The 144,179-nt window shown below is 35.4% G+C and overlaps 5 protein-coding genes across 11 annotated transcripts; 2 read left to right on the top strand and 3 right to left on the bottom strand.

The window, feature by feature from the left end:
- Positions 1-49,047: 49,047 nt before the first annotated feature.
- On the bottom strand, positions 49,048-56,634 carry LOC122516233 (POU domain protein CF1A). The gene is made up of 2 exons (XM_043633885.1): positions 53,850-56,634; positions 49,048-49,799 (listed from the first exon to the last, which is right to left on the bottom strand). The coding sequence occupies exon 1, from the start codon at positions 56,632-56,634 to the stop codon at positions 55,276-55,278; it is 1,359 nt and encodes a 452-aa protein (XP_043489820.1). The 3' UTR covers positions 49,048-49,799; positions 53,850-55,275.
- A 24,919-nt stretch (positions 56,635-81,553) lies between these two features.
- Positions 81,554-83,675, top strand: LOC122516150 (cytosolic non-specific dipeptidase). Of its 2 annotated transcripts, none has more exons than XM_043633729.1 (6): positions 81,554-81,641; positions 81,817-81,882; positions 81,980-82,430; positions 82,484-82,912; positions 82,990-83,463; positions 83,581-83,675. In XM_043633729.1, exons 2-6 carry the CDS (start codon positions 81,824-81,826, stop codon positions 83,623-83,625), a joined length of 1,458 nt encoding a protein of 485 aa, XP_043489664.1. In that variant the 5' UTR covers positions 81,554-81,641; positions 81,817-81,823; the 3' UTR covers positions 83,626-83,675. The 2 variants fall into 2 exon arrangements, with proteins under 2 accessions (XP_043489664.1, XP_043489663.1); XM_043633728.1 differs by having other exon boundaries at positions 81,568-81,740.
- A 22-nt stretch (positions 83,676-83,697) lies between these two features.
- Positions 83,698-85,703, bottom strand: LOC122516152 (alpha-L-fucosidase). The gene is made up of 6 exons (XM_043633730.1): positions 85,377-85,703; positions 85,057-85,305; positions 84,627-84,989; positions 84,325-84,543; positions 84,020-84,243; positions 83,698-83,956 (listed from the first exon to the last, which is right to left on the bottom strand). Exons 1-6 carry the CDS (start codon positions 85,663-85,665, stop codon positions 83,837-83,839), a joined length of 1,464 nt encoding a protein of 487 aa, XP_043489665.1. The 5' UTR covers positions 85,666-85,703; the 3' UTR covers positions 83,698-83,836.
- Positions 85,704-86,799: 1,096 nt separating this feature from the next.
- LOC122516153 (alanine--glyoxylate aminotransferase) lies at positions 86,800-90,558 on the top strand. Its single transcript, XM_043633731.1, has 6 exons — positions 86,800-87,158; positions 87,217-87,417; positions 88,307-88,464; positions 88,536-88,691; positions 88,776-89,120; positions 89,179-90,558. Exons 1-6 carry the CDS (start codon positions 87,009-87,011, stop codon positions 89,330-89,332), a joined length of 1,164 nt encoding a protein of 387 aa, XP_043489666.1. The 5' UTR covers positions 86,800-87,008; the 3' UTR covers positions 89,333-90,558.
- A 281-nt stretch (positions 90,559-90,839) lies between these two features.
- LOC122516149 (dorsal-ventral patterning protein Sog) lies at positions 90,840-143,355 on the bottom strand. 6 transcript variants are annotated; one of them, XM_043633726.1, is made up of 11 exons: positions 143,233-143,355; positions 142,563-142,895; positions 142,153-142,401; positions 140,852-141,335; positions 114,164-114,267; positions 107,560-107,689; positions 97,553-97,618; positions 95,337-97,139; positions 94,907-95,055; positions 94,031-94,357; positions 90,840-92,800 (listed from the first exon to the last, which is right to left on the bottom strand). In XM_043633726.1, exons 4-11 carry the CDS (start codon positions 140,979-140,981, stop codon positions 92,606-92,608), a joined length of 2,904 nt encoding a protein of 967 aa, XP_043489661.1. In that variant the 5' UTR covers positions 140,982-141,335; positions 142,153-142,401; positions 142,563-142,895; positions 143,233-143,355; the 3' UTR covers positions 90,840-92,605. The 6 variants fall into 6 exon arrangements, with proteins under 6 accessions (XP_043489661.1, XP_043489662.1, XP_043489657.1 ...); XM_043633727.1 differs by lacking the exon at positions 142,153-142,401 and having other exon boundaries at positions 142,583-142,895; XM_043633722.1 differs by lacking the exon at positions 142,153-142,401 and having other exon boundaries at positions 143,233-143,353.
- Positions 143,356-144,179: the final 824 nt, after the last annotated feature.

The raw sequence follows: 144,179 nt of genomic DNA, 5'->3' as shown, positions 1-144,179 counted from the left end.
CAAATCTACGAACATTTAAAATAATACAAAGTTTAGTACTGTTTATCGATAAAAGATATTTTATTTTGCGTCTAAAATATCATTATTATTCTCGATCTGATTCATTGTATTGCATTCGCATTATAGTTGGGTTCACGAGAGGTCTTGGAAGTGAACATGTTTACAACGAATATCAATTTCGATTGCTTAATACAAATTCAATGTGTTGATTACTACTATAGACAAAATCCTGAAAATACTTTTTAATATATTTTTTTAAAGAAATTACTCAAGCAACGGTAACGACAAAATTTTATAAACGACATGAAAAGAGAATGAGCATTGAGGTAGAGAGAGAGAGAGAGAGGAAGAGAGAATGCGATAGAACCCACAGTTGATCAACAGTTGAATGAGGTTATGGAAGGCTCTAGGGTTAGTTGTTGTACGTGTATGTGTGTATGAGATACATCGATTAATAGTTATTGTGAGATAAGTTCGTTTATGGAAGGATGAATGGGGATGAGAAAGGTGAGAAAAAAAATGCACAAAAAGAAAAAAGTCAGTCGTCAGTTGACCAATATAAAAATAAGAAAAGTCTAAAAATAAAGAGTAGAGAGTAAAAAGTGTTCGGAGTGTCCCGTTAAACGAAATATAATAATTCCTAAAGTAAAATAATTCGAATAAAAAATATTATAGAATCCATTCACGAAAATTTGATCAAATAAATTCCTATGGTTTCTAACATTCTAAAAAATAATAATTACGATAAAATGCCGATGATATTGATTAGCGATTTTTAGGTGAATTTTGCATCGAAAAGATCACAGCCTTTAAAGATATTTTTAAAAATTACATTTCACAGTTTTTAATAATTTCATTGCAACGACAACGCGATTAAGCACAACCATCGATGCATCATTCCAAAGATATCTTGATCGAATTGAAACTAAGGTTTTTGTATTATATTTTAGTTACCATAAGCCATTCGTATCATTTTAGAAATAGAAAAGATGGAAACTGAATGAACAACAATTTTATACATACTTTTCCGAATACACATCGTACACAGTTACACTATTAACATAAAGTTTTAGAATGAGGAAAATTTAGAAATAAATACATTTGTATATCTTAAGCGTAGTTAATTAAATAATTAGTATATCTTATCTTATGTATTTAACGAGTTTAACTTGAAAGCCTCATATATAACAAGTGAATAAAAAAAACCGAAAATAATGTGAGAAAAAGTTTGTCATTAAAAATTGTACATGTTAGTATAACCGTAAAAAACAGGGGGAATATCTGGTTTTTCATATGTAACAATTGGTTATCCTTCGTTTTTAATAAAAACATTAAATGTTTTTCAGTAATAGAATTAGTCTACTCATTAAAGTAAGAAAGATACAAAGTACATTTGTTAAAAATAATGACATATCTATTAATATATTTGAAATATTAAACAATTTTGACCTGATATTTTATTAGATGAAAATTTTTAACTCGAAGCTATTACTGACCAGGAACGTTAAAACAAATATATTTTAATTTAAACGATCCAAAATATTAGTGGAGTACATAAGAGTATTAGACATACCTCAAATTTGTTAATTCGATTGTTAATTAATCGAAGGAAATGTATTTCGTAGTCTAAAAGCACGGAATATAAGATCGACGTACCGTCCTCTTCGAAATCCAACAGTAAACTGAAGCATTGTCCTTTATGAAAGTCGGTTAAAATTCTTCTATCGATTATTGTTTATATGACTTTCCAAAGGCTACGCGTATACGTATAACGAAAATAATATTCGTAAAGTCATATAAACAACAATCAATAGAAGAATTTTAACTGACTTTCATAAAGGACAATGAGCCAGTCTAACGGTGAATTTCGAAGAGGACGGTACGTCGAACTTATACTCCGTGTTTTTAGACTCCAATATACATTTTCTTCGATTCAATAACAATCATTTAAGGTATGTCGAATAATATACTCTACTAATATTTAGGATTGTTTAAACTACAATACATTCTTTTAACGTTTTTTAAATTCAACAATAACAATCAAACTAAAGAAACAAATAGAGGTATTCCGGCTGTAGCACGTGCTTGAAAAAGTATATCGATTATGCATTAAACTTTACTCTTTAATATTACCAATAAATAAATATATTCGATTAAAGTTAAATGTATAACAAATTGTATATTTCGTTATTATTACTTCGCGATGTAATATTATTTAGATTCTACGTTTTAAATGTATGTCCACCATTAAGAATTACTCAACCTACGACTTATTTTTCATCGACTCACTTATCTTTCTCGTAAAAACAAGCTAACGATAATAAAACCTCTTTTATTGTTCTTCCTCCTCCTACAAGCTCTGATTAATATAATCAATCGTGAGAATGATCGAGGCACATGTAATATCTTTACGTAAATGCTAATCTGATAGAATCAATGATCATTCGATACGTCAATCGAAAAAACTCGAACGAGTTTTATTTGAAAAATATTCATCATGCAGATATGTTTTACATGTATACTCGGTATATGCGTGTGCGGTAAACGTTCGAAAACACATTCCATGAAAGAGGAATCGGTTTCGTGATCGTAATGGTTACGCCTCGAGGGAAACACGCTCTCCTTCGGAACTACCTTCACAGAATTTCGAGAGCCCTATCTTTGAAATTTTCTCTTCGATTTCCTCGTCATCCTTAACGAAATCTCTATTCAGCCAAATATAACGACGTTAATTCGAGAGGACGGCACTGCTTGTGAGACGTACGTACATCTCTGCGAGCTGGGTTGTCTTCGAAAGAGGATAGGAAGAGGTAGGGAGCCACGTGAAAGGGGGGTGGGGAGGGTGAGAGAACCAACGTGGCATCAGCAAACACAATACCTTTGCATTTACATGTGCATACAAACAACGCGTCGAGAATTATACTTACCAAGGGAAGGAAGTACAAGAGACTAGAGAGAAGGAGGAGTAGAAGGAGGTGGAGAAGGACGTCGTCGAAGAGGGCCATGGCGTTGGTTGCTGCGCCTTGACAAATGCGCCATAATATACGCGCGGCTTCGATCCTCTTCCTTCGTCGAAACTCTTGCGAAGCTTTGTTTCTCGCCGGAAATATTTGTCGCGGGATTGCGTTTCGATCCGGGAACGAGTTTTCTACGGATATACTGAGTTGTGATCTCACAAGGGACCGAACGTCCTCCTTCCTTCTTATCAGAACATCTTCGATTTACAAGCAACCTACGTTCAAAACTGAACATATTTGTTATCCATTTCTTTCCCCCATTCATAATGATCCGTAAAAGGAGAAAATCAAAAGGAAAGAAAAGTAACGCGTTTGAGCAACCCTCTTGTAAAACAAACTTGCACGTGTGTGTTCCGAGATCAATTACTCTATACCTATTGAATAATAATAATACAATGAGAAACCGTTGAATGTGCATACGTTTAGGTGTAGGTTCTCTCGTAGCACCGCGTCTCGCGCCTTTCTCTCTCTCCTCCTATCCTTCTCCTCCTTCTCTTTCTCCTCCTCCTCCTCCTCCTTCTTACCGCCATCGGAGAGTCGGACCACTCTCCAGGCCGCGTATAAAGTTGCCATCGTGCGTTCGTCCGTGCGCTTGTTCATTCATAGTGGTCCGGTGAATGGCGCGTCGAGAAACGTATAGTAAGCGTACACTATACGCGAGAGAGTACATCGTTTATCTCTCTTTCACTGTGGAAGCCTATCTAGAGAGCAAGATACTCATTCTTATTAGTTCTCTTGGTTTATCACTTACGAATGCGTCTCTACCGTTACAACTCGAAATTGTAATACCTTATTCCAGGTGAATCCAATAACTCCACTAACTTCAGTGAAAAACAAAGAAAAAAACAAATAGAAGTCCTCGTGGGATTTTCCTTGTCTTCGGTTTCTTTTTATTTTTTTTTTTTTTTTTTTTCTTTAGCGAACAAATTCCTTATACGTAAACGCACGTATCCACATGTAACTCCACCCGTTACGCAGTACCTTTTTTGTCCACCTTCGCGTCGTTCGAGAACTTCGCCCGAGAAAATAAGAAACAAGAAGCATTTAACCGAAAGAGCGCTGAATATCGTTCTCTTCGTTTCTCATTTTAATGTCTCATATGATGTCATCGTCAACAAGGCCGTGTCCCAAACGGACCTAAAACTGAATTTCTCAACCGGTCTACTTCATCGACCAACTATCCTACTATTTCTTATTTTTTTTTCGTTTTTCTTCTCGTCTACTGCAGTTATGGAAATTTTCTATCGACCCGAAGCAATTTATCTCAACAACCAATCTTTCTATCTTCCTCTTATATAACATGAATGAAGGAGCTGGATACCACCTTACGGAAATTTCTTGAAATTCTTATATTTAAAAATTTATATCGTAATCTCCAAAGAAAGATTGAAGAAAATGTAGGTCTTTATCTCGCGATCGGGCACGCGCCCAAAGAGGAGAAGCCTCGAGTGGGATCGCGAGTCCTTCTCTAAAAACACCGATTGCTTTTATTTTCTCTTTTTTTCAATTAGAATTGTACGAAAGTTGAATACTCCACGTCGCATCTTTTCCGAGGGAATAGAATCTCGAGCACATAAACGTTTTTTTACGTACTGCGTGTTATACATGTTGTATTCGAGAAAAATCAATTCAATATGTAAGGAAATGAACTTCGTATAACTTGTATGTTTTATTTTATGCTTATTGAAACAAAGAAGCTGTCTAGTCAAACCCATAAATCTTATATTACGTTGTCAATAATTTATTCGTTTTTTATATTTTTGTTTGTGTAATCTATCGCATGAAAACTCATAAATCCTACTTCAGCGGAGAAAACGCGAAATGCGACACACGGGATATAAAACACCTGCGTATAGTCCGAGCTTTACTTTTCTTTTCTAGTCTTTCAAAAATCGTCTCTAATGAACCGGTCGAGTAGGTTGAGATATCGCACTAATATAATCGTCTTAAGATCTAGATAGACGCTTTCGAATATCGTACTTCTTGATCATCGTAGCGATGGATTAACGCAATGGCAAACAAGCCGTCTGACCTTTTGAAAAGTCGTTTGACAAGTGCGCGTAATTATAGACTTTAAATGTTTTTTCTCAATAATCCGTAAAGCACACGCAAACAAAGAAACATGTACGAATTCGTCTAGTAAAACTTCACCGTGTCGGTAAGCAGATATGAAGGTAGAAAGAAGGAAGGGTCTCGTCGAGGCCCTTCTATCTCGGGTCCCTTCGACTTACCGGCAGAGTTTCGAAAGGGTGCTGCAGAGATATGCAATCTCGGTCTCGCATCCTATATTTTTTGTCACACCTGGAGGTTACCGATCTTTCGAGAGAAGATCTCCGCGTTTATTATTAGCAGATGTCGCTGAGATCTCGAAAGAGTATAGAGAGTTTATGTATTAATTACGTAAAGATAGAAAATAATGCAATTATCGGATGAAACTGGTCAGCGGGCGTTCATACAAGAGACGTACGCTAATACACGCGCCTAGTAGTGGGTCAAGGACTCGGAATGTTGGGCAGTAAAGGTCTCCCCTTTCGCAGACGCGTCAGAGGCGAAGGAGGAGTCGGCAAAAGAGTAGGAGTAGTAGGAGGATGAAGATGAGGAGGAGAAGGTGGAGGAGGCCCTCGGAGGATCTTCTATCTCTGATGCAACCGGGTCTGACCCAGTCTCGTTTCCATGCCACAGCGCACAACACGCTGGCGCGCTGACCTCGCCCTTGCCAAGTAGAGAAACATACCATAATAAAAGCCGCCGTAAGACAGTGGGAGCTCGCCTTCTCAGATTACCCTGATAACCTTAGCGTGGTACCGTGTTTGAGTGAGCGTCATTCATCAACCCTTGAGCAGTCGCTCGCTCGAATCTTCCTTCAGACGCGCGCGCGCACCATACACGCACGCATACAGACAGTAGGAAGGCTTTGCTCTCTTTCGGCTTCGTGACTACCTAAAGCCTTACTACGCACGCACGTACGACAGAGAGAAAGAACAGATAACGGCCAGGCCAAGATAATTCTTCGTTAGGCACGTTGCGAGAGTCCCATGAATGAACCCGCTCGCTCGCTCGGCCTGGTCGCCTTTACTTTCGCTCGTTCTTTGTGCCCTCGCCGAGAGGGTCGACAAAACGTGCGAGGATCGATAAGAACTAGACGACGAGTCGGTACGCGACGATTCTTCTCAGATATCCCAACTTATACTCGCCAGAAAATATCTACTTCTTTGCATTATAGAGTCAAATTCCTTACCTTGTGATTATTCAAATTTCGATTACTTTTCTTTATGAAAGAAAACGAAAACAAGCGGGGACGTAATCGCGTTCGACTCGTAACGCTGTGAAATTCATTCCGCATTTTATCAAGAAAGAGAGATAGAAAGGTAAAGACTTCCGGGCTGGCGCACTCTAACTTGCCTCGAACCTCTTTCAGAGGTCGAAAGAAAGAAAGAAAGAAAGAAAGAAAGCCAAGCCGCCTACCACCTTCCTCGGCCAATTACCTTCAATATTGTGACGCGGATTAGCGTCACGGCACTCTGGGATTTGCATCGTATTTGCATAATTTTGGTTGCATCTGGCACCACCACTAGTATTCTCCTCTTTGTTGTGGTCGTTCGGACGTCACCCTGGACCTCTTTCTCTCCGCTGCTTTTCGAAATAGACAAAAAGCTTGAAAATTTACAACGGTAAGGGATCTTCCGTCAGCGTCGCGTTGCTTCGAAAAAATTCGTGGAATCGAGCTGGAGGCTCGAGAAAGGGCTCCGAAAGAGGCTCCGCGAGAGGACTCGTGCGGCCCACGCGCATCTTTCTCTCTCTCTCTCTCTCTCTCTCTCTCTTTCTTTCTTCTTCTTACTTGGAGCTGGTGTGCTCTTCGGTTCGAACGCGCCGTCGCTGTCGACTCTCTCGTACAACTGGTTTTTTAAACACAGCCAACGACGATGCCTATACCCGTAGCTCTCTTCTCTTTCTCTCTCTCTTTCTCTCTCTCTCTCCTGCTCTGTTTCTTTCTCTTTCTCTCTCTATCTATCTACGTCTTCTCCTGTCCCAGCCGATAACTCCGTCCTTCTCCCTCCTTTCGAACCTTCTTCCTTTTTTTACTCCTCTTTATAATCGCCAGTCGCCAGTACTACTCCAGGAACCGGGACCGGGACCCGACTCTCTCTTGCCTCTAGCCGCGGGCATTCCACGACGCTATTTCGCAGCACTCCGAAACTCATCCTCGCTCTGTCTCTTCTCGAAACGAAAAGAGAAAAATCCATAAATGTACCTCTACGATCTACTTTGAGAAAATCCATGCAAAAGCACATCCCTTTCTTTCGTCTCATTAGCTAAATCCTTCGACTCGTTTCTCCTACAGAGATTATACATTATCATTTTATATTTATATATCAAGAAAATTTACACACACACACACACACACACACGCACACCCAGATATGCCCATTTGTAACACTTGAATCATTTATCCCGCTGTACACCAACGTGGTTCTTAGAATAGTAACGCAAACAACAAAAATATTCTGAATTGTCATTCTAATTCGATAAAAAACTATTTATGTAGCTACTTGATTTCTCTTCTGTGTTTCACAAGTAGGTATTTCATATTAGGAACATCCTAGGTTCGAAAAAAATGATTCGATAATTTTAAAGCTTTAATTTAATAAAGTTACTAATCAAATAACTTTAAAGTTGTACAAATCGTTTTTATAAATAATTATAAAAACTTAATTGTATCGCATTGAAACAATTCTTTTCTCGTGCGAACGGCATTGTAATTTTTAAAAATAGTTTAAACATTACCAGCAGCCCTTCCTTGTGGAAATACTATGAGGTCTCACATTTACGTCTTATGTTCGGTATCGTAACTCAACTCATTCGAGATCCTTGGTACTCGAGACTCCGAAATTTTGACGTGTGAGTAAGAGTGCACGCGAGAGAATGAGAGAGAGAAAATAGACGAATGCACGAGTGGAAGAGTCCGCGGAGAAGGCAAACAAATAAGGAATACTTGGAAGTTGAAACGAATCTCGAAGGTAATGGCGGCTGTTGGTCGGGCTTTTGTGCCTCTTGAGTATCCTCGCTGGCGACTTGGCTTCGAGTTCCGACCTCCTTCTTTTCAAGCTTTCTCTCTTCTTCCATCTCTCTATCCCTCGTTTCTTGTCTATCGTAGATCGTTCTTTAACGTTTCTACGTTCTACAAACATGTCTCTTTTTCTAAACCTCGAAGTAAGAGAGTCGTCCTCGAAACGATCCTCAAAATATTAAGTAACTGAGAAATTTCGTATCGTTCCTAAAGTTCGTATAATTGATCATGACGGCAGAAAAATTCTCGATTACTCGATATTAGTATGTAATATTTCTATATTATAATATCAAGTAACTAAGAAAAGTTTGAGTCGTTTTATTCGATGATACGCTAACCTAAAAATTGTACGAGCTTTCTTGGTTATTAAATATTACGTTTTCGTATTTGAAAAAGATAGACTCGATCGATTTTACATTCCCAAGAAGATCGAAATGGTCTTGAGACTAGACTCTGAGATATCCGTAGACTGTGTTTTGTAACTTCTCGTATAGAAACCAGTCTCTCTCTGTCTACGTATTCCACTCCTTTCGAATCGAAGAAACGAGCTGCGTAAGAGGCAGCCGAAGAATGTTTTCTTTGCGATCGCCAACGACGACGATCCGTTCGCGGATGCTGCGGTACGTGGATCGCGAGGAAGAATGTCGTAGGCCAACTACGATATTTTCTCTCTTCTTGATCGCCTTTCGTAATCCAAAGAAATTATTAGCACGAACTATCGAGCTAATCCACTATTCGACTTTTCCACAACAAATTTCTAAGTACTCTTTTTCCGTGGCTTCTTTGACCCGCGACTCTGTTCAGATTTTATCTTCGATTCTTGACGACGAGAGCGGCAAGGGATATAATGCTAACACTTTAATAAGCAGAAACAAGTGACATTCCTCGAATATGTTTTTTTTTCCGTAATGCTACTTAACCTGTTCAATCGTATATCTAATATCGGATTACGTGAACTAAACGCACTTCAATATCGCGCAATATTACTCTGTGGCCTCATAATCCCATACCAGTTTCTTCAAAGTTACGACCCGCTAATTAATATGATCTAATCGACTAGTCTTGACAGAGGCGATATGCTTTTCTCTCTTTTTTTAATCTAAGCTACGCGATTACTCGCCTATATTTAGCACAAATTCTGCAACAAAGAGAGAAGAAAGAGAGAAGGAAAAGGAAGTTAAAGGTTAAAGTTGGCGAGGATAAGACGAGTGAGGGTGAATTGCCGGGGTCTATTCGATTATTGTAATTTACTTGTCAAACACAAATAGAAGGAAAGTCTGGAGCAGGGTTATCTTCGCATACAGACTCATAAATGATAAGTCCTTTTCGTCTTTCTACCTCCTTGTGTTTGCAAGCAAGCAAACAAATCCTCGATGAATGCTGTTCGTTTGACGTCATCTGAAAAATTGGCTAGTTGATAAAGTTTGTTTAGCTTTTGAGAATAAAGGAACGAAATTAAACGTTGAGTAATATTTTGGAAAGAATAGACAGGCGTTACTTGCGGGAGCCGTTAAGGATAAGAAAAAACCGTTGGCGCAGGTCGTGCGATGGTCGTCGAAGAAAAAGAGTATAGGGTTGTTCTAGCATTCATTCGATCGAAGAATGATCGATATGCATATGGTTAAGTGTAAAAGAGAGAGAAAGAAACAAGGCACACTTTTTCGGTTGGAGCCTCGTTTGAATAACAGTGGAAGGAAATTTCCCTAAACGGTTTCAGGCAAACGGAGAAAGAGTAAGAGAGAGAAAGAAGGATACAGTACGGTAATAGCAGCGTTCAAAATTCGGCTCGAGTTGCCTCGTATAATAAAAGAAACATATTAACTCGGTCCGTAGCCATCGGCGGATGCTTTTCGTAAGATCCTTCTCGACAGTATGTCGCTGGCCCGCTAACCACGTGGTGATGGTAGTCTTCTTCGTCCTCTCTCAGCAAAGGTGAAACGACACAGGAAATGCACGGTGCGAACGATGTATTGCGTGTGGAGGCACCCTCCACAGGCTACTACCTGCTATACCTGTTATATCGATTTCGTGGCACTCTCCCAAGAGCAACGTGAAGATTTTCTAGTTCTCTGGGGTTATTCGATTGAGTAAAAAGGGAGGGAGAGATTTGAAAAGATGAAAATGTATATATATAGATATACGTATATATATATATATATATAGAGAGAGAGAGAGAGGGACGATCGAATAGCTCGCTTTGAGTACTCGAGTATCGAGCTATTGAAAAATACTTGGTAATCGTTGGAAGGAGACACCTTTCGAAGGAACAGGTCTAACACCGAGCCTGTCACCCGCACCTGGAGGAAGTGCCATTGACGCAACATCGTCCTCTTCATTTTCGTCTTTTTATTCCTCTATATACAACACAGTTTCTACCTACGTACAAGTATATGTATCCACACGTATCGTATACTTTGACTGTACTTTACACGAGTTAGTAATGTAAAGGAAAATTGGAAGAGCTTACCACTTTCGTGTCCGGTGATGTGTTTTTGCCGTTAGATGCCACACGGATTTCTTTATCCCAAGAAAAGATCTTTGGATGCAAATTTCGAAAGGTACAAACTTCTACGGAAGCTGCCACGAGCGAATATTTTCTCGTTCGAATAGACGAGGTATCTCTAACAGTAAATACACGCGCGCGCATATACATACGGACACACGCGCACAAACGGATACGCACTCACGCCCTTTCGTGAACAATTTATTAGATAGTCCCGGATAACTAGCAATGCTAATAACGCGGAGTACGGTTAAAGGAGGAGGAAGAAGAAGCGATAAGAGACCACAGTGCACGGTTGTCGGATGCACGAACGTCACACTGAACGTTTCCGGGATATCTCTTCGTATTCCTGGAGTTTAGAAGATCCTCCTACGCAAAACTCTTGGACTTTGAAAACGTAGAAAAATATCGAATCTCTCGATCCTGCCTTACAATGACGATTCTAATCGACCAAACATAATACTTCTTCTCTTATATACCTACACACGTCTAACAAGCATCTTCCGAATTCGGAAACATCTTTAGGAAACGAGTAACGAAAGCCACTTTGAATTAGCGAGCTAATTTTACGAGTTGAACGTACCTTGGTAAGGTTATTGTGTCAAGGCCAAGCAACATCAAAAGGGCTCCGTAATATCAAAGAGTAGGTCATTTATTTCCCATATTTTTCGAGGCTAGTAGCTTCAACACACTGACACCTGTCCACCATTGGTCCTTTTTGGGGGGTGGACGTGGTCAGATCATCGTCTGCGATTCCGTCGACGTATCCCATCCATTCCGCAGTGCTAACAGGTTCATGTGAATTAGCATAATCGTCATAAAGCATGCAGGCCTCAATGAATTATTTATCTGTCGGAAGAAGAAGCAGAGCCAATAAGAACGAGAAAGAGAAGGAGAGAGAGAGAAAGAGAAAGAAAGAGAAACTGAGTACAATAAACGAGAAGACGAGAATAAGAAAAAGAAAAGATTGTAAAGATCCTCCTTCGCTTTACTTTCTCTCTTGCTCTCTCTCTCTCTTCCTACGAAATAATTTGCATATTATGCCTAGTGACTTTAGACAATCGAGCTCTGCGACACCTCGTACTAATTTCTTATTCCATAAAGATGACCTTAACCCACTATAGATATAGAATCGAATATCATTTCTCTTTCTATTTGGAAACGATCGTAAAACAGAAGTCTGACATATTTAAACGAAAAAACGACTTTGATTTGAAATGGACCGATAACGTTCTCCACGAGACGAAAAATCCGTTAGATGCAACGGTTACTCGTGACTCGTGGGATACTCGATAATGACTGAAGGAAGATGCGATTGAACCCTCTTCGGGAGCATCGCAAAGGATGATCGCAAACATCGAGCGTGTCGGAGCATCGAGCACTTTTAGGCTCGTTCGATAGGCAAAACAGGCAAGATGGAGAAGGGAGGGTACGCGACCAAAGGATACACCGTGAGAATCTTTCGGAAAGTTCTTTGCTGGTGGCAAAGAACTAGAGGTTCGCGCGGCATTATTATAAATCTCGAATGATCAGTGAGCGAGAGGACTAAGAAGGAGGAAAGACAGCAGGGAGGAGGAAAGTAAGGGTGCTTTCGTAGGGGTAACTTTGCTGTTTGAATAGGAAGAGCCCAGGTAATATGCCTATTTGAATATACCTGGTACGAGCGTGTCTCTCTCGGGCCGGTCGTTGCATAATTTCAAATTCAAGGGTGAACTGGGCTGGGGTGGGGAGAGTGGGCTAGCGTGCAACCCTTCTCCTTCCTATCTGGAACAATAAATGCCCTTACTGTGTGTGCGAGAGAAGGGTTAACCCTCTGTAGCTCTCCGGTAGCTTCGGACGGATATATCCTTCCTCAGGTAAGTGCGATTTTGCATATATCTCCATATGTTATATAGGTATATATCTCTTCCTTTTTTGGCGCGCTTAAAGGACCAGGTATAGATCCGTATGGTGTCATCCCTATGGGAAAGTATATGCAAACCATTGTGACCCCGCGCGTCCAAGAGAACGGAGATAAAAGATCACACCCCTAAGAGATGGATGCTCCGTCTCTTTGCTCACGAGATCCAATCCTCTAGGTTAACCCCTTTTTCCTACATCCATCCCCACTCTTATCCTTTTCTTTCCTTCCTTCCTTCCTTCCTTCCTTCCTTCTTACTTTCTTTCCACTGACGTACGTGAGATGATCGTGCATACGTAAACAGCTTTCTTCTTCGTCTATCTTAAACGTTCTCATGTCGAACACACGCAAGAGCAATAAAGGATCGAGAGATCTCGCATTGTTAGGCAAAGAAGCGACTACTGCTATTGCTACTTTTAACCGTTTCTTTCGTATCTTTAACGACTCCAACGGAAAATTTAGATATTTTTCTTGAAAATATTTAACGGAATAAAAGATTCAACAAATTGTCACGAAATTACGAGTTTCTTATTTAAAAGGAAACTAAATTTCTATGAGGAAATAAATAAGAAGAGGAAAGGAATATAAATTATGTTTCGTAGCGTACCTGACAGGTTTAAACAGGGCGACGTCCTTGCACCTGATGAAATTAAAATAAACGTAGTCATCTCATTTTCATCCTCATTAATACACGAAGGAACAAGTGGGCTAACGGCTTCCAACCAGAAAAAGTAAATGAAAGAGAGAGAGAGATAGAGAGAGAGAGCGCGCGAAACAACCTTCGGCCCTTCCAGCCTTTAACAATGCGGGGAAAGAAATTCGCATAACATTAGAGACGATTCTTCTCTTCTCTTCCGTTTTCCTTACGGCGGGGCCATGTAACGAGCACCACCCGTTCGACGTACAAGCTGCTTTCGTTGAGAAAAAAAACGTTGCGTGCTCCAAATCTATCTCTCCCTCTCTCTATCTATCTATCTGTCTCTGTCTTCCTTGTTTTTTCTCAACGGTCACGGAGAGGGTCCTCTTTCGAGCTCGGCTGCAATCCCGTCGACCTCTGACGGTCGCGTGCCAACTAACCACCTATGAAACAGCCCGTGCCGAACACAGCTATGCTAATGTATGCCGCGTATGCACCGTTCGTGTGTGCATATGCACGTGCGGTGCATTCCTGTGCAAAAGACCGACAGACCCCCACCAGACACACTTTTTCCATCTTTCTGTAAACTCGAACGAGCGAGCGAGAGAAGACATTTCGGACGAACGCCCTTTCAGCTCGATGACCCACATAAAATCACCTTCTTTCTCTACTTCTCTCTCTCTCTTTCTCTCTTTCTTTGTCAAAAAAGAAAAAAAGGAAGCATCATTGATTGTGAAAGCGAGCTAGAACTAGCAATTTCTTTCTCTTCTTTTTTATTCGTGTAAAAATCACTAGCTCAGTAAAAGAATTCGATAGTGATCGCATTATTAATAACAACACCGGGACGATAATAACGTGTACGTACCGTCCTCGCACCAAAGCACTTTTTCTTTTTTCATATTTCTTCGTTTTTTCTTTTACCATTTTTTATTTATTAACCAGACGCAAGTATTCGTTAGAGTGCAATATTAAAGCGATGTTATAAACTGAACAGAGAGAAAGTGACACGGCTGCGAGGCAGGAAAATTTTCTATTAAAACGATATGGAAACGATAAAAGCGTAGTGATTAATGATGGCGCGTAAGGTAAAGGATTAATGGTGAGCACGACGATGACGTCGTCGATGTCATCCTTGATGTTGGTGTTTTTCTTCTTGACTACCAGATTTGTCAAAATATAATGCTAATGTGAATTAACAAGCGAATATAAGTATAGCACTCACGGGAGCAGACTCGAAGAAAAAGAGACAACAAATTCAAAGTCTTCTGGAGTCTCTCGAGCGAAGTCAAGTTAGATGAAGTTGGGGAAAGTAAGAAGATGGCTCAAACGTGATCCGTTATATCCGCCAAAACCAGTCGTCTCAACGCAAGTGAGTCGCGTGGGCGCACACCATTCTATATCTCTCTCTTTCTCTGCCTCCCTCCCTCCCTCCCACCTTTTTTCTCTCTCTCTCTCTCTCTCTTCTTCTGTTTCTCTCTCTGTTTTTCTATAACATGCGTGAGTGAGTGCGTATGCGAGAATCGTCTGTAGCCCGAGGCCCAAAACGTGTATCGCTTCTCTCTCCTCATCCTCTTTGGTCCCAGAAAAAGAGTGTGTGTGTATGAGAGAGAGAGAGAGAGAGAGGGATACACTCGCCAAGCGGAAAGCAGACAAGGCCTACCACGATGCCGATGCTGGCTCGAGGATACGCCTCGTCTTGCTTTTTCTCTCTCTCTCTTTTTTATCCTTGTTCATTCACTGAGAGCGTGTTTACGCTATTCGCGAATAATTCTTGGAGTTGGAACCGTGTCTTCGGTGATTCGAAACGAATTTCGACACGATAGTAGGAATCGATACTTTCGAGAACTCAGTTTGGAAATAAAATAAATAGAAAAAAAAAAAAAGAAACAATAAAAAAAAGAAAATAAAAGAGAATCAAGCACGTTTAATATATAAAAGAGAGGCATCTCTCTCTCGAAAAAAAAAAAAAGGTGAATCTACCAATCTACCTATCTATGTGTAGCTATGCATACACGCGTGACTCCATTTTATACGGGATATATCCATTTTATTCGTCGCAATTCTGCGTTCCAAAATTTTAATCGAAAGCCGCCGGTTCTCTTGCAATTTTAATATCATATACTACGAGCATGTATACGCGCGACTGCCTCCGATGGATTATTTAAGGACCCCTCGGTTATTGAAAACCGAATATGCGATTGTATCGGTTCAGCGAAATTTCATTCGCTCGAGTAGAAACGAACGAACAAACGAACGAACGGATGGATGGATAGATGGACGGATGGATGGACGTATGGACGGACGGACGGACGGACGGATGGATAGATGGATGGATGGATAGATGGATGGATGGATGGATGGTTGGAACCAAAGGCCAGAGTTTTCTATGTGATTTCTCGTTTAGAAACAACCTCGCTCTTTCTCTCTCTCTCTCTCTCTCTCTCTCTCTCTCTCTCTCTCTCATTCTCTCGTCCTTGCCTCGGGAGAGAGAGAGACAGAACCGGTCGAAGAATTCTCGCTCTTCGAAAGGCAAGCAAAGACTGTCGAAGCTTGTCGTCAACGTGGCCCGAAACTTTGTACCCGTCGTATTTGCGTCGTAAAGTCACGCTCTCGCATCTAATTCGAAGTCCATCGTGATATCCAGCATTCGCCATCATCATCATCATCATCCTCCTCATCCATATCCTTGTCGTCATTCTCTTCCACTTCGAGTATACCTACCTATGCATACTTAAACGTAGATACATTATATGACCAACGCGGAGTGTGTTGTTCCTAAGTGCACGACGACGTACTTATCCTCCGTGTCGAAGAAATTACAAAGGAACGAATCCATTCTCTCTCTCTCTCTCTTCCTCTCTCTCTCTCTCTCTTTCTCTAGCTACCAACTCAACTCGATATTCTCACACGTTGACAGAAAGACGCGCGGACGTCGTCGTTCTCGTACTCGACAGGGCGTGAAACGTTGTGCAGATAACGAGAGTGGAAAGGACATTCCGGTAGTCGGCTCTCGCAACTAACTTGGTATAGAAAAGAAAGAGAGAGAGAGAGGGAGCGAGAGAGCGAGAGAAAAAGAGAGGAAATAGGTTGGATAGAAAGAGAAAGAAACTGGGAGAGCTAGGGTTACCAGCCATGTCATGAAAAACACGCACAAGCGGATTTATGATTAAACTTTCTGTCTATTTTTTTTTTTTTTTGCATTTTTTTCTCCTATTCAATTCTTGGAAAAGTTGCCCGAATGACTGAGAATTTTTTTTTAAAATTATTTACGAAAATTACATATAAATTAAATGTATTATTATAAAAGGATTGGAACTGTATAATTGATGGTTTAATCATACTTTCCTTGAATGTTCTTTACAATTATCTATGCACAATAAAGTTTTTATATTTCTAATGATTATTTTATAGATAAAATATTCGTTGTTTAATATCGGATATAAAATTGTTTGAAAACTAAAAATTTCGACATTAACAATTTAAAAAATATTCTATAATAAAGTTAACTAATTTATTTTACTGTAAAATACTAAAAATTCTGAATAAAAATATTGGTCTTAATAATCTGAATATAACACTACAAAAAATTCTAATATTTTTTATTAGCGAATGAAATATAAAAAAAAAAGTAATAAAAAAAGGATCATAATCACACGTTATATATTTTTTCATTTAAAACACTAAATAATACTTCTTTGAAAGTTATTATAATGTTTTTGCTAAGGATATTAAATAAAATACTTTTTAATAATAGGTAAAAGAAAGAAATAAACTTAATTATATATAATCAAAGCATTGCATAAATTGACGACTCTTATAAAAGTTAAGTTTAGAAATTACAGATATTTTCCGCTTATATGTTTGTTCTTTTTTTAAATTAAGAGAATTATTAGAATATAATCTATTATAGTAATTATTAATTATAACGAGTTTTCTATAACTTTTTATTAATAAGCGATGAATAACATCAATAAGAATTATGAAAGAAATATAAAAAATATTATCTAAGAGTGATAATTTAATAAATATAAAATGTTAATCTGCAAATATTTCAAAAATCAAAAATCACTATAGAATGCAAATTAATTTATATAATCAGCTCTCAACGTTCGATAACTATAAACAAAAAGAATAGAGTTGTGAGTGATATCAACAGAATATTCGAGCACTTTCCTTTACAATTATCCATATTTTTCGCTTATATACAATCTAAACTTTATCATTTCTTCGCACTTAATGATTCAAAATAATATATACGCGAATAATATTTGGAAAAAATGAAGAAGAATTGAATTCTCGGAGCTTAAAAGTAAAACCATCTCTCCGTTTTCGAAGAAAGGAAGAAATTGAAAATAATTTGTATAAATAATTATAAGCGTGTGTGGGTATTTATTCTAGTTACCTTTTCCGTTAAACTATTTCTCGCTTTTATAATTAGGTATAGAGAAAAAAATACTGTAGTCGCGCGTCCAAGGAGCGTCATTTATCTCTCGCGGCCTGCTGCCATTACGTTTACTGTTTGCGAATGCACTTAGAGAATATTTCTCCACCCGTTCGAGTCCGTGATTCCGTGACGTTTGTGAAAAGAATTACATAAAGTTAGCACTTAACGAATTAAGCAAATTCTGACGTCGTAAGATCCCTAACGTATACCGCGGATGTGGATGAGTAAATATTACATCGATAAACATTCCTATTTCTTAAAGGATCCGCTATCTTCTTCTCTGTACCTCCACTGTTCCAGGCATCAAACTACTCGTAGATATATACTCGCTTCTTGACTGCTAACAATAAGAGAAAAATAATTTTCCTACCCTTAAGTAGGAATGTTCCAACGATCTCATCGGCTTTTCTATTATCATCTATAAATAATCTAGAACTGTGTTGTCAAACATACAACCTAAGTGTACAAAACCCTAGAATGTTGTCCGTGGCCACATGCTTGAAATTTATTTTATCAAAACCAGTAGCCTTAAATAATCGCATGTATATCACGTTTTAACTATTATATTTTATTCCCAACGAACTGATCATGATAATAACGAATGATTTCAAACGAAAAATCCTTACTTACGTGAATAATTTCGATTGTTTTCTTGTCATTTCCTAAAATCTTTTAAGCTCCTTGGATGGAAGGCAACCAAAAAGGAGAAACAAAATAACAAAAATAAGGATTACGTTTTTTCGAAATTAGGAAGTATCATTTACATGTTTGCGTGTGTTTACATGTATAGAAGCCTAGACTAAAATAGTCAGCCTAGTCGGGGACTGCTCAACGTTGACTCAATGTCTAAAAATAGATGACAAGAGTACCGCGAAAAGTCACTGTTTTAACAATAATTACCGTCACTCGCAATTATTGTTATACGCCTTTTCATATGTCCGCAGGAGCGTGCCTTACTAGTGTACACCTTCTGTTTCAATTTTATATACTATTGGTCTTTCAGTCCGAAAATCAAAGAAGTTTCTCTCGTGACTCTAATTTTTCCAACGTTCTCCTACGCAGAATTTTTTCGTTAGAAAAAATTAATTGTTGAGCGTGCTGTTTCAGTGGTTTCTACGAAAAGGGCCTTAAACCCTTAAAGTAAGGTTATTCTCTCTCTCTCTCTCTCTCTCTTTCTCTTTCTCTCTCGTTTTCACTCTTGCCAATTCAAATAAGTCAACTCACTTTTATTTTCGTCTCAGAGATATTCTTTATAGTCATGGACCTCGTGGCTCTCTTCCCCCCTTAAAAACGCACGGATACGCGCGAGATATGTTATAAGACGTAAGCAAGCAGTGTTTGTGTATTCGAGCGGTATAGAGGGGTCGAGAGAAACGAAGGGTTACAAGCGACTCTCCATGTTCGGGACCTTACTTATTGGATGCTTTACACGCCGCGGCTTGGCTTACTCCGCGAATCGAATTCTCTCCTTCTTCTATGACTCTAAGGAATAATTTGCGAAAAGAGAGAAAGAGAAAGAATCTCAACGATCTCCTATCAATTTCAATTGGCAAATTTGTCCTTTTCGTTTTAATCTAACTAGGAGAATAGGTTCTGTCAGGTAAAGGATCGAATACAAGTCCGTTTAATCACATGCAAGCAAAGTTTACTTTCCTAGACTCGGTTATTGTACTTTTGTGGTGAGAGGGAGAAAGAGAGAGCGAGAAAGGAAGAAAGAAAAGGGAAGAGTGAAAGAGAAAGAAAAGAAAACTGGGAGAACCCAACACCCGTAGACATTGAGTAGTTTGCATAAAAATAGCACGGATGATTGAATACTTTAGAAAATCTAACCGCTATAGATTAGCCTCTGCGAAGGAAACAATATGTCGTCGCGACGACCTTTCTCGAGGGATCACGAGAAGGGCCGATGTGGTTTCAAAAAAAATAATAGACTCCTAAATATAATTGCAAATTAAACGGTGTCGTCTATCCCAACAATTACTGATGTAGGATACGAAATTTGTTTAGATATTATTTATTAGGTCAATACTTTTAGATATTTCAAATAAATCAGTTTTTATAAAAAAAATAATTACGTTATCGATAACGATTAATTCACACAAATTGTCAGTATTTCAATTAAAATATATGTAAATATATAATAATTTTTAAGTACTTATAATAAAACGTTAGTATATAATAACACAAGATATCAGTAAACTGATGTAACCTAGAAGCAACTTTATGCACTGACAAAAATGCGTTCAATTAATGATTTATATTAAACACAATATTCATGTATACTAACCATTTATTTTACAAAATATTAATGATTAATTAATAAAAATGACAATATAAATACAAATATCAACTTCCGTTTAATTTATTATTCTTTTCTATAGGACGATATACCTCAACCTTTTTTGGTGTCGCTTACTTGAAGAGGTCTGAGAATGAAAGAGATAAGCGATGTCTTTCTAGACGTTCCTTCCCGCGGTGAGAGATTCAACTTGCCTTTCTGATGATTATCGCACATATAGGAAATTGAAAGGGTGTCTACGAAGGTGTCTAGGCGTGCCACTCCGCGAGCTCGCTTTTCTCTGCAGGGTAGCACTCGACTTATGGGTTCTTAAGGGCACTCGGACACCCACACGGACAACTAACATAAGAGAGAAAGAGAAAGAGAAGAAGAGATGGAGCTCGACGATAGCCCACCTCGGATAATAGCTTCTACAAGGCACCTTCTACGAGTCCGCAGGCAAAGGTTCCTTCCTACCTCCCTCTCACCCACTTTCTCTCTCTCTCTAAGGGTCCGCCGAGTTATCCTTTTTCGATCGCTATATCGATCCGGATATATGCTCTGCCCATCCCTTTCATCTTTTCTACTCCTTCCCTTTAGCTCGTAAAATTTCAAGATATATCACGTTTGTAATGTTGGACATAGCGAAATTTGTATCATACAAATCAAGTTTGGCCGCTTTACTTCAGACTCGATCCACGAGCTTATCTGACAATGCACCGTTATTAGCGCACTTTGTCGAGTCTCGTTCTTCGGGTTACAAACGCGACCCGAACGACGTTTGCACCATGCTCAACGATCCGAAACGCATATACCGATCGAGGCACCGTTCCTCTTTATTATTGTCCTGTTAATACTATTGGTACGGTGTGCATAAAATACCTATCTAAATATAACACCGAACAGACATCGTTATGTACCAGTTATCTGTACAGACTTTAAATCGCGATACCGATCGAGCTTTAAAGCGCAGGAGCTGTAAATTTGGTGCTTACAAGTTTAAGGCGTGCCGTAGCTGATCGTACTTGTCGCGCACGATTTTCCAAACTTTTTCCTAAGGCACGTTTGGATAATCGTTATTGGCGAAGGAAAAGAACGAAAAGTAGAGAAGAAACCTCTCGATTTCCTTCTTCTTCGAAAGTTCACGCGAGTCTAGTCGGCAACTCGAAGAAAAGCAACCTCGTTTCCTGCTCACTCTTTCTCTCTCTTCCTTTCTCTATCTTTTCCAAGAACCAACCAATTCGAATTCGACGACTAGTAGATATAAGTGTCACGAGTAAGAAGTTATCGTCGTCTTCTTCTCCGTTTTCTCCCTTTTCCGTTTGAACTTGCCAGCAGCTGCTCCGCTGTTCCTCGCTAGAAAGAAGAAGAGGATATTGTGGAATAAAAAAGTGTCCGGTTTGGCAACACCGTGGTCCATTCACCGTTAACCCTCGAGATAGATTTGCGAGCTAGAGAGTTCGAAGATGGTAGGAGGTGGGATGGGGGAGGAGGTGGAAGAAGAAGACAAACTTGTTTATTCCCTAAAACCGATGTCCCTGAGCGAACACGAACGCTGTACGATGATACCTCTACGTTTCTTCTTCTACATCTACTTTTACCTCTCTCTCTCTCTCTCTCTCTCTCACTCTCTCTCTTTCTTACTCATCCTCTTTCTCTCAATGCGGTCAGTCGTATCGACTACGTTTGGTTACCAAACGCGACATAAATTAATCCCGTCAAATGTCCTCATTGGTTAGCCAGGCCACAGTCCCGACGACGAGTCCCCTTGGTCTTCTCAGAGACCGCTAAGCAAGGTTAATCTTAAATTATAGATATGAGGCTTGCGTAAGCCTGCTCGTTTGCTTTGACCGTGCTGCTTGTTTGGTTGCTTGCTTGTCTGCTTGTTTACTCAAACGTTCTGTGTACCCAAATCCGTGCATTTGAATCCAGTAATACGCATCGATTCCATAGCTTCTCTTTCGAGTCGACTTTTGTCGGTCAAATCTAATACGATTAGGGCTGCAACGGCTTATATACAATCAGTATTCTTCAATCAATGGTCAATTGCATTAACTGTACCCTGAGTTATTATTTCGTTCTAGGATCAACTCTTCCCTGAAGTTGTAAGCAAGAAGATCCATGAAATTTTGCTTTCGAATCGTCGTTTGTGCAAGATTGACTAACAGATTGTCTGTCCTAAAGAGGAAAGCAGCAGATAGTTCTATGGTAATATATGTGTTAGCGTTACTTTATGAAATCCGTTAATTAGTGAAATTAGTAGCTAAACCCTGAAATAACTATACTGACCCGTTTAAATATGAAAGAAAACAGAATGACATACTTCAACTAGATAATCTATGAATTCATAAGAGACTAGTAGTTAAGATATAAAATTGAAATTTGATCCTTAGATTAGATCCGATAGAACAGTACGGCTATCAGAACATTGGTTTACAAAGTACAGAAAGAGATAAGAACGGATATCTACGAGTATTGTTGTAAAAAGAAAAGCAAACCTTAAAAACGGATCGAATTTCAATCTTATATTTTAACTAGTCGCCTCTCATGAATTCATATTTTATTTGGTTATTTCATGAGAAAATAAGTTTAAATGTATAATAAAATTCTTCTTATATGCTTTTCCCCAAAAACGATTTTTCCGATAAAATTTAAGGTTTTTACGATTTAACAAAATTATATAATTTAAAACGCTAATGTATTTGCAGATAGAACAAAATTGTAAAGGAAAATTTTACATTTTTTAACAAGCCTTATCATGAAGTAAGTAAGTATTCAAGAATTCATATTACTTTATAATAAAGCTTGCGAAACAATGCACAATTTTCTTCTACAAACTTCGTCTATCCATAAAAAAAAATACGAATCATAATCTAGCCCAGTTACTGAATAAATCCTCTATATTCTCGAAATATACTCGTTTTTATTTCCCTGACCTTGACTTTAAAGAATGCACAACATGCTTTTTGATATTTCAAGTGGAACTTATAAATATAAACAGGTGCATACATACATTTGAAATGCATATAGATGTATATCAGAATCAAGGGAACAGTACCGTTCGAATGATCATCAATCTTTCGATCTAAAACAAAACAACAACAAAATATATATATATATATATAAATCGCATAATTTCATCCTCTCACCGTACTTTGATCTCGGTGAGGACGCATTCGCGATTTGCATAATGTATCTTCGGCTTCTTGCCAATATATTAAAGGAGAATTATCGGAACTGACATCAATGACCGCTAGGTAGAGTTTCTCATTCTTGAAATAATACGCAAGAAAGAGAATTTACAGAAAATAAGAGTTCAATTTTTCTCTTGTGCTCTCTTTCTTTCTCTTTCTTTCTCTTTTCAAAAAACATAAAATCGAGTTATGAAGGTCATATCACAATGTGACAGATATACCAAAGTATGCTGCACACAAGCACTGCAGTTTATACCATAGGACTGAAATTATATAACATTATAATATTATATGCAAATACTTATAGTTAAGATTATAAAAAAAAAACAGGTTACCAAACGAATTCTAAAAAATGTAAAAATTAATGGTAAGGAAGAATCAATGATAAACACGAGAAGCAGGAGACATTGTGAATACATTATAAGAATTCTAAATTATAAATCTGTATATTACTATAAAAATAAGAATATCAATAAATAATCTCTCTTTCTCTTCAGTTTCTTCGGATTATCTTGACGAAAAAAAAAGCCTAAGATACTATTTCGATTCGTAGAATCCGCAGAAAAGAAGCAAAATATCGAGTTGCTTCGGTTCCGCCACTTTCGAATTCCCCTTTCTGCCTATGCTCTCTCTTTTTCCCGCTTAAAGCTTTTTCCTTCTCATCCTAGTGATCCCAGTTGCCAGTGACGGTAGTGGTGGTGGGTTCCGACCTATTCCGAAGAATCTCCCCGAGGTTCCGCAGCTACGACTACGGGGTGTCTCGCGATTTATGCAAAATGGTACCGTAGCTCCCAAGGGAGTTCTCCCTCTCCCTCTCCCCCCTCTTCCTTCTCTCTCTCTCTCCCTCTCTTTCACTTGATTCCTCTATCTCCAACACGTGCGCAATGTGGTATACCGGTGGTCCTCGACACGCACCACTTTCAAACGACTCCACCACCTTCTTTCAACCGCTTTACCGTACAGAGAAAGCTCTGAGGAACTAAAGGAACTACACACCACCCTTTCCGACCTCCTTCCAATGTATTGCCTTGAATTTTCGAACAGTTGACTGTGTCGATTCTTTTCTTAAAACTTCCTTGGGAAAAGATCAATACTATTCTATCAACATTAAAATAAATCAACCTAACGTATAAATACCAATATTGCACGCATGAAACTTTGTTTAATCGTAAATCAGCCATTGAATTATTTTCAATTTTAATGCCGTATTATTTAATTGATACTTAATATATCTATTTAATACTATTTCTTAAAATTAGTAAATGATTCCAAAACCTTTGTAGTCGTTCAAAAATAAATGATATGGCAATGTAAGAATATAAATTTGTCAATCTTATGTTTTTCTTGTTTCATCGAGTAAATTGATTTGGAAAAATAAACGGATTCGTATCTTACTAAAAACACAAACGATCTAAATTCGCAAAATTAATAACATAACGTTCGTTTGTTTAGCATTTTTCAATCATTCCGATAAATCGAATTCGAGTAAAGATATTTGCAAAGACGTCTTTCACATACTCAAGAGAAAGAAACTTTTGTTCTTGTCGAAGGGCGTCGGAATAAATAGGCACTTACAAAGGCGGATGATCGAGGGACCGTGGATCATTTAATTTAATTACCTCATGAGGGTTAATAGAAGAGATAAAGGTGGCTAGCACGAGTGCTACTGGATATTATTATACACCATGGCCGAGGCGCCTTTCTATAGCCAAGGGGACCCCTCCCCCCACCACCAAAAAATATAAATCGTCCCTTTCTCTCTCTCTCTCTCTCTCTCTCTCTCTCTCTCTCTTATTCTACCTCTTTATAGCAATGGGGACTTTTCAACTACCTCTCCCTTTAAAACTTTTTCCACGACGATAAAAACTTGCGTGCATTAGCTAATTTCGCGTAGGAAACCTAAGATCATTAAATCTCGGCGTATAATTCGTACGATTAATGCACGTGTCTGAAATTAACTACGATTACGAACGAATAAATGAATGATTTCCTTCAACGAAGGAGGTACTTTGAACAATAGAGATCATAGAGAGACGAAATATTCTCTCTCTCTCTCTCTCTCTCTCCCTCTATTCTTTTTAGGTAAGAGAGAAAGGAAGAGAGAGAAAAGGAAAAAGGGGAATAAAGCGTGTCACCCACCTCAGGTTTCGAGAACGATTTAATTTCATAAACCGCAACTGTTGCCTCTATTTGCTCGGCAAGGGAGCGCCGCTAACAGTTATGATTCGATGTTGTGTCTCTTCCCCTTTCCTCTTTCTCTGTTATAAAATCAAGTTCCACAACCACCTTCTACTTTATTCCTCATTTTAAAGAAACAATGTCGCTACGAGTGAGTGACACACTTTTTGAAATTCATCGCTTCGCGAAAGACAATCAAACAAGCAGGCAGGTCAAGATGGATTATTCGAATAGGCATCCATATCGAGAATACTGCGATAAAACATAAATAGAGAAAGAGAGAGAGAAAGAAAGGAAGAGAGAGAGAGAGAGAGAGAAAAAGAAAAAGAGAAAGAGAAAAGATGGCTCGAGTCGCGGATGTCTCCAGCATTGTATGCAGATGAAGAAGGCAGGGCGACAATGACTCGGGCCTCGTCTGGAACGGGACGCTCGGAGGAGGGACGAGTGGAGGGCCTTCTCGTACCAAAAGAAAGCCATCCGGGACACACCATCCGGCACACGAAGGGGTCCCTCCTTTGGCTCGTGCTCGACACCACTATTTCCTCTGTCTCCTCCTTCTCCTCCTCCTCTTCCTTCTTCTCCTCATCATCCTCTTTCTCCTCTTTCCATCAGCAGACACGCTTATGTACTACGCATCCATACATTAACATGTCATCATCGCGTAGAGAACGAGCTGATCGAGCACGAATCGTTCTCTCTCTCTCTCTCTCTCTCTTTTATTTGCGTCGTCATCGACTGTCTCACTTCTTCCATTTCTTCCCTCGTCTTCTTCATCTTTTTTTCCTACAAACGACAAGGACAACCAACGATGGCTTTCCTCGATCTTCTCGTGGGCGTTTTCGTTTGTTCTCTCGAAAGAGATCGAACAAGTTGAAGAGAAAAAAGGGAGAGAGAGAGAGAGAGGGAGGAAGAGAGAACGACGAGTCTTTTACTTTATTCTCGTTAGGGCGTGGACGAGATCGAAAGTAGACGAAGAAGAAGAAGAAGAGAATAAAGGAGTCTCGAGACGAGACGAAATTAAAGAAATAAGTAGGACTCGCGCGGTAAATGAAAGTTTGAGAAAATGACTAGAAGAGGAGAATTGCGGGGTGGTGGAAGAGACAGAAGGGCCATTCGTGCTGGTCGATATGACTCCAGGGGTTGTTTGGCGGATACACGTACGCGTACACAGGTATATACCTACGTAGACACCGGCGCCGACTCGGCACCAACGTTGCGACGAGTGAACGAGCAAGGGAGAGAAAGAGAAAGAGAAAGAAAGATAGATAGATAGATAGAGAAAGAGAGGAAGGGAGAGAGAGAGAGAGAGAAATAAAGAGAACACGAATCGAGCACCAACGGCGTTGGTGTGTTGTGTAGAAAGAGGAGCGAGGAGGATTGGTAAACCGGTCACGTAGTGCTCGGCGATGAATGGACCCGCCGAGTCGAGCCCGGAGCCGGGAATTGGCTACTGGGCATACCACGACCACCTACCCCACTGCGTCAGCTTTAACCACCCTACGGCCGCGTAAAATTACGAAGAGGTGCTCAAACTCGAACGTACGCATAAAGTTACTGACTCAAGGTCCTCCCCTCCTCTTCCATACCTAACATTCTAATTGTAAGACTTATATTGAGCTGTGAGTTCTTAAAGTTTTTATAGAAGACTGAAATTTTAAGTAATTTATATATAAATAAATAACATATTAGTATATTTTTATTGAGAATTTTTAATATTTCGTATGAAAATAAAAAGACACCTACTATTGTTTTTTTTTACCTTAAGGATGTAAGTTTTTGTAAACGTATTTTATATCTTGAAATACTAATTAAATACAGTATTTTATATTTAAATAAATAAAACAATAGTATATATTTTTATTTGTAAATATATTAAGTATCTTATCATATCTAAGTACACATAATACCATATAGTTTTTATTTATTAAAAATGTTTATATATATTTTATATGCAAATAAAAAGAAAATACATTTAAATAAAAATAAATTTAATATCGTACTGTCGTTTTACTGAAAATATGTTAAATATTTTGTATCTAAATAAAAACCATTCGTATTTTTCATACTGAAAATTTCCACATTATTTATTACTCAGCTTAATATATTTAAATTCAGGTACATTATCATTTGAGCTAATCGTTTTTAAAAATAAGTCTCGTTGTTTGATTACAGTGGTTCTCAAAATTCTCATAATTTATAATGTACTTGATCGGAAGCCAAGAGATTACCGGCCGTGATATTCGTAATCAGGATTCCATTTGCGAAATTCTCATGGGTAAACCACTTTCTCGATCTACTGGACACGAAGAGATCGAAACCTATACACTCCTGTCAGCGTATACCCCTTACGCAATCTAAAGTGAGTCTCTGATCTACCATAAAGTCATTTCATAACATATCCCCGAGGGTTAAATACTCCGTACCCTATAATCCCAAACTAAGCGCGAGTCCTTTTAAATCCTTTTTGTATTTGCTAAAAGATTTTATACAAAAAAATGTAACCTTTTTATTTTATAGCAGAGCGAAGTCAAAGAAATGAATGTAAGTTCGAAGGAGACTACTGTAATGTGCACGATAGGAGAAAAGAAAGTGGTGACACTTGCAACAGAGGAATTAAAAAATAAAAGCAAGCTATAAATCAAAAGGCAGAGCAAGGGAACAGCGTGCGGGTAGAGCAAACCCTTTCGTTAATTGTACATCGCAGATGCCGACCGTTGCAGACTCTTTTTACGATCCTCTCTCTTTTCTCTCCCGCGTTTCATGGAACGAGTTGGTAGAAATAGAAAGAAAATAAAAAAAAAAGAAAAAAAAAAACCCTTCGACTTCTTTTTGTCTCTTAGAAAAAGTTTGCAGCGTAAGCTACCGAAAACATCCTTAAAGCGATTACGAGTCTGCCTCGTAATCGTAACACGATTCGTTAGTTCTACAAAGATTTTATCTACGAAAAATCCTCGAGTAAAAGGAATGTACTTGTAAGAGTTTGAAAAAAGGATTGCGAAACAAGGATTCGGAACAAAATGTAAACCGATTATACATAAAATAATATATTTATTATAATACCCCACTTCGCTACAGCCATTAACATTGATTTAACACAATTTATACCGTAATTCTATGTAATAATGTATTTCCACACACTGACAGGATGCCTGGCTGCGACAGAATTCTGGAACGATTGCTCGCAGAAGGACTATTAGAGATGACTCTGTAAGCTGTAACAAAAACGTCAATAACTGATTAAGATCTAATTGAGAAATAATCGAAGAAGAAACACGTTTAGTGATAAATTACCATCTTCAAATACCAGAAAGACACTGGTAATTTCGAGAAAAATATCAAGGGACATTCCAAAGATAAAATCGAGAGAGAGAGAGAGAGAGAGAAAGAGGAGTTAAGGAAGATTATTAATTAGCTAAAGATATAACAGTTTCAGTCCTCGTTCGATGTCACATGGAAGACACCCCCTCTGGCTTCTTTAGAAAATATGAGACTATGCGAGTTTCTGTAAAAGTTTGGTGTAAACTTTCATGCCTAACACGAAGGACCTCAATCTTTTATCATCCCTCTCTAATCGTCTAATACCATCCGTCATAATTATCAGCACCGAATTCGAAGCTAAGTTACGATTATTCTAATATATCACTTAATTAATAAATATTCAAAATATAAATCAAAAAGATCGATAAAGAGGATAAGAAGGATAACAGGAGGAGGAGAGAAAAGGAACGTAATTCCTCTCCGTCCTTTTCCTTACTACACTCTTGTTGTTCCTCTCACGAAGCACGAAGCACGCGCATATCGATACCGTGCCGTGCAATGCTATGGTGTCGTGCGAGCATTTTGTCGTTTTTCCTCGATGCGTGCATGTCGCTCGTTGTTGGTGTCTTGCCGTTGTTGTTGTTGTTGTTGTTGTTGTTGTCGTTGTTGTTGTTGTCTTCTCATGGTCAAGAGAAGGTAAGCGAATAAGCGAGCATACGCGAGTATGAACGCCTATAGACCATAAGGGCTAACAAGGCGATTACTCATGCCTCCCATAAGAAGAAGTTACAAGCGGGTTCGAAGGTTTATTGCGGCAAATGGCGAAATTTGTACCTCGCTAACGATCAACGCTCTTTTTTAGCCTTCCCAACATCTTCGTCTCTCGCTCTCGATATCTCGACTAGAGCTGTTACTATCCGATCCGTCGGGTACCCGGGTACCCACAAAGGTATCTACGTAAATAAAAAATACTCGAGTATTCTACCCGTGTTCTACGAGGATTTACAATGTTTCGATAATTTATATTTTTCAAACAATAAATAAATAATTATATATAGCGACAAATTTATAATAAAAATCTATGGATTTGACAAGACAGTTCATCGAATATCGTCGATTCGAAAGAAAATTTAGCTATTATTTTTAACGTCTTCTTCTTTTCTTCTTCTTCTTCTTCTTCTTCAAAACAATAAAATTCAAAAACAATAAATCTCTCCTAGAAATAGTAATAAAAAAAGTAATAAAAAATTATAAAAATCAAGATATCAATAATAAAGTGAACGCTATAATCCATGATGATGCGTTTAATATTAGTGTAGTTGAAATTTATAACATTTGTATTTATTTGATTCTTTATTATCTTACCCGTTTGTTCGAATTCCCGTTAGGTAGAACTCGAATAATTTTGTTTACCTCAAAATAAAAACGGATACTCGGATACTTAGGTAATTACTAGTTGCCATAAACAATAATGAAATTAATATTATTTCCAAATTGCGAAATCAAGCGCGGAAGGAAACGTTGTCCAAGATTTCTGTGTAAGAAAGATTTGTATTTTTTATTTGCCTAAGTAGTTCAGCCGGGTACCTGGGTATCCATCGGTTCGGATAAGATTTAAGTAATTTTCTATATCTCTCGATAAAACCCGGTGGTTAAGAACACAGATTGGCAGTAGTTGCCCTTATCTCGACGTCCTTCTTACTTCGAATTCAACGACGTTCCTCATCAAAGAGGAACCAACAAAGAAGAAGACGAAGAGGAGAAAGATAAAAGAAGAGAATTTTTGAAGCGACCGGCAGAAGGTAGCCGATCTCGTCTTCCAACTCGTCGTATATTCGTGCGCGAAGAGATCGAACCCTGAATCGACGAGAGAAAACTGCAATTTTCTAAAGTACGGCCTTAGCTTCGAGGTCCGTCTTTATTCTGGGGTCAAATTCGCACCGACTACCCCCTTCACCTTCAATTCTTTCTCCAAGGGACCAGGAATCGGCCACAAACCGGACACGAACTGGCCACCAACCGACCACGAACCGACCGTTGCTACAGGCATATCCACTAACTCAGGTAAACTCTAATTAGATTTTAAGTGAGAAATTGAGCCCGCCGGCAATTTTAAGGAAGCCGAATGCACCAGTCTGATTAATATCATTATATACGTGCTCGATCGTTACATAGGAACCTTCGTTCCAAACAGTACAGGTCCTTACAAGACCTTTTCTTTTTCTTCATCGAAAATTTTTAATCCAAATCTATATCTTAAAGATACACCTATTAAATCATCAAAACAATTCTACGATAATTTTAAATGTAATGCATTTGATATCAATTATTCGAATGACAAATAGTTGAATAATTGCTACGGTTAAATTACATCATAAATGTTAGTTACATATATACGATCTTTTTCTTCTTTACTAGTTTGGTGTGTTTTTGTTTTTTTTAACTTTAATTGCTCAATTTATAGCTCGGTCGATAAAGATCGCATTTTTCTCTATGAACGCTTTAATAACCATTTAATATCGTGCTAATGACGGTTCTGTTAGAGAGTAGGTAATGATTTCGATCGACTCGTTTACTCCAGCGAGACAAGCATCATCGACATTCAATATTTCAATATCCGATAGACTATTATACAGCTGAAGTGAATCGATTATACCGAAAGATCGAAGATATATGTAAAAATATTCCTCGTTAAGTCGTAATGATTAATATTTAAGCAAATGTGTAATCAATTATTTACAAGAATATCTACCGACTGCACTTTTTCTTTTCTAAATAATAAGATTGACGAGTAAGTATTCAGAACGTTTAAGTGGCGCCTTTAATTTAAACACTATTATCTATAGAAATCCCCGAAAGGCGTTAAAATATTATTAAATCGGCCAATAATGTAACGTCGAATTGTTTACCAAATATTTATTTAATTTTTAATAACAATTATTTTTCATTAGAAGCGTTTTTTATTTTATATCTAAATAAACAACATTATATATTTTTTATATTGGAGAACATTCTGAATTTATTATTTATTAAACTAACCAACAGGTTGATGCAACAATAATAGCGGTTTTTATTATTTTAAATCTGACGCCGGCTTATCTATTAATCTTTTATTTATTCATGATTGTATTGTGTTCCAAAGATTTCATGATGAAAATGAAAACTTTTAAGACGAAGAAAATCATCTTTTAATTAATAACGCTTATGATATTAGGTCCATTATTAAAGCGAATTCAAACAAAATAACATGAAAAGAGTAGGAGAGAAACTCAATACCGATAATTCAACAAATATTTCATATTTAATGCATGTAAATCCTTAAAAACGATCCTTAAAAACTGTAATTATTTTCACATCGATCTAGTTAAAGAATAAAATGAACAGTGGTAAAAGTTTAGTGTTCATTTAGCGAGAAAATGAATTGAAGGAGGTCAATGAGAGTTGTGTAGAGAGGGGGTGTTGAACAAGAAAAGGAACCCACCCTTCAACCGTGACGCGATCATCCTGCCATTCATCAGTAGCGCTTTTACAAACGTCCTGACACGGCGTAGCTAATGGTGTCTTTAAACGCCGGACAACGGCTGATAATTCTAACGTTTCACTTCTGAAGTTCTCCCTATCTCACATACGAATCCTTTTGGGATCTCTTATAGTCGTTACGCGTCACCTGTCATCGTGTTCATGGAACGGACACGCGACATTTACGCGATAATATGACCTAAGTTTTTCCTTCTCTCCTTTTTTCTTTAATCAGAGAAAAAAAAATTGAAAAAAAAGTATTCTTCGATGAACTTTCTTCTTCTTTTCTTTTTTTTTTCAATTTTCCCTCCAAACTGTTGACTTTCAAACAGGGAAGATTTAAGGGATCGAGAAAGAGAAAAAGAGTGAAAACGAGCGTATCAAAAAGTTGGCTCTTTAAAAGAGGGCTGAAAAATGAGAACGGGGAGTTGCTACTTTGTTGTTTTAATTAATGACCAAATTCATCATCGAGACGTCGGCACAATGAGTTAAGAAATAGTAGCTGTTCTCTTTCCCTTTGCGGTGTATCTTATGGACAACTCTTTTTATTACTCTCTCGCTCTCTCTCTCTCTCTTTCTTTCTCTCTTTCTCTCTAGCTTTCTCTTTCTCGCTCTCTTTTGCTCTCTTTCTCTTTCACAAACTTAACCGAACGACACCTTTTTCAGGCACGCTGTCGCAAGAAGACAAAACCATGACGGTTGGCTGTCCGGTCGTGGACCGAGTCACCTTCCGCTCCAGTGGCAACGGTCATCCTGGACCGTTTGAGAAGGCTGAACTCGATTCCGAAACTGGATTTCGAGCATGCCACGAGACAAGTAGATATGAAGAAAAGAAAGAGAGAGAGAGAGAGAGAGAGAGCTGTTTAACGGAATCGAAAACGAGATTATTTCTGTGTATTTTGCTTGTTCAAAAATGCATCATTTATTGTAGTTTATAAAGATATATTCGAAAGAAGCTGACTTTGATTGCAGATTATCGAAGGTATCAAGAACATATCGATGTCATAAGATTCTTTGGTATCAAGTCATCATCAGTGAGGTATGAGAGCTCTCTCATGTTCGTTCCTTCGATGATAAATGATACGATGAAACGTAGTGGTAAGCGCGGGGAATTGGCTTTTCGATGCGGCGTGAAAGTTTCTCCCTGTTGGGGTGAGCAGACACTCTGAGCCGCGCCGGAGGGACGAAGATGGAGAGGAGGAAAGTAGAAAGAACGGGGGAGAAAAAAGAAAAGGAAGAACTTGGAAGAGATCGAATGGAGAGGGGATAGCCGGGTGAGCCAAAGACCGAGGTCCGGTCTTCTTCTGCATCGTACTGACCAGTGGTGACCAGTGAGAATCCTGCGGCCACTCTTGCGAGTCCCGAAGGCTAGAACTCCTAGGGAATCCGGGCAAAACCGGTCCAGTCGGATCCAGAGCACCCGCTGCTCTAACCATGCTGCTGGCTATCGTCTCTCTACCTGCTTTTCTCTCTCTCATAGACATACGCTCACATACAGGAGTCTTAGCTCTTGGAACATCTCTAAAAGGTACGTCTCGAAAAGAGCCATTCGACTCACGTGTTCTTCGATAGATGATAACACTTTCCATAAGAAATATCGATCGATGATGCCTTCGGACAGGATCATTGGATAAAGAGAGAAGAAAAATATCGAATTTATCCTATGATGAATCACCCCAATATACGCGTAAGCGACAAAAGCAACACGGCCACCGGTTCTCTCTCTTTCCATCTCTATAAAACGACCCCCGAAAAGCATTCCCCTCGTCAAACCTTGCAACGAGACTAAACCGATCGATCGTTGCTCGGAATCGATAATCTGTCACCATTAGATTCACTCCTGAAAAAACTTCTCTTAGTGGCTCGCACTCTCCGGGCACTGCCAGGCGTGACAGGAATTCTTTCTTTTTCTTAACTTCCTTCGGCAAAGTTCGTTGCTCGAGTCTGGATATGTTTGTCCATTCGATGTTAGATTTTTTCTTCGGTATGCACCTAGAAACCTTATACCATAAGATTCCGTAGGTATCGTACAGTTTAAACCATGAATAGCAACGCATCGAGGAAATCGTATACGACTGGTTTTACGAGCATAAGAATATACAGGAACAGGAGTTTTAAACTCATTCTGACCTTGGCTTTAACACGCATGAGTTTATAGTAACAATCCGCTTCGAATCTTGTTTCGATATTATGAGAGAATAGAAAGGACTAAAGCTTTGCTCTCCAACTAAGAATACCTACGACGAGAATATAAACAAATTTTCTTAACGTCTCTATTTGTATCGATAGTTGTTTATCTTTTATCGATGTCAATGCAAACTAGAACATTTTTTTTGACAAATTGGAGTTTTCAAAACAAACTTTTACAGTTAAATTTAAGAGTATCATTTCTACACACTTCTTCGAAACTTTACTTTCGTAATAATATCCGAAAAGAGGATCGTGCCTAGTGAGCAGACCCAAAGGATTAGTCGTCCCTATACTGGCCTCGCCCTTTTCACCCTTTATTTTGGTTTAGTCGAGCAACCGGTAACTTTCACAAATCTTCGCTTCACGATCAAATGAACGAGATAAATTTACGCGTTAAATTCGAAAAGTGTGCGTTTTTCGAAACGACGATCTTTCGTGTCGTAAACAGGTAATAAATAAGTAACTTGTCTAGGTCTCGTAATAGAGACTTAGCATATTGCCTTAATAAAGGTTCCGTCACGTAAACCTGGTGGTCGAAGATCAACAACTGTCCCTCCTGCTTTCTTTCCGATTCTCTCTTGTCCTCTGTTTATCTTATCTTTAGTTTACGGTATAAAAATGAAGTTTGCGAGAAAAGTATCGATGAAAGCAACAGGATGTTGAGTACTTTACCTTCTCTAGCACATATCTAACTATATACATATGTACGTCTACACGTAGGTAAAATACCTGGGGCGGTATCGTTCTCCACAATTTCCCAGTTTCGTCCGCGAGAGCCAGATTACATTCCCGAGATCTTAACGAGACGTAATTACATGGCGAAAGGTACGAAGCGACGGATGCCTTCGGAATATAGCTACTAACACGATAATTGCCGTTATTACCTTCTCAAACGTCCTCTTTAACTTCTAAACGACGTTCGCCCACTAATCGTATCCAGGAAGATCCGTCAATAGATCGGCATCGATAACTTTGCATTCCTCGCTGAAAACTACCAGCGATATATAAAGATCAATCCGAAAGCTTAGCCAGTTAACTTTTTGCGATACCTTAGATATGTTTCATAAGATCCTTACATCTATATTTTGATTTATATATAGCGTTCTATTTTACGTAAACAAAAATGTTTGCGCGTTTTTCAGCGTTTTGCGTATTATTTATTTCTATTACGATACGATTTTTCATAGTTACACTTTTTCAGGAGACACGCGTAGAGCTATGATAATTTTTCTTTTAATGGTAATTTTTTTTTTAATTTCAAGGCGTAATTATTATTTTTTTTCAAGCAACGTTATATATTTTTATTACGTAGCACAAGTTACTACTTAACAATATCTCCTGAATTAATAACTTGTTAATACGCATAAATTATATTTTTTTCTAGAGAATGCCTAGCTGCATCAACTGGTGCATTAAAAAATTTATAATCTCATTCTAAAAAATGGTGATTTAATTGAAATTTCTTTAACTAAATGACCTTGAAGAAAATCTTATCTTAATTACTTGTAAAAACGTTTCTCGTAAATAACGTTGGTATTTAAATGTTTATATATTTTCATGTTCTACGCTGTTTACCACAATATTAGGTAATTAAGAAAGTTCGTCTAATTTTAATCAATAGAAGAGATAATGATGCACAAACTTAGGAACTGCACAAAACTTCTTGGTTGTCTAATATAAAAACTGTGTACCTTTCTCGAAAGCAAAACATGTAAGCACATATGTAAGACTTGTAAGTTACATGTTATTCCATTTAAGAATTGTAAGAGTGAACACATTGCTTCTCTTTTCGTAAAAGAGAAGTTCTTACACGAACATGCGATAATTCTCTCTCTATTCTACCCGGTGTTCATTAATTACAAGGAATGGTACGGTTCTCTCGCGAGAAAGGAGAAAAGAAAAAGAGAAATTATGGATCCAGCTTTATCCAAGCATCGCACCATTCCGAATCGTTGTCCTCGTATTTTTTTCTTTTCTTCTTCTTTTTTTTTTCTTTTTCTTTTTTTTTTGTTATGAAAAAGCAAACAGCGAGACGAACGCAGGCTCATGATATTTTTTCTCTCCTCCGACGAATGTACATCGCGATAAAGAACCTCGTAAAAGATATTTATCGTCGAGGAAGTTGGTCGGTCGCGAGAAGAACGAGGTTACGACTCGAATGTTAGCCAACGACAACGACAATAACAACAACGAACTTGACCTCCCCATGAGCAAACTTTTTCTTTGACCAATTATTCAGAATAAGACATTTATCATTTCACATTTGGATGATTTCTTGCGATACTTTTTTAAAAGACTTGTGACCTAAACGGTGACAATCAATCGGGATAATCGAAAGAATATGTTATCCAGTTCGAATAATGGAAGATGGTAGATAAAGCAAATAAGGGTTATCAGTAGTTATGATCCTAGAGGAAGTTCTATCTGAATACAGTTTATATTCTTTGAACAACGGGAATGTCAGAATTGTACCTTACAGGAAAACAAAAAATAGTAATCATTTTAGAATTAATACTAACATTCATTAAAAGTAGAAATTGAGTAACGTTTCTCGTTATAAACACTACAGGTATCACATGGATAAATATATAACTGAAGTTTATTTTAAAATAAAAATATATGATTGAGCAGTTTCATATGATTTTAAAAATCATCAATTTTGGTAACAACTTAAACTAAATGAATTTAATGGAACAGACATGGTTCATAAATCATCGCCAATTTTTTCGAGGATCCACTTTAAAGGCAATCATATATTTATGACGATGAAAGATTCACGAAAATATTAAAAAGAAATAGGTTAACAAAACAGAAGTTTAAATATTCTTTAGTATTCATGATCAATTATCATTGTTGGAAGAACAATAAAGATTTTTACTTATATTTATTTGATCAACAGTTTTCAATAGTTTTAAATAGTATTTTGTAAAATAAATAACCAATATATTTTGTCCTTTTACTCTCCCTTTTACTAATTCGATACACTTCTCGATGAATACCTTTTCAAACCTATTCAATACTACAAAAAAGGTCGTATCCTTTTATGGCTTCAGTAAAGTTAAGAACACATGGTTTTTGTTTTTCTAAGTAGGTCACTCATCCATTTTACTAATTGCACCCCCGTTGCTTAACTTTAGTGATCTGACGAGAACTAGTAGTCCAAAGTGACTATATCTTTAACATATAACCAATATATATATAAACATTTTATTCAATATGAATAATAATTAGTCAATATTTGAAATAAATGGTCAGTGCTTATAACAGAATAGGCTTGCGTTATAAGTTCGTCAGAATTACATATATTATGGGAGTAATACTGACCACTTATATTACATATAGATATTTATTACTATAATTATTGACTATTTATTTAAACTATAGAACAATGATTTTTACCAAGAGAGTTTCAAAAACATATAAAAATTCAACATAGATCTATTCTAAATAATTATCTTTATTTTTTATTTGTTAGCTCGAAAAAAGAAATCGCAACGAACTTTTAGTTTATCATTACTCTTCCTTTTGATTAAGACCAAGCATACGTAGTGGTACCTTCGCAGCAGGAATCATGAAAGCTTGCCAGGGTTCCTGCACAAAGTACCGAAAAAGAACACTAATACCAAATAAGAAGAACAGCTTATAATCCGTAGAAGTTAAGATACAAGGAGAATAAAGTTCTCGAAGCGTAATAAGGGTCTCTTATAGGATTAGAAAGACGTATCGCAGGTATAAACGCGTATTTATTTTTGAAATCTTCAATATTCGATGGGAAAGAGAAAAGGTAGATGACATAATCGGACAATTTTGGCGATTAAATTTGAGATTAGGAACGCTTGGAAAAATCTAAAAGTCGATAGTGAAAAAGTCGCATTCGAGGCGCAAAATCGTAGAACGAGGGGCAGCTGGTGGTTGCGGACCCTGAACAAGAGAGAACGATATCTACGTGACTTAGTCGTAGATGAAACAGAAAAGCAACTGAGTTTCTCTTAGAACGGCTCACGAATACATAGAGGAACAAAAACTATAGATCGGATACAATGCCGCATTGTGACGGACCCTTCCACAAAAGGTGTAGTATTCGTCCGTACGAGGATATAAGAAAGGGAGCGAAGCTAAGGGCTTTAACAAAAATCTTGACTCATCTCAACCAACTTTTCCTTGTACTCTTTATCAATAATTATGTTCTATCGTAAAGTATCGATAATTCTGATTGCGTAATGCTTTGTAAATACTTATAACGTAAATTTCGAGTATACCGATTCGTGATGTTTTTACGATTGCGAAAAAGAGAGAAACTGTGGAATAAATCGAACCAATGAGTGAAGTACTACGATCGTGCAATACCACGCACGAGAAAGTGTTCGATCATGACACGAGTCGACGTTTCTATATAGCTCCCTTCGTAGCAAACAAAAGTAGAAAAACTAGGGGTGTGGATTGAAGCTGCACGAAGAAATCCATCTCTCACTCTCTCTCTCTCTCTCTCTCTCTCTCTCTCTCTCTCTCTCTCTCTCTCTCTCTCTCTCTCTCTCTCTCTCTCTCTCTCTCTCTCTCTCTCTCTCTCTCTTGGACTAGCACACTACCGTTGCCAGTGCTAATGCGACCGGACAACAATGCACGTTGCACGCGTCCGACCGCTAATTCTTTTCGTTTTTTTTCCCCTCCTGCAGGACTCACCCCCGATACATGTCACATCCTGGTGCAAACGGCTCTTCTCACCCTCCTTAGAAGCAAACTGGAATCCAGTTGCTGAAAACGCTCGGAACTTTGTTACATTTGCACGATTTTAATTTATAAAAAAAGGTTCATCGTTCGCTAATCGAAAATGCTTGGAAGTAAAAATAATCGAGAAAGCATTTTATATGCAAACTATCCATTGTTTGAAATTTTTCTAATATTTGTAACTAACTAAAAAATCCATAAGTATAACATGTTACACTAGTCCTCTATCAAGTAATTATTTCGTGATGCTAACAATATTGTTACAACCACCATAACAAAATTTTCTACAGAAATATTTTACAAAATTACAGAAAATGTGGATTACTTTAATTTTGAAATAAAATAATAATATTTCACACGTTACATAGAATAATATTTTCTTGCCAAAATTCTTAAATCTGATTCCACAGCAATATCACAACTTCAAAGTTTAATTGCAAGATCAGACAAAAATATACAAGCCTTACATTCTGAATCGAAAATCATGTTTACAAATACCGAATATCCGAATATGTTTATGTGTCGACAAACTTTAGGGATTGTGACGTGAACTCGAAAAGAATTTCCGACACGACCCGAACCCGTAATTTCAAATACCCGTACAACCCTACTATCCAAGAGCAAATATTTCGTCACCAAGGACAGATCGAAGATAGACAATTTAACGAACGATCGTTGAATTCGTCGGTGAGCCGCCTCTACCACGGAGCTGACTCGTTTATCGCGTCACCCTGTACGTTCCTGGTATACCTGCGTGTCGTGCGCTCTCTCTCTCTCTCTCTATCTATCTATCTTTTCTTCCTCTCGCTCTCTTTAACGTCTCTCTATCTCTCCCTGTTGGAAATTTGCATGGCATTTACATCCGATTGCGGCGCTACGCAGACTGAAAGTGGCCTGAAAGTGGCCTGAAAGAGCATCCGGGGGCTACCGGCTTACGAATCTCTCTTTCTCTCTCTCCCTCACTCTCTCTATCCGTGTATTTCTGTCTCTCTTTTTCGGTTACTCTCTCTCGAACAGGGTGCATTCTCCCAAACCACCGTTTTAACCTTCAAATTAAACTTTTATTTTCTCATTTAATGATCACCGTCCATCGTGTTCTCTGTTCTTTCTTCTTTTTCAAACAATCATAATCGCCATTGATGCTTACGTAAGCTTTACCGAAAGACGGAGGGAATTTTTGAAAGAATTTTCTTGAAATTCACTTCATCTCTCTATCTTACTTTCTTTCTTTTACCGAATAAAACACGTTCAAGGTCAAAAGAAGAGAGGTCAGGGTCATAGATACAGTTACGACTGAATTGAACATCGCTTCCAGGGCGAGCGTCAAACACTTAATTTATCCGTCCTAATGTCTGTGATCGTGTGTGCGTGTCATAGGTCCCATTATCGTGGCCACTTGTGCCGGAATGACGATACTAACTAGACCTATGTATATATCGTACGTATGTACTTTGTACACTATCTGACCTATTTCGGGATCGATCATCCCAACTTCAAACTTCTTACATTTTATTTCTAGAACGTACAAATATAATAGAAATGACATAGATATACTTTCGTCACTTAGAGCAACGTTTCTCAACTTTTTTGACCATTTGACTCTATACATTTTTCATGATATCGCAGGATAAACGTTTTTACTATAAAATTTTGTAAGAACCTGATGAAAAAGAATCTAAATATATACATTATTATTTCAAGGACACAACTGTTATTAACATATATTCCACAAAAACTTCGTAGATACTTTTTATAAATTAATTACTTTCCTCGTGCAAAGTGTAAAGGAGCAACTGTCATTCCACAATCCAATAATAGCCTATGATTAAAGGTAGAAATACGCTGATTTAAAAAATTAAATAAATAATAAATTAATAAAATAAAAACAACATTTTTCGAATTGTTTTTTAAATATTTCATTATTAGTTATCCACCGATTATGCACTCAACCCAAAGAGAAATAGTTCATCGCACAAGGCAACATTGAGATAGAAAAAGACAGAGATGAACCGGATAAGGGCTCGAACGAAAGGTACTGCGTAAAGTTTGATTTTATTGTCCACTCGGTAGGTGGGAAGACGCGTGTAAGGACGATAAGCACCGAAGTGAGAAGCTGCATGCCAGTCTCTTACTTCCCTCTCTTTCTCTCTTAATCTCTCTCTCTTTCTCATTTTAATTCGAAACAATCTTACCGATTTTCTCATTTCAAAAGAAAAAAAGGAAAAGGCTATCCTCCTTGGTTACACCATTTTTCGAATCGAACGACGTTTTTCGATTGCTTGGCAGAAAGCTTACTTTGCATTTCACTTCTCTCTATCTTTCTTACACACACTTACTTTCTCTCTCTCTCTTTCTCTTTCTTGTAAATTCTATTCTCGATCGTAGATAGAAATGAATGCATCTCGAGTTTCGTATCTATAACAAGACTCTTCATTAGATCGCTCGTACCGAATTATCTTACGATAGGGTAGGATAATACATTAAGAAATAAATGCGCTTTGACTTCTCATTCGCGTTAATTCTCACATTGCAAAATAAGTATATAAATTTTACATTATCAGAACGTACATTCGATCCGGTAAAATTCTATAATATTAACAATTTTTATTAGCATATTTTATCATTTATTTTTTAAATACAATCAATTAGACAAGTGAAAGAAAAGTCAAATTTTAGAAGTAGTATGGTATTATATATGTATATTGTATACAGAATTGAGCATTAAAATAGAAACACTTAAATATCTCCGTTATTTATGGTTTCATAAAAAAGGTCCCTTAGAAAAAGTTTACTATACGAAAGAACAACGTGCAATAATGAGATAATTCGTTTTCAGAAATCAATTTTATTTGAATGTTTCGAAATAATCATTACCTTCTTGAATGAAATGATATATTTTTCATTACGTTAATCGATCCAGTTTGAAATACTGTATACAAAAAAATATATACCTGTTTATATCTGTTTATATATTTAAAAAATTTGTGGACATTCGTGGGTTAATACTTTTTTATAAAGAATCCTGAGTTGCATCGACAAATTTATTAAAAACTATATCATTCAATAAAAGAAAAATTATGATTAACTCGAAATTCCAAGAAAAAAAAAAAAAATTATCTTACCGTTTCATATGCATCTTTAAATAGTTTAACTTTGTTTTGAAAACTGTTTTCCATAAAACTATAAATAAACGGAAATATTTAGGTATTTTAAATGTCTCACCCTATATATATATATGCATATTGAGAGACAAGTCGATCGGAACGTCGATAAAATTAAGAATGCACGTGCTCCTGGTTTTTAATGAATGAACGTCTAGCCGAAGACAGGAAGGATAGGAAGCGTAAAGAGAGAACGTACGAGTAGATACATAGAGAGGGAAAAAGAGAGAGAGAGAGAGAGAGAGAGATGGGTGAAAGAGAAAAGGAGCAAGTAATATGTAGAAGGGTGAAAGAGAGTGGGGATGAATAAGAGGAGAGAAGGACGATGAGTAGGAACGCATTAACACGCTCGCGTAATACGTGGCCGGAACGGATAGTCGGCTCGGCTCGGCGCATCCGCGGAGATCTACATAATGTTTATTATGCTAACCTAGGCCAATGCGCTTGCATCAACAAGTGTTATATTATCATTCAAATAAAATGTTTTAATCTGCATACGTTTTATCAAAGGGTCCCGCGGGTAAGCGAGAACTGGTGTGCACGCTGCTGCTGCAGAACTGGTGGCACGTGTCACGAGAGAGTATAAAAAAACAAACGTATAAAATAAAAACGGAGATTCCAACGTCGCATCATCTTTCGAGAGTTTGTAAGTTTCAGATGCTAAAGTATGGAATGCACGATCCTCTAATGCTTGCATCGCGTGAGCCAAGAAAGAGAAAAAGAGCATATTCGTCGTGTCTTCTAAGGCAAACGCCACACGCTCTCGTGTTAAAAGTCCTACGAGCGTGACGGCACGAATTCGAGCTAAACCAACGACCAATCCGTGCGACACACGATCAAATTAAAATGTCCCCGCATAGTTTGCCTACCTGCAAATACAAGTGCAAAAAGTAAAAGGAAAACAAAAAATAACCTTATGCCACGTGCGTTGCCCATTCATATGCGCGAATGTCGCATATAAAGAGATAAAATCAACGCGTGTCTGTGTCTGTGTCTGTGTCTGTCCGTCTTCTTCCTTTCTCCTTTATTTTCGACTTAATCTTCTTTTATCTCTCTCGCTAAACTTTCAAGACAATTATTTATTTCGATCGTCCGAAGAGCTCGTTTTTTCCTTTCTAATCTGACACTTTTACTGCTCTTTCTTGCTAATGAGATTACGCAAGTATTATTTTCAAAAGGACCGTTTTTCCCGAATCGATTGGACAACATTTCAACGAATATATTACAGTTACAATCATTATAATATAGATACAGAAAGAGAGAAATAAATAGCTGGACTATCGGTTTCTTCCTCTCCATCTCTTTCCTACTCGTTCGTGCGACCTCCTTAAGCCCCACTAACTACCACTACCACACTTCTTATTTTCTTTGCTATGAACTCCCTATCTCTCTCTCTCTCTCTCTTTCTTTCTCTCTCTCTCTATCTCTTTTTCTATCCGTAGGTCACTCACACGATCACCATCGTAGGATCTTTCCATACCACCTGTGTCTTCGTTATTCAGCAATGCAAATAGATTACCGTCGCATTACCATAATTAGATTCAATATTTGTAGGCTGTCACGTCATTACTATAATTCATCAAGGTATCGTCGTGTCTAGCTCGACGATTTGTCAGACTGGACGCCGAGAGACACGCGGGCGCGTAACGTTGCGCGCTGCGGGCAAAACGTGGACAAAAAAAATGTAAAAAATGACGAAGAATGAATGACGTCTAACGTGTTTTCTTACGGTATCATCCATAAGAAATTAATGTAAACTTAATTTGAATAGAGTTTTCACTTTCATACTACGGGTGATCATTTCGTTTCTAACAAGCTTCGTAATTATAACAATGACAATAACGAAGCAACAGCAGCAGCAGCAACAGCAGCAGCACAGTAACAGTAACAGTAACATTTCCCATAGATAATTCATGACAAAATTCTAGTCAAAAAAAAAAAGAAAAGAAAAGAGAGAAAAGTAAAATCAGAAAGAGAAGAAAAATAGAGAAACAGGTCTCGGAGAACACAGTGCACACTTTCCATCGACCAGCCACGGCTTCGGTGCGGCAAGTCGAAGGCCGGAATAACGTAATAACTTATGGTAAATGTTTTTCCGCGCAAGTAAACGCGCCATATGAACTAACGTGGAAATAGTTTTACGATAGCGAAGGTCGTCTTTAGACATGAGCTAAGAGACACGGGTGTTACGAGATAAAAAAAAAAATACGTAATGAAGGATATAAGTATTTTGTTATTGGGGTTGGATAGAAAAAAAAAAATTTGTCAAAATGAAGGAAAAAGATCGAATGTATTCAAAAAGCATTTAACTTGCTTACAACGACACGCTCTAAATAACACGCAACTTATATCAGCTGGTTCGATATTATGATCGTAAAGATCACAGCTCGAAATAGAATCTTTCGATATCTTTCGTGATCGAAAAGAGAAAATCGGTGGGCTAAAAGTACAATTAAAGTAATTTTCCCTTTTTATCGGATCGAAAGGTAAAAGTTTCTTATTCGATTTTCTCTTTGATATATTAAGTAGATAAAAATTTATAATTAAACTATCATTTTTATTGATCATTAAAAAAATAAATATAAATTTTGATTAAAAATTTTTTTTCCTGATAGAAAAAACATCCATTTAAAGATTGTGCCGCAGAGCACGTAGGGATTGACGGCATTGCCTAGGGATTTCACCTTTGTAAATGCCCGAAAAGGGAAAAAAAAAATTTCTTTCTATAAGACATCTCTCAACCGTTCGGCCTACGAACAAAATATCGGAAACCGTTCGAAGCTCTTTTTCATTTATCGGTTATACTTTCAAATTTAAAATTAAAAAATAGATGAAAAATATTTGTCGCTTCTTTTTGATAAGCCAAGCAATGCAGGATTTAATTACGAACGATATAAATCTTATTAATGGTTACTAATTTTTTAAGTTATCGTGAAAGCCAATTCGAAGAAAAGAATTTTTGAGAAAAATGCGTTAAAAATTTTCATAGAACGTGACAAAAGTTCATGACTAGCACGAGTCTTTTAGATATATAGATAAACATGCAAAAATGAATGAAAATTGTTTACATGGAGAAAAGAAAATGGATTTTTTCGACAGAATAAATCGGAAAATCCCCTTACTTCTTCTTCTCCTTCTTCTTACATCTTGGCTGGAATGTTTTCGAGATAGTCAGTAGAGGATTGTGGTAGACGTTTGCCCTCAATTAACTTTATAAGTGAGTAAGGAGGCGTGCGGCCGATCGTCAGTAGCCTCGGTCGCGTATATCTCAGCACCGCATGCGACGTTCATTGCACAGCAAGTGCCAAAATTTCTGTGGCGGGTGTTGAGGCATTTTATTGACGATTAATAAGACCAACAAAGATAGAAAAACGCAAAGATAGAGAGAGAAAGAGAAAGAGAGACAAAAATGGAGAAAAATCAAAAGAAAAAAGATAAAGAATAGGAGACGCGTATCTTTATCTTGAGACGTAAAGTTAGGGAAGAACTGTGTTGGCAGATCTTGACGCGATCTCGACTACCTAAAACGTAAAGTGCTTAGCTCGATCTTTATTCTACGGGTTGTACAGCATACGAGTTGTCGAGCATAAACATAGCCAGAAGAACTTTTCGCACACAAATAAGCAAGTAAGCGAGTGAACGAACATGTGTGACGAAGGAAGGAAGGAAGGAAAGAAAGAACGAACGAACAAATGAAAGAACGAACGAACGAACGAACGAACGAACGAAAGAATGAAAGAACGAAAGAATGAAAGAACGAAGGAAGGAAGGAACGTATAAACGAGTTGGCTCGTATATATCGACGAGATTCTCCTCCTCTCCTAACACGCCCACGCTAACTCGTAGCAGCAAGAGCCACGATGAAAAAAAAAAAGAGAGAGAGAGAGAGGGAGCGACGGAGAGAGAATAAGAGAGTGTAAGAGAGACGCGAAGACTTACAGGTGTACGTTTCACAAACGCGAGCTCGCGTAGGCTCGTTTACTTAGCCAATGCCATAGCTGACTTATTTATCTGTCTTTTGGCCGATGGTGGCAACGCTTCTAGAGAAAGAAAAAGAGAGAAAGAAAGAGAAAGAGAGAGAGAAAGAGACATAGAGTGGGAAAAAGTTGACCGTATCTATGTACTCGTAGATATACAGGAGATCGTGCGCGCGCGCCTGACTCCGGACTCGTTCAAGGCCTACCTGCTTATGTTGCTGCTGCTGCTGCTGCTGCTGTTGTTGGTGCTTGTGCTGCCGTTGCTGCTGCTACTCGAACAACGGACTACGAACGGTGGCATGCTGCGCCGTTTCTTTTTCTCTTTCTCTCTTTCTCTTTCTCTCTATCTCTCTTTTACTACACAATACGCATACGTGATTTTTCGTGAAATCGTAGAAAACGATGAAAAATTTGCTCTTCCTTTTCTTTCTTTTCTTATAAGCACGTTCCTAAAAACTATTTTCGAACAAAATTTGTCTACCTATTCGTCGGAAAGTAAAAGAAAAAGAAAGAGAGGTATAGACAGAGGGCAACCTTGAGAAAGTTTAACTCTCTCGAGCCTCGAAAAGGAAAAAGGAAAAAAAAATAAGAAAGAGAGTCGAAGAGGCGTAGGTAACGCCGTGAAACGAGTCAGACTCGCGACTCGTACGTGGCTTTTGATGAGCTCTCCGTAGCCGGATTGTCAAGTGACGTCAGCGCACCGGAAATGGAATGTAGGTAGCGGTGCTTATTAAGCTTCAACCGCGGAGAGTACGAGAGAAAGAGAGAGAGAAAGAGAGTGTGATAAAGAGAGTTAGAGAACTAAAAAGCGCGGTAGAAAGAGAGAGAGAGAAAGAGAGAGAAAGAGAGAGAGTTAGGAGAAGAGGACGGATGGAGTTCAATTGTTTCCTCCGCACACGCGTGCGGCAAGTGGCGCGTATGCACGTAGGTATACGTCCGCTTATACTTCTCAACCTGCTCTCTCCTCTCTCTCTATCTTTCTCTTTCTCTCTCTCTTACTCTTGCATTCACAATGACGACCACGACGACGAGGAGGATCTTAGTGTGGGCATCAGTCATTAAATCAATGCGCCTATGTCAGGATCTGTTCGCGCCTCGCTAATGCGCCAACGGAATGTCGACGAGACGAGTATATACCTTGAAAGATTTGCCAGTTCCGTAGGAAAATTCAAAACGTGTTAAAACGACTATCGTTGTTTCTCTCTTTCTCTCTGTCCTCTGTCTCTAACTCTCTCTCTCTCTCTCTCTCTCTCTCTCTCTTTCTTCATGTTGAGATTATCAGGTCTAATCGACGACTTCCTTGAAGAATAGCCAGAGATTAACGAAATCCCTTCTAATAAAGCGTTTTCAACGAACTTGAATCATCGCGGAATGGAAAGACCCCCCTCTCCCATGATTAGAAGTTGATCTTATTATTTATCTCCGATCGATCGAGCTAACTTTTCTGATTTATAACAAAAGAGAAAGAAAAAAAAACAAGAAATTTACCTATGTAATACCTATTCGAACGAAATGACGGCGAACATTGCATCGCGAAGAGAGAGGAGTGCGGAGGAGGTCCGAAGAGGTCAAAGGAGGTTTCAAAGCGCATGCGCAACAGGGAGGGTTGCGATGGCAGTGGTGGTTGATCGACGCTTGCGCTGTTTCACCCTCGCTCGGATTTTCCCTCTCTTCTCGACGACTCCTCGTTATCTCCTCTACATACCCTCTCCTCTTTTTCTCTCCCCCCCTCTCTCTCTCTCTCTCTAACACCTACGACGCGTTTCACCCCCTTTTCAAACGGTACTCATTGTTCGCGCGTGTCACGCACCGACGAGGTGAAACCATCCGACGATTTCCTGCCTGGCACCTGGTATCGCGCGCTTTTTTATTCTCCGTCCCTCTCTCTTTCTCTTCTTCTCTTTCTCTATCTCTATCTCTCTCTCTCTCTCTCTTTATCTTTTTCTATTTTTCCATCGTTTTCTTTTTCAGTTGAGTTATTACGTCAATTAATTCGTAACATTGCTTTATTAATTAATCGAAAATGTACTTCACTTTGTTAAAAGGAAAGAAAAGTCCGATTTATTATTATACCTAATGGTGGAATATTATTTTTAAGCAGCTCACTGAATTCACACCATCATGCTAACGCTTCAAAGGTAGGCGGTGCGAACGTAACGCGACACCATTCCGTGGTAACACCCCTAACGATCGATCGACCAAGATCGCCACTGGAATACGAGATCGTGAACGATATCGAAATTCGAGGCGACTACGATACTACCCAAGAGTATGCGGTTTATCGATGCACACCCTCTTCCGCCAATTCGATCTTTCCTATCGATTCATTATCCGTCTCTCTCTCTCTCACTCACTATGTCTCTATTTTTTAAGTTGATTCAAATAAAAACTTGAAAACGAGTTAATTTTAGCCGAAAATAATCGGACCTACAATTTTGCCTAAAATCAAATAAGATGAGAATCAATAATCGAAAGATGTTTTTTTTCTCAATCGAGATAAAAAATGTTTAGAACGATTAGAAAAAAAAATAAAACGAGATAACGCAAAAGATTTAAAGAGCACGTAAATACATGATCGATATAATCAATTTTTCTTCGAGTATGGTAATATCTTATCAGTTTTTACATCGTTTCACATATCGCGAGATCGTGCTCCATGATCGATCGATTCCGTCGATCAATCATCGATCGCCCAACGATTACATTTCCTGTTTGTTTTTATAAACCAGAAAATCTGAGAACACTCGAAGAATATACGATCGATGATCGAGCCGACAACCGAATAAATGCATATTCCCGTTATACGATTTAACGTCGTCGTAAAAATTCTTTCGAGTTATTACCTATTTTTATCATCTTTGACACATAAAGAATCTTTTATAGGATAGGTAAGTCATAATGTTCCCAAAACGAATAAATAAATAAATGAATGAATGAATAAATGAATGAATGAAATAATGAACGTGTGGATAAAACAAAACGACAGATTTCTCTTGTATTTACTTTCAATGTTGTTTATTTAATTAAAATTCAGTAGTAATTTAGCTTCTGCCGTTCTAACAAAATCAGTGGTCAAACACCACTCGCCGAATTTCAATATTATTTTTTATCGTTAATAATTAATTAATGTATAATAATAATATACAATGAAAGAAGGGAGAGGGTAGGTATTGTTTACAGATGCGTGTCATTCTTCTTTTGTTTTTTCTTTTCGTGTATTAGATTGTAATCCCATAAGTATCGTTTTTTTTTTACATGTCGCCCCTATCATTTGCACCGTGCGTCGTCGGCAAAAATCACGCACGCGTACTGCTCCTCGACACGATTGTCAAAGAAAATCGAAGAGTTTTATTTAAGATTCTCTGGATAAACTCGATCTTTCGTTATTTTGGATCGTATCGATCGTTTGTACAAATAAAAATTCTGGTCCTTCGATTTTCTAACAGTACGATCGCCTTCTCTACTGTCTATGTGGTATGTTTTTTTTTGTTGTTTTCTTTGTATGTACATCATTTTCGTTAAAAAATAAAATAATAGAGGAAGAATAAAATTTATATATCGATCGTATACCGCCGAAAAGTAACGTTCTCTCCGTTGCGCCAAAACTCATTGTCCATCCTCCGATACAAAACACTCGAACACTCTCAAAACATTTCTTCTCTCGTTGAAACGTCTCGTTGAAACACAAGCGGTATCAACAAAATCTCATATCCCGGCCGTGCATCGTCTCCATTCGATCGAAATCTACACCTAAACAAAAAAGAGTACTTAGTGAGTTACCGAGACACGAGATTTAAAAAATATATTTCTCTTGCAATATATCGTCCAAATGAAACAAATAGACTCGCGAGTATATTAAGAAAACGAGCGATAATTAACGAACAGAATTTCAATTGGCGCAACGAACGCTTTCTTTCCGATAGTCGATCGCATTTTTCTTTTCCTTCTCTGTCTCTCTGTCTCTTTGCCTGCTTCTGTATTTAGGTAACAAGAAATTCTACAAAATATCTTCATTTATCGAAAATGATTTCTCGTTAACATTCTTCCATCAGATTTTGCAACGTATCATTTATATTTCTATTTCGATAGACAGTTCATACTTTTTTCAGCACAATCAAATGAAACTATTTTCTTTGATACTTTAACCAACGAATCAAATATTATCCTCATTGGTAACGTTTTTCTCATTAATTAAAGGTGCCAAGAAGGAAATAACGGGTGAGAAATTTTTCCGCGTATTTAACGTACGAGAAACGCTTACCGAACGTACTCTGGCGAAAACTCGTTAATATTCTACGAAGACGTAGTTCTAATCGATCGATGAGAAAAAAAAAGAAAAAAAACAGAAAAAAATATACGAAGGAACGAGGAAAAAGAAAAAAAAAAAAAGAAGAAAAAAAATAAAAGACATGACCAATCGAAGCTCTTCGGTAGAAAGATAAGAGTGCTATATACACCTATGCGTGGCAAAGTGAGCAAATAATCGTGCACGAGCACAAACTCAAGTCAGTATAGGGATAATAAAGCCGCGTAATCCACCTGCGCGCTGTGGCGTTACGTCGACATCGCCAACGTAACGTTTTAATGAACTTGCGCCTCGCTGTTTTGTGGCAAATCTTACGTAATCGAGGGAAGCTAAGAAGAGAACCGAGAGAAGTTTGTTTATTAGGGGGAGACGACGGATTTAACGACGTCCCGTTCCGCCGGTTTTCTCCGATATACCCTCACCACCTCCTTCTCTTCCTCCTCCTCCTCCTCCTCCTCCTCTTATCCACCATAAGTCCCTCCTGTGCCTAGAGAAAGAGAAAGAAAAAGAGAGAGAGAGAGAGAGAGAGAGAGACCAGTTGCCCACGTTATACGAGAGAGAGAGAGACATTCATTTTTCAAATACTAAACTCTTTCACAAGAAATCTAGTCCCACATGAAACTACTACCTTTTTTTTTTTGTTTTGTTTTAACTGCTTACATTTTCCGGACCCGCATTACGGTATCAATTGTAGCAAGACCGAAAAAATAGATAACGATATTCTCTTATTTCTCTGTTTTCATCAAAAATGTATGAAATTTTCAATTCGTTCAGGTAAGAGATTACTAACAATAATACTTACGTATAATGTTTTAGGAAAATTCATAAACGGCTATTTCAAAGGATTAGAATCATATTATCAAGGTATGTAGGTAGATACATTGAGTGAACGCGCGCGCATTGTTACACGAAACGTCTGGCTCACGGTCTTGCTCATCATGCGAGAGATTACTTCGCATTCCTACATGCATTGCATAATTTAGCATACTTTATTCGTACTCCTTCAAAATACTTATCATCGGATTTACACGTCGAAGTGAACGGGACGGTCTAATGGAATTACACGTGTCCGGAAGATCAACGAGCGCGTTTTATTCTGAGATCGTTGTCGATTAAATTTAAAAAAAAAATAAGATAAAAAAAAACATTTCTCTTTATAAAAAAAAAAGAAAAAAAAATAAGGATCTTTCAGCTCACTCAAAATGTACGCCAGAGACCTTTGAAAAAATTCGCAATCTTAGAGCAAGTTTCTTACGCGAACCTGTCTTAACGACGAAAGGACAAGCTAAAGGCAACCCTTTCCAAGAGAATTTGCAAAGAAAAGAACACGCTAACATGGCTGACGAGAAAATATATATATATATACACAATATATAGAGAGAAAGAATGAAACGAAGAACGATACGAAGGATAAAATTGACTATGTTTACTCGTGTATCAATGAACAAAAAAAACAAAAAGAAAAGAATCGATGTTGACTATCTTTGAGTAGATGGAAAAAATTGAGAAAAATACTCATACCACTGAAATGACAAGAATTTTTATCGAAAATAATATAAGTATACGTAATATACTTATAAATATCTTAGCTAATAATCGAAATGATTGTTGTGCATTTGCTCATATTTTTCTTCATTATTCCTCTAGCCCCTTTTTTTCTATATTTTATATATCTATATATAGTATACATTCACCATCCCCAGGTTAGACACATCGATGTTTTTTAAATTCTCCTTCTACCTCGTTAATAAACGCGATTGCATGCACGCGCGCGCTCGTTCGAGCGCGAATTTATACTCGGTGAGCTTCGACCAAAAAAAAAAAAAGAAAACAGTACCGAAAAAAAACGTTTTTTCTACGGACAGGTCGCCCGTATCGAATTTTTGTTACGCGTCACTAACGGAAGATGAATTCGCGTTTTGTTGCAAAACGTTGCTTCTCTCTCTCTCTCTCTCTCTCCCCCTCTTTCCCTCTCTCAAATACACATGCACGCACACTTTCTATACACAATCGTGCCTGCGGCTAACAGACATTCCCTCGTTAATATCCAAAAGTCGCTAGATCTTGGAAAAAATCGAAATAAAATCGACTAAAAACGATACTACGTGAAAGAGAGAGAGAGAGAGAGAGAGATATAGAAAAAGAGACAAGGTGAAGTGAGAACGGAAAGACGAATCCATTTTACCCTAACGAAATTAACGAGAAATTTTCGATAAAATCTTGAAATTGATCATTGAAAGAAAAACTACAACCATAAAAAAGAGAAAAACAAGAGAGAAACAAAGAGTGAAAATTTCGAATAGATTTCAAAAAGATTCTTACGTCCTTCCTTAAAATAGTTCGCAATTATTAATATTAACAAATTAATAATAATAATTATAATAAAGTAATTATAATTATAAAAATAATAATAATAATAACATAAAAATAAAGTAATAATATACGGTAATAATAAATGATGACCAGTAATATAATAGCAATAATAATAAGCATAATGAATAAGAAGAAAAAAATCTTTCGCAATAATTACAATAATATTAACGAACCGTAATTATTACAATTATCTTTTCCAACGAGATAAGATATCTCGAATGATAAACAAATATATAGAATACAATAATAATATAATAATACATAAATAATATTATTAATAGTAATAATAATAATAATAATAATAATATAATAATATAATAATAATAATATTAATATTAATATTAATAATAATGTTAATAATAATAATAACAATAATAATATTAATAATAATAATAATTATATAATTACAATAAAAATAATCAATAATAATATACAAAACACTATAGCCTTTAGAACAATGGTTTAACCGCAAATCTTTTTCATATAATATTAGTATCGTCCAAAAATAATTGCAGTTCTTAAATATCGAATTTAAAGACTTGGTTGAAACGTCGAATAATTATTGAACAATTACCATTGAACTCTTTTGCAATTTATCAAGTTGTTTTACGTGGATTTACTTCAATAATGTCCGTTAAATTATTATTGTCAATAAATACGGAACATTCACGACCCTTTTTATCTTGAAGCTTTCGCTTCCATCGCGAAATTTTTCGATCCGATATTGAGTTGTAAGTTCGCTAATTGTCTAAATGACCAAAAACAAGGTTTATATTTCAAGGAGAGTTTCTGCTACTTAACGTTCGAATGTAAACTCATATATATGATTAATTTAAGCATTTAAATTCAACATTGCTATTAAATGAAAACAATAATGTAAGCAAACATCAGCATCTCCAATTAGACCTTTTCCCATGGGGCATAACATGACGAAAGATAACTAGAAAATCCTGTTTCTAATTTTAAATAACAAAAACCACAATTAATTTTGCACCTATCTAATATTTATATATATATATGTATACATTTTTTGTTGTCATCATACACGTATGTGTATATATATACTATTTATATATCCGTTTACTCGTATAATTATTATATCTCATATATATAATACTTACTCTTTATACAGAAGAGTAATTTTTTCGTTTGATGGGGATCTGTCTGGTTGAATTTCGCACACGTGCGGCTCGCGTAGTATCCCCGTAAGGACGATGACGATGACGATGACGATAAAGATGACGACGACGACTCAAAAGACGACGCGTGCGCCCTTCTTTCAATCCGCATCTTCCCTTTTACATTCTGCTTTGTTTTCTTATTCTTCTTTTTCCCAATCTTTCCATGTCGTTAGTCCATGCCATACTCTTTTCTTTTTTTTTTTTTAAGAAGGCGATGACAGTGTCGGTGGCGATGGCAGCTGCGACGGCAGCATTGATGACAATGACGATGAGAGACGCCGGCAACGGTGTCAACGATGATGACGACGCCAACGGCAAATGTTTTCACTTAACTTACTAGCTCTTTTTATCTAGTACATTATTTACAGTCCATATTTACTTATGTTACATCATTCGCCGGGACTCGCAGCATTTCGCGCTAAATCCCAAACGAACACAGCACTATCCTACGTATGTATGTTCGTTGCGTTTTGTCCCTCATTTTCTCTTTCTCTTTTTCTTTTTGATTTGATTTATTATTTCTTTATTTTTTCTTTATTTTTTTATTTTTTGCTCATTCGCTCATTTATCATGCATTCCCTCCCTTTCTCGTATTCACTAAATCTTTCGGTCCAATTCTCTTCTTCTTCACCAATAGTCTTTCTTCGGAACGCGCACTGTGATAAGTATTTAGAGAGAAAGAGAGAGAAAATAGAGAGAAAGAGAAAGAGTTTAACACAAACGCACTCGTCGAGCAATGGACGAACGAGCGACGTTTCCAAGTCCATGTTTCTAATAGATCGTATAACGTTTTCTCGGCTTATTTTCAGCGACGGTGAACAACGTTGATCGTCCTTTATATTCATCTCTCTTATTCTCTTACATCATCTTCGAGTCCTCTCTTGTCGTACGAGAGACGGAGAGGGAAGGAGGGAAAGAGAGAGAGAGAGAAAGAGAGAGAGAATGAAAGTAAAGGAACGATATTAAGAGCGAGAGCAATAATAACAGAGCAGCATCGAACATCGAGCATCGAGCTCGTCAGCCTCCCCTGTGTGCACGGGCCAAGAGTCCAGCCTCGTTAGGCCCCGTTGAACCTCGTAATCGAATAAAGTCCATCCACGATTGGTGTATCCCGTTTTTTATGTTTTCTTATCGTTTCTTCGTACTTTCTTCCTCCTTGATTTCGCGTACGTTCGCATAGACCGACCGCCTAGAGCTACGAGCTACCGGCATAACCGGTACGAGTTTGCAGATAGTGTTGGTAAAAGTGCGGTAGACTTTCCGCCGTTGGTGGCGGCGGTGGCGGTGGCGCGGACGAGGACACGGAGGAATTCGGCGCGTTTTGAGAAGTTAATGCGAGGCCCAACGGGGGAGGCCCCGGCGAACGCTAGTGAGCCGCCAACGAGTGGGCCGTAAGACCTTGAGGACTCAGCATCGGGGGACTGTGGCTATGGCCCATAGGCGAGCCATGGAGGTGATCCTGCGGATGATAGCCCTGATGGAGGCCTCCTTGTCCCTGATGACCCGGCGGCATGCCTTCCATGATGCCGTCGCCGAGCGTGTTCGGCGGTGTCATCCTCTTTTCCTTTTGCCGTCGGTTACAGAACCACACCCTTACTACTTCCTTTTCTAGTTGCAGACTATCGGCCAACGTTGTGATCTCTTGAGCAGAGGGTTTTGGTTGCTTGTGAAAGTGTTGCTCGAGAGCACCCTTCACCGAAACCTCGATCGACGTTCTCTTCTTTCGCTTTCTACCTTGTGCCGCGATCTTATCGATGCTCGTTGGCGAGCCCGTCGTTGAGTCCGCTTCCTCGAGCCATTTTTGTAAGAGAGGCTTTAGTTTACACATGTTTTTGAAGCTCAGCTGCAACGCCTCGAACCTGCATATCGTCGTTTGCGAGAATACGTTTCCGTAAAGGGTACCGAGTGCGAGACCAACGTCCGCTTGGGTAAAGCCGAGCTTAATGCGTCTCTGTTTGAATTGTTTCGCAAACGCCTCGAGATCATCGGAAGTCGGCGTATCTTCCTCGCCAGCACTGTGATCCCTATCGAGAGGATGTCCCGGATGAAGCGGATGACCTGTCGGTGGACTGTGATTGTGGGCGTCCCTGAGATGATGAGGAAGGCCGGCCTGGTGATTGTGCAACTGATGGGGATGTTGGTGAGGATGTTGATGTAGCATGCCGTTCATCGCCGCGTGGTATTGTTGCAGGGTCGTCGGCGAAGCCGCACCACCGCTCGGATTGTAATGTGCCGAGGGTACGACTGGCGCGTGCCAGGAATGCGGCGACGCCATACCAGGGGATTGATGAGGTCCGCGATGGTGCATGCCTTGATCGGCGTTCGCCGCCGCGGCAGCGGCCGTTAAAGGTTTCACATCTAAACTCGTATTGGCCTGATGGGGATGATGATGAGGATGATGACTCGTGTGATGCATCCCCATGGAAGCTGCCCAGGGATCGCTACCAGGTTGCAAACTGACCCATGGGTTAGCCGAGGAGAGGCTCGCCGCCGGATGCGAAAGTCCATTTGGCGACGGCGACGACGTCACCTGATGATGATGGTGATGATGATGATGATGCTGCGGCGCCGGCATATATTTCATTTCGCCGGCGTCGGCGGCGCTGCGGGGCGAGCCCGAGGAATAGCCACCCACGGCGATGTTCATCCCGATTGTTGTACCCGAACCACCATCCAGCTCGGCCGACACTGCGCTACTAACCGGCATGTACGTGGTAGCGGCCATCTACTTCCCCTCGTCGAGAGGTCTTTTTAGCTGCTCGCTCTGCCGGTTCTATCTTTACGTACCGGCTAATTTTGCGAGCACACCTCTGGATCTAGATATTTTGTCTCACTCTCTCTCTCTCCCACACCCTCCTCTCCTCCAACAATAAAAACGATTAAAGTTTCTTCAGAATATGCTACCGAAACGTAATCCTTTTTAATATCAGAGCCTATTAACGACCGCTCGCACCGGTCCACCGTTCGCGAAAACGTAAGAAATCCCGATCGAGCCGCATTCTTCCGAGCGTACTCGTTACTCCGCCCGTCGAAAACAGTATCTCCAGCTAATTTGTTTTCTATTTTGTCACACGTTATTGCAGAGCACACAAGTTACCTTCTTCAAAGGTGACAGCACTCGCGAGAGTAATCCCGAAATCACCCGATATCACTCATGCTTCGCAGTCGAACTCGCGTAAAACGAAACGAAAGTAAGAAAAAAAGGTATTTATTATAATCACTGTCGATACCGAGCGAGGAGTAAGACGTAGACAATGTTGACACACTCTCGAAGACTTGCGGAATCGTAAAGACGAAACGCGACTCTCTCCTCGCTCTCGCTGCCGGTCGCACTCTCGCGCGTTTCGAACTGTGTCGTAGTCGTCCTCGTCGTAGTCGTCGTCGTCGTCGTCGTCGTCGTCGTCGTCGTCGTCGTCGTCGTCGTAATCGCTGACGTTGTCACCCTCGTCGTCACCCTCGTCGTCTTTGGAGTCGTATGTGGGAGTTGTGGGAGAAAGAGTGGATGCGTGTGATATAGCCAACGCCAAGGAACGTTTACGTTGTTGTTGTTGGTCGAGGAGTGTCGTATGTGTGAGAATGTGTCGTAGTAGTAACAACGAGTAGTAACGAAGGAGAGAGAGAGAGAGAGAGAGAGTGAGAGAGAGAGAGAGAGAAAGAGTGCGTGGTAAGGAGAGAACGGGTCGTAGAAAGATCTCGCTCGGGCTCTCTCATGCGTTATGCATGTCGTAGCTGAGAGCGACTGACTGCCTCGCCTCGTAGCTCGCCCGAGGTTCCCGAGGCTCCCGGAGCGGTTGGTAGAGGTTCGTCATGCGCGCCACCGTTCTGCCATTCCCCACTCTTTTCTACGTTCTCTCATACGATTGGTTCAGCTGGCAAGGTGGCCGTCGACGTACGTCACTGTCAGGCGGCACCTAATCTGACCGCGCCTACAGAACAGGCGAGGCACCCTAGGCGCCAGTCCTTTTTCCCTTCCACCCACCTTCGCTGTCTATCGGTCTCGCTCTCTCTTTCTCTCTCTCTTTCTTTCTCTCTCCCTCTCTCTCTCTCTCTCTCTGCTTTACCTCTCTTCGAGCTACTACAGGACCGACCGAACTTCTTCGCGCGCCGTTGCTCCTGCCGGCAGCAAAGAAGACTCCACACGTCCAGGAGCCTCTCTTTCCTCTTTATTCCTTCCAGAAGTACTACGTGCTCCTTTATTTTCCTCGGTCACATCTTTTCCACACTTTTCTTTTTGTTTTCTATTTTTTTCTTTTTTTTTACCTTTAGATAGACTAACCCACGAGTATCCTCTTCTTCTTACCAACAACGATCTCGCAGAAATCCTACAAGCAACAGGTACTAATTTAATCCCCAAGTAATTATCCGCGAAGAGGCCCGTCTCTAACTTTCAAGCAAGATGTCACAACTCGCACGCATTTCTTCCGATTTTTCTTTCGATTCTTAAGCCACAATTCAACAGGTATACCTATATATATATGTGTGTGCGTGTGTGCGTCTGTTTACAGCTATTAAATCCATCTTATCAATATCGAGATTTTTCTCGCTCGTCCGTCTAGTTTGTATCTTCGATTCCGGCGTTACACAACAGGTATTCATTCGGAGTGATTAATTACCTCGAGAAAAATGGACCAGTTGTACCCCTAAGGTGGTCGTTTGGCTGAGAGAAGGTGGTATCAATAGGAACGACAAAATAAAAAAGCGTGTTTCGTCGGTGCAGCCGCGAACCGACTGATGCGAGAGAGGGAGAGAAAGACAAATAGCGAAGAAAGGGAAAAGAGAGAGAGAGAGAGAGAGATAAAAAGGAAAGGGGGAGGACAGCAAGCGAGGTTTAGTACATTTAAATGAGAGCCACAGGTAGCAGCATTATGCAGTACGTGCCAGCGACCCCTGAAGAGGGGTGAGTTAGATCATCGTGCGCCGCGTTCTCTCCCTCATCCCCCCTCCCCCAATTCGCCCCGGCAGGCGCCCCTTTCATACACCACAGCACAGCCACCCAGCTGGCTTTCCTATCTTCGCACCTGTGTGTTCTACAACGAGACAAAGTCGATCTTTGCTAATCTTTTTTCTTTTCTTATCGTTTTTAGCGACTATCCAAAGACGTTCGCAAAGCAGCTCGTTCTTCCTTCTTAGAATGCAACAGTTGGCGTTACGTTACTAGGTCACGAGGCTTCTGCCTTTCCTTCTTGCGAGTTACGCGTGAAAAGCATTCTACTCGATGAGGATCGAAAAGATTTGAAAACCTTGCTAAAAGGAAAGAGAAAGAGAGAGAGAGAGAGAGATAAAAACAAAGAAAGAGAAAGAAAAGATACGAGTAAAGAAATGAATACAAGTAGTTCTCCTCGGTCGCATTTTTCTTTCTTTTTTTCACGTTGACATATGAGCTACCGATAAAAGCAAGGCACGAGGACATGAATTCGCGTTTGTAACAGTTGACCGCGTGGCTTGCTGCCATAAGTGTCATTGGAATAGTAAGAAATCATAAATAAGAAGCAATAATAGAATCGTCTTTACATATGTATCGGCCAAAGCTGACGGATTATGAATGGCTCTACTTAAAATGCTGAAGACGCTTGACTCGAGCATTCGACGCTTTAACTCGAACGATATAAACTAGACCGATAACGTTTTTGACGTTGCGCACGCGCGCGTGAACAAGTACACGGAGATAAAGTACTAGAAACGCAATCGTTTCGAACAATCCCAACGCAATAAAGAAGCGAACGATTAACGCACGATTAACGCACGATTAACGGCCGATTAACCAAATAAGAGTTTCAAACACTTTCGAATCTTTATACCCGTCTTGTGTTGAAACTTAGAATTGTTTATCGCAGCGATAAAGTCTTACATTTCCTACATCTAATCGGTTTTGCCACAGTACTTTACTTCCAACGAAATCGTCCACTTTATCTCAATATTTCGGTACTTTCTCGAGCCGTAAAACGACTTCTAACTTCCTCTATAAAAAAAAAAATGAACGAAAGAAAAGAGGCGAGAATTTAAACGATGCATCAGTTTTAAAAAGCAAAAGAGTATCATCCACATCTCTCTTGTCACTTATCAAGCACCTAATTCAAACTTAATTTTTGCCTTCATTGAGTCGAATTTGATCGGATGATTTTAAGAAATATTTACTTAGGATCGAACAGGTAGTAGGTAGAAATTTCTTCTTGGTTTGTCTAGCTGAGAAAGGGAGGCAAGGGTTGAAACTCGCAACGGTTCACAATTTCTATGAGCCTACAGGAAACACTTTTACTACCTGAACGTTTGCGCGCATAATTTAGCCGCCCCTCTCCTAGTTTTGTTCTAAAGGGGATAATACGACACGGCTACAACTTGTTTCTCTCGATTCCACTATGGAGTCCCCAGGATGTGAAAACATTTGTGGAAAACACTAGAAACTTTTGATGTTACCTTGAACGCTAAGTCTACGACCCTGAACCAAAAGTAGAAACATATGATAAAAAATTCGAAAAGTATCGTAGGTCCGGAGACTGTAAAAAAAAGAATAGAGAAAGAAATGAAGCGGATGGGGAATGCTAACAGACGTAATTTGACCGCTTTTATGTCCGGGAATGAATATTTTAATATTTTAATACAAAATACGCTATGAAGGATTTTATGGTATACTATGGCTTTTTCCCTATCGGTAGAAGTATATACTACCCGCGAACTTGATAGTATAGAAGCAGAAAAATGAGGGAGAAAAATAAAGAAGGGCGGAAATGATAGAGAAGATAAAGCGAAGAGTAGTGGGGGGGCGGGTTTGTGTCTTTTAATAGGAATAGAAGGAGGTAGAGAGAGAGAAGAATTCAGTTGGAAAATGTCTTGCTCAGATGGCAGCATCATGCGGCTCGGGTTGAGGAAAAAGGGGGTAAAACTTGCTTCAATGATTCCCCATCTTACAATTATATTTTTTCTTTCATTGGTGGGGGAAGTTGTAGAACAGTGTGCTGCCATCCAACGACAACATACCGTACTCTTTCGTTACGATCGATGATAAACGGTTGCTTGCTGGATAATAAATTTTGATTTAGTCTCTCTTATTTTAAAATTCACCAAGCATCGATCAGAATAATTATTATCAACGTTCACGTTCCATTAAATTGTACAACGTCATTTTTTAAAGTATTAGTTGCTATATTTATAACAAACACCAAGGAAGAGTATGAAGATACTTAAAACGTTTTCGCATAGCGACACGTTAGTGTCTTTCACAAAGAAAATCAATCGACTGGCGTACATGTGTAAATACGAAGGTTTATTTGAAAAGACGCAAAGATCGTAGTAAAGGAATATGTCAACGAACGAATATGGTGAAAGAATGACAGTATTAGTAGTAGTAGTGAACTGAGGAAGCAGAGGTATGGAGGACAATGCTTTATTTACTGCCGGAAGCTCCGTGAGCCGAATTTCAAAGATCGCGAACGGCAAATCCTGTACAATTCGATCGGTAGGTGCGGCACAAGAAGATGACATCTATTCTTAAGGATCGAAAATAAAAACAATTTTTTATTCGAGAAAATTAAACTTTTTTTTCTTTTATTATAAAAATACTATCTGTGTTTTAGATCGAAAACGAGGAGAATAGTTTAGGCTAGACTAAAATTAAATTATAGCAACTGAGGAGAAAGAGAGAAAGAGAGAGAGAGTCCAGTTCAAGCTTAGTTATCTGAAGCTAACTTTGCGAACCACTATCCATTGAATAAGAGAAGGACAGATAGAAGAACGAAACTCACTATGGGATTCACGGGTGAGAAACCTCAGGCCTTAGCCAAATTTGCGTTTGAAATCGACCGCCATTTCTCTCTCTTTCTCTCCGTCTCTCTCTCTATCTATCTATCTATCTTTCTCTCGTGGTTTACGCCAGCCTAAAGCACGAAACTATTCGAAACCCTCGGTATTCTAGATTCTAGGTTCGCGAGAAACTTTGACGACATTCGGTTCGCGATGGAAATGTATGATGCTTTTGCCTAATGCAACATGTTAACCCTTTGGACTTGAACTCTTTAACTTGGTTAACTTTCGCGAAACATACGCGTTTAAATACATAGAAATTTATTGTAGAGCAATTGAACGTCTTTCTCTTTGACGCTACCGGCAACAACAGGAGTAATCACGAATAATGATAATCGGGCGATGACGTGGGGATCACATGGAGAAGAGAAGGGAAAGGGAGGAAGAGTAAGGGAGAAGATGTCCAAGAAAGGGTGCATCTCGATGGCCGACGGCGATCAGCTTTTACGATCGTTGTAAGGAACGTCCGATGATGCTGCTGCTGCTGTTGCTGCTGCTGCTGCTGTTGCTGCTGCTCTTTCCTACGAAGAAAGAAAAAGAGAGAGAGGGGGAGAGAGAGAGAGAGAGAGAGAAAAGATGTTAGGAGGGAATTCTTCGTTCGTATACGTGCGTGACGTCAATATGTCGAGGGTAATAAGATGGCCGGCGATAAAGTGGTGGGTGTAGATACAAGATAACAATCAGCTGCAGTAGCTTCTGGCAATCTCGTGATTACAGGCTTAACCTCCCCTTTCTCTCTTCTTCCTTTTCTTTCTCTCCCTTTCTTTTTCTTACTCACTCACTCAGTCTTTACGATATATTTCATAAGAGGCATGGATCGTCTCTCTTTCTCTCTCTCTCTCTCTCTCTCTTTCTTCCTCGCTTTTTTCCTCCTACTTCTTCTATCCGACTTTAGAGCCCATCTCGAGAAGTATTTCTCTCTCTCTCTCTCTCTCTTTAACTTTGCAGTCTTTCCGATTTTCGCACATCGAATATTATAGGCTGACGGTGCAAAAGAAGAGAGAGAGGCACGACTCGGTGTGGTGTAGGGTAAGCCTGGTTCGATCGCCTCTTCTTCGGTCTACCTTTACTACCTCGTGCTACCTCGGCACAGGTACCTCTTAATAATAATTTTGATCAGCAAATTGGCGTGGTGCATATTTCAGGCTCTTCGATCGTTATCTTCTCGCCGAAAGTTTTCGTGGGCCTTCCTTACTCTTCACTCGTATTCATTTTAACGTAGAAGGCCGTCCATCCGGAGATATCCCTTAGGGCCATCAATGATCGAAACTTTCGAAAAGTGCGATCTAAGATCAACTTGTTTTCCGATATGTAGGTACACGTTCAAATGTTCAATCGTATATATATATATATATATATGTAGATATGATATAAACCAGAAGCAGAAAGAGAGAGAAACTGAGAACCACTTGTGCCCTCGATGTCAAGCTGCGTATTTATGACGCCGTGTCTGTGTTACAAGTTACCTACAAGTACGAGCCGGTATAAAAGTCTCGATCTCATACTTTAGAATACTCTTCGCAAAACGCGAAGCAATGTCGATAACGTTTCTTACTCTTTCACTAGAGACTTCCGCATCAGAAAGAAAGAAGGAAAGAGAAAGAGAGAGAGAGAGAGAGAGAGAAAGAATCAATGGATTTCAATTCCTCTTCCGTTACTTCCCTGTCTTCGCGAAGCAACTCGAGCATAAAAAACCTTCGGAAAGGAAGTACTAACGGGTTTAAACAACAATCATTAAATTAAGGAATCAATGTTTTTATTGTCGATGAAAGTTAGATAGAAATTGGTGAAAGGCATCAGTTGGATTATCGAACTATTCATTTGTAACGTTCGCATAAAAAAAAAGAAACGAAATATCGATAGCACTTACAGTAGCAGTATTTATTTTCCTTCGTCTTTTTCTTCTCTCATTCTCCTTCTTCTTCTCCTCCTCCCTCTCCCTCTCCCTCTCCTTCTCCTTTTCCTTTTTTCTCTCTCTTTTTCTCTCTCCGTCTCTCATACGATCGGCTAGATACGAAAATCGGGCTAAGAGTAGGTACGAGTCGATTGAAAAAAAAAAAAAAAGAAACAGAATTAGCAGACGAGGAAGGATAGAAGGAATTCACGAACTGCAAAACGCAATTATCGACATTAGTCCGCGGGGTATCACGATCAGGTAGGGTTGCTACCAATACTGGGAAGTGGATGTTTAGTAGTTTTCTATACGTGTGCAAAGTTCCGACGATCGCTCGATCGATCGATCGACTTGTTTCGAGATAAAATCTATAGATACTTTTTTTTTTTTTTTCAGGGAATTCTTATTTTCTTCTCTCCAATCTTGTAATTATTATCGTATTTACGTTCGATAGATGAAAATTAATCACGAAAGATTTCGAATATCGTTTCCTATTTAGCTAAAAGAAGTTGGCACACAAATCGTTAATTATTAGATAGGTGCAAAAATAATTACAATTTTTATTATTATTAATTTATCACTGATTTTACAAGTTTTTTTTTTTTTTTAGTTACGATCATGTAATACAACATTGTAATCGATGAAATTGACATTACTGATTTAACCTTGTATTATTATTTTCATTTTATAGTATTTGTTATGACGAATTTATATTATCTTTACGAAACATTTTTAACGTTTCTTGTTTGCATTTGTATGTGCGATGATCTGTCGTTTAACTAAAAGAACAGGCCTAATTAATTGAGACATATGTACTTTTTGTAACGTTTATTTGGCGTTCCTATTGATTTACCGAATACTTTGCTAACAAAAATTAATTTATATTTATAGTGGCTCTATTTAAACTTACTTGTTAAAAAAAATTAAAAAATTTCTAAATTAACTGAATTATACGATTTAACGTCAACACATCGATATATAATATGAGGCACATAACTTATTTATCTAGAAAAACTTTTAAATTATACATTGAACAAACAATTATTTCTACGGAGGTTATGCGAAATGTTGATAAACATTTTAAGATAAACACAAATATAAGACAAACAAATGATCAAACTTCCGTTAATAATTAGCTTTGGTATTTCAATTAGAAATAAAACATCCTGTTAAAAAAAAATAAAATCAACCTTTCAACCTCCTAAACGCTTGTATTTATAAACTAGCTATTATGCACCTTTTGATACCATGTAACTTTTGTAAAAATAAATTTTTGTCTATTGTTCAATTTAAAAAGTTAAACAACTTTAATTTTTATAGGCAAAATCGTTACAATTCAAATAATTCGTTTAAGCGTGGCAGTGGTGTTATTATTGCTGTTAGTAAACATTTTTTTAGCTGTCAGTTAGTAGTCTCATTACAGAATATTGAACAGCAATTCGTTAAGTTTTTCTTTAAATTTAATCTTTAGTTCTTAATAGCGTGTATATTCCAGTATATTTTTATTTATGTAAAATCATGGTAAATCTGTTGAAGAAGTTCTCTTGCTTAACGTTGACTCTGGCATTCTTTTTGTTGGTGATTATTACTTGTACAATCATCTGCACCATGTAATCGATCAATTTGTTCCTTCTCAGCGCTCATATCATACACATTATCCATCTCGGTTCTCTAATGAACTAATTCATTTAATAAAACATCAAACAAACAAAATTATTACATATTTTGTAATAATTGGTCTGTAACTGTCTTTATTTTTTTACCCGTCCTTTTCTTGTAAATTTTGCATTAATGAGTTTATCCCGTAAAATAAAATAAAATAACAATAAAAAATAATCAAGTTAGGTGTTTTATACTCTATACTCTGTATCAATATGGTAATCTTGACTCAATCCTGTTCCTATGATTAATACTGACCATTCATTTAAAATATTTACAAATAATTGTGTATATAGAACAAAATATTCAAATATACTGATAATTTATTTTACAAAATATAGATGAAAAATGTTGAAAAAAATACTGATTAAATAAACGAAAAGTGATTATTATTTTTACATCAAGCTAATAATATTAATTTGCTTTGAGTAAAATAAGGTTGGCAAAAATGGTACTCTTCGTATTTTTTGTCTTCTCTATTTCGAGATAGAACGTAATCGATATAAAGATTCGGTCGATTACCTCGCGATAACGAACAACTATCTTCCTCCCTTACTCCGCTTCATCCTCAAACTCTTTCGCTGAATTAATCGTAATTGCGCGACGATTCTTCGTTACGAAACGATCCTAATAACCCGTTCTGCCATTTCACGATAGCTTCTCATCGTGAGGTTGGTTGGTCCTTCTCGAAGATATCGTGGAGGACAAGTCGATTTTATATTGCAAGTGAGTGCATCATTGGACTGCACGTAAGAGCTGGTGCCGCTGCTGTTGTTGCAAAAGAATTAGCCTCGGCGCGAGGCTACCGGGCTAATAGGAACTAATTCGAGACGAATCATCCAGCCGAGAATTATGGCGGTGAAAGAATTTAGGATTAATAATTTAACGCGTCACGAGCTGCATGGTGATTGCCTCGTCCAATGTTATCTATAGGGGGTTCCCGATGCACATCGTTAAAGCATTCCTCAAATATCCTATTTAACTAAACAAAATTCATTAATATATTATCAATACCGTCCTTTCCTTATACTAAATACATTTAAATTGATTAAATTTAAACATAAATGCTGGTACAGATTGAACCAGAAGATCCTTCGTACCTTTTTTTTAACCAGACGCTCCGAACCAGTTGATACTTATTGCTCGTTACTTAATTTTATTTCAAATAGTGAATTAATTAAAGATATCTTTGAATTTGAGACACCATGTATACAAGAAGCAAGTTAGGTACGTAGCCCGGTAGCCCAGGGCCATAAGGTCGGCGGCCCTCCTCTACACCCTCACCTACACGCTCTCTTCGACGATGAAGAGGAAGCGGTATTAGTAGAGGTAGAAGAAGAAGAAGAAGAAGAAGAAGAAGATGATGAAGAAGAAGAAGAAGAAGAAGAAGAAGAAGAAGAAGAGGAAGAGCAGGGAGTGGTGGAAGGATGCGTCCACATGCGTCGAGAGAGCTTACAGGCTTTCTCTATACTTTGCGTCCTGGTATCTGTATCTTAATTCTGACGCCACACGAAGGAGACTTTCTATAGTAAAGGAAGACAGAGAAGAAGAAGAAGAAGAAGAAGAAGAAAAGATGTTCCAGATCGAGAGGACGGAAGACAGAAGCAACTAAAAGAAAGCAAGAGTGAGGGAGAAAGGATATGAACGAAGATAGATCCGGTGCTGCGTCGAGAGACTTGACTCCGTAATTTTCTAATTATATACTCGAAAATAATTGGTTATTATCCCTGTTGTGTGATGCTGGACCAACGTTAGATCGCGGCATGCATTGGCCCTAAAGGGAATCACGAGCGCATCATGGATCTACCTATGTACGCGTATACTTCGACCATTTCCAATGTATTCTCTCTTTTAGCTGAGTAATATCAAAAATCTTCTTCTTCTTCATTCTTTAGTTTAGGCAAGTTGCCTGTTTCGTAACGACGTTTCTCTGCCTATTGCACTGTTAAATTGTCGCATCATCGTTTTCGTGGGCGCCCCGTACTTCTGCGGCCAATCGGTGACTTATCCCGTGCAATTCTGACGATTCTTCTGTTGTTGTCCTCTTCGTTGTCCTTTTCCTTGCATGGGTCGTCATCTGTGGATCAGTCCTATTCCGAGGCAGAGTGTCGTTTCTATGAGCCGCAATTTTTTTGTTACGTTGGGTTGGGAGCTAACCTGATCCAACAACCTTCCTCCTTTTCCCGGGCTTAGGACCGGCAACATGATCGCTGATCTCGATCCGCCCAGAGATCATGCAGGCGGAGTACCAAAAATCAAGAATATATTTCAAGTCTATTTGCTTATATTTTTCGCGACGCGATTAATTTCACGATATTCATTTTTCATCGTTAATATCGCAATAAAGGGAAAAGGAAGAAGAATAAGAGTAGTTCTAGGGGATAAATTAGCATCAAATTCATGAGAATCTCATGACAGTTACGATATAGCCTATATATAGCAAGGACGGTAGCGCAACGGTAGTCTATCCGACGGACAAAACGATAGTTATCTCTTTTTGAAAGAACAGATCGAAGAGATCGGTGAATGAAAACGGCCATGTCACCCCTAATTTTCTCCCTCCCTGTCTCCTCTCGACTTGGGTATTAATAAAAACTGTGAGAAATAGCTCGCGCAATATCTAACATCGAAGCTAAATCGTGTCTTCTTACAAAAAAAATCGAAGGTTTCTTTCTTCTTGACGGCTCGACCGATCTATTGGAGGAATGTCAATGAAAATCGACCAATCCGATCTGATCGGCTTCAATTTTTCCTTATGTTAACGAGCGTGAATATCCGAAAAGCAACATGTAAAGAATCGTGTCGTTAGGGAACATAAATAAAAGTCTTTCGTCGATGCATATTTAATAAGAAACGTAAAAATGCAACAATATAGTGTTGAAAATATCTAATCTAGATGAACCTAGAGAAAGAATGCAAACGGTGCAGATCTATGAGACGGAATTGTAATGATCCTTTCGTTTTCTATTAGGTAATCGTTTAGTTTACAAGTTCTGACATTATTCCTTATCGGTGTACGTTTACTTGACTATATAAAAAAAGAATAAATTTAAGCCGGCGATACGATTTCTCAGCGTTCGATATCAACGTCGGGCATCGACAAAAGGATAAATGGAAAACTTATTTCGTATTAAACTATATGTTTCGATTTTACCGATAAATTAATATATATTCAGTAAAAGTTATTTGATAATATTACAAACTACATTTCGTTGCTCATATTTAACGATATCAAATTTTGTAAATGTTAACCTTAGAATTTGTTATTTGTATCCATTAAATGAATTACTACGTGTCCGTCCAAAAGTGGCATTTCCTTCCTGGAAGGTCAAAAGATTATTTTATTTTGAAGCCCTTGTTTTATAACAATTTATACCAGAACAGTATTGAGTTGAACCATGGGTCAAGGAATCTCTGTCTTTGTCAGTCTTTCTCTCCCTCTGTCTTTCTTTCCCTCCCTTTTATACATAAAGATACTCGTGTTCGATGCATGCGATCGATCGAGTTCTTACAAACGGAAGAAGTACCTCGTGCGAAGAATTTGAAAGATAGATAAGACTGTACGTCTGTCGTCTTTTCCATCGTCTTTCTTGGCCTTTGAAGTTAATGCATATGGAAGGCAGGAAAAATAAAACGTCGAAAGGTCGCCGTCGAATGCCGGGTGTCGAAAGATTATCTCGCGTGTTCTGTCGCGAGGTCGACGACAGAGAGCCTGACCCCTTCAGCCTGACGACCGCACCAAATGAAATTCAATCTTTGACTATACTAGATTTGCATACTTTCCCTGACCGCTTCGGTAGCTCCGACGACTGTCAACGCATAAACGCGAGATTACCATAAAAGGGACACACACCTCCGGCGATCCAGGAAAGAATTTAATAAATGGTGTGAACTAGCCTGAGAGTTTAGAGGTATATCGATTTTAACCTATCGATCTCTTTTCCGTTCTCATAGATATACAAAGTTTCGAAGAACTATCAGGATAGGAATATGTATATGGCTTGGAGTCGGTTGCGATGAGAGAGTTAAACTTAAGGATTGTACGAGAGAAAGAAAGAAAGAGGGATCGTGAGGTCGTCGTTCGTATGGATGATGAAGTGGCCCTCTTGTTATCCCTAAATACCACGCGCGGCTCATGAGCAAACACCGAGTGCAGTGAGACTGCCCGCCGGTTAACACCGCCAGTCCCTATCTGGCCCCATGAGACCGCACCTTAGGGGGGCCCGAGCCCCCACTGGCTTCTAGCACCCTTGTTCAACCCATTATAAACAAGGCCTGTCTGGACCCCAATGCATTATCCTCCAATATTCCTCCTTCTTCAACATCAACTGCGGCATCGTTCGATTCGCCGCACCTTTCCACTCCCACTCTCATATTTGAACTTTATTTTCTTTTCTGAAAAACCTTCCTCCTAGTCCTCCTCCTCCTCTTCCTCCTCCTCTATCTCCTCCTAACCCTACATAACTACATTTCCAATGTTATGCAACGTATCAACTTTATTCGAGATTTGTTTATTTCCGTTTCTTTCTATTTTCATCCTTTTTCAATAGGACGTATAGAAGATTTTGATTAAACATCATACTAATTAAATAATTTATTACAAAGAAGCGAGCCAGTCAGCTGATAAACGAGGCCCATTCTTTGTGAAGTCTCTCGGAATGCTCGACGGGCCCAAATAAGATTTTTCTTCTCTTTCTTCTACGGGAGGCAGAGAAAGAAAAAACATCGCGATTGGTCCGACGGATCCTCATCGTTTAACAAGTAAAAAATCATCACGCGTGAAATCAATCCTTTTCATGGTGTTCCTTCAACTAATAACATATATTATTACTCAACGAAAACGACCCCGAACGGAGAATAGATTTTTTATACGCATGAACCTTCTTCCTCTGTTCTTAAAAAATTACTACTTTTTAATATTAAGTTGGCCAATAAGTAATATCACAATTCGGATTATTTAATATTGAAATAAACAACTGAAAAATGTTTTTCGAAAAATAGGACAAACTCAATACGATCTTATACTATACTGTATTCAATAATTGTTATTCAGATGTAGCTCAACTGTACTATATTTTTCAACTTGCCATCATAATGTCTAAATTTGTATTAAATTATATTTAAATAAACATTAATATTATATTTTTTTTTACTAAAAATTCGAGATTAAATAAAATAAGATTTGACTATTAGGATTACAATGTACTATTTTAATTCAGATTCAACCTGCTATACTGTATTCTTGAATTGAACAATATAAATAATAAGAACATTTACTATAACAAATATTTGATAATTTTGTTTATTTATATATAAAATAGTACAAATTCTAGCATTACTTAATGAATAATCCAATATTTTTCAAGGATGCTTTAATAGAATCATGTTATAAACGAAATTTCTTTTAAGCAATACCCTTTAAAATCCTTCTTTTATAGATCTGGAACCAGTGAAAAGTGTATTGAGAAAAGACATCGTGCCTGAAGGCAAAAACGACAAATAGGGAAAAACAAGAAGCAGATGTCCTGAAAAAAAAGTTCATTGAATTTTTCAAAAAGAGAAATGAATTATCTATAAAATCATCATTGAAGAATGATCTGAGAAGGATCTTAAAAAGGTCTATTGAGAAACACGATGCTGCGTCACTTGTCGAACTATAAATTAAGGATGATAGGGTAGAAGAGTGGGAGGGGACATTTCTTGATCGTTGCTTCAAATAGTTTCCGGTCTAACTCACCCCGGATCGTATTACCAAGCCATTACTCTCTCTCTCTTTCTCTTTCTCTCTCTCTTTATCTTTACGAATCGAGTCATCCCTCGGAGTCATTTTTCGTGGCACGAGGCAAGAGTGGTAAAAGTAGGGAGGACTGCAAAGAAACTAACGGTGGAATCGTTTCCCGAACAAATCCCGCGAAGGGTTCCTCCGGTTCTACCGGATCAGAACGAATCATTAGAGCCGTTGTGACACAATACAGGTCACGTGGACCAAGCCCACCACCCTCAGGAAGTTTAACGTGGAAGTGATTTCTTTTTTTTTTTTCTTTCTTTCTTTCTTTTTTCTACTCTTACTGATATTCCTCTGCCTTTTGCCAGTGGGTAATACGCATAACGCTCTTGACGTCTAAATCGAAAGAGTCCGGAACGACAACGACGAATCTCGATGATTTACGATGATTGTTGGACTCATTTATTTCAATCGCAAAATATGTACTCGAAAAATCTTTCAAAGATATATTAGAAGAGGGTTTATGAATATCGGATGGTTACCTATTATCGAATTGGCAAATTTCTCCTTGTAAGGTGCTTTAGCCTGGTAGTATCATTAATAACTCCTTCCTTTTTAGTTAGTTAGTTTAGTTCCTATTTAGTATAATCTAAGGGTTGTCCTATTGGTTGGTATTTTCTTTATAAAGTAAAAATCACAAAATTATGAGATTAACATTTAATTATCTTAAAGATCGATAGAATTTTACATAACTCGATCGAAATTATCACTCGTGGACGAAAAATAGGAATTTCGTGAATAACGAACATTACATTTCTCAAGTCATACAGTAGCGTGTTTAATTCCAAAAATTATATTAACATATTCGAAAATATTTACAGGTACGTTTATTATCACGATTGTCATGCCCAGATAGTCACTGGCATTAGAGTAATATTGAAAAGCGTGTCGAAATGGAAATATTAAGAGGGAGTGAAAGGGGGGGATGACCGGCATACAAAAGCGTGAGAGTCCACCTGCACGCGTGGCTTCTGCGAACTGGAAAAAAGATCCACCCTGCAATAGCCCTTCATTCCCCTGACCCCCGTACAACTAACCACGGACACCTCACGACCACCCTCATGCTCATAAATCGTTCAGTCAAGGTATTTAAGCCGATAGATCATGTTTTAAACAAAAGTCGCACTGATCCGTGCGCTCCGGAATGCGACGTTGTGTTGTAGAAGTATACACACGGATACACTCGTAGATGAATGCAACTACGCATAGAAACGTGGAGCAACCCCATAAATCCTTCAACCAGCTAGCTAGCCGAACCATTCGCGCGGCTGTTTTCTAATATTTTGATTTATGTCGCTTTCACTGGCCGCTAATTTGGCGGCCTTTATCCTTTATTTGCACGCTTATGGCTGAAATTTGTCCCCCTGACACAGGCTTCACGGCTTTCCAACGGGTCAAACCACAATACCTGTCTACCCCTCTGTCTCTCTTTCTTTTTCTCTTTTCTTCTTTCGAAGAGGATCGCTTACTGTCAAGCATTGTGTTTTCGTACGCATGGTATAAACCCTCGTATTCTCAAGAATCTCCTTGGCAGGGTGGTTTTGTAGAAAACTTTACTTAAAAGAGGAATAGATCGAATATTATCGTCAATTGTCCAAGAATCACAATATTTCTAAATTTCTTCGTATTTATCGATAATTTTTCTTATCCCTTCTTCGAGGATGTTCTACCTTCTCTTCCATCCAAGAATACTAATTTCCAATACACTATAATGATATCTTAAGATCGATAATGAGAATTATTCTCAGTCAAATTTAGAATTATTCTCAGTTTACAAAAAAGTTTTCTTTAACGGACACCATAGCCCTGAGTTTGACTATTTATGTGTCATTTACCATTACTATTAGGTCTGAATTATTATTCGTTTAACTTTAATAAATAATATTAACATGTTTATTGTAAAAAAATGTTTGATAATATAAATAATATTTAATAAAATATAAATTTTTTATATAAATAAATAATACTATCGTATATTGATATTTGAAAAATTTTGTGTAGCTTACATCAAAATATAAATAATGTAACAATATAGAATTTTTGTATTAAAAATTTGTAATATTAAAAACAAAATATTTTCATTAAATTTTAATATTATCTATAAAAAAGAAATTTTTATACCTTATACAAATATTTATTATCTGATATCTGCTCTGTCCAATTGACAACGTCCCGTAAAGCAAATCAATTTTTTTCAATAAAAATTTAAATAAACATCTATGCCAAATTAAATTAATAATTAAAATAAAAAGAAACATGTATGTACTCTTTTTTGATCTTGGAAATATTTGCGAAAGAAAAAATAGCTCGCGAACAAAGAGAAGTTGGACAGAGTCTAACAACTAATGTAAGCATTTATTTAACTTTTATTAGCATTTTATATTTAAATAAAATAACATTACAAGATATCTTGTTAATTTCAACACTTTTTAGTATATTATATCTAAATAAACCTCATTATATATATATATAATGAGGTTTATTTATTTCAATTATTATTATATTATTATTATTATTTATTTATTATATTATTATATATTATTTATTATTTATTTATTATTATTATTTATTTCAATTATTATTATATATATAATGAGGTTTATTTATTTCATGAGGTTTATTTATATATTTCAATCCAGTAAAAATATAATTATCCTTGTCTGTTTATTCAAACGACTATACTTTAGCACTTTATACTTCAGACAAAAATCCAAGTCGATAAAACGACACTTACGTAAAAGTGTCAACGTCGATACGACGCAAACGATAGGGGGAATTGGACTAAAAAGAACAAGACGAACGTAATATGCGAATTAACACTCTTGAATAATGTATGCTTTCTCTCCCTAACCCCTTCCTCCCTCCCTCTCTCACTCTCTCTCTCTCTCTCTCATACTTTTTGTTTCGATCATGTCTCCCGGACAATGCAAAAGCTAGCGATAAGAAGAGGATACTCTACATCGAAGACGATTGGATAAAAGTAACCACCTAAGATAAATAAAGAAAGAAAAAAATCAAGAAAAAGAAATAAAAAGAGAGAGAGAGAGAGACGAAAATGCAAAAGACGAAAAAATATGGAGAAAAAAAAATCACTACTCGAAGGAGAGAAGCCACTGTTACGTACTCTTGTCGATGCATTTATGTATCTCGCACGATCGGTTACCGATTTCTTTCCCTCTTTTCATTCCTTCCTTCTCTCTCTTTCTCTCTCTCTCTTTCTCAGGTATAACATCTGATCCTGCTTGCAAAGATTGGTCCATAAAGCAAGACGAAAAGCGAAACCAAAGATCGAAACGATCTATATTTCTTTCTCTCTTGTTCCCTTTTTTTCGAAATAGATTATTCCAAAAGATCGTGGAATCTACATTGCGTATAAGTTTGCGGCCAGTCACTGACGCTTCTGAAAAAACAAAATCGAAGAATAGAGAGAGGGAGAGAGAAATCGATCGATCGATCTTCATTCGAGTATTGATTTCCTTTCCACGTTTACATCTTTCCACGTAGATCTCGTCTAAAAGAGGCGTAATTCTATCTTTTTTTTTTTTCTTTGCAACTCTTACTTCTTCTGGAGTTCTTTTTTTTTATACATGATTTTTTTTTATGGGTATATACAAATTTTTATCGTAATAATTATTATATTTCAATTAATATTAATTATTTATATTATGTCTAATGTAAAATTATTTTATATTGCAGAACTATTGCTGTGTGTGTGTATAGTACATCCTTTATATAATATTATATCTTTCATATTTATTTATATTACATCTCTTTTTACAATTGTTATATCATTTTTTTCTGAATATACACTTAAAACTATGATACAAATAAGTGTTCTATTATACGAAAATTTTTTCCTCCGAACAGGTATGTCTTTCTATTAATTCAGATACTGGAGGTTTTACATATACACACACACTGCATTTATATATTATATTACTTAATATATATATATATATATATATACATTTATATTATTAAATTATATATTATAATATAGGAATAAAATAATTATATCTTCTCAATATAAATAATCTATTTAAAATAGAAATTAAATAGATATCATAAATTTATGCGTGGTACTACAGCGTGTTACAAAACATTTATTTCGTTTGTTAATGAAGCATAAAAATCGGAAGGTCCTCGAGTCCTTTGCAGTGTTGTGTTACTGCTGCTGTTGCTGCTATGTTTGCTGTAGTCACTGCTTTCGAAGTCGAAACGTGTAAATTTCCGTTTATTCCGGTTTTCCTCGTGTCGTTCTAACTGTATCGCACTTCGTGACCACTCGAAGATCCATTTTTCACGCGGACGCGAGATGAAAGAAAAGAGAAGGGGAAAAAGAAAAGAAGATAGCAAGCCGGATAATACTGTTTTACCTGGTATTCTGACAACAGGTACCTAAACCCAAACCTGAGTTTCGAGCTTTCCGGTATCACAAACTATCTCTCTTTCTCTTCCTACCCTTGAAAATATTCAGCTTGGTCGTAGCAAAGGCATTATCTGATCCTTGCTCTCATCACCGAAAAAACAAAACGCGAGTGGCCCTATCTGCTCACGATCATGATCGTAGTACATGATCTACGCGCTACTCTTCTTATCTTCCAGCAATCTTAGGATACTTATCGTTGGCCCACGTAAAGACACCTCCATCCTCTTTTCCTCCATTTTTTCCTCACGTTGCTACCCATCTTCGATACGATCACTTCAACCCTCTACACCTGACCAACGTCAAATCTTTGCACCGCATATGTAATATATAATCTAAAGGAAACCGAAACGAGTTGATAGTTTTCAATTTTTTTTCATTTTTGTTTGAATATTATTATTACTAAATAAAAGAATATACTAAAATATTTTGTTGAAATTTTTCTCTTTGCATATATTAAGAACAATTTTTGAATAAATATATACAAACTAAATTGAAAAATATTGATTTGATAAAATAAAAATGTATCAATTTATTACATTATAAGGCAAGTTAATAATATTCTGAGAAATATTGATACATGCGTATATTTAATATGTTTTTAATTGAATTTAATTGACAAAGTGAACATATATATATTCGTAATATATATTCGTCCCGTTAGGGAGGACGAATTTTTTCGTTTATTGTCTTTTTTCAAATGAAAAAAGCAGAACTAATCTATAGTGTAACTCAATATAATTAGAATATCTTTGCCGCATTTTATACGAGCCCATTCCATACAAGACATGCATCGAATCGATTCTTCAGCTTAAAAATGAACTTTAATCACGCGCTGGTTTTTCGTAAACTAACTACAGCGTTACTTTTTCAATTCAATCAATTTCATTAGACACTATTTATATTGTGTTAGTTCCTAACGATTAATTTTAATTATATATCGGTGCTGAGATCCACGCCCATCTGTTTTGGCGTTAGATTCGATGTAACATCATGCTAAGAAATCATTTTGAACGATTCACGTTCAGAAACCCTCTCTAACCTTGTCTTACATTACTTTCTTTTTCATGGATATAGCAACGTCACTACGTGACGTTTAGGAGGAGAGGTAAAAAGTTTCGACGCCTGTTAGACGCAACCCCCGCAGAGAGAAAAACGATCTGGACAGGTGCAAAGACTCCTGCTCAAAATCGCACCTATCACCTTATCAATTTAACAGGTGAAATCGATTAAAATGTTTTGAATACTTAAGATAATTCGTATGATTTAACGATTCGAAAATACAGATTTTTCGTTTTTAAAAGCAAACAATAGGATAGTTTTGGACTAGCATGAAAAACTCGATCGAACTATGATCGCCATGGAAGATTAGACCTTTTCCTAGGAGAAATACCTTAGGCTCAAAGAGAAATTTTAGAAAAACGATTTATGGCCTTTCAAAAGACGATTCCACCTGCGGTCAAACGATATATAATATTCCACAGGCGCCAGAAATTAAGTAACTTGAAGTAGACGATCTTTAAGAAATTCTAACCACAATACTGTTAAAGGAATCGTCAAATATGTTAAATAAAATTAGACACAATTTAAAAAAATAGAAAGCAAGTAGAAGAAGAACTAGAACAAAATCGTTCTTTGTAGTAGGAATATTTTAAAGATAGATACAAGAGAGATAAAATGCTTTATCGTTTCTGAAGGATCGCTCAAATTGCTTGAGGAAAGTTATTTGCTGTTGTTTCTTCTCGAAAACACGTAGGTTCGGTCGAATGGCTCTGGTAAACGGCTGGTGGTATAGCACGTTTTCACAGCGACGTTCTGGCGACAGAAAGAAAGGATGAGAAAGAAAATAAGAGCGAGAGAAAGAAAGTCCACGAGATCCAGGTAGATGCTAATGGGGACCGATTGTTTTTTCTCTTCTGTTTTCCTCCCTTGGCATTGTTCTTACATGGGTCCGCCTCCGCTCATCAGTTAACATTGTCCGCGCATTAGATCGGCCTTGTTCCAAATTCGAGCAACTCGCGAACGAGTAAGCAAGCAAGCAAGCAAACAAACAAACAAAAAAACAAACAAACAAGCAAGCTTTTATCCTAAAAGAATGCACGACTCTTTCCTTCTGTTGTTGAAAGAAAGGAAGACAAAGGTGGCAAACAACGAAATACCTTTGTTTCATACACGAAACTTTCGTTCACATCATGTTCGATCTCTACTTTTTTTTTATACTACATTTGTAGACAAGGACTTAAAATACCAATATTTTTCGGTTGTCATTCATATTATTAAAATAAAAATCGAAATATGAAAGACCGATATTTTTTTTCATTTGTTCTATTTTATTACAATTTTCTGTGTATTTGTAAGCAAAGCATATAAAACTGTTATAATTTTGTTACAGGTATTATGCTAGAAAAATTATACCAAAACGGAAGTAATTATCAAATAATCAATTACAAAAATAATTGTCACATTATTTTGACGCTTTATTTGATTGGAAACATTTATTTCTTCCTTCGACTACAGATGATACTATATTATTCATTGACATTTCTTTTTTTATTTATTTAATGTCGTATCAACCAATCGCAGAGTTATCAGCGACTAAATGAAAGATTTACAGTTTATATATTATACAATTGGATATATATTTAAGATATTGTAATAGATTTACAATTAGTATGGTGTCTTTAATGTCTAAATTATCCTTTCAAGTGTGTGTGTGTGTGAGTAAACTTTTTTATTTATTATAGCTAAATCTGAAGATACTTCGGTATAAACGTATCTGCTCAACAGAATTTTCAGATAAATTTTCTCGAGAAACGGGCCCTCAAATAAGCCATTCGGCTTATTTTTACATGTAAAATCACACATCGGTCTGTTGTACTACTCGTCCCGATACACCCTGTTTAAAAAACTAAAACTTCTCAAATAAAAATAGAAAACTTAGTGACGATTCGCAAGATCGATTATCTCGAATATTGTTATCTCGAGTTAACTTTCTCTCTTTCTCTTTCTTCGAGAAATGAGAATGCCAAAGAAGACAAAGTGAAAGGAGAGAAAGAATACGAGAAAAAAATGAAAAAAAAAAAGAATACGAATACGAATACGAAGAAAAGTCGAGTGAGAGAGGCAAAGGTGGAAGAAAGAGAAGAGAAAAGGTAGAGAGGGTGGTGGGTTTTTTAAGACCTTTCGAAGAGGAGCACGTTTGGAAGGAAAGGACGTTGCGTTATATACCTTGGCGAATAGACAGGAGGAGGTGCCGATATCTCGACCGTAATTTATCACCCAGCTAGACCGGCTAGAAAAGACGGTCCCAGAACGATTCTCCTGTGGGCCCCGCGGCTCAAGATCACCGACGGAGAGAATGAGATAGAGATAGACACCGAGAAAGGGAAATGGAGAAAGAGGAAAAACGAAAAAGAAGATGAAGAAAGAGGGATTCTTAAGAGAGAGCAAGAGAAAGAGGGAAAGAGAGGGAATGAGAGAGAGTGAGTAAGGCCCTGGGGCCAGCCCTCATTACCACGCCTCTAGACTTCCTAGTCATTATATGGTGGTTCCAATACCAAGATCGCGTTTCATCACGAATACCATCGCGGACATTCCACCGACATGACAAAAAAAGAGAGAGAGGGTTAAATGATGTGTATCATCCTTCCGAAATACGAATGAGATTAAGCTTCATAAAATGTTTTCCTAAAAATTTGAAGTGCGTGTGTATAATCGAACAAAAACACTCATTCTAAAAACCTCTAATGAACTTATCGTCTATCTGTTTTATTAAAGAGATAAAATGCGGAAAATTGGGTCGATTCTTAAAAGGAACTTCTCAAAAAAGAAAATTTCTGTAAATGAGAAAGAGAAGTGTGCTCCGCCCAGAGGCTGGTTGTAAATAATTAAAGAGAACCAGTAAAAACAAATATATCGTTTCGCGCAGTGTGATAGATGATGTTGCTTATTCAGCGTCCTGGACGCAAGAGGAAAGAGAAGGTAAGAGAAAGGGTGCAGGTGGAGATGGAGGAAGAGGAGAAGGAGGAGAACTTCAGAGGTTGGTAGGCTTTTAGGGCCTTACGTGGAGCGACGAGAGGGTTCAAGGGCGTACTGAAGACGCGGAGGATTGGAGGCAAGGAAGGCGAGGCAATTAGGATGCACAGCAGGGTGCCAAAATCTTTACCCTCCTCGTTCAACCTCCTCCTACGCTAAAAATCTCCTTCGCCTCTCTCTCTCTCTCTCTCTCTCTTTGACTTCCCGTTGCTTTCCTCTTCGTCTTTTCGGTCATATCGAAAAGGATAGACCGTTCTACTCTTTTCAAAACAATCGACATCATTGATGCCCTCCCTTTTAGTGTCCATAACCTCACTATTAATTCTAAATATCGTTGGGGACAATTCTCAGTTTCACGTTAATCTCATTGTTTGTCTACTATAGAATGAAAAATATTAATCGAAATATCTAAATATTTTCGTTATTTATAAAATTTTATGATATAAATTTTTATATAATATGCAAATCTACACGCTCAAATAACTATATACATACCGTATATCTGTTGTTTTATTTTACTTAAAAACACGTAAAAATATACTGCATGTATAAACTGAACTAATTGTAAATAAATACCAGCTTTTACAACTTTAATCAAGCAGTAATTGCCACCACAACGATGTACGAGTAAATGAAAGACCGAAATTCGATATGTGCAGTTTAAAAAAAAAGACACTCGAAAAAAATGATTGTCACTTTTGTCATTGTGAGCCGTGTACGTCCACAATACAATAAAAGCGGTATGCGTATTATTAAAATGTCGATAAATGACCTTACATCAAATTATTTAAAAATTCTTCGTTCTACAATGAAAATTACAAGTGGCTTTAATTGAAAATTCAGTATACGCCCTACATGGCACAAAATTTGTTAAATAAATAATAATATTTACAATCATATTATTGAGTGATATGTGATGCAAGGACGTAATTATAATTATAAAAATAATTTGTAATGATGTCTTCATTTTTGAATTAATGTACATATTTATTTTTTTATTTGATTAATAAATAACAAACAATAAATTCGTATAACAAACAATAATTAAGTATTTATTTATAGTCAATAACGTTTGTTTAAATAAAAATTATTGATGTCGCTTACTATTTTAAAAAAATATGTTAAGTGATTTCTTAGGTTATACGATCGACTTTGACATCAACGCCATCTTTTAGAAACGACCACTTAAGATTAATAAAAAATCTATTGTCGATAAAAAACGCGAAAAAGCATCATCGGTCGATAAAAATTCGAATGTCGATAATAGAAATAATAATTATTATTAACGCTATTTTTCGAAAAGATCGCAATTGCAATTAATAATAATAATAATAATAATTGAACTTTTAGCTGTTGCAATTTAAACGAACTTCTTTTTTATGATATAAATAATACATATACAGAATGTATCCGAACAGTTTGTACAACCAGGTCTCTGCAGATAAAAATATAACTAAATCCGAAGATATTTCAAGAAACGCGTACTCTACAAATTTTTCAAACATGATATTTGAAAATATAGGTTTTGTCCGGATATATCCTACATATGATATGATATATAATTTATATAACAAAAAAATAATAAATTTTATATTACTTCAATAAAAGAAAAATAATATTTTACTTTAGACTTTTGTTTCAATCATCTTAATTCCTTGACGTACAATAATTTTTGGGAAACGTCGTTGATTTTTAATGCCATTATAGAATTTGAAGTCTTCAAGATGTCAAGAACTATCTCCAGCGAACACACACACTCACACACACAACACACGCCGTGCATTATATTATTAGATATTATTATTTCATTTATTTAATTATTGTCCATTAACATTATATATCAACCTTGATTTAATATTATATAGCAATGCAAATTTAAAAATAAGATGTTCTATTTCTAAGCTTGCATATAACTGTTTAGGTAAACCAAATTAAATGCTTAAATCTTTAAAAATTTTTGGAAAAATTAAATCAGAAGTTTTATTCGATATTAATTCTTATTAATACTTTGACCCCTAATGGTAAATTCTTACCACCAGATGGTGCTTCTGAAAAACATATATCTTTGATGCGTGTTGCGTGTCCGCCACACATACCTTAATTTTCAAGTAGTCATAAATATTTAACTGATAAAAAGTATCTACAAGGACATATTAATAAGTTATCTTTATTTGCACGTGCTTTGTTTATGCTAATACAAGATATTACTTTCTCGTTTAGTGCTCATTTTCAAATGTTCGGGATATATAGTATTTAATAAAAAGAATACAATCTGTGTTTGTACCTTAAAACTTAGTCTCTTTGTTTACAGATTCGCTATGGCTGACAATAAGCAACAAACTAAATCTCTTTCTCCAACATTAGAAAAATTATTTGGGTAATTAAAGTGCATTTAAATGAATTTAAATAAAAAATGCATAATTTTGTTAATATAAAAATCTATGAATTATACATTTTTTTTAACATTGTTACAGTTATATAGATGCTCATAAAGTAGAATACATTAATAATCTACGAGAAGCAGTTGCTATAAAATCGGTTTCAGCATGGCCAGATCATAGAAGTGAAATAATTAAAATGGTCAAATGGACGGAAGTTAAATTAAAAGAACTTGGTGCTACGACAGAATTAGCAAATGTAGGAATACAAAAATTGTCAGATAATTCTGAAATTCCACTTCCACCAGTACTCTTAGGAACTCTTGGTTCTGATCCTAAGAAAAAAACAGTCCTTTTATATGGGCATTTAGATGTCCAGCCTGCGCTGAAAGAAGATGGATGGGACACTGAACCTTTTGTTCTTATAGAAAAAAATGATAAACTTTATGGACGTGGCAGTACAGATGATAAGGGACCAGTTTTGTGTTGGATCCATGCGCTTCAAGCATACAAAGCTATTGGTGTTGATTTTCCAGTAAACTTAAAGGTATTTTCTAAAGAGTGTAATTGTTTCGAACATTAACTAATTTTGAATTATAGTTTGTATTTGAAGGTATGGAAGAAAGTGGCAGTGAAGGACTAGACGAATTACTTTGGAAACGTAAAGACAATTTTTTAAAAGGAACAGATTATGTTTGCATATCTGATAATTATTGGTTGGGAACTACAAAACCTTGTATTACATATGGATTAAGAGGAATCTGTTATTTTCAAATTGAGGTAACATGTGCGAGCAAGGATTTGCATAGTGGAACATTTGGTGGTATTGTACATGAAGCAATGGCTGATCTTATTTACTTGATGAATACCTTGGTAGACGTCAATGGAAAAATATTGATAGATGAAATTTATGATAATGTTGCTCCCATTACTGATCTTGAATTAAAAAGTTATGAAACTATTGAATTTGATGTGAATGAACTTCGTGAATCTTGTGGAGCAACTAAATTACCTCATAATGAGGAGAAGGTATAAGAGCGAAACAATAACTCTGTCCTTCTTGAATATCTCTTATTATTAATTATTATTAATTTTGTTTGGCTAAGATTCAACTTCTGATGCACCGCTGGAGACAGCCAAGTCTTTCCCTTCATGGTATTGAAGGAGCTTTTAGTGAACCTGGTGCAAAAACTGTTATTCCAAGAAAAGTTATTGGAAAATTTTCAATTAGATTAGTACCCAACATGACGCCAGATCAAACTGTAGAACAAGTTACAAAATATTTGAAAGCTAAGTGGGAAGCTAGAAAAAGTCCAAATACATTTAACGTGATTATGAATCATGGAGGCAAACCGTGGTCAGAAAATCCTGATCATCCAAATTATGTAGCTGGACGAAAGGCTACTAAACACGTCTATGATGTTGAACCTGATCTTTCTCGTGAAGGTGGATCTATTCCGGTAACTTTAACATTCCAAGAAATCACAGGTAAAAATGTTTTACTCTTACCTGTTGGAGCAGGTGATGATGGTGCACATTCTCAAAATGAGAAGTTAAACATATATAATTACATTCAGGGAGTAAGTATATATGTATATATATATATATATATTTCTTCTTTAATTATTATAATAAAAGAAGAACTCATTTATATATAGCTTAGCTAACATTCCATAAACTTCATAATTTCTTTGCAGACAAAATTACTGGGTGCTTATCTTTATGAAGTTGCTAACATTTAAGGAGTGACAAAATTGTACAAGAAATATTAAACATGGTATTAATACAACAATGATGTGTTATATATTATTATATAGTATTAAATTGAAATTATATTATTATTTCTTTACAAGATTTTAATTGTATAAAGAGAGGTGACGGAAAGAGGCTTTTTATTAATTTCATATATAAATTTACATAAAATTTGATGAAATAAGTACATATGTAAATTAATTAAAAGAAATCTGCATTATAACTTTTTTGTTCCTGTTCAACTTTTAGTACCCATCCTGGTTCACCTTTGTGAGCTTCATATGGTAACTGCACAACGAATTTAGTTGCATATTGCTTCCACTATATAATAAATAACAACAATTAAAAATATGAAACATTACAGATGGCATCAAATAAACTTACATCAAGATGTTTTATAAAGCCAAGCAATGATACATGGGTATTATCTGGGACTTGTAAGGAACCTAGAGATAATATACTTTCTTTTGGCCATTCTAAAATTAATATATAAAGTCTTTTTTCATCTTTACTTTGTGTATACCATACATTACTTGTTAATGTATCATTCTGTATTTTCCATGGTTTAGTATTATAAATAGCTTCACCGTTTATTTTTAGCCAAGAACCTATTGTAAACGCAATCGTGATATTAATATTACCTAATACTTTAATTTCATAAGAATATAGAAATATAAAAATGATAAAACCTATTCCACGTAATCTTTCTTCAAATATTGGAGAAATAATACCATCCTTAGTTGGACCAACATTCATCAATAAATTTCCACCACAACTTACTGTAGTTACCAATTCTTTTACTAATTCATTAAGTGTAAAATAATCTGCTAAAGCAGCATTTCTACGAAAGCCCCAAGACTTTTTATCGATAGTCATACAATTCTCCCATTTATGTGGAAGAAGTACTCCTAAATATATAGAAATAATAATAAAAAATCATGTTGTTACCATAGAAAAAAATATTAAATGCAAATGTTTTATAAATCCACACCAGGATTAAAACGATCGGTACACGTGTAAAAATCGCCATGATGACATGGAATATCTCTACCCCATCTATCATTTACAACTACTGTTTCTTTTACAGGACTTTCATTATATAACCAGGATAAAAATTCTTTTGATTTCCAATAAGAATCGGTAGCTTCCCAATCACCATCTGACCAAATAATTTCTGGTTTGAACATTTCTATAAGCTCATGCATTTCGGGAATTATTTTCTGCGTAACGAAAAGATCTGTTGTAAAATTATTTTGTTTGTCAGCAAGATACATAGGATTATACCACTCGTATAAAGAATGATATAATCCAAATTTGATATCGGTGGATGATCTTAACGCTGCTGCCAATTCACCTATACATTACAAATCAAAATGAAGAGAAGAATTTACCTAATATATAAATGAGATTATCAAATATACCTATGAGATTTTTCTGTGGTCCAATATCCATGGAATTCCAACTGAAGGAATATTTTGATGGCCACAGCGTATATCCTTCATGATGTTTACTAGTCAATACCACATATTTTGCACCTGAAGCTTCAAACATTTCGCTCCATTGAGACGCATTAAAAAATTCTGCAGTAAAATCATGCGCAAAGTCTTGATAAGTGTAATTAGGTGGATATCGTTGCTTCATGAAATCATGATATTTAGTACCAGTTTCTTCTATAATATGAAGACACATTTGAATATAATACAAATTTATCATTTCTTTTGATAAACATACAAATGTATACCTTTCCAGTTATTCCAAAACCATTCTGAACCGAAGCTAGGGACACTAAACACTCCCCAATGAATAAATATTCCAAATTTGGCATTGTCGTACCAAGCAGGAAGAGGTCGAGCATCTAAACTATTCCAAGTAGGATCATATTTAAGTTGGCCTGTATTGCGAGGTGATAATAATTTATATTCTTCTATAATACTGTTTTCTATTACAAAATAATGATCTCTTAAAGATCCACATTGTACAACAATATTCCACAAAAATGTAATATAAAAAAAAAATGTTAGAACTTGCATGATGTATATATTTTCACAAAAAACGATAATATTTATACTGATTTCTCACATATGTATCAATTTTATCATAAATGCTATCTGAAAGTATAAATCATTTACGGTTATAAAAACACTGAAACTTAAGTGTATAAAGATTGATAAACAGTTTAATCAGGTTATGTCGTATGAGATCGTATCAGAGTCATTTAAAAATATGATAACATACTAAAGAGAGAGATTACTTTATAAACAATAAAATTATTTTTTTATTCTTTTTTATTTTTTAATATAATTTTATTAGACCCAAATAACAATAAACTACTTTTACTGGTACTAAAGACTAAAATTGTCTTGATAAATTTACATATTTGTTAGTTTAACAGTATATGTATTATATACGTATCTATATACGCTATATAGTTGGACACAAAAATATTCGGACATCAGTATAAATTTGATATTTATGTTCTGTATTTCTCTACACTCTTAATCTCCCATTACCACCATGAATATTAAATTTGCTCTCATCAGTAAAAATAACATTATTCCACTACCTATTTTCTTTAGAAATGTAAATTTTAATAAATTAAAGTTCTTTTTTTTGTTTATTGCATTAATGTACAGTTTTCACCTGATTATCTGTTCGTTGCATACGCAATACTCTTCGCACGTTTTCCGGATGTACGGTGATACCACGTTTTACTTGTGGTATTGTGGCTATTTTTGGAATATTTTTTGTCTGTTGTTCTTTTTTAATTTTTATAATAACTTCACGCCTATCGCGAACACTTTAAATTCATGGACGTTCACTTTGATGAATAAAATTAATTCTGTTTTTATTTATATATATATATATATATTTCTCTTTCTCCGATGAAAAATGACTAGCTGCCGCGCCATATCGAAAAATCAAACTCAAACACTAGCACTTCTATGTTACAAGCATTATGTTTTAAATATTGTACTAATAGCTTTCTGGAAATTGAACTACTATTAAATTGACTAATGATATCCAACAGTATCTAAATATTTTTGTAATCTACAAATTAGCTATTTTTCAGTTTTCTTTCATTATCGAAACAGTCATATATAATAAATAAATATTTGTTTGTATTTATATTATTTAGAAACCATGCACTATCATGATATATTTATACTGGTGTCCGAATATTTCCGTGACTGACTGTATGTATAATATGTATAGTATATATTACGTAAAAACAAACTTCTGATAAAACTTATTTATGAAGCGCGATAAGAGAAGTAATATTTATTTTAAGAACATAACATATTTCATTTGTACTACATTCAGTATAGAATATAATTTAATCCAAGTCACGTAAGAATTATAGTGCTCATTCAAAATGGAAATAGATCCACCCAAAGAACTTTTAAAACCATTAGAAGTCCCCTCCAAAATATTAATGGGGCCTGGACCAAGTAATTGTTCACAACGAGTGTTACAATCTCTAGGACATCAAATAATAGGTCACCTTCATCCGGAAATGTTGAAGGTATTCATAAACAATTGTAATCAAAAATAATTCCATAAGATATGCGATAAATTTTCAGTTAATGGATGACATCAAAGCAGGAATTCAATATGCATTTCAAACAAAAAATAAATTGACTTTGGCATTGAGTACAGCAGCACACGGTGGTATGGAAGCATGTTTGGGAAATTTAATCGAGTCAGGAGAAACAGTGTTGATTGCTAAATGTGGAATTTGGGGTAAACGTGCTGGCAATATGGCGAATCGTATTGGTGCACATGTAAGAATATTTTTAAAAGTTCAAACAAAATTATAAAATAAAATAACACGTAAGACGCCAGGCAGCACAGAGGCCGAAAATAGTACAAACGTTGTCGAAATATGAAAATGTAGTTTAATGTTTATTAAAATTAATATTTGAGGCTTTATGAGGTTGCTAATAATGAATCTGATATTATTTTTTTGAAGAAAAATGACGAATACAAAATCGAGGATAATTCGGATATCATTATTACTGAAGATGATATTATATGTTAATTAATAAGTAATATGACGGTTAAAACAATAATAAGAAAAAATTCGAAAAAAAAAACAAAAAAACTTAAAATGACCGAAATTTATGAGGAGCTATGAGTCACATAAATTTAACGTTCATGTTTCAACTAAAAATTTACAGGTGTTGATAAATACTTATCCATTACAAATGGTTTATACATGCGCTACAGGATCCATTAAACATATTCCTAAGGTTAAAAGTCTCCGAAAAAAAATTTTTATTTATTATTTTGGAAACGTTTTTTTCCATTTTCGGCCACTGTGGGCCGATCCCTACAGACCGAATTTAGACTTTCCGTCCCGGCCGCGTCAATCACCAATGGCCAACATTTTTATGTTTCTCACGGCTTACAGATCGTCGTTGCCTGTACGGAAAGTTCAACATAAGAGGCTTGATGCTTAATATGTTGGTGGGATAAAAGAAATTTTCATTAGTTTAAAAGCTTAAATTGAAACTATGGTTGAGTAGTTTTAATAGTTGTATAATCTAAAAGTTCTTTTATGGGTTAGTAATTTTTTTGAAAAATTATGAATTCCGTACTGAGTTTAATTAATTTTTTATCATTTGGAATATTAATAGGTTTTTACATAATTTAGCACAATTGATATCATAGGTTGAATTCCTGAATACTGAACATGGAGTTGGTTTCGATCTCAATCTTTTAGAATCTTTTTTGAAAAGATTCAAACCTGCTGCAGTTTTTGTAGTACATGCTGAATCTTCAACTGGCATGAAACAACCATTGGAAGGCGTTGGAAATCTCGTTCATCGGTGCATTTAATTTATATCATTCTTAATTATATTTATCGGAAAGATTAACAAAACTTTTTTTTTTATGTTAGATATAATTCACTCCTTATTGTCGATTGTGTAGCGTCGTTAGGCGGTGAGTCGTTTTTTGCAGACGCTTGGGAGATTGATGCTGTTTATTCGTGTAGTCAAAAAGTTCTTGGAGCTCCGCCGGGTATAACACCAATTTCATTCAGCCCTCTAGCAGTGTATGTAATTGATATTTAATGATAAAAAGAATACATGATTTATTTTAGTAATGTTTCTAATCGTTTCAAAATTTTCCTAATTAGAAAAAAGATTTTCGGCAGGGGTACGAAAATTTCAACATATTATTGGGATATGACCATTTTAGGTGATTATTGGAACTGTTTCGGTAATTCAAGGATTTATCATCATACGATGAGTGCTACACTGATTTATGGATTACGCGAGGCTTTGGCAGAGTTAATAGAGGAAGGCCTTGTTTCTCGTTGGTCTAGACACAAATTAGTAGCTGCTAAATTGCGAGAAGAACTTTCGAAACGAGGATTTCGATTTTACGTTAAAGATCCGAAATTTCAACTGTCTACTATTGTATCTATTGAAATACCGCGTGGGGTGGATATTAAAATTTTATCAGCTAGAGCTATGGAAAGGTAAAATATTTTTAAAAACAAATTTTTTCATTTGAATTATCATTTAAAATTATTGTAGATATGGAGTTGAAATAAGTGGTGGACTTGGCCCAACTGTTGGCAAAATTATACGAATTGGCTTGATGGGAAATAATTCTACGTACCATCACGTTGATCTTCTACTTGATGCTTTAGATGATGCACTCAAATTTGCCATAAAATCAAAAATATAAGTGTATATATACATGTGCGCGTATATGTTTTATGCAAGTTTAGCCATGACAGATTGAAAATATTAGGCTGATGAAAAAATGATTTCTAGTAGATATTCTCTAATTATTGATAATAAGGGATACTATTAAAGTGAATCCATAAACAACTTGATAATTTGAAAAAAATTTAAATTTTAATCGTTCAATATTTAAATTATGTAAGTATTTTAATTTGGTACTTAAAAATTCCATTGTTATTTTTGTATCAAGCAAATAATTCGTAACTTTTAAGTTTGGAGTGCAAACAACTGCACAGAAATTTGTCGTGCAGACAAAAAGAACTGGAGTAAATTTATTTTATTAATGAAAATACTGCAATCGGCATACATTTTCTTTCGCTATTAAGCTTCATTGTATTAATTAGCAATGTCAATAGTTAGGTACATTATTTCACTTTCGGTATAACAAGAAAGATAATATCTTGAATGTAATACATACATAATGACAATTACAATGGGAGTTAGAGATAATGGCAATAAATGTAAATGATAATATTTTTTAATTAATAAATCATACTTAATAGTTTTGGCACAGTATAGTTATATTCTTTAACGAAATTTAATTCAAATAAATTTACGTGCTGGATTTAAGTTAACTATAATAAAAGTTCAAAAAAACATAATCAGAGTAAACTAAGCGGCAAGATGAAATAATGATTATTAAATAAGATCACTGAGATTTTCTTTTGATTCATAGAAACACAATCAATATTTTACAATTGATTCTAATCAAAAGATTGAAATAGTAACGTTGACATATAATTGATTCGAACAACAAAAACATTGCCATCTAATTTAACTCAAAAATTGTAAAGCTTATCTATAAAAAAAAAAAGAAAGAAAAAAAGATAAAGATCGATAACATGCATACGTAAGTGGAGAGATGATTTTAAATAATAATGACTAATAATAATAACTGTAATTACAAATGATAGGTTGTTACTTTAAAACCACGTTTTAATCGCGGAATCAATTAGGGATATATTATAAACTATCGAGTTGTATAAATAATATTAATAATAGTAATAATAATGATAATTAATAATAATTATAATTATAATTGATAATTCATTAGTATATCGATAGATGCTTCATTTCATTACACATTACATATGTTCGTCTGTTTCTTTTTTTCCGTTTCTTTTTATGTACAAAATTGTCAATAATTAACAGACTGATTTACTCATAGTTAAATCTTATGTAATCCTATAATAGTTAATAGTATCGAACTAATGCATGCACGAAAATAATAATTAAGGCACGAACGGTTAAGAGCGGATCAACGCTTTTCGTAGAAAATATGTGAAAGAAAGAAATACTTTCCGTCGTTATTTAACATGAAACACGAAAAATTTGTGCTTCAAAGTTTGTGCTCGATGGAAAGGAATCGTTGCCTTTTCAAAAAGCAACCAGGCCTGCCTGCTGCCGCGACAACGTACGAGCCATTACTCATCTTTATATTTTTCATATTTTTTTCTGTTTCTTTGTTTTACTTTCTTGTCTAACATATACAAATAAAAATTTCACAGTTTTATCGCCTACATCGAAAAGACCCAACGATTCAAATACGCTTACAAAATATTATACATACCGACGGATTTACACTAAACATTTTTTTACACCTCATAACTTTTTCTTTTTATTCATTTTTTATTTCCTTGTTTTAAACAAAGACAGCACTGATTACGTACCAATTCAACCTCTCAAATAATAAATTTATTGTCCGAGGAAAGAAAGATTAAGCTTTTTATGAGGTATAAATACTATGAGACAAATGAAATTGCATACAACTAATATTTATCAGGTCAATATTTTAAAAAGTTTTTAATTATTATTTTAAATTAATTGTCAGCATATATAATAAAATATGAATATTTAATAACATAAATCGTTAGTAGACTGACGAAATATTAACGCAATTCTAATGCATTATTGATTAATTTCTGAGGCATTTTTATGAACTGACAAAATGCAATTTGATAAAATATTCACATATACTAATTATTTATTTTACAAAATACTTACTAGTAATTAATAATTATACTGACCAAATAAATAAAAGTAATTGCAAACTAGATTTTCTATGAAGTTCACCAACGAGAGAAAGATAAAAAAAGAGAAAGAAGGAAGAAGAGAGCTAAAAGAAACAATAATAAATACACAAGTGTTAAATAAAAACGAAGTACATGAAAAGAAAAGACTCTAATTGTTGGTATTGCGAAAGGTAAATTGCAAGTATGAATGAAAATAATGTTGGAACGATATCCGATATTTACAAGTATAGGTAAAACGTTACGCAAGATAATATGTAAGGTCTTAAAAATTAAAGTTACCGTAGTAGCTCGTACTAGTTACGACAATACCAATAATAATATATCTAATAGTAATAATAATAATAATAATAATAATATCAATATTAATGGTATATAATAATAATAATAATAATAATAATAATAATAATAATAATAATAATAATAATAAGCTGAAATAATTAGTAAGATTATGAAGCAAGCGATATCGCATAATGATAACTGATGTCGCCATCGGAGGTTCTTCAGTCTTCTTTGGTTGCTGGGTAACTCGATGAGGTTGGTGGGTACAGTAGAGCACTGCGATACCGTTACGACTAAAGTTTCTTTTCCCTCTCATCATCATCCTATCATCTTCGTTATCATCATCTTTCTCTCCTTCTTTTTTTTATTTTTATTTTTTTTTTCTTCAAAAGGTTGCTGTACCTTATAGTAGCTCGTAAATAGAGAGCAGTTAGCTTCCGTTTCGTTTATTCCTTGATGAGAGCCAATTGATTAATAAAACGTCTGGCTGCGGGCTTCTGGGTGCCATGGGGTCCGACGTATGAACGATTAAGAGAACGAAGACTAAGAGAGAGAGAGAGAGAGAAAATAGAGAGAGAGTTCTCAATTTTTTGTTCATTGTGTTCATGAAATTGTTCTCTCCATTCATTCCCATCGTATTGGATACCCAGTGAGAATCAATACTCTCGAACTACCCTTTTCCCTTTCCTCGTTCTCTACTTTTCCGAATTCCATTGGATTGGTTTTCAGTGGACCAAGGATTAGGATATATACGTTAATGTAAAAAGTACACATAGAGCAGTACTTCGCCCAAAGTAGAGAATAAGAGTTCTTCCTCGTACAAAAGAGTAACGATAACTAAGTTAGTCACTCGGTTTAGGACGAGTAAGGGTTCTTCTCCGTAAAGAAAGAATATCCGGTACTTAGCTCAATTCTCTTGGCGACACCGAATGTCTCGGGGGATGATGATGGTTACGATGATGACGTCTTGCACGGCGACATTGTACTGTACAACAATCGTCGCCGTCTACCAAGTAATCGCCTCGTTTCATTTGATGGGCGATCGAGTTGCACAGAGATCTCGGACAACGTTTCCTTTCGCACCTGACTTCGCCATTCTGAAATAATATTAAGTTAATCCTTTGGTTAAGGCTTTTCTTATCAAATTATTTCTATTTAAATATCTAAATTATTACAACTAATGGTAACCTGAATATCCGAGTAACCGTATTTATCTTCAGATATAGAAAATAACTTGAGTTCGACGCAACATGTATCCGGATACCCGGGTAAGATAATCAGGCAAATAAAAAATCTAAATCTGAATTTACAGTCATATTTGTATTGCATGCATTATCATGGATCATATGATAATTAATAATAATAATACTTTTTAGGACAAAGACAACGACATTCTGATTTCAATACTGCTATAAGCTTATTATATTATATTTTATATATAATATTATATTAAACGAATATTATATTTACTATATTTACTGTATTTTACTTATAATATATGTATTTCTTTGTTCTCATGCTCATTGACATCAGTTTTTTTGTTACCTACAATCTTACTTATAATTAGTACGCTATTGTTAGGATATTAAGCAGACTCCTAATAACCGATACGTATATCTTTTGGGAAATATAAATTGTCCGAAACATTGTAAATACCTGGATAACACGATTAAAGTATTTGAGTAAAACATATATACCTGGATATTTTTCATTTACTCTCGTATCTTACCGAGTATTCGGATATCCAACGAGACGGGTAGTAACAGCTCTAATCTAAACGTGAATATTTTGATCTAAAGTTTAATAAAGTAACTAGATACTAAATGGAATAGGAAATTTGTTTTCATCTTCTCAAAGCCAGATGATTTCTTTCGAAATATGTATATACGAGGCCGCTATACGGTCGCGCGAGCATACACACCGAGGCCGTGTTCCATTTTCATCGTAATGGATGGACCCTTTTAATGGTCGGTTCGGGCGAACGAGTCCGGTTAAAGGTTTTCTCCTTAAAGGTTTTCTCGTCGTGCCCGTGTCTGGATATTGCAATGAGGTTACTCTTCTAACGAGTGTGAGCGAGCAACAGACGACGATGGTGCGAGAACAAGGAGCAAAAGTAAAGCGAGTCGTGGTTGTTGCCGAGGAGAATCTTGCTTGGCAACAACGAGTACTCGTACAATAAGGAAAATTCTTCAATTGCAATCTCTCGATAAATAAAATTAACCTAACACGTGATAAACTAGGAAGGGGAAGGAAGAAATAATAGCTTTCGTATCCACAACTCGATGAAACTGACCTTCTTTCGATCTTTCTTTCTCTCTTTTTCTTACCTTGCATCGACACTTGACGCATTTCATTTCACCATGGGAGTGAACTCTCGGATGCCATTCCATACCATTCTCATAGGGCCCACCGAGAGGATACTTGCAACCACCTGTAGCTAAAATTTCTTCGGGTGAACGAAGAATCGATAGTGCGGCTTGATCTCGTGGTAAACTCATCCCATCCAAATTACCAGTCAACGCTGTGGCCGAACTTGGAGTTGTGCTAGGACATTGTTTACAGCAAGCCTTCTTGTCTGGTCTAAAGGCGATCTTCTCGTCGCAATCCAATGGCGGACACTGCACTCTCGGACATTTCACCTCCAACGTGACAGGCTATAAGATAAATGAACGAGAAACGAATAAGACTCGAGGGCTTCTTCGCTCGAGTAATTAGAAGACAAACGTCGAATAAGAAGAGATAGTAACTTGTTTACTCTGAGAAGATTTTATCTGCCAGTGTCATATAATCGCGATAGACCAAAGAAATTATTCTAAAGTAAGGCTTATCAACATTTTTTTTTATTATTTTTCTTAATAATAATATAACTGTAACAGAGGTTGCCTACGCCAATAAAATCATCGATCAATATCAAATGTGACTGGTCATAATTTATAATATATCTCATTATTCTTACGTAATTTATATTAAATTCATAGATATTATCTCTCTATGGATTATTCTGCGCATCAGGTGTACTTTTATTATAACTTAGAATATATGAGGTATATGGTATGTATATGGAATGACGTTGACGTTGCAAAACGCTTTCGAACGAGTGAAAGTAAAACTTTAAACGAGTGCATTGCAAGTTTGACGTAAGTTATATCTCGGAACGCAATAAGAATTTTCTTAGAATGAGAAATTTCAAATGTAAAACTTACGTCGCAAGTACAAACAGCACAAGTGTCAAATCCAACTGGTGGGAGATAAGGATGCCAGGAAGCTCCAGTAGGATGATATTGACCCGCGAGAATACAACCTCTTCCTACGTAAGTGACGTTGTTCTTAGCCGTTGTATTCGTCGCTGTAGCTGTGAAAGGAATTAATGTGAAAAGACATTTTCAAATAGTTTCACGTTCGAATGCGCGATTAGCTACTTGGAAACCCGCAGAACGAGGATACTTGTAGTGTTTACGTTGCCATGATATCGTATTCGATCTCTTGGTCAACTGTTGCTAACCAAAGTGGGAGAAGAAACCGCGAAATCGAGAAGACGAATCTTTCACGCGAGTAACTTTATCTTTTTTATTGAATCTTGATAGACGAGAGGGGAAAGAGAGAACGAGAGAGAGAGAGAGAGAAATGGTTTACCCGAGCAGATAGGACAGCAATGTCCTGTCGTTGGTTTGAGCTGTTTACCCTGAGGACAAGCAAGTACTGGACAAGGTACCGGATCGCATTGAGCCAAACCCCGATAACAATGACACATTGAGCATGGGTCGTTAGCGGATGTCCATTGAGTACCCTCCTCGTAAAATCTAGTCTCATGAAAACAAGCGCCAGTTTCGATTTCCGATCTTGGCGGATGAAGATTGTAAGCGACGACCGAGGCAACGTCGTTGTCGGCGTAATGGGGTAGACAACTGAGAGGTGCTCTGGCCTTAAAAGGTGCCTTCAGTAAACTGCCCGTTTGTTTGTCCATCACTTCGAGAAGGCCGATGCCAGACTCGATCCTGTATAATTCCACAGGTGAGAGCCCGGTGACGGATCCCTCGAGAATATTTCCCGTGAATTCTTCGAGAAGTCTTCTGGCAACTGGAGCACCCTGGGCGAGAATTGGCATAGTTTCCAGATACAAGCGAAAAGTACGTCCATCTTGATCACCGCTCGAGCTTATATTAGGTTGTTCAAGTCCAGCAATTTCAAGTTCATAATGAAGAGCACAATCAAGATCAATGGCAGTCCAAATCAAAGCAGTTGGTGCTGGATGTTGCGAATCATCGGTTAGCCTTCTCAACAAAACTGGAGCTGCGGTGTCTCTGGCATCGGCGACTGGTCTCTGAAGAAGACGGCCACGTAGCAGGGAGCCTAAATGAGAAGCAGCCACGACCGAAAGTTCACCATTGAATAATGGCTCGAGGAAACGTGGTCCAGGTCGATCAAGTGTACCATTAGCAAAACCATCTCGTAAAGATGGAGTCAGATCTTCGAGTTCTGTACGACGTTTGCCACCCTCATCGACTAAAGTTACCAATGGACTTTCCTCTTCTAAACCAATCAGTCTAACGCCATATCTTAAGGCACCAGTGCGATCAAGAAAAGCCCAAGCCAACCCCGAAGCTTTCGAAGAACTCTCAGATATCAACAACGTCTGATACATGTCACAACTGACTCGTGGACCAACCATACCAGACAATCTCAAAGCCTGTGGATCTCTTTGGGACATTATACTGATCGATAACTTTCCTCGAGTTAGAAGACGTAGATCGGCTCCAGACAAAGCACTACGAACTTCGCCAAAGTTCAGTTCGTTCGATGGCTTCTTCACAATAATTTCTTCCGTCAGTACTATATAATCCTTCTCTACGTGTTCGAGCTGAACAATTATTGGCACTTCGGAGACATCGTTTGGTAAGAAGACGCCATTGAACACAAGAGAAACATGAATTGAAGGTGCTGAAGCTGAAGAAGCCGAGACAATTGCAGTGCCGCCTGCACCTGACATCAAGGATCTATCTACACCCATTGTTGGTTCCAACAAAGATGTAAATTGTTCACTAGACAGTGCTCGATATCGAGACAATTGTCCCGTCAAAATAGAGCATGGTTCCCAAATGAAGGATACATGAAGACGTTCTTCTCGTAATAATTTTCTGTAATCTCTTGGCACTCTTCTCCAAACCCCACAAATTTTGCCTGTTGCATTCTGATAAACTCCACCCGCGGCATCGATCGTTTGTTCTTCGAGAATATTGCCAGAGCTATCAATGAATTGTATACTCCTTGGTCGAGGTGTCCCAGCTGATAGGTAAAATGAATAATACAAATTCTTTCGGTGGAACGTGAAACGACCAGTGGCTAAGTAATTATAGACACTAATATAGTTGGATGCTGATATTGTGTCATCACGACGTATCGCCTGGGACGTTTTTCCAGTTATTAGCGTACCGAAATCTGTTGAACGATACGAAAAGTGTAAAAATCAATTTGATAGAATAAAAAAATAGTAAGGTTAAAATGCAACAACGTTCGGTATAAAAATCAACTTCTATTTTACGATATTCAACCGTCCTGGTAAGCGCAGCATTATTACTTAAGATTCTCTTTTCGAAGGTACGTAAATAACTCGACGCTCTCTAAAACGGTACACCGTAAAATCATAAATAACGATTTTCGCGAGTTAACATTGGACCGGTACGATGGCGTTCCTTTCGTACCGATAAACTTCGTATATCAGCGGCATATCTTCGCCACGATCGTAGGTGCTAACTTTAATCCAGTGCGAATTGAGTTATAGCATTTCGCTTAGAGAGAAAAAGAGATTGCCAAAGGGAAAAAAAGACAAAAAAATTGTGAAGAGAAATTACGTTTCAAGCTTCGTTCCTCTTCCTCCGACGTCAATTGAGCTGGTAGATCCTGAACCGTGTCGGTAACTGAAACAAATCGACGATATAAGAAAATTTATGAAAAAACAAAACAATAAAAATTACTTAACGTATATTTTCGCTTGGGTAAGAATAACTAAAGAAAATTGAAAAAGTGATTGCTCGCGTACAACAGACATAGTATCAATAACTAGTTGGTGTGGGTGAAAACATAAAACAAAAATAACTGCTGGTGGTGCTAAACCAAGAGAAATAAGGAGAATCTATATATTCCTCATTGAGAGTCCGGGAGATCTGTGTGTACGGACCATAAAGAATGACCGTACGGTAAGAAAAAGAGCTAGTTGGCGCCAACCTACTGCTACTTCGAATGTTGCTTTTATGGCGCTTGTGCCGCGTCGATCCCCACCACGTTGTTCATTCCGTACAAGTACGATCCGGCTGGTTTAAAATTTTACTAAACGATCACATAAGACGACCGATCTTCTTTTTTTCCTTTTTTTTCCTGTGTTCTTCAACACCCGGCCAAAAATCGATTCGATCTTCTCATACGTTGATGCTCGAGCAATTGGGGGAAGAGACGCCATATGTTCTCAGTGGCGCCACTTTTCAAGGGGTTAATGTAAGCGATAAACTTAGTTCCCTTGAAATCATTGCAACGCTGATGAAGAAAAAATATGTAAATAAAAAAAGTAAACCAAGCAAGTCACTCTGCCTTCTCGTGAATACGATCGTGATTGCAATGCGGATACATACAGTGATCCCAGCGAGATATCAATTTCTTTGCTTGTCTACTAAAAACGCGTAACGAGTCGACAAGTTAACACTCTAGTGAGCCATCTTACTTCAAAGCTAGAATCGAACTTGTCAAATTCATTGTTCATTCATATCTTCAAGATGAATGGTTTGTTAAATATAAGATATATCAGTGTTTCTCAACCTATGAATCGCTGGTTTATTATTGGATCGCGTTCAATTTTTAATTGACTACGAAATTATAACGGATTACAATCTTGTAATTGATTTATATCAAATTTATAGAAAGTTTTCGGAGAATATATATATTCTCTATAATTTTATATTATAAATTTGTCGGTAGTGGTACCATTATGAACGATTCTGTTGAATCATACGGTCAAAAAGTTTGAGAAACATGGAGTTATACTGTAGTTCAATTATAACCATATAGACTAAAACTTTTTTTAAATAAATATAAACTAAAACTGGATTTTATAAGGGGTTTGCTACAATTTGTTACGAGGTTATTTAGAAGCTAGTTTACGTTTTGTCACGGTGCATTTATGTCACAAATTTTGTTGATTACCTGATAATTATTCATTTGAGTGAATTATCTTATCTTTTTTCTAATTTGTTATTATAATTCCTTTATATTTTCCATTATTCGTTCATTTCTAACGTATCATGGTGCATAATCGACTAAACTCGGAGAATATAGAGGATAAATATTGTAAATGATTTCCGTAGGATTTCGCTTGCATTAATATACGTACATACGTAGATACTCGCGGAGGATGACCTCCGAAGACTTGGTCGTGGGTCTTGGTAAGTCGACCTCGAGTGCCCTCGAGGTAACTCGAAGGAACTCGAGGGAGCACGAAGAGTTCAAGGAGGCGGGAGATTCAAACAAGTTCCATCCTATTTCGTCTCTTTTTCCATATTCGATCGTCGAACGACGACGACGACGACGACGACGACGACAACAACAACGATGACAACAACGACATCAACGACGACGGCAAACGACAAAGAAACTCTTAGGTCCGTTCTTGCGATGTGCGTCGGTCGTTTCAAAGTCGATGAGAATCGATGTGACAGTCCAATCGGTGAGCTCATGGGTCGCAGTTTCTTATCAAGATGAGAACCATAAAAGGAAACTGTACGCATCACTAATCGTACGACGGCTTCACCTTTCCATTGGTAGGAGGCAATGAGGCCTGTCAGATGATTACCAGAACACAAACGAACACAACGATAATTTTCTTTATTTAGATATTTCTCGACGATTTATCTTTAGACGCGTGTTAAAAAACACGTAGGTTCTTAATTGGATCGAGTTATGAACAAATCTAGCAACCCCCAAAATGACAAGAAAATTAATTAAACGCAATACGTATCTCAGAACTTTGAGATGTTTATTCTTTAACAAACTATCAAACCATAGAATCACTCTTGCATTATATAATTATAATATTAGACTACGAAACGATAGCAATTTACTTATGTCAAAGTGAGGAAAGTAATTAATTTGATTGAAATTCTATAAAGTTCTCGTAAAATGTTCTTACAAGTTTACGAAAATACCGTAGTAATAGACGTATATTTGACGTAATTTATGTACAATAACTCCGACATATCAAATCTTAAAACAATTTTATATTATGAACATTTGGACTGTGGTATCAAATGGTATAATAATAATAAATCAAATATGATTAAAAATGTCTAATAGAAATAGAGCTATTATTTTGTTTTAAATGAAAATTTTCAAACAAAATTTACTCACTTTCAAATCATCGAGTATCGGTAGTTTTCTGCATAACTTGGCCCAATTAAGGATAAATATAAAACATCGTTTTATCGATATTCCTGGCCCATTAATTCTACGACTAGGATAGTAAATCAAGTTTAAGTCTCGTTCTAGTGTTCAGGATTCAAGTATTAAAAAATCAAATCGTAAGGAGCTCGTATCCCACTGCAAATCGTGTTTGAGAATGAAAGAAAGAAAAAGAGAGAGAGAGAGAGCCAATTCCTTACAATTTTTCCTTTTCTTCTACTTATCGAGATAGCAATTGGAATTTTGCTGTGACCTTTAAAATCTGGTTTCTCGACTTAGCGAGAGCTTGTGTCGTCGTCGTACACGGAAGGAATGTTGGATTAATATACATATATGTGTATCCTGGAAGATAGGAACAATTTAACGGAAGAATTTCTAACAACTTGACGAATCTTTTGTTTCCCACGCTTTTCACTTATTTTCTATTTTTCCCTCCTATTTCTCTAAAGTAATTGGAATTTCGCTTTTGTAATCATTCCTAATCCAGTGTGATATATTAGAAAGAGAAATAAAACGGGGGTGGGGTGGGGTGGAGTGGGAGGGAAAGTAGAAAACGGTAACTCGTGAATAAGGAACTCGTAAAGAAAACGTAATGCCATGACGCTGAATGTGCAGAGGGAACGTATGCCAACGTTCTAGCGTGTAACATGCGCCTGAATTGTTAAAACCCCCTCGATAAATAGCATTTGCATGCAGGACTTATTTATTGTCGCACTTTTAGACGCAAGGAACGCGAATTCTGAGTCTTCGTTTACGTACGTGTGTATATATATAAGCTCGTAGAAAGCAAAGTACGTATATTCGTTGTTGTATTTATTGGTCTAGTCGTGTTCGAACTTAAATACACCTACGGTTGTTGTACCGTTAACACGTTCTCTCGACTACAACTTTCAAGCATGAAAATGATTTTTCATCCATCTAGTCTCTTCTCCCCCGTATCTTAATATCTGTTTTTTTTTTTTATTCGTAACGATAGAGAAATCTTTAAACTAATCCTATAGGAAGCGCTTATAAGAAAAACTATCTCTTGAAAGGAATCACAAATATAGCCGTTCGTTCTTATTGGCATATGTAAAGAAACGGTGAAATATGTAAGCCACTTTCGAAGGAGAAAGTTGTACGTATGCCAAAACGAATTTCACACTATTTAGTAATTAACGATTTGATATATTATATGTGTATGTAATGGGTCAGGGAAAAAGTTTCTTCATATTTTCATTCAAAAGTTAATCAAATTTTTTTTTTCCAAATGCTTTTGAAGACTGTCTTTTGCTCGATGTTTAGTTCTCAAACGATATCATGACATTATGATTTGATATAAAAATTTCTAAATTGAAAACGCTTAAATCAACTTTGTACCACACGTATTTTGATATTGTATCGTGTCCATAAATATAACAAATTTGTTTCGTAGTGTAAGTCGCATTCTTGCCATTTTTTATAATTAAAATATTCAGAACATACCGAATTCCTTATTAATTTATTTATTTCATTATTTTAAAAATGTTATAACGTTTGGCGGAATAAACAAATATCGTCGTTTTATTCTTGTTTATTCTATGATATGTTTTTTTTCAAATCACTCAAGTATTGTTAGACCTGATTAATATTACCAGAGTTACGCGACCTTAAAACCATCTCTAACGAGAAAATACGAAGAAATATTTTTACTCTAATCTAATATATTATACATATAAATATAAGTGAAATTCATTAAATTATGAAGTAACTGTACTAACCTATTAAAGTATGAAAAATGGCAGAATTACATACTCAACTAGATAATATAAGAATTCACGAAAGGCGAATAGTTAAAGTATAAGAACGAAATTTGATCCATAGATTAGATCCGACAGAACAGGACGACTAACAGAATATTTGTTTTCAAAGTACAGGAAGAGATAAAAACGGATACCTACGAGCATTGTTGTAACTTTTTAAAAGAGCAGACTTTAAAGATGGATCAAATTTCAATCTCATACTTTAACTAATTCACTTAATTATTTCCTAAAATAATTAATTTAAATATATAATAAAATTCTATTTTTTTTTCTATGCTTCCCCTAGCTATTTCGTATTAAAACTTAAGTTATTCACTAATAACCTAAATTATAACATATACATATAAAATTGCGTCCACTTTCCGTTAGCTTTGTTTAATTTCATTCTCAGTCAGCGAAAAAAAAAATGGTGAAAAAGAAAGAGAGTCAATAGGTGTAAAATCCTGCATATATCACTTCCTTCGAGTTCCTCGTGACCTTCCACCTTCCTTCTTCTTTTCTAGTCTATTCTCAGTCCGCATACTCGCACGCGTTTTGCCCGATCATTACGTATGCTAATATTTACATTTAGATTGCACGGCTTAATCGAAGTGACGCCATGCAGTAATATAGCCGGCGCCATGGCGCTAAACCGTGGCGCCCGCCCTCTCCGCCAAGCATCGTTAGCTTCTTTCTCTTTCTCATTCTCACATCTCTCTTTCCCTCTCTCTTCCTCTCTCTCTCTCTGTCTTTATCATTTACTTTACTTTTTTTTTTTCTTCTCCTTTTTGTTGTTGTGTTGTTCCACCAATTCGCTCTCTTTCTCTCTCGCATAATCGTTATCTTTGGCACGACCTCGTCCGTCGGTAGTACTATACCAGAGCATCAACTTCACCACTACAATCTCTTATCCTCGAGATATGTACGAGTTCGATTCCATCGTTCTCTTCTTCTTCTTCTTCTTCTTATTTTTCTTTTTCTTATTATTCTTCTTCTTATTCTTATTCTTATTCGTGCAAGAGAAATGCGACTCTAGTGCGACGTAGTTGCTGTTGTCGTCGTTGCTGGCGCTTAGAGATAATGTATTCGAAGGTTATAACCGTAGTTCATAATTTATTTCCAGGCTAAGGTTATAAAATAAATCTATATTTATATACGAATCGTTAATTCGTTGAATTTATAACACGATCTTCTGACAAAAAAATTCAAATTGTTGGTAATACTTATTCCAAGATTGAGTTACTTTTTTCCCTAGCTTTCCTAGTTTTTTTTTTCAACTTTTTCAATTTACGTTTTATCTTTCTTCTATCGTCTTTCTTTTTTATTATTTGCATTTAAGAAAACTATTGGCAATTCGGGTACTTCGAGAGTACATAGTCACTGGGTATTTGAGTATTTGGAAAAATACTTAATCAAACGAAAAATGCTAATCCGATAGTCTCGTAGTCATATTTATATTTCACTCGTAACGTTTCTCATTGAATAGTTTTTTTTAAAAAAAAATACAAATTATTTATCGTAAATACTAATTGTAAATCAACGGTCTGACACGTTGGATTACTAGTTCTCATCGGATCACTAAAATCAAGCAACGTAGTAAAATGGATTGGTAACCCTTTCGGGGAAAAAACCTGTGCGCTGTTGGTTCTAGAAAGAAGGTAAAAAGACGCAACCGCTTTACTAGTGTCGAATAGGTATGAGAATGTGTTTATGGAGAATTGACTCTAACCTGTAAAAGGAAAAGTAAAAAGATGCAATATTGTAAATACTTGAGTAACACGGGTAGAGTATTTGAGTAAAATATATCCAGATATATTTCTTTGACTCGAGTATCTTATCAAGTACACGGGTACCTGCTGACCGAGTAGAATAACAGCTTAACGTATATTCAATGTAAAATGCGTATAAAGTTTCTGTATAGATTTTTTTCGAAGAATTTAATCCTTTTGCGCGTGGAAATGTTAGAAAAACGATTAGAAAAAGGAAATGTTTTATTTTTGAACGATAAGCCATAGTAATTATTGTATCTCTCGATAAAGTTGTCAAGAACGTTGTTATTTACGGATTCAATCGATGCAATCATTGATGATAAGACAATGGATAATATAGTAATTGGTTATAGATTGTAAGTAAAATTATTATGTAGGATATATTATAGATATGTAATAGCTAATTTTCTAATTGTTTTCGTATGCAATCATCCGTACATTGAACTTTGTATTTCCTTTCGAAGTTCGATCTATTCGCTTTCATTATTTGTAGAAACCAGTCTAACCATTTTCTATCCTTTCTAACGAGGCATTTATAAAGACCTCTGAGATAAGTCAATCTTAGTATTGCAAAAACAGCTATAAACTATAAACCATTTAAGGATGAGAAACGTTGTAAGGATACATTAACGATCGTGATATTTAATACACACTTGAGAAGAGTTTCACACAGAGAGATATTTACGCATTGGTACTTTAATGAAGCCATCATAGGGAACTTTTATCGTATTATAATGAAGGATGTCTAGACGATACTTCTCGAGAAATATCTAAGCAAAATGAACAAAGAATGTAACTATAAATCTAACTTTATATATACGTATAGTATAGTGATATCTATCGAAGGAAGTCAGACAAAGTTTCAAACGAAATATGACTGATTTAACTAATGAACTTAGCAGGAAGATGATCAGTTTCAATAAATTATTGGGGTCATCGAAATGCATAAGACGTTCTACTGTTTGAATTAGTTAATACTAATCAAGGGATAGATAGATAGATAGATGGAAAGAGAGAGAAAGAAGTTTCGAAAGAAACTCGTCAAGCGACTTAGACTTTAGACATTTACACTAGAAAAGATCTATCTATTCGTTAATCTATTAACTTCCTATAATTTCATTTTCTCGGGTTCGAAATGAACAAATATTTGCGATAAAAATTTTTTCTTTGTTTTTTATGCAGAATGTTACTATTATAAAAAAATATAAGTTTCTGTTAAATAAAATTGTGAATTAGATGTTTTATCATTTTAATTATCACCGTGATATTTTCCAGGTCTAGAATCCACACATCAGATATGTGATTATTGTTAAATATAAATTAAATTTTCATTATTATATTTTTCACGATCACTTATAATTTTACAATAATAAAATGTTTCTACTAATACTTTAATAACAGTTTTAGAATTTATTTAGAAGAAGAAGGTAAAATTTCTAAGAAATCTGCAATATTGATCTTTGCGTGGCATATTCCCTATGAAATTTCCTAAATTTCTTTGTTAGATTTTGTTCATTATTTAGCACTCTGAGACATTTTATGGTAAAAATTGAAATGCGTATCCCACATTCGTACCTCCTCTTTTCTAAACTACATTTTTAGACAAGAGACAATTGAGCTGTTCACAGGCCAAAGAGTAATTAACTCCACTTTTAATATTTTTTTACATTTTAGCGCCGAGACACTTAATTGACGTTTAACTTTTCATATTTAAAATAATTTTTAATGGAAACAATAGTCTCGAAGATAATAAATGTTGCCAACATACTTTAATTATTGACAGTAAAGATTAAAGACTTGCTATTAGTTAAAGCAAAAACATAATCGCATAAAACAACTGGAAAGGTTATATATGAACTCAACGTTGATCATTTAACTGGTATTCGACATTTAAAACTGAATATGTTTTTTACACTAAACCTACCACGCGCGTAGTCAAATGGACCGCGGTCTATAATTTGTAAGAATGTACATTATTCAATTCTAAATTAAAGAAAATATTTTGTTTGGCATTCAATTGGCTAAATAAATTAGTACGTTCGGTATTAAATTTGATATTGAAAAATTGCAAATTTTTTTATACAATTCTGTATAAAAATAATAAAAAAATAAAAAGACAGTCGATTAATCGATGTAAATGTATACGATCGATCGATCGATCGATCGATCGATAAGAACTAACCAAAGAAAAGAAAGGGAAAGAAAAAAGTACACGACAAAGAGGCGCGTGGTAATTGTTGATAAATGATTTATGCACGGCACTTGACTTTCATTAATGGTATGTGTCCCGATTTATTGTGATCGTATACTTTCGCAATGTTTACGAGCCGTCATAAAGAGAAAAAGAGGAAAAAAAATAATTACGACTTGAAAATAGGTAGATTTTCTGTCGAGTCTGACAATCCTTTCGAATATTTCCTTTCATCGTCAAATCAAACTAATGAATTTACGGGCGCGGAACATTTTGAAATAACGAGTTAGTCGTTTTTCACAGAAGAGACCAATAGATTTCAAGCTATTGATTGTGAAGCCAATATTATCGTTGTTACGAATTCCTTTTGGAATTTCGAATTTATCTCTCTGACGCTGTCCACGCCTCTTACTCGCATCAGTGTGCTTGGGTTATTACCATGAACAAAATGGATCAACTAATCTATCGAATAAATTCATAACTTGTGCATTAGTCTTTTATCTCTATCTTTCAAATACAATACATATACGCACACGTCATTAAAATCGTGCTGATTGTAGTATTTTAAACGAGTATAGTAGTCAAAAGGTTAAAGATAAACGCAAACCCAAGAAATAATTCGCACACTGACGGCTTCATATATATATATATATATTTTTTTTTTCTTTCTTTTTTAATTTATATATTATTATTATAATATATATTATAATAATAATATTTAAAATTAATAATAATATTTTAAATCATATATATATATATATATTATAATATTTATTATATATTATATTATTATATTTATTTATATATATATATATATATATAGGTTTTAATTTAAGTGATAAGGCCAATATCCTATTGATTTTCAAACAATCTTATTGATTTTATAAACAGATTAAATAAGACTCGTTATGTTTTGAAGTGAGAAATATAATATATAGCAGCGATATTATAGAAAATGTTATTGTCAAAATATGAAAGTCATTTAACAATTGTTTAACCGTTTTAGTGCTAGGAGTTTTTCAAAATCCGTGTCGGATTGTGCCATGCAGCGCGATAACGCTTCGTTCATTTATCTGCGAGAAATGCTGGATCGTCGCGTTTTATGTTAAAACGGTTAAAACGATAATCGATATTTTAAGCTGAATAAAAGTTGTAGAGAATGTTGATAAGAATCCAACGAATACTTATAGTCTACCTTTTTATCGAGTAACGGCATCTAGTAGCTTTAATTTCTAATAACTTCTGATAACCGATTAAATTATCACTCAATTTTTTTGTCTAGTTTTATTTATTTTCATTCACGCATTTGTAAGATTTTAGTCTTTTCTTTTTCAGTTTCCATGGTTTGATTCTGTAATATTGGCGTGCATCGTTAAACTTCAAAACACCATAAATCGATAAAAAAGTTCACTATAGGTACTCGTTGAATTTGTATTAATATACTCTGCAACTTTGATTTCTCTAGTAAACAACTGCGATACATATTAAATTTCTTCCTCAAAACATAGTAACTTTTATTAGAAACATTTGTTTATAAAAAAAAATCAAAGTTATTCGGTTATATCATCTAAATTGCGAGCCTCGTATAAATCAGCCACGATGTTATCTCGATTATTTGCATAAGCCTAAGATCGACTTGAGCCTTTTTTGTTGTTGTTATTCATGAAATTGCTATCTAGCATTTGAAAACGTACTGTAATCACCAGGACACGATTTGCAGCATCTTCCCGGTAGTAAGACTGGTTCGTCGCAGGTGGGCTTTGGACATTCGTTCTTAATGTTGCGGCATTGAACCCTAGCGATGATTCGTCGTTTCTTTTGCACCTAAAACAACAAAAACATACAAAATAAGTATTTATCTTTCTTTTACTTATTATTAATTCAGTGCAATGAGTAGATATTTAAACAAGTGTTATCTTTCATTGATGTTTCCTAAGAATAATGAATTCTATCTACTCTCTTATCGATAAATTCTTTTACAAGGTATACGTACCTACACATACATATATATATATATATATATAGTGCTGAAGTTGGAAAGTAACCATGTGCTATGTTTTCAAGTATGTAAATGAAGCACAAAGTGTATATTACTTCTTTACGCATCATTGAATCTATCTCACAGCAAGTAATTGACATCTGATAGAATACATAGAAAAGAACTAGTTTATAATCAGAAATAGATCCTGGGATGTCAAGATGTCTTTTTGACTTCAATATTATTATTTGGATTCACCGAGAAAAAGAATAAGAAAAATAGAGAAGAGTTAGTTGTAAATTGTAGAGTTTAGGGTGAAATTACACAGCGTCCTAGTTATCTCTTCAGGTGTGAAGGAGAAGCCCTCTTTCTTTTCTTTCTTTCTTTTATAGAACCTGTGGGCGCAACCCGAAAAAGGAGAATTCGTGTTCCGGTTGACCATGGATAAACCGAGAGGCGGAAATTAAGTGAAGGGTTTTATAGAGCCATGCGGCATTCCTGAGAAACCGAAAGGACAGAGACGGAGAGACAAAATGAGAGAAAAAAAAAGAATGAGAGGGAAAGAGAGAGAGAGAGAGAGAGAGAAAGTTGAAACTCGGGGACATTAAACCCTGCGCGTTGCCACGATTTCGATTATTTCCCTTTTTCTTAATCCCAAACCTGAGAAATTCTTTCGTTCTTGCCGATTCCTTTCTGACGATAATATCGGCCGTTTGCGGAAGAGTCAAAATTATTATCAGATCCGATCAGATAAGAAAGGAAGGAAGGAAGGAAGGAAGAAAAGGACTCTTTTGAATCGTTTGAAATATTTCTTTGGGATCAGAGAACATAACGAAAAATCTTGCTGATAGTTAAGGTAAGGAGAAGTTAAATAAGAAGAAAAAAAATAAGACGAAGGATGATGCCGAGAGAACGTAATCTTCAAAGAACAAGAACGGTCTCCCTCGTATTGCCGGGGCTGATTCATAGGCCCGAGGCGCGCGTCTGTCTCTTCTTCTAACACACTAAGCCGCGACCTATCAATAGCCCCTCATGCACACTCGAGAGGGACTGTCATTCCACCCAACTCTAAAAATAGAATTTGCGCGTTCGTCCATAAGCTCTTCCTTGCAACTATAACCACGACAACCTTTCCCTTGTGTTTCTCTTTCTCTTTCTACATTCTATTTGTCTCTTTTTTATTGTAGTTATACTTCTTTTGGCGCGTTTGGGAAAATGTGATGGGAGTGTGTGATTTTGTTCCGAGCGTCTGTAAAAACGACACCACGAAGTTCGTCGATATTTACGATGCGCGGCAAAGCGATTTCAAATTTACGGCATGAAGTCGTCTTTTTTCTTTTCTCTTCTTCTTCTTCCTCCTCTTTTCTTTTTCTCAAGCGGGTCACCCATCCAAGTACTAATCGTACTTAGCGCTGCTTGACTAAATGATCGAGGGGGAACTAGTGCTACCACCACGCCATGGCCGTTGACGTATAAAGTAATTCGATATATCTCCCTTATATTTAGTGTGGATTGATATCTATATTTTTATATTTTTTTATTCTTTCTTATATATATTATTATTATTATTTTTCTTTTTTTTTTTTGAAGTTACTTTTTTGAAGTTATTTTTGAGGTTATTGAGGTTATATTCGTAACTTCTTACGTGCGTACATAAGTACACACACTAGTTTTTTATTTTTTCTTCTTATCTTTTTCACACGCTCGCATACTTCTTTTACTATTAATTTAGGTATATGGGGGTATAATACTATTTGTCGCACGTGTTAATTGAGACGAATCAAAATCTAATAGCCCGAGACGCACGACAAAAGTGTAAACTAACGTAAGACTGCTAGTCAAGGACACGTTCTTAGAAGATTGGCAGAATTAAACTCTATTAAAACTGGTCGCGACCGTAGATCCAACTGACGGACTCAGACGTTGGACTTGAGATCGATCGATAAAATCCATGTAAAAAGAGAGACTAGAAAAGAGACGGAAAATCAACCGAGACGAGTTATGCAGGTACTTAGTAATCTTCAAAGTGATGGAAAATTAATGAAACAAAATACAGATCCTATAACTATCTTATCTTTATTTTGGAAAATAATTACCAGTTCATAGAGCAAATCTTAAATTATACAATTATTTAAATTACCATTTTATAGTTTTATTTTAAATTTATGAAAAAAAAAAAAAAATAAAAACATTTAATGATATTAATTATACTACATACTATTAAAATAAATCATTAAAAATGATTTTAAAACAACAACGGCAAGGAATAATATTTAACTAATATTTTAATAACTATAATTTATATTTTCCTCAAATAACCAATAATTTAAATTCTCGATAGAAATAAAACCGAAAGAAAAACTAAATTTCAAATCATTGAGGATTAGTAAGTTTCTACGTAACTTTGCCCAAATTAAACATATCCTTTTTGTATCAATTTAGAAACATTACGTTTGTTCATATAATCGAATGATATGTTTACCAAAGAAATTATCTTCAAGATTATAGCGTTTCTAGATGTTTAATGAGAACGGAAAGGACGATTAAGATACTAAACACTAAGATTATTCAAGTAGGCGCTTGAGAATCGACTCCACTGAGTGGTTATGCGTGTGGTTGTGTAAGTAACTGATAGATAACTTTATTGACTGGTCGCATTACCATACGGTAGCTGGTATATACCTGTAACATCGGCTTCCTACGTACCGCAATGTCAATACTATTGCTCTTGCTCTGAAGTATAGCGTTTTAACTGTTTCATTATTTTTAATTACTCTGATGCTTTCATTAACACCACATGTTTTAGGTTTTTTTTTTCTAATAATGACAATATTAAACAATCAACACGCTAATATTAGGTTAATGAAAAAATAATTATAGTTCTAAAGACAAGAGTTTATATGGTTTTAATGTCAAATAACTGTTGAATAATCAACATAAAGTTTTAATAAAACTTCAAGAATTTCTTTACACGAATCTCTTTCAATAATAGCTATTGAATCAATAGAAAATTGAACCAATGTTCAATTGTACGTTAACTAATTGTCTCTGGACCGAAAACATGATCTACATTTCAAGCAGATTGTAAATAAAAGGTAATTAGAAAAACGAATATCAAACTTAAAATAATAAAAAGCCAAAATTAATTTTTGCACTAACCTAATATGACCTTGTTTCTTCATTTTTAGTTATTTGGTTGGACAACAAATAATATCGTAACATTTGATATTTTTTATTCGGATTAATAGCAGTAGTATTGTATTAAAAATTTCAATAAAGCATTTTTTCGGACATAAATTTATATGAACTTTCTTCATTTATTTGATGTAAATGAAGTTTAATATTGAATATAAATGAAGAATAATATTGTTTTAATATTATAAAATATATTTAGGCATGAAAAAGTGAAAATTCCGAGATTATTTTTATTTCAATTCCGTTTGTAATTATTGTTCTTATTTTGAAGAAGACCGAGCACTAACTTTCGTGAATGAATGAATGAATCGAGTCACATCGGAAGAGGAGATTGCGTGGGAAGGGGATTCATTTGAGCCTCTTGTATAATGAGACGAGTATTTTAATAAGCCGCCGATATACCGAGGGAAGAAGACTGTCGTGGGCTGTTTTCATATTTGCCTTGCATCCTCACTCGTTCACTCGACTTTCTCAAAAGTAACTTGCACGTGTGGGTGTAGATTAAATCTCGATCTCGTCCTTGTCATCAAACTACACGATGACAGTAGATATACAGTGACTCGATTTAACATTCGGACACCATAACTTTTTTAATATAATTACCATGTATACTTTTACTTTTAGAATTTAGTTACAAAAATTCTTATTTGCTTTTACCAAATAATATGCTTTTTCTAATACACTTTGTCGGAAACGTAACTTTAATTAATTTAATTAACGTAATTATCTATCTCTAAATATATTATAAGACTTTTATCTTTTTAAATAATAATAATAATAATAATAATTTATCAAAAGATTGACGAAAAAAAAAATAAAATAAATTTTATGCAATTAAAATATTACGTTAATTAGTTACACTTACGTCTTTTTGTAATAAAATTTAAATACAGATATCGCAAAAATATCGTTTCTAAATTATATAATTATCTTTCAACGTTTGCTAGCACACTGTGCAATAGTCGACAGGAAAAAAAAAAGAAATTACGAGTGACATTACTAGGTTAAAACACATTACAAGAAAGTAACTTATCCGATATACAGACACCTTTCTTTATAAACGATAGGTAATTAAAATTTATAAAACCATGTAACCTATGTTAGTGTGCACGAAGAAAATAGGCCCGTTCGCGGATCTAATTTTGATGCTCGGTTTCTCAAAGAAAGGCTCATGCGCCTATACAATTAATTTCCTCTTCTCGGCAAACCAATCAGGTAGGGTTCCATTAGCATTTATTGATTATTTAGTGTCATTAAATGTGTTCCCCCTCCTTATCCCCCTTACTCTTTCTTCCCTATTTGTTCCTGTCTCTAGTTGGTAACATTTAACGATACACAAACAGATATTTTTTAACGCGGTAATGAAATTCCAAACGATGAAAGAAAGAGAGAAAAACAAAGAGAGAGAGAAATAAAGAGAGAGAGGGAGAAAATACGTGAACAGAAAGACTCCTCGGTGTAGACGAAAGACGATGACGCTATTGTTTCACCGTATATGGAACGAAAAACGGTCTGCTGTCGTCGGCAAACGTTCGGAATGTAAATGAAGATCATTACATGTCTCGAGTAAGTGAAAATTCATACGACAATGTTATCGATAGCGAGCTAATTCCGATAACGAAAGTTATTTCTTTTTGTTTTTAAGAAAAATCCGATGAAAATGAAACAATTAGCAAGTAGATATTTTGTTACGTGTCCTAGAACGTTTTTCTTCACCCGCGGATTTTTCGATATACACGCGTAAATACATAAAGTCGGTGTGTAGGTATCCGTAAAACACGAGGACGCCAGTCTGTCTCGGGACCAGGAATGGGATTAGAAAGCACGTCAACTCTCCGTGGGTCACGTCACCCGGATCGAGATATCGTCGTGTTTTATGTGCACCACTCTGATCTACAGTCTTTTTCTTAAATGGTATTCTTTAGATAAGAATCAAAAGAGGTATCGATTGTTGATAAGAGTGGAGCAAATATTATGGGGTAGATTAGTTCGAAGATATTACTCTATTTTATGGCAAATGAATCCCTCAATATTGCGATTAGAATTTAATCGAATAAAAATGATTATTTCTAATTTTGATGTAATCAATGATCAAAAATGATGTTTTTGAAAGAGCCTGTACGATACGGGTTGTTTAATACACATACACGTGCGCACGCGCACACACGTTAAATCTTCTTGTGTGTTCCTATCGAAGTTGTGTCGGGTTGGTCTCTTACATAGAAACGTAATGTTGAACGCACAGACCGGCTTCGTCCGTAGGGCGAGTCTCGAGACACGAGAGGGGTCAAAGGTCGAACGAACGAAGAAAAATGCACGCAAACGTAAGCGAAGGATATATAGCGTGGCTTGTACATGCGCGAAATAGCTCTTACATATCTACTACTATATTTTTTCATACATATATATTATATTATATACGTATACAGAGTGTTTCAATTTAAATGATATCATCAAATATCTCCAATCCTATTTGTTTATATAATAACACACTAATAATTAAATCAAAAGTTGTTATATTTTTTGACAAAAATTTATCGCGTATTTCAACTATCTCTTATTGTTAGAGAACACTTTTATTAAAAAAAACATAAAATATATCAATTTTTTTCATGATAATCAATATTACAAGCCTAACGAATGTTTCAGAGAATGCTAATCCTGCAAGCACCTACAGCAAATCTTTTCGTCAATTTTTCACCGATCTATGTGTTCATTGAAATTTAACAATGTGTAGATCAATATTACAAATTATTCTATATATATATATACAAATCATAGAAATTAAAAAAGAAATAATTACAGCAAAAACTGATGATCGCATTGATATTTTTTACGATGTTTGTTAGTTTTAAAATATCGAATTCTATTAAAAATAATTGTTACGAGTTATTTACCTTGACAAAAACGTCCCTTATGATACGATTTGCAAGACACAGGAAATTTTTCCATCAAAAGCATAGCAACTTTTATTCGAAACAATTTGCTTATGACACAATAGAATGGGAGATATTTGGCCATATTATATTTAAATGAGACACCCAGTATATATATAAGATATATGTAGAGTAAGTATGGTATAAGAATCGTGGCATATACAGTGACACACCCACTTTAATACGTACCGGAATGCATTCGCATTTGATGCAGTACATAACTCCAAAAGGCGGGCCCAAATCCGCGAACCAGGTAGATCCCAACTCGCGAATCTGCTTACCGAAAGTGCATTCTGTAACAGAAAAAAAAAAAAAAATAAAACTGTGTGTATTTTTCCATTAGAATGATTTTCAATTAGATTAAAACGAGTGTTACGTTAATAATAATAAACATCGCGTCATCACGCGCCGGATATTCCTTGCTACTGACGCAATTTGTAAACTAAAGCATAACGTAATCGGGAATTCTTAAATTTAAGTATAACGTAATCGGATTCTCTGCTTACCTCTCTCCTCTCTCTCTCTCTCTCTCTCTCTCTCTCTCTCTCTGTAGCAGAGAGCATATTCATCGTTCGAGTAAGTATTATCTTAAATATGCATCGCGCGTTGCTTTTCAATAACTCAAAGTGCGCATGTTCGGTTACGATCAAAGAATACCGATTATTACAAATGTGTTTCTATTCGTTGATCATTTCCGAGCTTAGTCGATAACACAAAAAGGTGTATCTACTCGTGAGGATGGTGCCGATGATGGACAAAAAGAGACAAACAAAGAGAAGGAAAAGAAAGGTGCCAGGTGAAAGATGGCAAAAGACTAGATAAATCTGTTTGAGTAACACTCTGCAACAAGGTCGTCCTCACCTGTAAAAATGACACTCCCTTACACTTTCTTTTTCTTCTTTCGCGAAAGAAAAAAATATAGATGAATGGAAGGGATGAAAGGCGAGTCCTAGCATATGTCACCGGGTAAAAATCTTCTTTTTTTTCTTTCTCTCTCTCTCTCTCCCTCTCTTTCTCTCATTTTTTTTCCCACGTAAAAATAAGTCGAACGAAAACGAGCCCTTCCAGAAATAACAATATCCTCAAATTGTAATATCTGTACTTAAATTTTTCTACAAAAATACATAAGTGTAACCAATTAAGATAATACTTTAATTGCATAAAATCTATTTTATTTTTTTTTCGTCAAACTATTATCGAGAACATTTTATTTTATTATATTTTCTGATATATTATTATTATTATTATTATTATTATTATTTAAAAAAATAACATAATTTTATGCTTTAAATTAAAAAATTTATAACATAATTTGATAATGATAATTTCATCATTTCAATAATTAACTCTTTTATTTAAATGTTTATTTTATTAAATTAAAAAGATAATATTCGATATTTTTGTACTTTTTCCTATTTAGAAAAAAGACTTGCATGTATAATGTGTTACAAAAGTATTCGTACTGCTTATTTTAAACAATTTATATCTGTTTATAATGCAATGTTTTCAGATTCTTATACACAGAAACATATTTTAGTATTATTGAACTTACAAATTGATACAAATTATATTACTAAAAAGTATTGGTTTCACAGGAGTATGTCTAATCGTCTCAAAAGCATTACAAAATGCAAAGGAAGGCTAACTAAGCAGTACTTACAAAAATATTCATTACATTTTTATTATATTTTTTTTTTATAGATACGAATACTCATGTAAGATCAATTTTGTTAAAATTTATGTAAAATTATATCTCCCAAAGAAAGAATAAAATATTTCTTTTGCAATAAAATTAATATCAATTTAAGAATTTGATAATCTTTAAATTGATTTCGGTTAAGAGAAATTTGGAAGTTTTCATTTTAAATTTTTTAAATTTACAATGGAAACAGGTAGGAATACTCTTGTGACTCACTGTTTATATATATTTATGTACATAAGAGGACGAGTGCTAAACGTTATGTAATTGTCTTTGATCGTGCGCGTGACTACACAGCACACGTTATCGTCAATGTTAAATAGGATCAGATGTTTGTGACTTAACGCATAAAAAAAGCTCAATTAAGAAATGAAAATAATAATTATTCTCTCTCTCTCTTTCTCTCTTTTTTTCTCTCTTTTTTTCTCTCTCTTTCCAATATTCGTACCCTTTAGATTAGAAGCTTTGAGACAAGTTGAAATTTGACGATAATAAATTGCAAAATTTTCTAATACTGCGTCACGATGCTTACGAGTCAAAAGAATATAAGAAGAAAAAGAAAGATAGAAAGAGAGAGAGAGAGAGAGAGAAAGAGAATGCGTCGAGAAAGACGGAAAGAAAAGAAAGAGAGACAGCGAGGCTCGTTGCACGAGGTCGTTGCACTGGCCGTACTAAGTCGTTCTAAGCGCAGACTCGGTTCTAAGCAACCAGGAGCCAGAGAGGAGAACCTCGACACGCCACCGTATCGCAAATATGCGAGTTGAGTTGTGCAGCTCTTGTTCTTTCTTTCTTTCTTTCTCTATTCTCTATTTTTTATATTTTTTTCTTTTTTTTCTTAGTTACGTTAAGCCTAAAAAATAATCAAAGAAACGGTAAAAAAGAAAAGGCGTTGTTTTCCATAAAAAAAAAAAAAGAAATAAGATGGCAATATCAGAGATCATCGTTTTGATTCCATCTATCTTTCTCTATTCAAAATATAATGGATTTTAACTCATGTCAGTACGATAATCAAATAACTCATACAAATATGGTGGTTGTCCAAATCAGATTCAGCTTTCCTCGACTTTCATCAAGAATTCCAGGAACACATTTGCTGTTCTTCTAGCAAGAGCACTATTCTCAGAGAGGGAGAAAGAGAGAGAGAGAGAGAGAGGACGGGTTAAAGAGGGCTGCTGTGACTGAGGAGGGCTGCTATGAATGTTCACACCGAGAGAGTTCGATGAACTTTGTTCGAATATCTAACAGGAGAACTCGGGGAATATTATTTCGGTTGAAAAGCTCTCGTCGATACGTGGAAAATCTGAGATGGCAAAATTTACTTTTCATTTTCTTTCCGAAACGAAAAATGTTAAAGTCGAAATACGTACTGTGTGAGAGAGAGAGAGAGAGAGAGGTGTAATAAGAGATAACATTGGTGATATTTAAATCATGGCCGCATTTAAAGCAGACTTTTTACGAGTCCAATCGAAAGAGACTATGTAACGCCATGAGTACGTCCTCGACTCGCTACTAAAATAAATAATATGCCTTCGTGAAAATACGAAATATACGAAATGTAGAAACACGTGCTACTTCCGCTTACGAATTTTATATCACCATTCCGTTCCGTACAAAAAAAAATATATCTTACGCTCAATTAACAAAAATCCAAAATTCCAAGTGCAAGATCTTCAAAGTAATTAAATAATAATTTTTAATGTTACTTATCAAAATTCCAAGTGCAAGATCTTAAAAGTAATTAAATATTAATGACGAATAATAGTTTTTAATGTTACTTATAATTTTCGTTAAAGATGTCAATAATTTTACAAAATGAAAACGCGACTTTTGTTAATATAAAAAATTATTAAAATAAAAATCAGTAAGTCATTTTAATTTAAAAAAATAATTAAATTTTGTAATCTTTTATATATATGGAATTTTTATGAACCTCAAGGTAACTTTAGAAAAAAGTACCATGTAATATCTCCATGATTTTGATGTAGGAGTCCTAAATATATTAAAATTTACAATAATGTCAATTTTGTTTTGTCAAATTTGCGAATAATAAGAAAAATAGGGAAAAATTGTTAGTTTTTATTGGCACGTTTACCCCTCGGGTCTCTAAAGAGGCTCAACTACGAATGTCGCACAGTGAGACAGTGTTGCAGAGTTGAAGATTTTATTATTAGAGATATTTTCAACAAAAAATAAACCTTCTCATATCGATATTAAACTTACTTATTAACAAACATTATTAACATTTTATTATATATACCGGACGAATCACATCATGCAAAATAGCAATGATAAATACAGACAAATGTTTTTTAATCCTATTCAAAGTTAATATTATCAATGAATGTAATTACTTACCATGCTTCCGTAATCAACGTAATATGTAATTATATATAGAAAAAAAACTCAATAAAGAACAACGTAATAAATATGAAGTTATGATTTTTGTCATAAGCGCTCGTATATTACGCGAAACACTGTGGACGTTTCTACGAAAAATCCTACGAAATTTACAGAAATCGTATCAAAACAAGAAGGAGAGAAAAATAGAGAGAGGGAGAGAGAGAGAAAGAGAACGAATCTGGGATAAAGTTAAAGATAGCTACCGACTTTCGTTCTTTTTCTTTTTATCTTTTTTTCTCACCTCGGCACAGATGTTCGTGGAAGATCTATAAGGTCAATCAATATGGTAGCAAGAGACGTGACGCAAAACGTTCCTTACGTAAATACAGAGAACATACGGAGTATAAAAAATCAGCTGTGTATTCGCGAATACAGGGTGTCTCAAAAGTTATGGATCGTTTCAAATAAAACAACAAATTTTACTCAAAGTTATCCGATTCTCTACCGTTTTCAAGTTACACATGTATCGTTCCATTTGCGTTTTAATTCTAATCAAACGAAGTTGTCATCGATGGTATAAATTAGACCGAAAGAAAAAGGTTATTAGCATTTTATTAAAAAAAAAAAAACAATAAAAAGTAAACTTAATTGAAAATCTTATTTTTATTTCCTTATTCTCGAGAGTCTGAAATTTAGAGGTTAGTTTTTGTTGAACATATTTGTTACACGTCATTTTACACATTTTTTATGGAATTATTTTCTAAAACAAAAGTTAACGTTAAAAAGCTATTGATTCGATTGCATTTTTTAAATTTTTATTTCGTTTTAATGAAATGATAGTCATTAATTACAAAAATGATTTATAAACTTGGAAACGATAAAAAATCGGATAAAATATAAATAAGATATTATTTGATTAAAAATGACTTCCTCTATTACCTTCTTTTCGTTTGACCCACGACTTTTGAGACACCTGGTAATATATGAATGTATATAACATTCTTTCAAAATCATTCAAATATTAAATCCGAATTCCAGGACAACTGTGTGGTCTCATAAGTTATAATTTATAGGACGAAAGCACAAATCTTTCTTCCTTCTTCTTCTTCTTCTTCTTCTTCTTCGGGCTTGCTTGCTTGCTTGCTTGCTTGCTTGCTTAGGGGCAGATGATGCTTATATTTGTTTCTGGCAGACGAACAAGTTTACTTGGGTCAAAAGATAAATTTCATCGAAGAAGATAAATGTTGTCTATAAATATTCATGCCTTCGGGAGAGAGGGGGAAATCATCATCTCGAAGAAAATGAGATGAATGATCGGTAAGAAGAAACGTAGGAGTATAATATCTTCGATGACGATGACTCGTACTACGACCAATGATGATGACGATGATGAAAATGACGATGATGACGACGACGAAGAAGAAGCATCGATCGAACTGTGAAAAAGATTCAACAAAAAAGAAAAAAGGAAAATGGAAATTAGAAAAATAAACAAAAAGAAGACTCGTCGAGAAGGCTTTAATTTTTCTGGACGCAACACGTTAACAGAGATAAGCTTGCAAGATTCTCTCTCTCTCTCTCTCTATCTCTTTCTTACTTGCGTATTCGAGTGCTAGCAGGTACGACCGGCTCGTCCTCGTGGTTTATAGATAGCCGAGACACGCAGAAAGAGAGAAAGAGAGACGTACGACGACGACGTCGAAGAAGTCGCGAGGAAAGTCGCCTACGTGTCTGCCCACTTACAGCCTCTCATCGTCTTCGTCTTCTTCGTCTGCTGCTGTGGGACTTTACGGAGAAAAATTCTGTCGAAAAGATTCGAGCCATGGCTGTCCAAGAACGACCTTATCCACTACGTACGAATGAACGGACGAACACTGACGCTACTACCTCCTTTACAACATTTTAAACAAGTTAGTTGCATAAGAAGAAAAGAGTAAACACCTGCTGCTCTTCCTTTTCTATCATTTTTAAATGGCTCCTTAGGGGAAGAACTTTGTTCAAACTTTGTATCTTTGGTCTTTGGTCTTTGGTCTTTGCTCTTAAAAGGACACGTGCCCCAAACCTGGCAAGGTATGTCCATACCTGCTTACGTACTTAGGTACTCTGGGGAAAGAGAAAGGAAGAGAGAGAGAGAGAGAGAGAAAAAGAAAGAGAGTTGGTAGTGAGTGGCTGTATATCACCGTGCCGGCCAATCTGAAAGAGCAAACGAGAAAAAATAGCGTCCGAAAATCGAGCTGCACACGGAGCTTGTTCGAGACGAGTTGCACAGCTCGCACTTGTATCGACCACTTCCATACTCCTCCTCCTCTTCCTTCTTCTTCTACTTCTTCTTCTTCTTCTACTTCTTCCTCTTCGTCGCCCCATAACAAGAAAGAGAGAAACTTCTTTTACATTTAAGACAAGAGGTTTAACAATACTCGATCCAATTGTGATTTCGAACACGAAGAAAAAAAGATTAGAAATGCGAACATAAGGAAACTGATTATCGTTATTGAAAATAATCTCATATAGATACCAAACCAGACATATCTGTAGATTATAAAAACCACAAAAAAAACGACTACGGTAGAATTTAAGTCTCCTATGCATTGAACAAATATAGGATGCCTCAATTTTAATTATATAAGATCATATATATGATTTTATTAGCTTTATAAACAAATATTTCAAATAAATCTTACTATATTCTTAGAAAGTAATTTAATGTATATTGCAACTATTTTATAGAGGATATTATTGTCATGATATAAAAGTTATAACAATTGTTTAAAATGGTAATCGATATTTTAAGCTAAATAAAAGTTGTAGAAAATATCAATACGCGTCCAGGAAATACCTACAGTGTATCTTTTTAGCGATATTTCATCAATATACACCAATATTACAAAATATTTAATGATTGAAATCACGAAAATTAAAAAAGACAAAAATTTCAACCTCTGAACTGCGAAATTAAGTTTTAAAAATTCCCAACAGGGTGCGTAATTAAAATCATAAATTTTACGTAAAACGAGGAAGGATTACATTTTTATTTGATAAAAAATTAACAATTCATTCTTAAAAAGATTATTGCTACTAAAAATTTTAAAATTATGAAAAAATGATAAAACTCAAAGAAGAATAATTAAAGAAAGAAAATAAGATTTTTAAGAAATTCGATTGATTTCAGTGTGGTATTTTTCAAAGCAAGATACTACACAAGGTAGCATTTCGCAAGTCATACATCAATATCGTGACTCCTTGCAGATTCCATTTCTTGAGCAGACGCCACATCTTCGTGTGGATTTTCTTTTAGTGGTGTAGCTGGTATAAGGTTCTGAAAATGTTTGCGTAGGTTTTGCAACTGTAGTTGGTCGACCAATTTTCGAAATTCGTGTTTGCTGCATTGCATATTCTTCAATAATTTGCTCAACACATTTGAGCAAAAAATTTAGTTGATTTAATTTTCTGCTATTTTTTAATAATATCGAAATATTTTGTAATAAGATCGAAAATATTTAGTCATACCATTTAAATTGAAACATCCTGTATATATACACACATATGTATATAACCCTCGAAATGTATGCAGCACTGAACGTGTTGCAGGTTGACACACTCGCTTAATGTTTTATTGCGAGTTCGATAACAATGTCGCTTTGTTCACTCTTTCTCTTTCACTCGTTTGCTCGAGCTCACAAGCATGCGGTGTAACTAAAGCGGCATCGGTTTCTGTTTAGGACCGGTATTTTCTACTTGGTCGAAATAAATTTAACTGTCACTTAAAGTCCGTAAAGAGAGCAAAGAAGAAAGTGTCTTTTTCCTATTGGATACATTTTCTGTAAAATTTCGAAATGAAGAGAATATGTCGAATCTTAAAAAAAAAGAAACGTAATTCACATCTAAACCAACATAGTTGTACATAACCTCACAAATTTGATTATTATTTTCCGCGAAAATAAATATCTTAGAGTCTCTGAAAAATATTTCTAGAAGAATATTCTAGAAATATATAGAAAAATATAAATATATCTAAATATATTCTAGAATATATAGAAAAATATATCTATTTTCTATTAACAGAAAAAAATATCGAAGAAATGAAAGAAGTTGTGCAAAAAACATGGCTCCATTGAAAGCCATCTATAACAAGGAGGTCACAAAGTCCTTGATACACCCTTAATCAGCCACGGACAAGAACTGGATGTGAAAGAAAAGAAAAATCTATAGTCGAACGGACGCCAATCGATACCCTTCTACGTTTTCAAGTGTTCAACTTATAAGTACATATAACGAGGAAATGCGTACAAGTGAATCGTGACAAGGTCTGCTTGATCAATTCAGCTATTATTCAGTAAAAATTGATTTTGATCGATTAATGTGATCCTAGCATGGTAAAAGTCAACTATTCTTTTAAATAGCAATGTGTCTGGAGGCAAGGCATTCAGAAGTAGATTGACGGGAAAGAAGTGTTCGATCTTTCGAGAGAAAGTAAAACATGGTAGAGAGGAATATATGTATAAGGAAAGAAGAAGAAGAAGGGACATCAGAAAAGGAAGAAAGTGTTGAAGAAGGAAGAGAAGAAGAAGAAGAAGAAAAAGAAAAAGAAATCGTGGTCGTTCACTGTCGTCGAGACGGCAACCGGCGATGCAATGCCGAGTGGCGAGTGCTATATATAGGCGGCCCTGAGTGTGCAAAAATCACCCTACAAAAATCTGGATCAAGGGGCCATTCACTAAGCATGCCAAGTACCGTGGTACGTCTGGTGTACCCTGTGCAGGATACACTAGTCCTCCGCCACCTCCTCCCCCACTTCCTTTCCTTCTTCGTCATTTCCTTGTCATGCTCCACCTCGTCGTTTGTCACAACCACTTGAAGGACGAGCCGTATAAGTGTATTCAAATCTAAATCGAGATCATTCGCGCGAATAAGAATATGCAAAGTTTCGATGAGATCCTCGTAAATTGAAAAAAGAATTTTTGGAATACTAGAAGAGCCAGTTAAAAAGAACCAATCGTTTATCGTCGATGCAATCTACAATCTAATATACCAACTTCCACGCAAACGAATATACAAGAGTACATTTCGTACATATGGGAAGAATTGGCCATGAGCTTAACTTATATTCCACAAAAATGTATTTTATACAGATAATATACATATACTTTATTATCGTAAGAGAATATTATTAGACGATTTAGTTCAAATATGTTTCTAACAAAATATACAATTCTCGGCAGGTACCGGAAAATAACAAAGATGACCGATTTTCAAAGATTGGTCAAAGAATAAGACTCTTAGAGAGAGGATAGTCTTCTTTAGTAGATAAGTCACTGGAATAAAAATTACAGTGCACGAAGTTGCTATGAATTACGAATGATAGCGGTAGCACAGGCACTGAGTCTAATATTCTCTTCTCAAGTTTATCAACTACGTATTAATATGTGCACGTCTCTCGATATCGGTAAATACAAGATTACTTTTCCTACTTCTAACTATAAAATCGAGTTTAATATATTCTTAGCATGAGGAAAAAAGAAATGCACAAAAAATAAATACTTTTGCCCAATGCTAACAGTCTTTTCTCTATCTGTCACGATCATAAAGATGATCTCCGGAATAATAAGTTACTTTAGCTTCGTCATCATTGGGTGACTTAGCGATGATATTGATCAGCATGAACCACGTCTATCATGAGAAAACTTGGAGTAGGTATATATTTGCACGTAGAACACGTCATAGTCAGATCCTTGCTACCGATACTCTCTTGGCTACAGGCCTGGCTGAATAAGAAGCAGAACATGAAGAAAAAGAAGATGAACATGAGGAAGAAAAAGAAAATCAAAGAAAAAATAAGAAGAAGAAGAAGAGTCACGGTTGAAGAGCAAACGGCCGAAAGAGAAACCTCATGGTTCTCTTCTGCCACTCGTAGAATGCGTTACTTGGTATCAGAGAGTCGGTTGTCCTGTGTATTTCGGGCGGTACGGGCCAGTGCACTACCCCTACTACTTGGACGTGTACATCTTACGTGGTATACCTTTCGCATAATATAACCAAAGTAGAGACGCCGATCTTCATCTTTTCTCGTAGTAGAAAGTAAAGCTCCAATTAACATGAGAAATATATATATTTCCATGTGGACAAAAGGGAACATGTCTATCCTATACCGATGAACTATCGCATCGCAAAGATCAAAGATCCCTCACGCTGCTTAAAGATTTTTATAGATCAAGTGGTACCATCGTTAAACTTGAAATTTATTCAAACTACCTCTCAGTATTAACAAATTATTCATTTCTATTTACAAAGACTAAGATTTTCGTTAAAAACAATAGTAGAGTAACGGTACCGAATATGAAACATACATATGCTTGATATGTGAGATATTAAAATATTTCTACGAGGAAAGACTATAATATTGCAGAAATTTTTCAAACGAAAGTTCACATGAGATTGTCGTTCGCGTAGTAAATATTGTTTCTATAAGACACTATTAACAATAAGTTTTTGTAATTAATTATGAAAACGTTTCGTATAAAATTAAAAGTTATTGATCAGTTTCTTCATTAGCTTTAAATCTTATTAAAATATTCTATTATCGTTTAAATTAAACATTAATAAATAATTCTCATGATCAGATACTTTTTATTATCGAACACAGGATATGAAATACTTGTGAAATATAGACGAAAAGAGAGAGCAAACTGGCAAGGAAGAAAGTTCCGAATTAGATTTGGATAACGATACAAAATGTTTATTTTGTTTGCATTTTTGTTCTTCATGTTGGTGTACAATGGGTTCTATGCATCACATGCTACAAATAGATCCATGAATAATATAGTGAGACTACTGATGCTACCTTTATATATCTAAATTGTTTTAAAAAAGCAATGAAACTAAATGAAAATTTAAGCTTTTAATTTTAATTTTAAACAGACTCTTATTTTAAGAGTGATCTTAAGTTAAGATCATTAATTTTGTATTTTTTAAAATATTTTCGTATTTTTATAATAAATAGAAGTATCTATGTAACTAATATCTTTTTTAAGTATGCATAAATAAATAACAAATATAGTAATACTAAAACTTCTTTTAAGTTTTCTTTTTCTATTTCCTGATATTTAATCAATAGATTTTGATGTAAAAGTATATTTTGATATACAGATCGTTTAATTAATATGTACAAGCGCGCACAGCAGGATTCCTCATGAAATAACCAAGAGAAAATAATATAAAATTTCTTCGTTCAAAACTTTATTTTCGAGAAAATCAAGTTTGAAAATCCATTCCGTTTAAATCCGATTTTTGATAGGATATAAACATATAAAAATTATTCTGTTTGTAAATGACACTCTGGAACTTCTATTTTGTTATATATTATATCTATATATGTTTTTTATAATAATATAAATATGTATACTTATGCATATATTGTATTGAAAATGTTTTAACAAATAGTATTTATATATCATAATATTGTTATTTGCATGAATTTTTATTGCCATATTAATTTTTCCCCTTAAAATTCAATCTGTTCTTCCATACTAAATCCTTGCGAAGTACAACTTTTTAAACGGCGATAACGATGAAATTTTATGAAACGTTATGAAAAGAGAAGATGCATAGAAGTAGGGAGAGGAGGGAGAGAGGAAGAGAGTGAGATAGAATCCACAATCGATCAACAGTTGAACGAAATTATGTGGAAGGTCTAGTATTAGTGAAATGTGATGTGATGTATGTGTGTGTTTGTGTGAGAGAGATAAATCGATCGATAGTTGAGTGTTTGATGTTAAATTAATCTTAAATGATTGTTAATTAATCGAAAAATGTATATTGTTATCTAAAAACACGGAGTATAAATTCGACGTACCGTCCTCTTCGAAATTCACCGTTAGACTGGCTCATTGTCCTCTATGAAAGTCAGTTAAAATTCTTCTATCGATTGTTGTTTATATGACTTTACGAATATTATTTTCATTATACGTATACACGTATCCTTTGGAAAGTCATATAAACAACAATCGATAGAAGAATTTTAACCGACTTTCATAAAGGACAATGCTTCAGTTTACTGTTGGATTTCGAAGAGGACGGTACGTCGATCTTATATTCCGTGCTTTTAGACTACAAAATACATTTCCTTCGATTAATTAACAATCGAATTAACAAATTTGAGGTATGTCTAATACTCTTATGTACTCCACTAATATTTTGGATCGTTTAAATTAAAATATATTTGTTTTAACGTTCCTGGTCAGTAATAGCTTCGAGTTAAGAATTTTCATTTAATAAATTATCAGATTGAAATAGTTTAATGTTCGAAATATATTAATAAATATGTCATTTATTCGTTCATGATTAGTACCTATATTTTTCATGTAATTTTACATGCTTAAAAATACGTAAAAATCGATGAATCAAACAATAACGAGCTTTCATATTCAGTGCCATTACCCTATATCGTAAAGCGTACCTTAATATCTCTTAATCAAGATGTTGACTACCACGTCATACCCATTTTCATTTCTCTTTCTTGGAAATCATTTTTATAAAGAAATCACGCAATCATCATCAATTCGCTCGAATTTTCTTAAGGAAATCCTGAAAGAGAAGAGAGTCCATTTCGTTTCTTACAAATGTTAATAAATCGGGGGCACCAACTCAGAGATTCCTTGTAATTTTGTACTTGTTGTAAATTTCTCCATCTCTCTCTCTCTCTTTTCCCCTCTTTCTTTCTCTTATTCTTTCTTTCTTATACTGTCAAGGATCTGAGAGACTACGGGGTCGTCAGTCATCGTGCTTTAGAGTCAACATTAATACTCTCGTTCTTTCCTCAGTCTTGCATCTGCCCGACTGGTCGTGTTAAATAACTCGAATGATCGCGAAGGATTTAACCGTCACGCGTTCCGCTCTTTATAGTAAAAGCGTCGGCGTGCGTAAGCACAGAATGCGCTCTACGCTAAACGCAAAAAGTCCGAAAATAAAAGCCCCGGCTTTCCGATTATTCCTTCGTTCCACAACCTAAAACAATTTGGCTAATTTTTCCAATTTTTTAATCTTCGATAAAGAAGAAAGAGAAATTGATAAAAAAAATAAAAATGAATTTTTCTTAATCTCAGAATTGTGTACTATAAAAAATAAGTTAAGCCTATGCAACATTGTAGATAATAGTATAAAGAAAATATGATGTAAATTTAATTAAAATCGATTCTGTAATTTCCGAGATATAGACTACACCAATTTGAAAAAAATAATTTAAAAAAAAACCCGAAAAGAAAATACCACGTCAACGTCTCATATATTACAATTCCTTACATTCTCTGCCGCGTTCGTTTAAAATTATAATAACTCAGTTAATATTCATTCGTTTTATCAGTTAATATTCGTTCGTTTAAAATTATAATAATTCAGTTAATAATATTGGCATGATTAAATTCTTAAAATATTTTTAAAAGTACAATTAATAAATCTAAACAAAAAACAAAAATTTCAATTTTTTGAAAATCTCAAAATGGCGTAATCCTTTTAAATAAAGAAAATTCGAAGTGAAATTACAAAAAAAATGGAACATTAAAGAACGTATGAACTCGTATTAAATTTTTCTCTATCAGTGAAACAAACTAACAGACGGTTAGAATAAACATTTGATTTGAAGACTAAAAGTCCATACACATTTAAAGCAAGCACGACATATTCGCGACATATTCTATCGTGTACGCCTACGTGATGTCATGCCCGCGTCAGAAATGCCGACCTTGCGGCTGTGGCTTTAAGTCAGTGCACGCGTAATGCGATGCATTCATATTGGCCAAGCCTTTCGACCGATCCCTCCTTGCTTCAAGCTCGAGCTGATAAGCATTGGTTACGATGAGCAAGCTGCCTTCTCTCCTAAGCTTATGATACTTACCTAAGGAATGAACATATATAAGCATGTATAAATAACAATAAGTATAATAATAGAGGACCCAAGAAATGAATGAGACTCCTCTCTATCTGCATACAACCAATCCATCTATCTTTTTCTTTTACGTGAAAAAACATTCATCGTCGATCATTTTTTATTCTTATCAACGGAAAAAGAATTATGCACCTTTTTTTATTAACCTAAATCATAGATCATTGCAGAATGATCAAGAGTTTTTACTTAAGAGAACAAATACCAGTAAAAAAAAGTCAAACGCAGAAACTGAGTTACGTTACCGAGATTTGTTGTGTCGTATCTTTACTGGTGTGTTTTGCAGCTGAATGTTTCGATTCACAACTGAGCGATACGAAACAAAAATTCACTCGATTCGAGAACAATTTTTTCTTTTTTTATATTGTAAATAAGAAATATATTGTATTGTTTTGAGAAACAACGGAATCGCTTGTTTAACATCTCATTACTGGTACTTAAAATTTGATCTTATGTATATGCAAGTAAATATTAATATATTTCTGGTCGAACTGAGAAAATCTATAAAAAAATCATATTGAGTTTATGTTAAAGAAATTAAAGTCTGTCTACGATCAGACTTGCCTAAGCTATACATCGATTGAATTCTTTGCGTTGGCAGCACGTATCAAATTGTCGAGCCAAAAGATTCTCATGATCGATCTCGATAATAATCGAAATAAGTATTAGATTGATGCAACAATACTTGCGACTTTTAAATATCAAATTTAATGACTTACGTGGTTTAAACGTTGAATATTTTTCATAGGATCTTAGAATATTTACAACTCTCTCATCTTTAAAGCTTTCATGTTATTAGGAAATTTTTCAAATCAATATTAAGATGTACATACATTAGTAGGTAACTTGTACGCTAACAGTCTCTTGGTTTGTTAGTCAAAAGCATGATTTCTATTTTAAACAGTTCTATTTTTAACAGTAAACTAATGTTTTTTTTCTAAGATTAATTTAAAGATTTTAAATGATCAATACTAAATAATGAGATCAATAGTATAAGTAAAAATCAGTAATACCAATTTTACTCTTTACAATAGTATATAATATAACAGTAACTAGATAAAAATTGAATTAGCAGAATTAATGCCAAAATGTATAATATAAAGAATACGAATGTTATTTATTTACATATAAAATATTAAAAATGTTTTCAATAAAGTAATACTTTATAATTTAATCTATTAAATACTAAGCAATTTTTCAGTTAAATACTAAACTTCAGTAAACTTAAGTAAAACTGAAAATACTAATATTAAATATAAAATTATAGTAACTTTTTCAGTAAATAATACCGCGAAAGTGTTATTTAAATTATTTATATTAAATATAAGATATCAGATATATTTTTTGAAATAAAAAGATACTATAGTATTATTTATTTTGTTATAAAATATCGAACATTTTTTCAATGGTGTTAAAATTTTAATTATAATCTAATAAACATTCCGAAATTCAGCTTATTAACCGACTCAATAGAAAAAATAACGCCAATTTGAAAAAGTAATAAAAAAAATGTTATTTTCCCATCAACTCGGCAATATTTTAGAAAAATATTTTCTGACGAAAAAGGACAAGGTATTGTGTAAAGTTTTCCTTTGAAAGAACGAGTTCAACGGTGTGAAGATGGACGCCGTGAATAAAGGCGATAATGAATAATACATGTGTGTGCAAGGCATTGGAAGAGAACCTCCGTTGGAATTAATCGGATCGATCGATCGATCGATTGATCGGCTACTAAGAATAAGGAAAAGACTGCGAACGATTCGATCCAAGGTTACGAATCGAGATCGTTCAACCGATATATACATTTCTTTGAACATTTACGATATAGGATTTCTTAAATTTTTTAAACTAACCCTATGAAAAAAATTCTCTTAAATTTTTTAAAGTAACCCTATGAAAAAAATTCTCTTAAATTTTTTAAAGTAACCCTATGAAATATATACACAAAATTAGTCGTTACTTTCAAAGTAATTTTCTTTTCTTTTCATTTTGGCTAGTCTTTAAAAATAAATTCTTTTCATTAGAAAATAGAACGCCGTTTGCATAAATTGTTGATATCGTTAAATACTTAGATATTATACTTCGAGTGGCTAGCAACCGACGTCGAGACAAATTCCACGCGAACCAAGAACACCATTCTTGACCGTGGATTAACCAAGTTACGCTGAATTCCTTTAGAAAAGTTGATTACTGCACGCATTACTCAAACTTCCGAATAAACATGTTTACCCGCACGATTCTTGGTATCTTTCATAGCAACATATGGTAGATAGAGAATCTCTAAGCCAATCTTAGATCGTGATTTAGAGATGTTAATTTATTTTTTTATTCAATCGTATAAACCTTGAATTTCTTCCTTAAGGAATCTTTACTTCTCTTATTGGTAGTTATTATCATTGAAATGTGAAGTATATAACGAGGAAATAAAAGTAAATCCAATAATAAGAGACTCGGGCATAAACGTTTACGAAAGATTCTTCGATCCTCTTAAGAAAAATTGTAGAATTTAGTCGAGTTTAATTAAGGTAATCCGTGATAATACGAAAGACCGGCTGACAAACGACGATAAATAAACCAATACGAGCCATTCGATTAACATTTATTTTTTTAGTAGAAATTTATTTATTAGGAATTTCATGAAATATTTTCATTTATATTAATTCGTAAAACAAGAAAACACGAGAGAGAGAGAATTTGATAATTCGATCTTTGTTTATGAAAGTAATTTGAGCTTAACATCCGCTTAAGCCTATCACGCAATAATTTCAAGCTCTCGTGCACACTTATTGCTAGTAATAGAAAAAAGAGAAGAGGAAGACAATCCATACGACAATTTGTATGACGTAGACGTATAGTATTAACATTCGAAAAGAACGCAATATAACGATACAATGAACAATAAGTCAGTGGGTTTTTTTTCGCGATTATCCCGATGACTATATTCGTTACAATTAAACGCTATTTCAATGCTTCATTTTCTCATTCGTTTTAGTTTATTTCTAATTGTAAATATATTTTGTTTCTATTATTAGTAGACACTATGATTACTACAATTACAAATTTTGTTAATTTTTTACCAAATTAATTTAATCTAGTTCACGCGATAGCCATTTAAACGCAGATTAGAAATCTTTTTGATTTGTTTCGTTTCAGACATCCCGGAGGGGAGTTATAGTGCACACCGATGTTTATTACGCGCCATTTTGAATTAAAAATAATAGGCACTTTTCCGTAAAATTAAATTACAATGATTATACAGCTAAAAAATCAATACATAAAATTTTTACAGTTTTCTAGCTTTAGAGAAACAAATTTCCAAAAACCGCATTTTATTTTTTTGGTTAAAGTGATATTATGCCTTAAAACTACAAAGTTCCATTCTAGGCTTAAAAATAAAAAATATAACAACATTTTTAAGAAATATTAATTACGCTCAATATTATAATAAATAAGCCATTACAACGTACATTGTAAAGCAAGAAATAAATCATGTTTCTTGTAATTAAAATCTTCGAATTAAATATACTACTCAATTTAAAGAAAAACAAAAAAATACTGAATACGACCAATCTCATGATAGCATTTATAAATACTTTTTTTCATTTTTACTGTAATCACGTATAAGTGTCTCGAACAATTCAATTGGTTTAACACTCTAAGTAGTTAGCTGAATCACACTTGTGATCTCCAACGGAAGTTTAAAAAAAGTATAACGAAGGTGAAAATTGGTATGTATTATTTTCTCTCTTATTTTCTTTCTCTTTCTTTAAACGTTTGTGTATCTCTGTCTCTGTGCAAATGAAAAGCTACATCTCCTCAGTCTTGGAAGAGGAGAAGAGACACTATGTATATATTTAGACGGACTGCAGACACAAAACGACTCAGCACCTTTACTGCAATTTCTTTGCTTTTTACTGTTTTCTTCAATCTTCTTCTCTTCAACATCCTATCTCCTTAAAAAACATTAGTTAAATGGTAGTTAGATCGATTGGGAATTCGTTGACACTCGAGTTATAGTTTGCGATGATGAATGGTTTTGTTAAGTGTTCCATTCTAACCGGATGGGGCACGGCAGGATATACGATGCAATTCGTGTGTTTCTATTACTTCCCGAACGATAGGAGGTGTGGTCGAGATCGGATGTATTTCGACTCGGACTAGGTACTGTACAAGTACTATACTCATAAATCGCACAACTCTAGTTGCAAAAAAGCAAAGGAACTATTTTATGTAGTTAAATAGGTAGGTAAATAAAAGTTAAAGAGTTAAATTGGAATTAAATGGTAGATAAATATTAAATATAAAATATTAATATTAATAATAAAATATTAAATATATAATAAATAAATATTAATATAAAATATTAAATATTAGATTGATGCAGAAATAATTACGGTTTTTACTAATTTCAAATGACAACACTGATTTTTCTCTTTATGTTTTATTTAGTTATGGATACTGTAATATGCCATTGTAACGGGTAGAATATATTATCGTTTTTACTATTCGGTATTCTGGAATTTAGATTGTTGAATTAATAATACCAAAAAAAAAATATTAATTATCTCGAGTTAATTGTATAAGTTTAAATTAATTGTGAAGACGTTAAGCAGCAGACATTCTTTAGCTATTGGTAATAATATACATCTTTAACATTTCGATCAATTTTTTTGCGTTTGAATACAAATATCTTGGAAATAATTGTTAAAAACTAATCTCTGTTTAACGTTGTTTTTATTTTAATCAAATAAATAACCATTATAGAAATAATGAAAAATTTATTGAAGAAAAACAATTAAACTAATAATAATAATTTAAACCACAAATTTCAAAAGGTGTCTTTTGACACCTGAAGAAGTAGAAATAGTGCTTAGAAAATCGTAATTATTTCTGCCCTAATCTAATATAAAGTCGCTAGTTAACTAATAGTAGACCAGAAAGAGACGAAAAAAAAGCGATTAGAATCTAGAGAGGGGGTAGGGAGGCGAGAGGGACGTAGCTTTAAACTTCATCATTCTAAAATTACGAAGCTCTTATTTGTTGTATTTCTTCCTTTTAATGAAACTCTCGGTGAATTCTCAGGTCTTTTTACCTCGGATCGTTTGCATCGTGCTGCATTTAAATGAACATCGTGGAAAGAGACAGCTGCCCTGCCTGTGACTCTTCGAGATTCTCAGAGACCTTCTCTCTCCGCCCGTACGTTTATGTACGAAGGCATAAATCTAGCAAGAACGCAAGCAAGGACTTTCTTCTCGACGGCTATATCCTCGTTTTGTCATACAACAGGCGCCGTACATTAATCTGTGACGTTAGAGGCTGCGAAATTATTCGATCGACAATTTTTTCACTAATTCTTTATCATTCATTTTTCTTTCTTTATTACACGGACCAATTTTTAAATCAAATTTTCGACAATTTTTCCACTTTGTAATCGAGCTTAGCGAATTAATGGAAGAACACGTTAAAGATGGTAACACTGTGTTCGATAAGCATTACATATCCTAGATTTTTTTTTTCTTAATACTCTGAATTTCTCTGATCTCGATCGTGAAAAAAAAGTTCAAAAGTGTTTAGAAAGAGATTAAAGCAAGGTACCGCTAGTCGTCAAACGTATTTGTACTTCGTCTGGATGTTCTCAGCGTTTACGGCACGCTAACAAGTTTTATTAGGGAAACGTTAGGCTGATGAAAAAGAGAAAAAAATAAAAACTACTTCTCTCTCTCTCTCTCTATCTTTTTATTTTTTACTTTCTCGTTTGAAAGGCAAACTGGTAGAAATCGTCAAGATTTTGAATCGTCGTTTCTGTTCATCCAAGATAAATCCAAGTATCCTATCTTAGGCGCCAATGTGAAATTTCTTATTGCGTAATTTTACGAAGGGTTACAAACTATTAAACGCCACTTGGACACCGTAAATCTTTCCTTTCTCCGAGTCGGATCTTCAATCTTCGAGTGCAATTACCAGAGCAAAGTAGATCGCGACCAGATACGACACAACCACAGTGGGAGGATATATACCACAAGGTAGGATAAAGCGACCTTCTACTTGTTGCAATTACCAGACGTTATACTTACAAACACGAGTCCTAATTACTGTGATTACTCAAATTGGTATCAAGATAAATTTATGAGCTTGCGTTGCAAATGATAAATTAGGAATACCCTATGTAACTTTGAAAAAAAAAAAACGAGAAATAAGGAACCTTTATTTTGTTGTTGTTATTGTTCAAAAGCATTGTTGTTGCATTGTACACCGTGCGAACCATTCCCTCTACTCTTGTTTTTTCTCTCTTTCAGTCTCCTACACATGCGTTGAATTACAATGGCTAACTGCGTCGAGTTGAATCCTTGATACATTTTCATCTGAATTTCAGTGGAAAAAAATGGAATAATAAATTACGGTCTCAATTTTGGGATCGATTTTTACCATAGAATTCTACTTTCGTTTCATGCGTTAATAGAATTTCACAATGATAATATATATTTAACAAACGATATTAATTTCAACATCGATTGTTAACATTATAATACGATTATTCATCAATTGGACCAAATTACGTAAAAAATTACCACAACTCTCAATTAATTTGAGATCAATTTAAAATAGAGATTGTAATTTCAAAAAAAAAGAAACTTTATTTCTATCGTGTATATTTTATCTCTTTTTCTTATTTTGTAATATTTTTAATAGCTTATTTAATAGTAAATTTATGTTAATGAATCATGGCAGCAAAAATTATTCGCAATTTTCTTCGAGAATTGATTGCATATTTCTATATTAATAAAAAAAAAGAATTTAAATAGTAAATAGTACAAGTGGGGTTTTAAAGAAACATTTGGACAAAATTTATAAATTTAAAATGAAACTATAGCTTGGTATAATTTAATGTAAAAATTATTCTACGGATTGGTAATATTTTTTGCGAAATAAAAAAAATCACGAAATCATATAAGATCCGTATTATATTTATTAGATAATTTGTAGTAATTTTAAGGGTCAGACTGAAAAGAGAAAAAGAATATAACAGGCTCGTATTTTTATATTGCGTTATAAATGACTACTCTACTCCTTTTTTTAGTTCCTCAGAATATACATATATTGATATAAATAAACTCGTGACGACTCTGTACAAACACCGTGGCAGACAAAGGAACGATATCTAAAAATAACTAAGTCGACGATTTTAAATTGTCCTTCTTTGCGAACCATCGACAAGCTTTCTCGAGAAGAACGTAACGCATTGCCAAACCCAAGAGCACGAGTTTCGTTTTCTTGCACCACGTGCTGCATGTTTGTACTTCTTGATAAATAGAATCACATGCAATAAATTATTCAGTCCCAAATGTAAAAGAGATCAAAAAAAATAGCGAAATTCCTTCTACTGTTAAGGAAATAATGCTAAAAAGATATCCGAAAATCAAATGGTTGTCTAATATCAAATTCTCCCTTGTCGGGTATATACTTTTTAACCTGGTAATATCACTTATAACTTCTTTTTTATCTGATCAACCACTATACATACAGTCACTCACAAAAGTATGCGAACAGTTGCCATGAAATATTTTATTAATTATAATAAGTGTATTATAGAACACTTACCGACATATTATTAATATTAATAATAATATTAATAATAATATAAAAAATAAATACCGTTCAGGTCGACTAAATAAGTTAACGGAACGAGAAGCAAGAACTTTGATCCGTGAAATAAAAAAAATCCAAAAATTACTGCTATAAAACTTGCAATAATAGTTATCCAGAACTTTAGGAAAGATGTACATCCAGAATTATATAGAAAAGCGCTACAATCAAAGAGTTGTGATCTATGGGTTGGTAATCTGTTTTTAAATAAAAATCATAAAATCATAGAATATTTAAATAATTTTAAATAATATTATTAAAAATAAAGAATAATTTTAATTGTAAAGTTTAACATAACTTGGTCCAAATTAGAACAACATTTTTAAATTTCTTTCGATTAAAATGAATTGTGATTATATAATACATTTCCACTTATTAAATATTTGCATGCTATCTTTTTATATCTTTTCCAATTAGCTATAATTGACGGTTATACTTATCATACGGAACAAGTAGTTACCATTTGCTATTTAAGCAGTTAGTATCATATTATATATCTAAATGAATAATACTTATGTTTTTTATATTGAAAATGACAACATTATTTATTTACCAATTCAATAAATTCCCCATCCTTTATTAAAGAAAATTTATTATCTAATATTAGCAACCAATTTTTATTCGTAATATAATAATTTTATTGTTCGTAAAAATAACTGAGAGAAGTATAAATATAAACTTGAAAAATTATATGAAGTTTCACTTTACTATTTTAATGGTAAATTTGTATTTTTCCTTTTTTTATTGAATATTTTTTTTTGTAAATTACCCAATTCACGGGTACCTTTAACTAGTGAAATTTTTAACTATTTCTCATCATGAATTTCTCAAATGTTTAGAGATCCTAAGAGTACAAAACAGAAATTCTATAAATAAATTTCAAAGCATAATTAATTAATTTAATTAATGGTACATTTGTATTTTTCCTTTTTTTATTGAATATTTTGTTTTTTTAAATTATCCAATTCACGGGTACCTTTAACTAGTCTAATTTTTAACTATTTCTCATGATGAATTTCTCAAATGTTTAGAGATCCTAAGAGTACAAAACAGAAATTCTATAAATAAATTTCAAAGCATACGAACTAAAATCATCGTAGACTCTCCGTCTCGTTTCGTTTCTGAAAGTTAGTTCCTCGGAGAAAGGCGCTTGAGAGAGCTGTGATGATGATTTACCTATTTAAAAGACACGCATTGGCTTACTAAACTTCTTTAACGGACAACGGCAGCGTTGTATTCGTGGCTGCGGCCAATTAGCCGCGAATCTTGTTAAGAGGATCGCGAAACGAGGAAAAAGAAGAGAGAGTAACAAAGAAAGAGAAAGAAAGAAAGAAAGAAAGAAAAAGAGAGAGAGAGAGAGAAAGAAACACGTGAATAAGGTCCATTTACGTGGGTAGTCTTTAAAAACAGAATGTTCAACTTGATTATTACGAGTTAATCTCGAAAAAGTTTACCTTAAAACTCTCGTGTCGTTTATAATCTCTTTATTTGCTCGGAGTAATATTCAGATGAAGCTTATAATCAAGAATCTCTTACCGGTTGTTCCATATCCGGGATATGCTGCTGCTACGTGTGAGGTCAATACGATCGTGGTGAGACATTAAGCCTAGTTGCAGGGAAACTCGACAACGACGACGACGTTTACCGTCGGCAAAAGTTGGTAATAAAGACTAATTAAGATTAGCACTGGCTTTACTCGCAGGTTTGTAAGTGTTAAAAAGGTGATCTTGGAAGAAACTGTTGGAAGTAGGTAGCGATAGCGTCTTTGGTATTAAGCCGACATACTGAATTCTCTTTGAAATGAAATCTTTCCTCGGTCTCCCCTTTCGAAAGCTACGCATGTTCATCTTATAGTAAATGTTAAACTTGTGTGACTCGCAGACATGACCAATTTAGGTATTCCATTCTCTCCGTGTTATTCTTACGTCCGTTTCTGTAAGTAAGGATAGCCAAAAAACAAGAGACAACTTATAAGGATATCATCAGGGTCGACAGGTAGCCGTACACTTACCCTGACGGCCACCAGAAATCAATCAAGGTAGCACTCGAACAAGTAAGCTATGCTGCTCTTTACTTATATTTGTTGTTTCTATTAGATTGATCGATAAGTAATGTCTATACTTTTATTGCAATAAACAATACTAGTATTTTATTTTATTGAAAAATCCAATATAATATTTCACTTATAAGAAATAGTAAAGAGTGAATCTAAAACTATTGATAAATATATTACGAAAAATACTAATATAAAAATACCAATAAAAGTAGTAGTGAAAATATTGTTCCTGTTCATTCAGACGTAAAATACTAATGTCATTTCTGCTCATACAAATTATTAATGACGTTTATATATGTAAAAGTAATAAAAAATAGTATTTATCTCTTAAATATAGAATAATTAAATTTTCAACATTACTTATCAATTAACCTGATATATCAACGTAGATTTTTATAGTTTCATTTCTATTAAATTGAACAATAAATAATGTCGGATAGTTTACTTGTTTCTTTTCCTATTATTAATATTTGTATTTTTGATGAAAATGTTTAGTATTTGAAATATATGAAAATAAACGATTCTTATGTATTTTGTACATCGAAAGTTCCTACGTGACTTATTTGTTATAATTATAACCTCAAATTATCGATTGTTTCGAATTATTGAAAAAGAGCAAGTTATTTCCTAGAAATTCGATCTGAATTAACTGCGCAGTAAGTCGGAGTGTAAAGCATTCTTAAAACACATTTACGAGAGTTAAATAATACATTTGTATCAGCCCCTATTAACTCCTCATGTTGACATAAACTTTTCTACAATGCAAGCGACACTTCTCTCCTCTTCTGCATATAATTCGAAATTATTCACACGAACGATTGAAATGACAACGATAATTAAAGTACGTTTGTAAAAAATATTACAAATGGAAAATTAAAACATATAGTTTTTTTTTTATAATATTATGTTCCGCTTACCAATAGAAAAGCTGTGGTAAAAAATTTAAAGGAAATTTTCCTGTGCGAATAGTTATTAGCGTTAAAAGATGATATCACCGATATGTCCAACATTACCTTTGTAGGAAACAATGTAAGTACCAATTAAGTCTCAGTTAATTGTTTTTTTATCTGACAATGAGAACAAATAGGATTGGCACTCGTAACGCTTAAATATCTAAATGATGACACATTTGGTTTTTTTAACTACCAACGATAAAAATGGCACATAAAGGGTTTTTTAGTTACTCGAACTACTTGAACTATATTAATGCAAAAATATACAATTTTTTGATGACTTATGTTTATCGCATTCTTAATTATGTTTAATAAAATTAAAACAAATCAAATCGTTTAAATAATTCATTTCTCGGAAAGTTTTATTCTTTCCTAATGAAAAGTTCGATTGTTAATACTCACTTAAAGGATTTGCTATCAGAACTCGTTAATTATTTACAAAATGTAACAATAAAAGTAATCTTGAAAAGAAAAGAAATTCAGAATAGAAGACTCAATCCTCCTATAACGTGGTTAATTAGTTCCGCATCTTATGGAAATTATGCTTTTAAAAGGCCATAAAAATAATCAAATTCGTGTTATATAAGAGTTGTTGAAATTAATTAATTCGTGCTAAATAGAAACCATGTTATAAAAATAACATCTTGTAGAAGAGAAATCGCAATTTTTGGATCGTGTTATATTGGAACCGTGTTTTAAGAGTATCGTGTTATAAAAGCGTTGAATACATTCATTAATTATTTTTATAGACGTTAGAAAATTCGTCGAAGAAAAATTTTCTTTTCGTAGCAACGAGATAGAAATGTCGCGAATTCATAAAGCCGATATGCAGAGGCATTAACTCGTTCTAACATCTGGGTCATCTCGAAGTGTTTAAGCACCGGTACGTTACTTCCTGGCACATTACTTCATCCACGACCGGTCTCGTGTCGCTCGGTTCTTATCCACAAAGAAAGATTAGAAATATACATACGAATTTGTTGAAATTCTTTCCCGACTACTATGAAATTTTGTTAAAAAAGAAAAAAAATAAAAACAAATAACAAAGAAGAAATATAACAAGAGTAAAGTATTAGGTTGGTGTCAAAATGATTGCGGTTTTTATTATTTTAATTTTGTTGCCTATTTACCTCTAATTACTTTTTATCTATTCGTGATCCTATAATACATTATTGGCTTATATTATTATTTTCATAGTTTATTACTGACCCTTAAATTAATCGTGGGGGAGACAAAAAAAGACGAATTCCTGCGATTTTATTGTACGAGCTTAAATTGAGACGCACATTAGTGGAAACTGTTTGAAATATAAACCATGCTTTTGAATAAGAAACAGTAAAAGTGAATATACGATTCAACATTAGTTCGAAATTTCGTGGTATTAATGAAAAACTTGAAAGTGAGTAAAGTAACAGACATATCAATTAACTATTGATTAAAGGTTATTATTAAAACTAACCCACGGACGTTATCACGAAAAGTCGGGAAAAACTCAATACTAATCATTCAACTGTAATTAAACATTGGAGATCTCTTTAAAAAATTGTAATTATATTGATAATAGAAATATTTCCAAGAGATTCTAAAAGGGACCTCAAATATCATCGAAAGATGAGTACAGTGACAAAATCCCTAGTTTAAATGATACGCTTAGAAGGAAAATTTCGTGTAAGGGATCAATGCAATACTATACCCACTTCAAACGGAGTTAGATTAACACACGTCACACGCACAGAAAGAAAGAGAAAGAAAATGAAAGAGAGAGAGAGAAAGAAAGAGAAATAGATAGATAGATAGACAGATAGAAGGCTTGAAAGAGAGTGAGGACAGAACGAATGCGAATGCACCGATACATTCCCGCGTGTCATGCGACACCGACTCAAGGTTTACGATCGCTCCGTTTCCCGCCTTTTTCACGCGGTTCTTGTTACGTAAAAGCATCTCGAGTGTAGTCTCTCAACTCGAGATAGAAAGAAAGAAAAAAGAACGAGAGAGAGAGAGAGAGAGAGAGAAAAAGAGAGAGAGACGTTCTCGATATTTTCGAACGTTCTCAAGCTTTAAAAGGAAAGGTGAAAAGTAACGCCAGTCTTGATGTTTATGTTGAGAAATCAAAAGATAACTAATCGAGATCGGAATGACCAATAATACTCAAATGGTTTACCTATCATTGGATTAGCCCCTTAGCATTAGAGATTTTGGTTAAATGTAAACAAAAATATTGATTAAAATAAAAAGAAAGAGAAAAACTTACCGGCAGCTCGATGGGGTCTTCTGGCCCAATCATCCTCCATCAAAGGTGCGACTCTTCGTGCTCGAAGCGTCGAAGGACAAAAAAGGACGATTAGAAAGATCGTCAACAATAGGCCACCGTGAAAATGCATCTTGTTGGATGTTTTTTTAATGTCTTTTATAGCACCCTGTTTATATTTTTTGTCTTCTTCTTCTTCTTCTTATGTCCCCTATCACTATAGTACTACGCACATATACATAGACACAAAGCACACTGAGAGTCCTCCTCACACAGAGTCTGGTCCTCTTTCTCTTAGAAACGTCTCTTCCCCCTTTATCGTGCTTGTCTTTCTTTCTCTTTCTTTCTTTTAGCTGGCACTCGTGCGGTACCTCTCAACGCATATAGTGCCTTCTTCCGTCTCTTTTCCTCTCACTACTTAACTATCTTCCTCTTCCTCTCGTCTCCTTCCGCAGAACCGCTGCACTGGTCTATTAACGACCGTTCACTGCACAAAACTTTCTGCACTGTAGTCGCACACTCTTAATATGTATATGTATGTTATATATGCGCTGTGTTTGTGAGTGTGTGCACGTATTCGTGTACATGCATATGTATGTATCTATATGCCCTCTCTTTCCCTCTTTCCTCTCTCTTATTTTTCCTCGGTACGAAAAAGGAAAAGCGAGAGGAAAAATTAAAGAGTTAATAAGACGAAAAAAGAGGAAAAAAAGAGAGAGAAAGGGAAGGAAAAAAAAAAAGAAAAAGAGAAATAGAGGCTCGTCCCTCTTAGGCGAATCTCGTCAACGAGCACGCGATAACGATTGAGAGAAAACGAGCCGGTTGAAAGAAACCTCTAGCAGTGTAATATTTATTGCAGATAACGAACGTTGCCGTGCAAGACGCACACTCTCTCATACGCATACACACTTAGAGATATACATATACGAAGAAAGAGAGAGAAAGAGAAAGAAAGAAAGAGAGAGAGAGAAAGAGAGAGACCAATTGGAAGGAGCCGTCGAACGCAACGCGCATCATCCGCTATATGCTTAATGGGTTAAGGTACACGCATGTTCCTTCTTCTTACTCTTCTCTCCTTTTATATACTCGCGATGGCTAAACCCGTCGTCGTCGTCGTCGTTGTTATTGTCGTCGTCGTAGTCGTCGTCGTCTTCCTCGGCGTCGTGTTCAGTACGATCTTTTCTACTTCGAACTACTGCATTTTATAAGATGCAACGACTACGACAACAACGATGAAAACGAAGAGGATGACGAGGAAATAGCAGACGTCGTTGGCACTTGTCGTCTATCTTCGTATACTGTACCTTCTTCGTTCACGTCCGGGTATTTCTCTGTTTCTTCGTCTCTCTTTCTCTTTCGTTATATACGTCTATCTCGTTATGTTCCAGACGCCGCACCAGTGTGCAATTGATATCGCGAAAGGTAAGATCAAAGTAGCATGTGCAAAGTACAACTCAAAACTCCCGCCATTTCTTTGCAATTTTTTTTCTTTCTCCTTCCCTCTCTTCTCTCTCTCTCTTTCTCTCTCTCTTTCTCTTTCTCTCTACCTTTTTCTATAATTTATAAAACTTATTATTTCTCTTTTCTTTATTTTTGACTAAAAGTATATTATATATTTGATATTATATATACATATACATATGTAGATATGTATATATATATATATATATATGTATATATACATACATATATACATATATATTTATATATATACCTCCACCCTCTTCTCCTTACGGAGCAACGCACAACGGTGCGCATCTGACACGGGCGACGCGTGACCGCCGTGACTGAGTGATCGTGAGTGACTGAGTGAGTTGGTCTCTCGAAACTGGTGGGAGAAGGCGAGGAGCAAATACGAGCGCACTCCTCTCTCTGCGCGATCGCCGCCGTCGTTCGTCGTCTCGAGTTCTCTCTCTCTCTCTCTCCCTCCCTCTCTCTCTCTTTCTCTCAGTTTATCTCTCTTTTGCAAATCTCTCTATCTCTCTCTCTCTCTCTTTCTCTCTTCAAATCTTCAACATATACGTTATCCTTCACTTTGATAGAATCTCTAGAAAAAAAACTGGCACTTTTACACGATGACACGTTCTATCAAACGCGAATTCTAATAACACCGTTTTTCTATATCTCGCAGTGTATTTTTACAAAAAAATAAAAAAAGAAAAAATAAAAATAGAAGGAAGAAGAAGAAGAAGAAGAAGACCAAGTTTCCTTTTTTTTTTCTTCCTCTCTCTCTTTCTCTCTTCTCCCTTTATCTTTCATATATATAAAAATATATATACACAGTGAAAGGGTTGAAGAATAAGAATAAAAAGGAAATAGATGTAGAAGAAGAATAGGAGGAAGTAAAAATAATAAGAGAAGGAAGAATCGCGGCTTTCTCTCACGTAGCAGCGTACCAGGCAACAACGATGACAACTGTCCGCAGGCCGGTCGAGTCCGTCGCTTTTATGGGGATAGCCGAGCAGCAGCAGCAGCAGCCGCCAGTTTGCAGCCGTGTCCTCCTCTAGCGCCGCGCGCTATTCAAATACATCCCAGAGAGAAAGAGCAAGATAGAAACAGAGAGAGAAAGAGAGAGAGAGAGAGAGAGAAGATCTTTCACACGCACACGCGTGCGTTAAATCTCTCTCTCTCTCTCTCTCTTGTACTCCCTACTCGACACGGGGTTTAACCGAGAGAACTCGTGTCGTCTCGCGAGTGCACTCACTCCATTGCCGATACCTTGATCTCAACTCTCTCTCCCTCTCTCCCTCCTCTCTCACTCTCTCACTCTTTCTCTCTCTCTCTCTTTTTCTGCTGCTTTGAGAGAGTCTCCAAGAGAGGAGGTTCGCGTTTAACGCACACGGTGGGTGTCGCGCGCGTCTCTGTCGCCTCTCACCACCATCACCACCACCACCACCAATACCAATACCATTATTACTGGTCCACGGCGCCACCTCTTTTCTTCTTCTTCTTTTTCCTTTACTACTACTACTTATTCTTCCTTTTCTACCCTCTACGTGCTCCGGCTAAATCGAAGACTTTGACTTTGATTTCAATGCCGAAATATAATTTAGAATTCTAAACTATATATTTGAATTCCGAAAGATTATTATTTTTATTATTATTATTATTATTGTTGTTATTATTACAAAATTCTAGGAATAGTTTGTCGATGTATCGAGAAGGAGGTCATCGATAACGTTCTTTTTCGTATTTCCAACTGGCGCCCTGTATTAACTAATGAACTTTGACTTCTATCATTTGATTATGTCAGCAAAATCTTGAGAGATTCTTTGAGAGAGCCCACTATTTTTTGCCCACATCTGCGCCCATCGGTCGTACTTTCTGTTCG

This window comes from Polistes fuscatus, unplaced genomic scaffold (assembly GCF_010416935.1).
Source record: "Polistes fuscatus isolate 324 unplaced genomic scaffold, CU_Pfus_HIC Scaffold2, whole genome shotgun sequence".
NCBI lineage: Eukaryota > Metazoa > Arthropoda > Insecta > Hymenoptera > Vespidae > Polistes > Polistes fuscatus.
This window is presented reverse-complemented; position numbering and strand designations above follow the sequence as displayed.

Excerpts from the sequence above, each read along its gene's own strand:
- LOC122516233 (XM_043633885.1), bottom strand. The coding sequence starts at position 56,634 with ATGGCCGCTACCACGTACATGCCGGTTAGTAGCGCAGTGTCGGCCGAG.
- LOC122516150 (XM_043633728.1), top strand. The coding sequence starts at position 81,694 with ATGCTAATACAAGATATTACTTTCTCGTTTAGTGCTCATTTTCAAAT. Across the intron at positions 81,741-81,816 it reads TTTAGTGCTCATTTTCAAAT|ATTCGCTATGGCTGACAATA; the intron begins GTTCGGGATATA and ends CTTTGTTTACAG. Across the intron at positions 82,431-82,483 it reads ATTTTCCAGTAAACTTAAAG|TTTGTATTTGAAGGTATGGA; the intron begins GTATTTTCTAAA and ends TTTGAATTATAG.
- LOC122516152 (XM_043633730.1), bottom strand. The coding sequence starts at position 85,665 with ATGCAAGTTCTAACATTTTTTTTTTATATTACATTTTTGTGGAATATT. Across the intron at positions 85,306-85,376 it reads GTTTTGGAATAACTGGAAAG|AAGAAACTGGTACTAAATAT; the intron begins GTATACATTTGT and ends TTCATATTATAG. Across the intron at positions 84,244-84,324 it reads AGAAAGATTACGTGGAATAG|GTTCTTGGCTAAAAATAAAC; the intron begins GTTTTATCATTT and ends CGTTTACAATAG.
- LOC122516153 (XM_043633731.1), top strand. The coding sequence starts at position 87,009 with ATGGAAATAGATCCACCCAAAGAACTTTTAAAACCATTAGAAGTCCCC. Across the intron at positions 88,465-88,535 it reads GTTGGAAATCTCGTTCATCG|ATATAATTCACTCCTTATTG; the intron begins GTGCATTTAATT and ends TTTTTATGTTAG. Across the intron at positions 89,121-89,178 it reads TCAGCTAGAGCTATGGAAAG|ATATGGAGTTGAAATAAGTG; the intron begins GTAAAATATTTT and ends AAATTATTGTAG.
- LOC122516149 (XM_043633726.1), bottom strand. The coding sequence starts at position 140,981 with ATGCATTTTCACGGTGGCCTATTGTTGACGATCTTTCTAATCGTCCTT. Across the intron at positions 107,690-114,163 it reads TCAAATGCGAATGCATTCCG|GTGCAAAAGAAACGACGAAT; the intron begins GTACGTATTAAA and ends TTGTTGTTTTAG. Across the intron at positions 94,358-94,906 it reads GTGCTGTTTGTACTTGCGAC|CCTGTCACGTTGGAGGTGAA; the intron begins GTAAGTTTTACA and ends TTTATCTTATAG.